The sequence below is a fragment of the Salmo salar genome, chromosome ssa06 (genome assembly GCF_905237065.1).
Source record: "Salmo salar chromosome ssa06, Ssal_v3.1, whole genome shotgun sequence".
NCBI classification, from domain to species: domain Eukaryota; kingdom Metazoa; phylum Chordata; class Actinopteri; order Salmoniformes; family Salmonidae; genus Salmo; species Salmo salar.
In genome coordinates, this window is record NC_059447.1 from 10,427,650 (window position 1) to 10,571,828 (window position 144,179).

Below are 144,179 nucleotides of genomic sequence, written 5' to 3' on the forward strand. Positions count from 1 at the left end.
TACTGTATATTGTTTGTGTGTACCTAAACAAGAAAGAAACACAAATGTAAAAATATCTGTTTTATATTTCAACATGACTCATTACATATCAAACAGTATACTTACATTTTAGTCATTTAGCAGACGCTCTTATCCAGAGCGACTTACAGTAGTGAATGCATACATTTCTTTTTTGTGCTGGCCCCCCATGGGAATCGAACCCACAACCCTGGCGTTGCACACACCATGCTCTACCAACTGAGCTACAGGGAAGGCTGTAAGCACACATCCAGTAAAAAGGCAATTATACAGTAAATATATTTTGCATATGCAAAGGAAGAAAAATAGTCCTATTTATACTACTGTACTGTATGTTCCATCAATTGAATGGAAGAGATTAAAAAAAACTGTCAAATCTAAATCATAAGTCAAGAAACAAATACTCCATTGAGAAAACAAAATCAGTCATGTGTGTTGTTTTGGTCCAGCCACAGATTTCCATCAACATCACAGGTGATATTCTCCTTGGCCAGACAGCAGGGAAATATCTCCTGCCATGACACATTCACCCCTGAAAGGACTCTGCTGGAATGTCAACACACGTTTACGGGGTTTGTGATCATACACCTTCCACGGCCATGCTGAAAACTCCTCAGTGGGGTTGAGAAATGGGGAATATGGTGGGAGATAGAGAATCGTAAACCTGGGATGGTCATGGAACAAGTTACGGACCTGAGCAGCCTGATAGAAACTCATGTTGTCCCAAATTAGAACATACATTTCCTGCTCAGGATCACCTGGCCTTCTCTGCTCTGGCTGAAAAAGATTGTCATGTAAGGTGTTCAGGAAATTAAGGAGATGGGTAGTGTTGTATGGTCCAAGGGTGGTACCTGCGCTGGCCAGGTACCTCAGTGATGGCCCGTTGACCAATGATGTTCCTTCCCCTCTTCCTCGTCTTCGATAAATTGAATTTTTAAATTTCCCACAGTCTTATGGCATTATTTTCATCTACCATAAGCACAATGGCAGCCTCCTGTTGGTCTGGAAACAGACGTGTTCTACCACCACGTGGTTGTCGTCTTTCAGTTCTACAAACACAAAATAGCATCCAGTACAGTAAACACTACAGTAATACAGTATATAAGATAAACATGTTACAAAGTAGTATAGCTCCCAGTTTCCTCCATACAGTAATACATGAAACATGTACTTTGTTTCCCCTTTCAGTATGTATTGTAATCTACAGTCTTTACTGTGCTTTATGTTGTACTACTGTCAAGTAGTAAAGGTAGTAGAGAGGTCCAATGTCTGTAGTACAAACCTCTTCTCATTTTGGAATAGATGCTACGGTGAAGAGGCTCAGATTGGGCTGCACTCTCTGCCCAGCCTCACTCAAAGTCAAACCATGGTTGACCACATGGTCCACCACAGTCGCAAGAATTTCATCAGAGATTACTCTCCTTGTTCTTGGTCTACCTCCACCTCTACCTCCACCTCCACCGGTACCCCCACCTCCACCTCTACCTCCACTGGTACCCCACCCCCACCTCCACCTCTCCCTCTCTCTGACAAGTTTGCTTCCATTGTTCTGAAAACACAGGAGTGCTCACCTTTATCCATTCCAAAGGTCTGATTGCAAAGTGAACATTTACGCAACATTTAGTGTTTGCACATGTGAAGAGTGAAAGTGATCAATTGATAATTGATCTTAGCTTGTTGGACAGTGTTGCTTTTCATTTGCACACACGATTTTAGTTGTGAAGGTTTTGCCAAATGTTTGTTATAGACTTGCAATCTGAGTGTAAAGCAAAACATGCCAGTAGTATGCAGGTTTGCTGTATGGTTCTGCTAAATAAGTTACAGGTTTGTGTCATTGTGCCTCATGGGCCAGATTTAGTGTGTAAACATTTGGGAAAAACTGTAACAATGCAATAATGTAACCTCATACAATTCCCTCAAAAACAAATGTTCCACTTTTCTGTTCATACTGAGGAGGTCTTGAGATGATCGTTCATGTACTTGTAGTTTATGAGTTGATGAGTTTTTCTTGTGTGTGTGATGGTGACTGATATGAGCAGGTGAGAGAAGAGAGGAAGTACAATTACGTGTTAACATGCTCCACTTACTGTAATCTGAAGATGTGAAGGACCAGGACACCTTTCATGTGTCCACTTACTGTAATCTGAAGATGTGAAGGACCAGGACACCTTTAATGTGTCCACTTACTGTAATCTGAAGATGTGAAGGACCAGGACACCTTTAATGTGTCCACTTAGTGTAATCTGAAGATGTGAAGGACCAGGACACCTTTAATGTGTCCACTTAGTGTAATCTGAAGATGTGAAGGACCAGGACTCCTTTAATGTGTCCAGTTACTGTAATCTGATTGAAGATGTAAAGGACCAGGACTCCTTTAATGTGTCCACTTACTGTAATCTGAAGATGTGAAGGACCAGGACACCTTTAATGTGTCCACTTACTGTAATCTGAAGATGTAAAGGACCAGGACTCCTTTAATGTGTCCAGTTACTGTAATCTGATGGGAGATGTGAAGAACCAGAACTCATTTAATGTGTCCATTTACTGTAATCTGATTGAAGATGTAAAGGACTACAACTCGTTAACACAGTTTTTTTGGGGCATTATCAAACTTATATCATATAACTGTCTGACTCCTGCTTTATAACAGTCAAAGTCATCTCCAGTAGGCCTGCTGAGAAAACTGTTTCCAACTTTCTGAAGAAAATGGGTTTTCTGTTGGAACATGCCTGGGTGTATGGATTCAGATAAACACAGAGCACACACGCACACAAAGACACACAAGCCCTCCCCATATCTAGCCGTGTGTGTGAGTGTGTGTGATGAGATAAGGGGATTACAGTGTCAGTGTGGTGGTTCTGGTGAGACTGACTGACATGGAAAGCTCTTCAGTAATCCTCATAATCCATCTGAACACAATGGCTGCCCCCTGACCTTCCCTGGCCCACACACACAAGAAGGGGTACACACACACCACTTGTAGCCTATACTTGTTATACTGTACATTACAAGCGCATCTTGACTACCCGCTGTTGCGCAGTGAAAGAATGCAACTTTACAAACTAACCATTCACCCTGGAACCGCAGGAGATTCAGGACATCTGCCCGCGTCGTGCCACGTCCTTTCAGAACGTCGTGTGCTCGTGCTGATCTCTCCGCATTAGACTTTTGTCTTGTCTGCTCATGCAGAAAAGCACTTGTTCTAGCGGTAGATATTCTGATGCTAATTCCAATGGCAGTAAACAGATGTTGTGTTGAAGCTGCCATATGTTTGGGGTGTATAAAAGGATGTTTAAAACGCTATAATAATATTTGCTTTTGCATTTCAGCGGGTTGGATAGAGGATTCGGCTACTTCGCCGACAGGCACACTTCAGTGACAAAAGTGGATTTCCTTCAACAATTCCAGTCTATTAAAGTAAAGAAATAACAATTGTTTTACAAATTATTTATGTAAAAAAAAAGTCTATCATATTTTCAAGTTTTAAATATTAAACACGAAACACTTGTGGTGAAAACCTAAAGTTAAAATCAGCCTACATTATAAGGTGACTATTACGCACGTAGCCATGATGTGTGAAGGGTTTATTGGCCTATAACTCCTCATTGGAAATAAAGCAACAGATAATTATCTCTCACCATAGTCTTCTAGGATTGGTTGACTCTACTGTCAATCATACGCCCCAAGTCTAAACGGGATGAATGGGATGTAGGCTGCTCATCTGTTCGCCGTAGTGCGCTCCCTCTCGCTCACACGCCTGTTGGCCAAGTGATGGGAAACAACCGCCGAGAGTGTATTTTTACGCACAGGGCGCGGACACACCTGCCCCGAGTATCTTTTCGTTTCGTTTGGAATTCCGTATGAATGGAGCTGGAAAGGAGATGCGCTCATCACTAAATAATAAGAAGTCCGTTATAAACAGCGTGTAGGCAAGTTGTGGAAATATGTCAATTTCACCAGGATTTTTGCAGTGGAAGAGGAGCAAATAACTTTTGCCAATATGCGTTTTTGGATTATGACTCGTCTCGCCCGACTGTCCTATGGAATATAGCCCAATATATCAGAACCTGCATGTTGTCTCATCATCCCCCGTGAAGAATAAACTCTTTGTTTTCTGCATCATGTTGTCCCTGTGGGTGTATATGATATATTGCTGCGTCGGATACTGTTCAACCATGCCAAGTCTGATGGTCAGTACAGCCAACAGTAAACATTCACAACATCTCAAAAAAGTTGACCCTAACAGAACTCAACCCCGACTCCACAACGAAGGGGACTTGGAATCCGAACACCAAGAAGACCCGTTAGATTCTTTAGATCCGTTATTCGGCGCTTCACCCAGGGACTTGTTAAATAATGAGAATGATTTGGACAGCAGAGGAGGGGAGGACTGGGATGAGATTCGAAGCGAGCAGAGGACGTTGGATAATAATGTCGTGTCAAGTCTCTTCAACGAGTCAGGGCCGGTGGAGAGTAAGAAGTTGCCCCAGGCGATTATCATCGGGGTGAAGAAGGGAGGCACACGGGCGCTGCTGGAGTTCCTCCGGGTGCATCCAGACATCAGAGCTGTTGGGGCCGAGCCGCACTTCTTTGATCGGAACTATGACAAGGGACTGGAGTGGTACAGGTACATTTCATACACTTAATAACGTTAACTGATTAGAATACAAACTAATTATGTATATACTACTAAAATAATTCATAATTTGCCATTTAATTGAGCCAATCTATTTAATTTAATTTATTTTGTATCCATCTTCATTTCTAGACTACTATTCAGTCTATAACACATACATATGTCACAGGTTGGCTTGTCGATGAATGGGTTTCTGAGAAACACCGTTATTTTTAAAGTCACAAAGAACATCAAACAAAACCTCAAGGCTGTCAAGGAAGAATATCTATCTTTAGAATAGTATGTTTGCTGGCCTCTATATCTCTTCACATAGCTGTTGGAGGACGAATTCATACAGTGTCTTTAAACACGCCTCTAAGATAACATGCAACACTAAGATTAGATGGACATATGGCCATTGTGCTGAGTGGAAAAAATAACCAGATTGATTAGCATGGATTTAAACACACACACACACACACACACACACACACACACACACACACACACACACACACACACACACACACACACACACACACACACACACACACACACACACACACACACACACACACACACACACTCACGCACACACATCATGCACACACATATGCACACACCACACACATAGAATAGAAATAGGCCTACTCCACACAATGGTAACAATTAGTTAAAGTAATCAGTGCCTGTAGCTAAGTTAAGTTAATTAAAGTCGTGACCATTCATTGTGGCTCGTGTGGTTGGTGAATATAGGCCTACAGTAGTTCTGAAAAACTGTAACATGAATGTGCAGACACTATGGGTATCCAATGGAATGTGTTTATGAATGTATATCCTGTTCAAGGTGAAAATAAAACACATTTTCATTGGCCAGTAAAGCTATAATAAAGCTATAATAAAGTTATAATGAAGCTAGAAGTCTCTCCTCACAGTGTGATAAGTGTGAACTGAGGAATGTATCACTCTAACAGCTGACTACCAACTAACTCAAACAAATCTAAATACCACCTTGGTGTAATAAAAGAGTCCATATAAAGTATAGTCCTGAGTCATAGGGAGAGCCCTAAATGGTACCCATAGGCTCTGGTCAAAAGAAGTGGGAATAGGGTGCCATTTGGGATGCTGCCTATATTGGCCTAATAAAAGGGCCCAAATTCAATTATGCACCTTAAATGACACATAGAAACTGACTTGTTTGACAATTCCTTCTAGAGCTCAGACAAACATTCTACAGCTTCCATTCAGTTTGACTGTTCCTTCTAGAGCTCAGACAAACATTCTACAGCTTCCATTCAGTTTGACTGTTCCTTCTAGAGCTCAGACAAACATTCTACAGCTTCCATTCAGTTTGACTGTTCCTTCTAGAGCTCAGACAAACATTCTACAGCTTCCATTCAGTTTGACTGTTCCTTCTAGAGCTCAGACAAACATTCTACAGCTTCCATTCAGTTTGACTGTTCCTTCTAGAGCTCAGACAAACATTCTACAGCTTCCATTCAGTTTGACTGTTCCTTCTAGAGCTCAGACAAACATTCTACAGCTTCCATTCAGTTTGACTGTTCCTTCTAGAGCTCAGACAAACATTCTACAGCTTCCATTCAGTTTGACTGTTCCTTCTGGAGCTCAGACAAACATTCTACAGCTTCCATTCAGTTTGACTGTTCCTTCTGGAGCTCAGACAAACATTATAGAGCTTCTATTCAGTTTTTCTTCTGGAGTTTAGACCCAAACAGCACATGGTTTACTGCCAGGAGTCAACAGACTAAATCATGACATCATCCCCTAGCAGCCAGAAGCATCGTAATTCAATTGAGTGCTCCCGGTTCCAGGTATTGATTCTTAGGCTGTAATTCCCTTTACGACAACACAGCTTTAACCATGCCTGGTTCCCGAATGGCACCCTAGTCCCGATATAGTGCACTACTTCTGACCGGAGCTCATAGAGCTCATATCACACTATGTAGGGCATAGGGTGCCACTTGGGACACAGAATGAGTTAATTTCAAATTCCAGGGATCCAAAGCTATAGGAACAGTGAACAGTTAGCCCAGTGTTCAACAATGTGTGGTTGTAATGATCAATATATCAGTGCATCTCAGTGAGTTCTCAGTGTTAGCTAGACAGTTTCAGGAATTCTGTGGTTTTGATTGAAGACAGAAAAACATGAGCTGGAAGACAGTAACGTCTGAATGACATCTGACGTATTTATGTTAGTTAAAGGTGAACCTGCAACAGCTCATCCTCTGGCTCAGAACTGGTATTTCTAAACACATTAGAGCTGCAGGTTCATGACTGTGTTGGCCTACAGTAAGTATCCACAGTGGGGAAACACAGTGCAGTTGTCTCTGTAGGATGTCATGAAAGAACCCTGTAGCTGATTCCCTGGAGTGGTTGTTAGGTTAATTAAAACCCCTCAGCTTGAGTAAGCCCAGCCAGACCATTCAGACCCCAGCCAGACCATTCAGACCCCAGCCAGACCATTCAGACCCCAGCCAGACCATTCAGACCATTCAGACCCCAGTCAGACCATTCAGACCCCAGCCAGACCATTCAGACCCCAGCCAGACCATTCAGACCCCAGCCAGACCATTCAGACCCCAGCCAGACCATTCAGACCATTCAGAACCCAGTCAGACCCCAGCCAGACCATTCAGACCCCAGCCAGACCATTCAGACCATTCAGAACCCAGTCAGACCCCAGCCAGACCATTCAGACCCCAGCCAGACCATTCAGACCATTCAGACCCCAGTCAGACCATTCAGACCCCAGTCAGACCATTCAGACCCCAGCCAGACCATTCAGACCCCAGCCAGACCGTTCAGACCATTCAGACCCCAGCCAGACCATTCAGACCCCAGCCAGACCATTCAGACCCCAGCCAGCCCATTCAGACCCCAGCCAGACCATTCAGACCCCAGCCAGACCATTCAGACCCCAGCCAGACCAGTCAGACCATTCAGACCCCAGCCAGACCATTCAGACCCCAGCCAGACCATTCAGACCATTCAGACCCCAGTCAGACCATTCAGACCCCAGTCAGACCAGAGCACCATGACCTCAGACAGCCAAGGAACACTACGGCCACCCCTTAATGATGCTTCTGTTCAGGGACTAGGGAGGGAGGGAGGGAGGGAGGGAGGGGAAACCCCACAGGTCTCTGTACTAATGACCATCACTAGTGACCGTCATCACCTTGGATCAACAGAGTCATTTCCCTCTACTCTGTCTTTTAGTGAAGTCACAGTGGAGGGAGGTCACATGGTTATCCGAGGTCACATGGTTATCCACATACCAACCAGTAAACTTACTGTTAAAACATTCTAGATGATCAGAAAGGGTGCCAGTTATTCGGTGCTTACTTGAGCTGGCCCAACTCTTTCACCATGGAGGATAGTCCTCTTACCATGAGGTTAGTTATTTCACTGTTGGTCCTAACTTTATCCTTAGGAGGGGATGGACAGGGAGAGGGTATGGTGTGGCTTGACTAACTCTCGTAAAGCCTCCACCACTGTCTAATTATCAGTCAGTTGCCTGGGGAGAGGAGGTGCAGGGGAGGGGAGAGAGGGGGCTGAGGAGCAGCTCTGCTGGGTGGCCTGGTCCAGGCCCGTCCCCCGTGGAGGCATTGATCTCTGCTGCCCACATCTCCACACTGTTGGTCCAACAGTGCTGTAGAAGCCCCCCACCCTGCAGTCTAGAGCCACACAGAGAGGAGAGGCCATACACATAGAATAACTACAGCACACAATATGGTCGCCTTGAAAGGGGATTCTCATCTAGTCCTTCTATTTCTATGGCCAAGGCCTGGCGCAGCGGGGACTCCGGCCACAGATATAGCTAGTTGGCCACGCTTTCACAGAATATAGACATACTTACACCAAGATGCAGAAAGACAGGATCTGCCAGACAAATTGTAGGCTGCATGCTCACTCATACAGGAGGGAGGGAGCGCGGAAGTACGGGAACTCCCAAAGGCCGTGGGAATGTTTTTTTCCATTCCATTCCATCCTTCCTCCTCCTTTCTCTATAAGTCACTGTTTTATTTCTCAGTTAGACTTCTTGACTTATTCTCTTCTTGATACTATGAATTTAGAGAGGAGGACATCTGGGCACCACATGCTGCTGGAATCAAAAGGCATGAAGTGATCCTGGAAAATGGACCCATTCTGTTGAAATGTGACATGAAGTGATCCTGGAAAATGAACCCATTCTGTTGAAATGTGACATGAAGTGATCCTGGAAAATGGACCCATTCTGTTGAAATGTGACATGAAGAATTCCTGGAAAATGAACCCATTTTGTTGAAATATGACATGAAGTGATCCTGGAAAATGAACCCATTTTGTTGAAATATGACATGAAGTGATCCTGGAAAATGAACCCATTTTGTTGAAATATGATAGTGTGGGGTTTTTCTATTCTCGTCAGTTTCCAGAGGTCCTTTTTTGTGAAACAATGATTGGTTATATTCTAATCCTCTGCTTGCTATCTCACTGACATTGTCAGAGGATGGGAAACAGTTATTCTAACCCCAAACAGAGCTGCATGGGAGCTGGGTGGGAGCTTGGTAGGAGCTGGGTGGGAGCTTGGTGGGAGCTGGGTCGTTGGTGGGAGCTGGGTCGTTGGTGGGAGCTGGGTCGGAGCTTGGTGGGAGCTGGATCGGAGCTGGGTGGGAGCTGGGTGGGAGTTTGGTGGGAGCTGGGTCGGAGCTGGGTGGGAGCTTGGTGGGAGCTTGGTCGGAGCTTGGTGGGAGCTGGGTCGGAGCTGGGTGGGAGCTTGGTGGGAGCTGGGTGGGAGCTGGGTGGGAGCTGGGTGGGAGCTTGGTGGGAGCTTGGTGGGAGCTGGGTGGGAGCTGGGTTGGAACTGGGTTTGGGATAGGTATATATAGTGAAAGATGGGGTTGAGTCCCAAATAGCACCCCATCCCCTATATAATGCACTACGTTTGACCAGAGCTTTATAGGCCCTGGTCAAAAGTAATGCCTTTTCTAGGAAATAGAGCGCCATTGGGGATGCAGCCAGAGAGAGGGCAGTAAATTGAAAGTGAGTCTTTAGAATCTGCAGCGGCGGTGGGGGTGTACAGCTGAAAGAGGAGCAGAGGAACCCCTGGGGTTTATATTAACCCTAGTGATAATAGAACAGGGCCATTAGAGTGAAACGTGGTTTCTCTTCACTTTACGTTGTATGCAAATGTCCCTCAGGAGCGGGAAAGTGCTTTTTCAACAAACACAGCTTGAAACCTTCGGAACGTTGCCTGCAAATGGAACTCTGGGTTCTGGAACTCTGAGGCTAGCAGGATGGACAGATTGTTAACACTACGCCTCAGTTTTCTCTATTCTGTTCTGAAAGTTGACTCTCCTCCTGAGGTCTTTCAGAGGGAGAAGTTGCATTTCCCTTCAGGTAGTTCATACAAGTCCATTTGGTTTTCTTTTTGCTGACTACAAACCCTTAGTAGTTTTTATGGACACAGGGGAATAAAATGGTTTAAGAAGCAGGAAAGCCATCCATGTAGATTCTTCCCAGCTAAATTCAATGCATCAGCATATTGATAGGCAGGAAAAGAAGAGAACATCTGTTGAGAATGAGGAAAGGGCCCAAAGGGGCGGTATAGGACTACACTAGGTATTGAAATATGCTGACATTTGTTTCTGAACATTCCCGAAATAGTTGACTTTTAGCTGACTCAGCTATGTGAACAGTATTGGTTAAGACCTACTTTTACTTCTCCGAGTTCAATAGCTGGAAAACTAAAGTTAATCTCTCATCAAACTATTATCAATCAGGGATGGAAACTGTCATTTCAGGTGGTAAAACCCGGGGTTTTATTGGAGGTCATCAGACCACAGCACTTTGTCAGACACTTAGAAGAACATGGAAACATTGTGGATCAGTTCAGTTGTTTAGTTCTCTCCTTCTCTGTCCTCCTGGAGTTGTTTAGGTCTCTCCTTCTCTGTCCTCCTGGAGTTGTTTAGTTCTCTCCTTCTCTGTCCTCCTGGAGTTGTTTAGTTCTCTCCTTCTCTGTCCTCATGGAGTTGTTTAGTTCTCTCCTTCTCTGTCCTCCTGGAGTTGTTTAGTTCTCTCCTTCTCTGTCCTCCTGGAGTTGTTTAGGTCTCTCCTTCTCTGTCCTCCTGGAGTTGTTTAGTTCTCTCCTTCTCTGTCCTCCTGGAGTTGTTTAGTTCTCTCTTTCTCTGTCCTCCTGGAGTTGTTTAGTTCTCTCCTTCTCTGTCCTCCTGGAGTTGTTTAGTTCTCTCTTTCTCTGTCCTCCTGGAGTTGTTTAGTTCTCTCCTTCTCTGTCCTCCTTGAGTTGTTTAGTTCTCTCCTTCTCTGTCCTCCTGGAGTTGTTTAGTTCTCTCTTTCTCTGTCCTCCTGGAGTTGTTTAGTTCTCTCCTTCTCTGTCCTCCTGGAGTTGTTGTTTAGTTCTCTCCTTCTCTAACCTCCTGGAGTTGTTTAGTTCCCTCCTTCTCTGTCCTCCTGGAGTTGTTTAGTTATCTCCTTCTCTATCCTCCTGGAATTGTTTAGTTCTCTCCTTCTCTATCCTCCTGGAGTTGATGTTTAGTTCTCTCCTTCTCTAACCTCCTGGAGTTGTTCAGTTACCTCCTTCTCTGTCCTCCTGGAGTTGTTTAGTTCTCTCCTTCTCTATCCTCCTGGAGTTGTTGTTTAGTTCTCTATCCTCCTGGAGTTGTTGCTTAGTTTGCTCTTTCTCCATCCTCCTGGAGTTGTTGTTTAGTTCTCTCCTTCTCTGTCCTCCTGGATATGTTGTTTAGTTCTCTCCTTCTCTGTCCTCCTGGAGTTGTTTAGTTCTCTCCTTCTCCATCCTCCTGGAGTTGTTCAGTTCTCTCCTTCTCTATCCTCCTGGAGTTGTTGTTTAGTTCTCTCCTTCTCCACCCTCCTGGAGTTGTTGTTTAGTTCTCTCCTTCTCCATCCTCCTGGAGTTGTTGTTTAGTTCTCTCCTTCTCTATCCCCTGGAGTTATTGTTTAGTTCTCTCGTTCTCCATCCTCCTGGAGTTGTTGTTTAGTTCTCTCCTTCTCTATCCCCTGGAGTTATTGTTTAGTTCTCTCGTTCTCCATCCTCCTGGAGTTGTTGTTTAGTTCTCTCCTTCTCTATCCCCTGGAGTTATTGTTTAGTTCTCTCCTTCTCCATCGTCCTGGAGTTGTTGTTTAGCTCTCTCCTTCTCTATCCTCCTGGAGTTGTTGTTTAGTTCTCTCCTTCTCTATCCTCTTATTACTGATCAGATCCTCTCGTACTGTAGACCTGTACATCTCTAATGTTATTACTGATCAGATCCTGTCAGACTGTAGTTCTGTACATCTCTGATGTTATTTCTGATCAGATCCTGTCAGACTGTAGACCTGTACATCTCTAATGTTATTACTGATCAGATCCTGTCAGACTGTAGTTCTGTACATCTCTGATGTTATTTCTGATCAGATCCTGTCAGACTGTAGACCTGTACATCTCTGATGTTATTACTGATCAGATCCTGTCAGACTGAAGACCTGTACATCTCTGATGTGATTACTGATCAGATCCTGTCAGACTGAAGACCTGTACATCTCTGATGTTATTACTGATCAGATCCTGTCAGACTGTAGACCTGTACATCTCTGATGTTATTACTGATCAGATCCTGTCAGACTGAAGACCTGTACATCTCTGATGTTATTACTGATCAGATCCTCTCAGACTCTAGACCTGTACATCTCTAATGTTATTACTGATCAGATCCTGTCAGACTGTAGACCTGTACATCTCTGATGTTATTACTGATCAGATCCTGTCAGACTGAAGACCTGTACATCTCTGATGTGATTACTGATCAGATCCTGTCAGACTGTAGACCTGTACATCTCTAATGTTATTACTGATCAGATCCTGTCAGACTGTAGACCTGTACATCTCTGATGTTATTACTGATCAGATCCTGTCAGACTGAAGACCTGTACGTCTCTGATGTTATTACTGATCAGATCCTGTCAGACTGAAGACCTGTACATCTCTGATGTTATTACTGATCAGATCCTCTCAGACTGAAGACCTGTACATCTCTGATGTTATTACTGATCAGATCCTGTCAGACGAAGCCTGTCTCTCTGATGTCATTACTGATCAGCTCCTCTCAGACTGTAGACCTGTACATCTCTGATGTTATTACTGATCAGATCCTCTCAGACTGTAGACCTGTACATCCCTGCAGCAGCTAGGATAGAGCCATGAGTTGGATTACCAAAGTAATTTATCAAACAAATCACCTAGCAGGAAACATATAGTTTTGGGCACGAAGAAGTTTCTTTTCCAGAATATTTTGACCTGTACATCTCTGATGTTATTACTGATCAGATCCTGTCAGACTGAAGACCTGTACATCTCTGATGTGATTACTGATCAGATCCTGTCAGACTGTAGACCTGTACATCTCTAATGTTATTACTGATCAGATCCTGTCAGACTGTAGACCTGTACATCTCTGATGTTATTACTGATCAGATCCTGTCAGACTGAAGACCTGTACGTCTCTGATGTTATTACTGGTCAGATCCTGTCAGACTGAAGACCTGTACATCTCTGATGTCATTACTGATCAGATCCTCTCAGACTGTAGACCTGTACATCTCTGATGTTATTACTGATCAGATCCTCTCAGACTGTAGACCTGTACATCCCTGCAGCAGCTAGGATAGAGCCATGAGTTGGATTACCAAAGTAATTTATCAAACAAATCACCTAGCAGGAAACATATAGTTTTGGGCAGGAAGAAGTTTCTTTTCCAGAATATTTTGTCACATTTTACTGAACATTTATTTTGCTGACTGTATATCGCTCTGGATAAGATAGTCTGCTAAATGATCAAAATGTATAACTGTAATTTATCCATCCTTGCCACCCTGACAGAGGTGTTGGTTCTGTTGTTCTGTTAACAGCAGGAAGGCAGAGAGTGATAAAACTGCTACGTGGTAGCGCAAGGCTGAAAGTGAGAGATCTATGGGTGGCAAGTAGCTAACCGAAAGGTTGCTGGTTCAAATCCCCAGCCATCTAGGAAAAACATCTGTTGATGTGCCCTTGAGCAACTTAACCCTAATTGCTCCTGTAAGTCTCTCTGGATGAGAGCGTCTGTTAAATGACTCAAATGTAAAACCAGAAGAGTGCATACACATTACGCCTATTCTCCGCCCTTCTCCTCTCATCTTCTCTCTAGACCTGGGCCTTCTTCCAACTGTTAATCAGGTGGCCTTGATTCCTGCTGCTGCATATTGCTGGTATGAGAAGAGTCGAGGAGTGGATAGAAAAGGAGAGGAGGAGAGCATGGGAAAGCCTTTCTCTGCATTATCTGTGTTGAAAGGAATGCTGTAGAGATATTGGACATACGAGCACAGTGAAGAAGGCACTGAGTGCACAGAGAGAGAGAGAGTGATGAGAACGTCTTTTACACGGTTGATAAGAGAAAGTTCCACCGGTATCTATGGCCAAAGAACGGCCTCATCGTTCCTTCTAAGAAGCTGTTCTCTTTGATTCATGTCTGGAACTTGTCTCACAGAAATGTTGCCAGATTATTCTGAGTGTCTGCATACCATCGCCTCTTATCCAGTGTTTGGTGGTCTGAGGAGAGGAGTGGTTCCCAGTAGTAGACCCTATAGTCCTGGTAAATCCTCCCCTCTGAGCTGGTAGATAGTAGTAGACCATATAGTCCTGGTGAATCCGCCCCTCTGAGCTGGTAGATAGTAGTGGGCCCTATAGTCCTGGTGAATCCTCCCCTCTGAGGTGGTAGATAGTAGTAGACCATATAGACCTGGTGAATCCTCCCCTCTGAGCTGGTAGATAGTAGTAGGCCCTATAGTCCTGGTGAATCCTCCTCTCTGAGCTGGTAGATAGTAGTGGACCCTATAGTCCTGGTGAATCCTCACCTCTGAGCTGGTAGATAGTAGTGGACCCTATAGTCCTGGTGAATCCTCCCCTCTGAGCTGGTAGATAGTAGTAGACCCTATAGTCCTGGTGAATCCTCCCCTCTGAGCTGGTAGAGAGTAGTAGACCCTATAGTCCTGGTGAATCCTCCCCTCTGAGCTAGTAGACAGTAGTGGGCCCTATAGTCCGGGTGAATCCTCCCCTCTGAGCTGGTAGATAGTAGTGGACCCTATAGTCCTGGTGAATCCTCCCCTCTGAGCTGGTAGATAGTAGTAGGCCCTATAGTCCTGGTGAATCCTCCTCTCTGAGCTGGTAGATAGTAGTAGACCCTATAGTCCTGCTGAATCCGCCCCTCTGAGCTGCTAGACAGTAGTGGACCCTATAGTCCTGGTGAATCCGCCCCTCTGAGCTGCTAGACAGTAGTGGACCCTATAGTCCTGGTCAATCCTCCCCTCTGAGCTGGTTGATAGTAGTAGACCCTATAGTCCTGGTGAATCCGCCCCTCTGAGCTGCTAGACAGTAGTGGACCCTATAGTCCTGGTGAATCCTCCCCTCTGAGGTGGTAGATAGTAGTAGACCATATAGACCTGGTGAATCCTCCCCTCTGAGCTGGTAGATAGTAGTAGGCCCTATAGTCCTGGTGAATCCTCCTCTCTGAGCTGGTAGATAGTAGTGGACCCTATAGTCCTGGTGAATCCTCACCTCTGAGCTGGTATATAGTAGTGGACCCTATAGTCCTGGTGAATCCTCCCCTCTGAGCTGGTAGATAGTAGTAGACCCTATAGTCCTGGTGAATCCTCCCCTCTGAGCTGGTAGAGAGTAGTAGACCCTATAGTCCTGGTGAATCCTCCCCTCTGAGCTAGTAGACAGTAGTGGGCCCTATAGTCCTGGTGAATCCTCCCCTCTGAGCTGGTAGATAGTAGTAGACCCTATAGTCCTGGTGAATCCGCCCCTCTGAGCTGCTAGACAGTAGTTGACCCTATAGTCCTGGTGAATCCGCCCCTCTGAGCTGGTAGATAGTAGTAGACCATATAGACCTGGTGAATCCTCCCCTCTGAGCTGGTAGATAGTAGTAGGCCCTATAGTCCTGGTGAATCCTCACCTCTGAGCTGGTAGATAGTAGTGGACCCTATAGTCCTGGTGAATCCTCCCCTCTGAGCTGGTAGATAGTAGTAGACCCTATAGTCCTGGTGAATCCTCCCCTCTGAGCTGGTAGAGAGTAGTAGACCCTATAGTCCTGGTGAATCCTCCCCTCTGAGCTAGTAGACAGTAGTGGGCCCTATAGTCCTGGTGAATCCTCCCCTCTGAGCTGGTAGATAGTAGTGGACCCTATAGTCCTGGTGAATCCTCCCCTCTGAGCTGGTAGATAGTAGTAGGCCCTATAGTCCTGGTGAATCCTCCTCTCTGAGCTGGTAGATAGTAGTAGACCCTATAGTCCTGCTGAATCCGCCCCTCTGAGCTGCTAGACAGTAGTGGACCCTATAGTCCTGGTGAATCCGCCCCTCTGAGCTGGTAGATAGTAGTAGACCATATAGTCCTGGTGAATCCTCCCCTCTGAGGTGGTAGATAGTAGTAGACCATATAGAACTGGTGAATCCTCCCCTCTGAGCTGGTAGATAGTAGTAGGCCCTATAGTCCTGGTGAATCCTCCTCTCTGAGCTGGTAGATAGTACTAGACCCTATAGTCCTGGTGAATCCTCCCCTCTGAGGTGGTAGATAGTAGTAGACCATATAGACCTGGTGAATCCTCCCCTCTGAGCTGGTAGATAGTAGTAGACCCTATAGTCCTGGTGAATCCTCCCCTCTGAGCTGGTAGACAGTAGTGGACCCTATAGTCCTGGTGAATCCTCCCGTCTGAGCTGGTAGATTGTAGTGGACCCTATAGTCCTGGTGAATCCTCCCCTCTGAGCTGGTAGATAGTAGTAGGCCCTATAGTCCTGGTGAATCCTCCTCTCTGAGCTGGTAGACAGTAGTGGACCCTATAGTCCTGGTGAATCCGCCACTCTGAGCTGCTAGACAGTAGTGGACCCTATAGTCCTGGTGAATCCTCCCCTCTGAGCTGGTAGATAGTAGTAGACCCTATAGTCCTGGTGAATCCGCCCCTCTGAGCTGCTAGACAGTAGTTGACCCTATAGTCCTGGTGAATCCGCCCCTCTGAGCTGGTAGATAGTAGTAGACCATATAGTCCTGGTGAATCCTCCCCTCTGAGGTGGTAGATAGTAGTAGACCATATAGACCTGGTGAATCCTCCCCTCTGAGCTGGTAGATAGTAGTAGGCCCTATAGTCCTGGTGAATCCTCCTCTCTGAGCTGGTAGATAGTAGTAGACCCTATAGTCCTTGTGAATCCTCCCCTCTGAGGTGGTAGATAGTAGTAGACCATATAGACCTGGTGAATCCTCCCCTCTGAGCTGGTAGATAGTAGTAGGCCCTATAGTCCTGGTGAATCCTCCTCTCTGAGCTGGTAGACAGTAGTAGACCCTATAGTCCTGGTGAATCCTCCCCTCTGCGCTGGTAGACAGTAGTGGACCCTATAGTCCTGGTGAATCCTCCCCTCTGAGCTGGTAGATAGTAGTGGACCCTATAGTCCTGGTGAATCCTCCCCTCTAAGCTGGTAGATAGTAGTAGACCATATAGTCCTGGTGAATCCTCCCCTCTGAGCTGGTAGATAGTAGTAGACCCTATAGTCCTGGTGAATCCTCCCCTCTGAGCTGGTAGATAGTAGTGGACCCTATAGTCCTGGTGAATCCTCCCCTCTGAGCTGGTAGATAGTAGTAGGCCCTATAGTCCTGGTGAATCCTCCTCTCTGAGCTGGTAGATAGTAGTGGACCCTATAGTCCTGGTGAATCCTCCCCTCTGAGCTGGTAGATAGTAGTGGACCCTATAGTCCTGGTGAATCCTCCCCACTGAGCTGGTAGAGAGTAGTAGACCCTATAGTCCTGGTGAATCCTCCCCTCTGAGCTGGTAGATAGTAGTAGACCATATAGTCCTGGTGAATCCTCCCCTCTGAGGTGGTAGATAGTAGTAGACCATATAGACCTGGTGAATCCTCCCCTCTGAGCTGGTAGATAGTAGTAGGCCCTATAGTCCTGGTGAATCCTCCTCTCTGAGCTGGTAGACAGTAGTAGACCCTATAGTCCTGGTGAATCCTCCCCTCTGAGCTGGTAGACAGTAGTGGACCCTATAGTCCTGGGGAATCCTCCCCTCTGAGCTGGTAGATAGTAGTGGACCCTATAGTCCTGGTGAATCCTCCCCTCTGAGCTGGTAGATAGTAGTAGGCCCTATAGTCCTGGTGAATCCTCCTCTCTGAGCTGGTAGATAGTAGTAGACCCTATAGTCCTGGTGAATCCGCCCCTCAGAGCTGCTAGACAGTAGTGGACCCTATAGTCCTGGTGAATCCGCCCCTCTGAGCTGCTAGACAGTAGTGGACCCTATATTCCTGGTGAATCCTCCCCTCTGAGCTGGTAGATAGTAGTAGACCCTATAGTCCTGGTGAATCCGCACCTCTGAGCTGCTAGACAGTAGTCGACACTATAGTCCTGGTGAATCCGCCCCTCTGAGCTGGTAGATAGTAGTAGACCATATAGTCCTGGTGAATCCTCCCCTCTGAGGTGGTAGATAGTAGTAGACCATATAGACCTGGTGAATCCTCCCCTCTGAGCTGGTAGATAGTAGTAGGCCCTATAGTCCTGGTGAATCCTCCTCTCTTAGCTGGTAGATAGTAGTAGACCCTATAGTCCTGGTGAATCCTCCCCTCTGAGGTGGTAGATAGTAGTAGACCATATAGACCTGGTGAATCCTCCTCTCTGAGCTGGTAGATAGTAGTAGGCCCTATAGTCCTGGTGAATCCTCCTCTCTGAGCTGGTAGACAGTAGTAGACCCTATAGTCCTGGTGAATCCTCCCCTCTGAGCTGGTAGACAGTAGTGGACCCTATAGTCCTGGTGAATCCTCCCCTCTGAGCTGGTAGATAGTAGTGGACCCTATAGTCCTGGTGAATCCTCCCCTCTGAGCTGGTAGATAGTAGTAGACCATATAGTCCTGGTGAATCCTCCCCTCTGAGCTGGTAGATAGTAGTAGACCCTATAGTCCTGGTGAATCCTCCCCTCTGAGGTGGTAGATAGTAGTAGACCATATAGACCTGGTGAATCCTCCCCTCTGAGCTGGTAGATAGTAGTAGGCCCTATAGTCCTGGTGAATCCTCCTCTCTTAGCTGGTAGATAGTAGTAGACCCTATAGTCCTGGTGAATCCTCCCCTCTGAGGTGGTAGATAGTAGTAGACCATATAGACCTGGTGAATCCTCCTCTCTGAGCTGGTAGATAGTAGTAGGCCCTATAGTCCTGGTGAATCCTCCTCTCTGAGCTGGTAGACAGTAGTAGACCCTATAGTCCTGGTGAATCCTCCCCTCTGAGCTGGTAGATAGTAGTGGACCCTATAGTCCTGGTGAATCCTCCCCTCTGAGCTGGTAGATAGTAGTAGGCCCTATAGTCCTGGTGAATCCTCCTCTCTGAGCTGGTAGATAGTACTAGACCCTATAGTCCTGGTGAATCCTCCCCTCTGAGGTGGTAGATAGTAGTAGACCATATAGACCTGGTGAATCCTCCCCTCTGAGCTGGTAGATAGTAGTAGGCCCTATAGTCCTGGTGAATCCTCCTCTCTGAGCTGGTAGACAGTAGTAGACCCTATAGTCCTGGTGAATCCTCCCCTCTGAGCTGGTAGACAGTAGTGGACCCTATAGTCCTGGTGAATCCTCCCCTCTGAGCTGGTAGATAGTAGTGGACCCTATAGTCCTGGTGAATCCTCCCCTCTGAGCTGGTAGATAGTAGTAGGCCCTATAGTCCTGGTGAATCCTCCTCTCTGAGCTGGTAGATAGTAGTGGACCCTATAGTCCTGGTGAATCCTCCCCTCTGAGCTGGTAGATAGTAGTGGACCCTATAGTCCTGGTGAATCCTCCCCTCTGAGCTGGTAGATAGTAGTAGACCCTATAGTCCTGGTGAATCCTCCCCTCTGAGCTGGTAGAGAGTAGTAGACCCTATAGTCCTGGTGAATCCTCCCCTCTGAGCTAGTAGATAGTAGTGGACCCTATGGTCCTGGTGAATCCGCCCCTCTGAGCTGGTAGATAGTAGTGGACCCTATATTCCTGGTGAATCCTCCCCTCTGAGCTGGTAGATAGTAGTAGGCCCTATAGTCCTGGTGAATCCTCCTCTCTGAGCTGGTACATAGTAGTGGACCCTATAGTCCTGGTGAATCCTCCCCTCTGAGCTGGTAGATAGTAGTGGACCCTATAGTACTGGTGAATCCTCCCCTCTGAGCTGGTAGATAGTAGTAGACCCTATAGTCCTGGTGAATCCTCCCCTCTGAGCTGGTAGAGAGTAGTAGACCCTATAGTCCTGGTGAATCATCCCCTCTGAGCTAGTAGATAGTAGTGGACCCTATAGTCCTGGTGAATCCTCCCCTCTGAGCTGGTAGATAGTAGTGGACCCTATAGTCCTGGTGAATCCTCCCCTCTGAGCTGGTAGATAGTAGTAGGCCCTATAGTCCTGGTGAATCCTCCTCTCTGAGCTGGTAGATAGTAGTAGACCCTATAGTCCTGGTGAATCCGCCCCTCTGAGCTGCTAGACAGTAGTGGACCCTATAGTCCTGGTGAATCCGCCCCTCTGAGCTGCTAGACAGTAGTGGACCCTATAGTCCTGGTGAATCCTCCCCTCTGAGCTGGTAGATAGTAGTAGACCCTATAGTCCTGGTGAATCCGCCCCTCTGAGCTGCTAGACAGTAGTGGACCCTATAGTCCTGGTGAATCCGCCCCTCTGAGCTGGTAGATAGTAGTAGACCATATAGTCCTGGTGAATCCTCCCCTCTGAGGTGGTAGATAGTAGTAGACCATATAGAACTGGTGAATCCTCCCCTCTGAGCTGGTAGATAGTAGTAGGCCCTATAGTCCTGGTGAATCCTCCTCTCGGAGCTGGTAGATAGTACTAGACCCTATAGTCCTGGTGAATCCTCCCCTCTGAGGTGGTAGATAGTAGTAGACCATATAGACCTGGTGAATCCTCCCCTCTGAGCTGGTAGATAGTAGTAGGCCCTATAGTCCTGGTGAATCCTCCTCTCTGAGCTGGTAGACAGTAGTAGACCCTATAGTCCTGGTGAATCCTCCCCTCTGAGCTGGTAGACAGTAGTGGACCCTATAGTCCTGGTGAATCCTCCCCTCTGAGCTGGTAGATAGTAGTGGACCCTATAGTCCTGGTGAATCCTCCCCTCTGAGCTTGTAGATAGTAGTAGGCCCTATAGTCCTGGTGAATCCTCCTCTCTGAGCTGGTAGATAGTAGTAGACCCTATAGTCCTGGTGAATCCGCCCCTCTGAGCTGCTAGACAGTAGTGGACCCTATAGTCCTGGTGAATCCTCCCCTCTGAGCTGGTAGATAGTAGTAGACCCTATAGTCCTGGTGAATCCGCCCCTCTGAGCTGCTAGACAGTAGTGGACCCTATAGTCCTGGTGAATCCTCCCCTCTGAGGTGGTAGATAGTAGTAGACCATATAGACCTGGTGAATCCTCCCCTCTGAGCTGGTAGATAGTAGTAGGCCCTATAGTCCTGGTGAATCCTCCTCTCTGAGCTGGTAGACAGTAGTAGACCCTATAGTCCTGGTGAATCCTCCCCTCTGAGCTGGTAGACAGTAGTGGACCCTATAGTCCTGGTGAATCCTCCCCTCTGAGCTGGTAGATAGTAGTAGACCCTATAGTCCTGGTGAATCCTCCCCTCTGAGCTGGTAGACAGTAGTAGACCCTATAGTCCTGGTGAATCCTCCCCTCTGAGCTGGTAGACAGTAGTGGACCCTATAGTCCTGGTGAATCCTCCCCTCTGAGCTGGTAGATAGTAGTGGACCCTATAGTCCTGGTGAATCCTCCCCTCTGAGCTGGTAGATAGTAGTAGACCATATAGTCCTGGTGAATCCTCCCCTCTGAGCTGGTAGATAGTAGTGGACCCTATAGTCCTGGTGAATCCGCCCCTCTGAGCTGCTAGACAGTAGTGGACCCTATAGTCCTGGTGAATCCGCACCTCTGAGCTGGTAGATAGTAGTAGACCATATAGTCCTGGTGAATCCTCCCCTCTGAGCTAGTAGATAGTAGTAGACCCTATAGTCCTGGTGAATCCTCCCCTCTGAGCTGGTAGATAGTAGTAGGCCCTATAGTCCTGGTGAATCCTCCTCTCTGAGCTGGTAGATAGTAGTAGACCCTATAGTCCTGGTGAATCCTCCCCTCTGAGCTGGTAGATAGTAGTAGACCCTATAGTCCTGGTGAATCCTCCCCTCTGAGCTGGTAGATAGTAGTAGACCCTATAGTCCTGGTGAATCCTCCCCTCTGAGCTGGTAGAGAGTAGTAGACCCTATAGTCCTGGTGAATCCTCCCCTCTGAGCTGGTAGACAGTAGTGGACCCTATAGTCCTGGTGAATCCTCCCCTCTGAGCTGGTAGATAGTAGTGGACCCTATAGTCCTGGTGAATCCTCCCCTCTGAGCTGGTAGATAGTAGTAGGCCCTATAGTCCTGGTGAATCCTCCTCTCTGAGCTGGTAGATAGTAGTAGACCCTATAGTCCTGGTGAATCCGCCCCTCTGAGCTGCTAGACAGTAGTGGACCCTATAGTCCTGGTGAATCCGCCCCTCTGAGCTGCTAGACAGTAGTGGACCCTATAGTCCTGGTGAATCCTCCCCTCTGAGCTGGTAGATAGTAGTAGACCCTATAGTCCTGGTGAATCCGCCCCTCTGAGCTGCTAGACAGTAGTTGACCCTATAGTCCTGGTGAATCCGCCCCTCTGAGCTGGTAGATAGTAGTAGACCATATAGTCCTGGTGAATCCTCCCCTCTGAGGTGGTAGATAGTAGTAGACCATATAGACCTGGTGAATCCTCCCCTCTGAGCTGGTAGATAGTAGTAGGCCCTATAGTCCTGGTGAATCCTCCTCTCGGAGCTGGTAGATAGTACTAGACCCTATAGTCCTGGTGAATCCTCCCCTCTGAGGTGGTAGATAGTAGTAGACCATATAGACCTGGTGAATCCTCCCCTCTGAGCTGGTAGATAGTAGTAGGCCCTATAGTCCTGGTGAATCCTCCTCTCTGAGCTGGTAGACAGTAGTAGACCCTATAGTCCTGGTGAATCCTCCCCTCTGAGCTGGTAGACAGTAGTGGACCCTATAGTCCTGGTGAATCCTCCCCTCTGAGCTGGTAGATAGTAGTGGACCCTATAGTCCTGGTGAATCCTCCCCTCTGAGCTTGTAGATAGTAGTAGGCCCTATAGTCCTGGTGAATCCTCCCCTCTGAGCTGGTAGATAGTAGTAGACCCTATAGTCCTGGTGAATCCGCCCCTCTGAGCTGCTAGACAGTAGTTGACCCTATAGTCCTGGTGAATCCTCCCCTCTGAGCTGGTAGATAGTAGTAGACCCTATAGTCCTGGTGAATCCGCCCCTCTGAGCTGCTAGACAGTAGTAGGCCCTATAGTCCTGGTGAATCCTCCTCTCTGAGCTGGTAGATAGTAGTAGACCCTATAGTCCTGGTGAATCCTCCCCTCTGAGCTGCTAGACAGTAGTGTACCCTATAGTCCTGGTGAATCCTCCCCTCTGAGCTGGTAGATAGTAGTAGACCCTATAGTCCTGGTGAATCCTCCCCTCTGAGCTGCTAGACAGTAGTAGACCCTATAGTCCTGGTGAATCCTCACCTCTGAGCTGGTAGATAGTAGTAGACCATATAGTCCTGGTGAATCCTCCCCTCTGAGCTGGTAGATAGTAGTAGACCCTATAGTCCTGGTGAATCCTCCCCTCTGAGCTGGTAGATAGTAGTAGACCCTATAAGACCTGGTGAATCCGCCCCTCTGAGCTGGTACATAGTAGTAGACCCTATAGTCCTGGTGAATCTGCCCCTCTGAGCTGGTAGACAGTAGTAGACCCTATAGTCCTGGTGAATCCTCCCCTCTGAGCTGGTAGACAGTAGTAGACCATATAGTCCTGGTGAATCCTCCCCTCTGAGCTGGTAGATAGTAGTGGACCCTATAGTCCTGGTGAATCCTCCCCTCTGAGCTGGTAGATAGTAGTAGACCATATATATAGACCTGGTGAATCCTCCCCTCTGAGCTGGTAGATAGTAGTAGGCCCTATAGTCCTGGTGAATCCTCCCCTCTGAGCTGGTAGATAGTAGTAGACCCTATAGTCCTGGTGAATCCGCCCCTCTGAGCTGCTAGACAGTAGTAGACCCTATAGTCCTGGTGAATCCTCCCCTCTGAGCTGGTAGACAGTAGTAGACCCTATAGTCCTGGTGAATCCTCCCCTCTGAGCTGGTAGATAGTAGTGGACCCTATAGTCCTGGTGAATCCTCCCCTCTGAGCTGGTAGATAGTAGTAGGCCCTATAGTCCTGGTGAATCCTCCCCTCTGAGCTGGTAGATAGTAGTAGACCCTATAGTCCTGGTGAATCCTCCCCTCTGAGCTGGTAGATAGTAGTAGACCCTATAGTCCTGGTGAATCCTCCCCTCTGAGCTGGTAGATAGTAGTAGACCCTATAGTCCTGGTGAATCCGCCCCTCTGAGGTGGTAGATAGTAGTAGACCATATACATAGACCTGGTGAATCCGCCCCTCTGAGGTGGTACATAGTAGTAGACCCTATAGTCCTGGTGAATCCGCCCCTCTGAGCTGGTAGACAGTAGTAGACCCTATAGTCCTGGTGAATCCTCCTCTCTGAGCTGGTAGACAGTAGTAGACCATATAGTCCTGGTGAATCCTCCCCTCTGAGCTGGTAGACAGTAGTGGACCATATAGTCCTGGTGAATCCTCCCCTCTGAGCTGCTAGATAGTAGTAGACCCTATAGTCCTGGTGAATCCTCCCCTCTGAGCTGGTAGATAGTAGTAGACCCTATAGTCCTGGTGAATCCTCCTCTCTGAGCTGGTAGACAGTAGTAGACCCTATAGTCCTGGTGAATCCTCCCCTTTGAGCTGGTAGACAGTAGTGGACCCTATAGTCCTGGTGAATCCTCCCCTCTGAGCTGGTAGATCGTAGTGGACCCTATAGTCCTGATGAATTCTGTCTGTTCAATTTTTGTAGTGAAAGCCTGTGCTCCCTCCTTACCTGAGTAACTTTGGTGTATAGTGACATCCTCCCCGTCTCTGGGTCGGTTGAATCCTACCTGCCCTGATCCACAGACCAGCAGCTTCAAACAGACTCTGTCTAGGAGGAGATTGGTTAATGAAGTCACCTGACAGACCAGCAGCTTCAAACAGACTCTGTCTAGGAGGAGATTGGTTAATGAAGTCACCTGACAGACCAGCAGCTTCAAACAGCCTCTGTCTAGGAGGAGATTGGTTAATGAAGTCACCTGACAGACCAGCAGCTTCAAACAGCCTCTGTCTAGGAGGAGATTGGTTAATGAAGTCACCTGACAGACCAGCAGCTTCAAACAGCCTCTGTCTAGGAGGAGATTGGTTAATGAAGTCACCTGACAGACCAGCAGCTTCAAACAGCCTCTGTCTAGGAGGAGATTGGTTAATGAAGTCACCTGACAGACCAGCAGCTTCAAACAGCCTCTGTCTAGGAGGAGATTGGTTAATGAAGTCACTTGACAGACCAGCAAACACAACACAGCAGTTTCACAGCTCACACAGACACACAGTGATTAGGGGCTGGAGCTAAGAGATATCTAGTGGTTCAGGAGGAGGAAGAGGAGGAGGAGGAGGAGGAAGAGCAGGAGGAGGAGGAGGACAGGAAGGGTATGTTAAATCTCTATTGGCTGATATAGGAAGATGCTTTGCAACCTATTGGTTCCTCCAGGCAATCTAGTTTATAAACACAGAAACAATTGTGAAAGCTTGTTACATCTGCCCCCAAGGGCACTCTTCTTCACTCATCTAGCTTGCGAAGTTGTTCCCTCTCTGTCTCTCTGTTCTTCTCTCTCGCTTTCTCTTTGTCTCTCTTTCCCTCTCTCTCTCTCTTTCTTTCTCTCTCCTCTCTCATCTCTATTATTTCTCTCTCTTGTTCTCATTCTCTCTTTCTCTCCTCTCTCTCTTACTCTCTCTTCTCTCCCTCTCAAATAAATTAAATTCAAAGGGCTTTTTTGATTTATTTGGGTGTCTGTGTAATCTGAGGGAAATATGTGTCTAATATGGTCATACATTTGTCAGGAGGTCAGGAAGTGCAGCTCAGTTTCCACCTTGTGGGCAGTGTGCACATAGCCTGTCTTCTCTTGAGAGCCAGGTCTGCCTACGGGAGCCTCTCTCAATAGCAAGGCTAATCTCACTGAGTCTGTACATAATCAAAGCTTACCTTCATTTTGGGTCAGTCTCAGTGGTCGGTATTCTGCCACTGTGTACTCTCTGTTTAGGGCCAAATATAATTCTAGTTTGCTCTGTTTTTTTGTTAATTCTTTCCAGTGTGTCAAGTAATTATAATTTTGTTTTCTCAGGATTTGGTTAGGTCTAATTGTGTTGCTGTCCTGGGGCTCTGTGGGGTGTGTTTGTGTTTGTGAACAGAGCCTCAGGACCAGCTTGCTTAAAGGACTCTTCTCCAGGTTCATCTCTCTGTAGGTGAGGGCTTTGTTATGGAAGGTTTGGGAGTCACTTCCTTTTAGGTGGTTGTAGAATTGAATTGCTCTTTTCTGGATTTTGATAATTAGCAGGTATTGGCCTAATTCTGCTCTGCATGCGTTATTTGGTGTTTTACATTGTACGCTGCGGATATTTTTGGGCAGAATTCTACGTGCAGAGTCTCAATTTGGTGTTTGTCACATTTTGTAAATTATTGGTCAGTGAGCGGACCCCAGACCTCACAAACGTAAAGGGCAATGGGTTCTATAACTGATTCAAGTGTTTTTAGACATATGCTATTTAGTGTGTCAAATTTGATGTTCCTTTTTATGTATATTTTTTTGTGCTCTCGGGCAACGGTGTCTAGATGGAATTTGTATTTGTCATCCTGGCAACTGGACCTTTTTTGGAACACCATTATTTTTGTCTTACTGAGATTTACTGTCAGGGCCCAGGTCTGACAGAATCTGTGCAGAATATCTAGGTGCTGCTGTAGGTTCTCCTTTGTTGAGGAAAGACGCACCAGATCATCAGCAAACAGTAGACATTTCATTTCAGATTAGTAGGTTGAGCTGTTGAGTTTTTTGCCAATTTTAACAACACTTGTTGTGTGTGTACATGGATTTTATAATGTCGTATGATTTTCCCCCAACACCGCTTTCAATCAATTTGTATAGAAAACCCTCATATATCTCTCTCTCTCTCTCTCTCTTGCTCTGTCTCCGTCTCTCTCTCTCTCTCTCTCTCTCTCGGTCTCGCTCCCTCTCTCTTTCTCCTCTCTCTCTCTGTCTCTCTCTGTCTCTCTCTCTCTTGCTCTGTCTCTGTCTGTCTCTCTGTCTCTCTCTCTCTCTCTCTCTCTCTCTCTCTCTCTCTCTCTCTCATATCTATCTAATGCATTATTCATCCATCTTCCATCCAGGTTTGTTTTGCTCTGGGACTAAGTGTACGTTTTGATTGGTAGTACGTTTCTCTGTGACTCCCTCAGGGCCTTGAGAAAATGCACTCCGCTTGTGTATCCAAGAGATACGGCAGATAATTGCAGTAGTGTTGCAGTGATGCTGCTAGCTGTAGTGGTTGGTGTTTTGTTCACACCTCACACAGTAATAGGGAGAGAGGGAGATGGAATGCATGAGTGTAGTGGAGAGAGATGTATCGAGAGACTAATGGGGAAGAGGTTTTGTTGGTTTATGTGATTGCGACAGAAGGAAAGAGCAACCCCCTGTGTGTTTGTATTGGAGTAATGAGGTCTTTCCAAAGGAGCGTTCCCCATAGGCCAAGGACCCACCCCAAGGCTCCAGTCCGCAGTGCTCAGCTAAGGCTTTACCATGCCTGCTTCTGCAGTAGTTGGTTACATATATTCAGAAGGAGATTAGCAAATACCTTATTTGTGACAAAGTAGTAGTTTAGTAGTATTTAGAACTGTGTTATTCATTGTTAAAAAAATATAGTAATAACTCTACTTACGAGACATATACTATCAACCAACTCCTAATGTTAGTGACTGTACTAAAGTAGTGTTAGATATATACTACCAACCAACTCCTAATGTTAGTGACAGTACTAAAGTAGTGATAGATATGTACTATCAACCAACTCCTAATGTTAGTGACTGTACTAAAGTAGTGTTAGATATATACTACCAACCAATTCCTAATGTTAGTGACTGTACTAAAGTAGTGTTAGATATATACTACCAACCAACTCCTAATGTTAGTGACTATACTAAAGTAGTGTTAGATATATACTACCAACCAACCAACTCCTAATATTAGTGACTGTACTAAAGTAGTGTTAGATATATACTACCAACCAACTCCTAATGTTAGTGACTGTACTAAAGTAGTGTTAGATATGTACTACCAACCACCAACTCCTAATGTTAGTGACTGTACTAAAGTAGTGTTAGATCTGTACTACCAACCAACTCCTAATGTTAGTGACTGTACTAAAGTAGTGTTAGATATGTACTACCAACCAACTCCTAATGTTAGTGACTGTACTAAAGTAGTGTTAGATATGTACTACCAACCAACCCTACTAATGTTAGTGACTGTACTAAAGTAGTCTTAGATCTGTACTACCAACCACACTCCTAATGTTAGTGACTGTACTAAAGTAGTGTTAGATCTATACTACCAACCAACTCCTAATGTTAGTGACTGTACTAAAGTAGTGTTAGATCTGTACTACCAACCAACTCCTAATGTTAGTGACTGTACTAAAGTAGTGTTAGATATGTACTACCAACCAACTCCTAATGTTAGTGGCTGTACTAAAGTAATGTTAGATATGTACTACCAACCAACTCCTAATGTTAGTGACTGTACTAAAGTAGTGTTAGATATGTACTACCAACCAACCTCCTAATGTTAGTGACTGTCCTAAAGTAGTGTTAGATATGTACTACCAACCAACCAACTCCTAATGTTAGTGACTGTCCTAAAGTAGTGTTAGATATGTACTACCAACCAACTCCTAATGTTAGTGACTGTACTAAAGTAGTGATAGATATGTACTACCAACCAACTACTAATGTTAGTGACTGTACTAAAGTAGTGTTAGATCTGTACTACCAACCAACTCCTAATGTTAGTGACTGTACTAAAGTAGTGTTAGATATGTACTACCAACCAACTCCTAATGTTAGTGACTGTACTAAAGTAGTGATAGATATGTACTACCAACCAACTCCTAATGTTAGTGACTGTACTAAAGTAGTGTTAGATATGTACTACCAACCAACTCCTAATGTTAGTGACTGTACTAAAGTAGTGTTAGATCTGTACTACCAACCAACTCCTAATGTTAGTGACTGTACTAAAGTTGTGTTAGATATGTACTACCAACCAACTCCTAATGTTAGTGACTGTACTAAAGTAGTTTAGATATGTACTACCAACCAACTCCTAATGTTAGTGACTGTACTAAAGTAGTGTTAGATATATACTACCAACCAACTCCTAATATTAGTGACTGTACTAAAGTAGTGATAGATCTGTACTACCAACCAACTCCTAATGTTAGTGACTGTACTAAAGTTGTGTTAGATATGTACTACCAACCAACTCCTAATGTTAGTGACTGTACTAAAGTAGTGATAGATATATACTACCAACCAACCAACTCCTAATGTTAGTGACTGTACTAAAGTAGTGTTAGATCTGTACTACCAACCAACTCCTAATGTTAGTGACTGTACTAAAGTAGTGTTAGATCTATACTACCAACCAACACTCCTAATGTTAGTGACTGTACTAAAGTAGTGATAGATCTGTACTACCAACCAACTCCTAATGTTAGTGACTGTACTAAAGTAGTGTTAGATCTGTACTACCAACCAACTCCTAATGTTAGTGGCTGTACTAAAGTAGTGTTAGATATATACTACCAACCAACTCCTAATGTTAGTGACTGTACTAAAGTAGTGTTAGATATATACTACCAACCAACCAACTCCTAATATTAGTGACTGTACTAAAGTAGTGTTAGATATATACTACCAACCAACTCCTAATGTTAGTGACTGTACTAAAGTAGTGATAGATATGTACTACCAACCAACTACTAATGTTAGTGACTGTACTAAAGTAGTCTTAGATCTGTACAACCAACCAACTCCTAATATTAGTGACTGTACTAAAGTAGTGATAGATATGTACTACCAACCAACTCCTAATGTTAGTGACTGTACTAAAGTAGTGATAGATATGTACTACCAACCACCTACTAATGTTAGTGACTGTACTAAAGTAGTGTTAGATATGTACTACCAACCACCAACTCCTAATGTTAGTGACTGTACTAAAGTAGTGTTAGATCTGTACTACCAACCAACTCCTAATGTTAGTGACTGTACTAAAGTAGTGTTAGATATATACTACTAACCAACTCCTAATGTTAGTGACTGTACTAAAGTAGTGTTAGATATATACTACCAACCAACCAACTCCTAATGTTAGTGACTGTACTAAAGTAGTCTTAGATCTGTACTACCAACGAACTCCTAATATTAGTGACTGTACTAAAGTAGTGTTAGATATATACTACCAACCAACTCCTAATGTTAGTGACTGTACTAAAGTAGTGATAGATCTGTACTACCAACCAACTCCTAATGTTAGTGACTGTACTAAAGTAGTGTTAGATCTGTACTACCAACCAACTCCTAATGTTAGTGACTGTACTAAAGTAGTGTTAGATATATACTACCAACCAACTCCTAATGTTAGTGACTGTACTAAAGTAGTGTTAGATATATACTACCAACCAACCAACTCCTAATATTAGTGACTGTCCTAAAGTAGTGATAGATATGTACTACCAACCAACTCCTAATGGTAGTGACTGTACTAAAGTAGTGATAGATATGTACTACCAACCAACTCCTAATGTTAGTGACTGTACTAAAGTACTGATAGATATGTACTACCAACCACCTACTAATGTTAGTGATTGTACTAAAGTAGTGTTAGATATGTACTACCAACCAACTCCTAATATTAGTGACTGTACTAAAGTAGTGTTAGATCTGTACTACCAACCAACTCCTAATGTTAGTGACTGTACTAAAGTAATGATAGATATGTACTACCAACCAACTCCTAATGTTAGTGACTGTACTAAAGTAGTGATAGATATGTACTACCAACCAACTCCTAATGTTAGTGACTGTACTAAAGTAGTGATAGATATGTACTACCAACCAAATCCTAATGTTAGTGACTGTACTAAAGTTGTGATAGATATGTACTACCAACCAACTCCTAATGTTAGTGACTGTACTAAAGTAGTGATAGATATGTACTACCAACCAACTCCTAATGTTAGTGACTGTACTAAAGTAGTGTTAGATATATACTACAAACCAACTCCTAATGTTAGTGACTGTACTAAAGTAGTGTTAGATATGTACTACCAACCAAATCCTAATGTTAGTGACTGTACTAAAGTTGTGATAGATATGTACTACCAACCAACTCCTAATGTTAGTGACTGTACTAAAGTAGTGATAGATATGTACTACCAACCAACCAACTCCTAATGTTAGTGACTGTACTAAAGTAGTGTTGGATATATACTACCAACCAACTCCTAATGTTAGTGACTGTACTAAAGTAGTGTTAGATCTGTACTACCAACCAACCAACTCCTAATGTTAGTGACTGTACTAAAGTAGTGTTAGATCTGTACTACCAACCAACCAACTCCTAATGTTAGTGACTGTACTAAAGTAGTGTTAGATATATACTACCAACCAACTCCTAATGTTAGTGACTGTACTAAAGTAGTGATAGATATGTACTACCAACCAACCAACTCCTAATGTTAGTGACTGTACTAAAGTAGTGTTAGATCTGTACAACCAACCAACTCCTAATGTTAGTGACTGTACTAAAGTAGTGACTGTACTAAAGTAGTGATAGATATGTACTACAGACCAACTCCTAATGTTAGTGACTGTACTAAAGTAGTGTTAGATTTGTACTACCAACCAAATCCTAATATTAGTGACTGTACTAAAGTAGTGATAGATTTGTACTACCAACCAACTCCTAATGTTAGTGACTGTACTAAAGTAGTGTTAGATATGTACTACCAACCAACTCCTAATGTTAGTGACTGTACTAAAGTAGTGTTAGATATGTACTACCAACCAAATCCTAATGTTAGTGACTGTACTAAAGTTGTGATAGATATGTACTACCAACCAACTCCTAATGTTAGTGACTGTACTAAAGTAGTGATAGATATGTACTACCAACCAACTCCTAATGTTAGTGACTGTACTAAATTAGTGTTAGATATATACTACAAACCAAGTCCTAATGTTAGTGACTGTACTAAAGTAGTGTTAGATATGTACTACCAACCAAATCCTAATGTTAGTGACTGTACTAAAGTTGTGATAGATATGTACTACCAACCAACTCCTAATGTTAGTGACTGTACTAAAGTAGTGATAGATATGTACTACCAACCAACCAACTCCTAATGTTAGTGACTGTACTAAAGTAGTGTTGGATATATACTACCAACCAACTCCTAATGTTAGTGACTGTACTAAAGTAGTGTTAGATCTGTACTACCAACCAACCAACTCCTAATGTTAGTGACTGTACTAAAGTAGTGTTAGATCTGTACTACCAACCAACCAACTCCTAATGTTAGTGACTGTACTAAAGTAGTGTTAGATATATACTACCAACCAACTCCTAATGTTAGTGACTGTACTAAAGTAGTGTTAGATATGTACTACCAACCAACCAACTCCTAATGTTAGTGACTGTACTAAAGTAGTGTTAGATCTGTACAACCAACCAACTCCTAATGTTAGTGACTGTACTAAAGTAGTGACTGTACTTGTGATAGATATGTACTACAGACCAACTCCTAATGTTAGTGACTGTACTAAAGTAGTGTTAGATTTGTACTACCAACCAAATCCTAATATTAGTGACTGTACTAAAGTAGTGATAGATTTGTACTACCAACCAACTCCTAATGTTAGTGACTGTACTAAAGTAGTGTTAGATCTGTACTACCAACCAACTCCTAATATTAGTGACTGTACTAAAGTAGTGTTAGATATATACTACCAACCAACCAACTCCTAATATTAGTGACCATACTAAAGTAGTGTTAGATAAATACTACCAACCAACTCCTAATGTTAGTGACTGTACTAAAGTAGTGTTAGTTCTGTACTACCAACCAACCAACTCCTAATCTTAGTGACTGTACTAAAGTAGTGATAGATATGTACTACCAACCAACCAACTCCTAATGTTAGTGACTGTACTAAAGTAGTGTTAGATATATACTACCAACCAACTCCTAATGTTAGTGACTGTACTAAAGTCGTGTTAGATCTGTACAACCAACCAACTCCTAATGTTAGTGACTGTACTAAAGTAGTGATAGATCTGTACTACAGACCAACTCCTAATGTTAGTGACTGTACTAAAGTAGTGTTAGATCTGTACTACCAACCAAATCCTAATATTAGTGACTGTACTAAAGTAGTGTTAGATATGTACTACCAACCAACTCCTAATGTTAGTGACTGTACTAAAGTAGTGTTAGATCTGTACTACCAACCAAATCCTAATATTAGTGACTGTACTAAAGTAGTGTTAGATATGTACTACCAACCAACTCCTAATGTTAGTGACTGTACTAAAGTAGTGTTAGATCTGTACTACCAACCAACTCCTAATATTAGTGACTGTACTAAAGTAGTGTTAGATATATACTACCAACCAACCAACTCCTAATATTAGTGACCATACTAAAGTAGTGTTAGATATATACTACCAACCAACTCCTAATGCTAGTGACTGTACTAAAGTAGTGTTAGTTCTGTACTACCAACCAACCAACTCCTAATCTTAGTGACTGTACTAAAGTAGTGATAGATATGTACTACCAACCAACCAACTCCTAATGTTAGTGACTGTACTAAAGTAGTGTTAGATATATACTACCAACCAACTCCTAATGTTAGTGACTGTACTAAAGTAGTGTTAGATCTGTACTACCAACCAACCAACTCCTAATGTTAGTGACTGTACTAAAGTAGTGTTAGATCTGTACTACCAACCAACCAACTCCTAATGTTAGTGACTGTACTAAAGTAGTGTTAGATATATACTACCAACCAACTCCTAATGTTAGTGACTGTACTAAAGTAGTGTTAGATCTGTACAACCAACCAACTCCTAATGTTAGTGACTGTACTAAAGTAGTGATAGATCTGTACTACAGACCAACTCCTAATGTTAGTGACTGTACTAAAGTAGTGTTAGATCTGTACTACCAACCAAATCCTAATATTAGTGACTGTACTAAAGTAGTGTTAGATCTGTACTACCAACCAACCTCCTAATGTTAGTGACTGTACTAAAGTAGTGTTAGATATGTACTACCAACCAACTCCTAATGTTAGTGACTGTACTAAAGTAGTGTTAGATATATACTACCAACCAACTCCTAATGTTAGTGACTGTACTAAAGTAGTGTTAGATCTGTACTACCAACCAACTCCTAATGTTAGTGACTGTACTAAAGTAGTTTAGATCTGTACTACCAACCAACTCCTAATGTTAGTGACTGTACTAAAGTAGTGTTAGATATGTACTACCAACCAACTCCTAATGTTAGTGACTGTACTAAAGTAGTGTTAGATATGTACTACCAACCAACTCCTAATGTTAGTGACTGTACTAAAGTAGTGTTAGATATGTACTACCAACCAACTCCTAATGTTAGTGACTGTACTAAAGTAGTGTTAGATATGTACTACCAACCAACTCCTAATGTTAGTGACTGTACTAAAGTTGTGTTAGATCTGTACTACCAACCAACTCCTAATGTTAGTGACTGTACTAAAGTAGTGATAGATATGTACTACCAACCAACTCCTAATGTTAGTGACTGTACTAAAGTAGTGTTAGATATATACTACAAACCAACTCCTAATGTTAGTGACTGTACTAAAGTAGTGTTAGATATGTACTACCAACCAAATCCTAATGTTAGTGACTGTACTAAAGTTGTGATAGATATGTACTACCAACCAACTCCTAATGTTAGTGACTGTACTAAAGTAGTGTTAGATCTGTACTACCAACCAACCAACTCCTAATGTTAGTGACTGTACTAAAGTAGTGTTAGATATATACTACCAACCAACTCCTAATGTTAGTGACTGTACTAAAGTAGTGTTAGATCTGTACTACCAACCAACTCCTAATGTTAGTGACTGTACTAAAGTAGTGTTAGATCTGTACTACCAACCAACCAACTCCTAATGTTAGTGACTGTACTAAAGTAGTGTTAGATCTGTACTACCAACCAACTCCTAATGTTAGTGACTGTACTAAAGTAGTGTTAGATATGTACTACCAACCAACCAACTCCTAATGTTAGTGACTGTACTAAAGTAGTGTTAGATCTGTACTACCAACCAACTCCTAATGTTAGTGACTGTACTAAAGTAGTGTTAGATATGTACTACCAACCAACTCCTAATGTTAGTGACTGTACTAAAGTAGTGTTAGATATGTACTACCAACCAACTCCTAATGTTAGTGACTGTACTAAAGTAGTGTTAGATATGTACTACCAACCAACTCCTAATGTTAGTGACTGTACTAAAGTAGTGTTAGATATGTACTACCAACCAACTCCTAATGTTAGTGACTGTACTAAAGTAGTGTTAGATATATACTACCAACCAACAACTCCTAATGTTAGTGACCATACTAAAGTAGTGTTAGATATATACTACCAACCAACTCCTAATGTTAGTGACTGTACTAAAGTAGTGTTAGTTCTGTACTACCAACCAACCAACTCCTAATCTTAGTGACTGTACTAAAGTAGTGTTAGATCTGTACTACCAACCAACCAACTCCTAATGTTAGTGACTGTACTAAAGTAGTGTTAGATATATACTACCAACCAACTCCTAATGTTAGTGACTGTACTAAAGTAGTGTTAGATCTGTACTACCAACCAACTCCTAATGTTAGTGACTGTACTAAAGTAGTGTTAGATCTGTACTACCAACCAACTCCTAATATTAGTGACTGTACTAAAGTAGTGTTAGATCTGTACTACCAACCAACCATCCTAATGTTAGTGACTGTACTAAAGTAGTGTTAGATATGTACTACCAACCAACTCCTAATGTTAGTGACTGTACTAAAGTAGTGTTAGATCTGTACTACCAACCAACTCCTAATGTTAGTGACTGTACTAAAGTAGTGTTAGATATGTACTACCAACCAACTCCTAATGTTAGTGACTGTACTAAAGTAGTGTTAGATCTGTACTACCAACCAACTCCTAATGTTAGTGACTGTACTAAAGTAGTGTTAGATATATACTACCAACCAACCAACTCCTAATGTTAGTGACTGTACTAAAGTAGTGTTAGATATATACTACCAACCAACTCCTAATGTTAGTGACTGTACTAAAGTAGTGTTAGATCTGTACTACCAACCAACCCTCCTAATGTTAGTGACTGTACTAAAGTAGTGTTAGATATGTACTACCAACCAACCTCCTAATGTTAGTGACTGTACTAAAGTAGTGTTAGATATATACTACCAACCAACTCCTAATGTTAGTGACTGTACTAAAGTAGTGTTAGATATGTACTACCAACCAACCAACTCCTAATGTTAGTGACTGTACTAAAGTAGTGTTAGATCTGTACTACCAACCAACCAACTCCTAATGTTAGTGACTGTACTAAAGTAGTGTTAGATATATACTACCAACCAACTCCTAATGTTAGTGACTGTACTAAAGTAGTGTTAGATCTGTACTACCAACCAACTCCTAATGTTAGTGACTGTACTAAAGTAGTGTTAGATCTGTACTACCAACCAACTCCTAATGTTAGTGACTGTACTAAAGTAGTGTTAGATCTGTACTACCAACCAACTCCTAATATTAGTGACTGTACTAAAGTAGTGTTAGATATGTACTACCAACCAACTCCTAATGTTAGTGACTGTACTAAAGTAGTGTTAGATCTGTACTACCAACCAACTCCTAATGTTAGTGACTGTACTAAAGTAGTGTTAGATATATACTACCAACCAACCAACTCCTAATGTTAGTGACTATACTAAAGTAGTGTTAGATATATACTACCAACCAACTCCTAATGTTAGTGACTGTACTAAAGTAGTGTTAGTTCTGTACTACCAACCAACCAACTCCTAATCTTAGTGACTGTACTAAAGTAGTGTTAGATATGTACTACCAACCAACCAACTCCTAATGTTAGTGACTGTACTAAAGTAGTGTTAGATCTATACTACCAACCAACTCCTAATGTTAGTGACTGTACTAAAGTAGTGTTAGATCTGTACTACCAACCAAATCCTAATATTAGTGACTGTACTAAAGTAGTGTTAGATATGTACTACCAACCAACTCCTAATGTTAGTGACTGTACTAAAGTAGTGTTAGTTCTGTACTACCAACCAACCAACTCCTAATCTTAGTGACTGTACTAAAGTAGTGTTAGATCTGTACTACCAACCAACAACTCCTAATGTTAGTGACTGTACTAAAGTAGTGTTAGATCTGTACTACCAACCAACTCCCAATGTTAGTGACTGTACTAAAGTAGTGATAGATATGTACTACCAACCAACCAACTCTTAATGTTAGTGACTGTACTAAAGTAGTGTTATATCTGTACTACCAACCAACTCCTAATGTTAGTGACTGTACTAAAGTAGTGTTAGATATATACTACCAACCAACTCCTAATGTTAGTGACTGTACTAAAGTAGTGTTAGATATATACTACCAACCAACTCCTAATGTTAGTGACTGTACTAAAGTAGTGTTAGATCTGTACTACCAACCAACCAACTCCTAATGTTAGTGACTGTACTAAAGTAGTGTTAGATATGTACTACCAACCAACCAACTCCTAATGTTAGTGACTGTACTAAAGTAGTGTTAGATCTGTACTACCAACCAACTCCTAATGTTAGTGACTGTACTAAAGTAGTGATAGATATATACTACCAACCAACCAACTCCTAATGTTAGTGACTGTACTAAAGTAGTGTTAGATCTGTACTACCAACCAACCAACTCCTAATGTTAGTGACTGTACTAAAGTAGTGTTAGATCTGTACTACCAACCAACTCCTAATGTTAGTGACTGTACTAAAGTAGTGTTAGATATGTACTACCAACCAACTCCTAATGTTAGTGACTGTACTAAAGTAGTGTTAGATATGTACTACCAACCAACTCCTAATGTTAGTGACTGTACTAAAGTAGTGTTAGATATATACTACCAACCAACTCCCAATATTAGTGACTGTACTAAAGTAGTGATAGATATGTACTACCAACCAACCAACTCCTAATGTTAGTGACTGTACTAAAGTAGTGTTAGATATATACTACCAACCAACTCCTAATGTTAGTGACTGTACTAAAGTAGTGTTAGATCTGTACTACCAACCAACCAACTCCTAATGTTAGTGACTGTACTAAAGTAGTGTTAGATCTGTACTACCAACCAACCAACTCCTAATGTTAGTGACTGTACTAAAGTAGTGTTAGATCTGTACAACCAACCAACTCCTAATGTTAGTGACTGTACTAAAGTAGTGATAGATCTGTACTACAGACCAACTCCTAATGTTAGTGACTGTACTAAAGTAGTGTTAGATCTTTACTACCAACCAAATCCTAATATTAGTGACTGTACTAAAGTAGTGTTAGATATGTACTACCAACCAACTCCTAATGTTAGTGACTGTACTAAAGTAGTGTTAGATCTGTACTACCAACCAACTCCTAATATTAGTGACTGTACTAAAGTAGTGTTAGATATATACTACCAACCAACCAACTCCTAATGTTAGTGACCATACTAAAGTAGTGTTAGATATATACTACCAACCAACTCCTAATGTTAGTGACTGTACTAAAGTAGTGTTAGTTCTGTACTACCAACCAACCAACTCCTAATCTTAGTGACTGTACTAAAGTAGTGTTAGATCTGTACTACCAACCAACCAACTCCTAATGTTAGTGACTGTACTAAAGTAGTGTTAGATCTGTACTACCAACCAACTCCTAATATTAGTGACTGTACTAAAGTAGTGTTAGATATGTACTACCAACCAACCAACTCCTAATGTTAGTGACTGTACTAAAGTAGTGTTAGATATATACTACCAACCAACTCCTAATGTTAGTGACTGTACTAAAGTAGTGTTAGATATGTACTACCAACCAACTCCTAATGTTAGTGACTGTACTAAAGTAGTGTTAGATCTGTACTACCAACCAACTCCTAATGTTAGTGACTGTACTAAAGTAGTGTTAGATCTGTACTACCAACCATCCAACTCCTAATGTTAGTGACTGTACTAAAGTAGTGTTAGATATATACTACCAACCAACCAACTCCTAATGTTAGTGACTGTACTAAAGTAGTGTTAGATCTGTACTACCAACCAACTCCTAATGTTAGTGACTGTACTAAAGTAGTGTTAGATCTGTACTACCAACCAACTCCTAATGTTAGTGACTGTACTAAAGTAGTGTTAGATATATACTACCAACCAACCAACTCCTAATGTTAGTGACCATACTAAAGTAGTGTTAGATATATACTACCAACCAACTCCTAATGTTAGTGACTGTACTAAAGTAGTGTTAGTTCTGTACTACCAACCAACCAACTCCTAATCTTAGTGACTGTACTAAAGTAGTGTTAGATCTGTACTACCAACCAACCAACTCCTAATGTTAGTGACTGTACTAAAGTAGTGATAGATCTGTACTACCAACCAACTCCCAATATTAGTGACTGTACTAAAGTAGTGATAGATATGTACTACCAACCAACCAACTCTTAATGTTAGTGACTGTACTAAAGTAGTGTTATATCTGTACTACCAACCAACTCCTAATGTTAGTGACTGTACTAAAGTAGTGTTAGATATATACTACCAACCAACTCCTAATGTTAGTGACTGTACTAAAGTAGTGTTAGATATATACTACCAACCAACTCCTAATGTTAGTGACTCTACTAAAGTAGTCTTAGATCTGTACTACCAACCAACCAACTCCTAATGTTAGTGACTGTACTAAAGTAGTGTTAGATATGTACTACCAACCAACCAACTCCTAATGTTAGTGACTGTACTAAAGTAGTGATAGATCTGTACTACCAACCAACTCCTAATGTTAGTGACTGTACTAAAGTAGTGATAGATATATACTACCAACCAACCAACTCCTAATGTTAGTGACTGTACTAAAGTAGTGTTAGATCTGTACTACCAACCAACCAACTCCTAATGTTAGTGACTGTACTGAAGTAGTGTTAGATCTGAACTACTAACCAACCAACTCCTAATGTTAGTGACTGTACTAAAGTAGTGTTAGATATGTACTACCAACCAACTCCTAATGTTAGTGACTGTACTAAAGTAGTGTTAGATATGTACTACCAACCAACTCCTAATGTTAGTGACTGTACTAAAGTAGTGTTAGATATATACTACCAACCAACTCCTAATATTAGTGACTGTACTAAAGTAGTGATAGATCTGTACTACCAACCAACTCCTAATGTTAGTGACTGTACTAAAGTAGTGATAGATATCTACTACCAACCAACTCCTAATGTTAGTGACTGTACTAAAGTAGTGTTAGATCTGTACTACCAACCAACCAACTCCTAATGTTAGTGACTGTACTAAAGTAGTGTTAGATCTGTACTACCAACCAACTCCTAATGTTAGTGACTGTACTAAAGTAGTGTTAGATCTGTACAACCAACCAACTCCTAATGTTAGTGACTGTACTAAAGTAGTGTTAGATCTGTACTACCAACCAACTCCTAATGTTAGTGACTGTACTAAAGTAGTGTTAGATCTGTACTACCAACCAACTCCTAATGTTAGTGACTGTACTAAAGTAGTGTTAGATATGTACTACCAACCAACTCCTAATGTTAGTGACTGTACTAAAGTAGTGTTAGATCTGTACTACCAACCAACTCCTAATATTAGTGACTGTACTAAAGTAGTGTTAGATATATACTACCAACCAACCAACTCCTAATGTTAGTGACCATACTAAAGTAGTGTTAGATATATACTACCAACCAACTCCTAATGTTAGTGACTGTACTAAAGTAGTGTTAGATCTGTACTACCAACCAACCAACTCCTAATGTTAGTGACTGTACTAAAGTAGTGTTAGATCTGTACTACCAACCAACCAACTCCTAATGTTAGTGACTGTACTAAAGTAGTGTTAGATCTGTACTACCAACCAACTCCTAATGTTAGTGACTGTACTAAAGTAGTGTTAGATATGTACTACCAACCAACCAACTCCTAATGTTAGTGACTGTACTAAAGTAGTGTTAGATCTGTACTACCAACCAACTCCTAATGTTAGTGACTGTACTAAAGTAGTGTTAGATATATACTACCAACCAACTCCTAATGTTAGTGACTGTACTAAAGTAGTGTTAGATCTGTACTACCAACCAACCAACTCCTAATGTTAGTGACTGTACTAAAGTAGTGTTAGATCTGTACTACCAACCAACTCCTAATGTTAGTGACTGTACTAAAGTAGTGTTAGATCTGTACTACCAACCAACTCCTAATGTTAGTGACTGTACTAAAGTAGTGTTAGATCTGTACTACCAACCAACTCCTAATGTTAGTGACTGTACTAAAGTAGTGTTAGATATGTACTACCAACCAACTCCTAATGTTAGTGACTGTACTAAAGTAGTGTTAGATCTGTACTACCAACCAACTCCTAATATTAGTGACTGTACTAAAGTAGTGTTAGATATATACTACCAACCAACTCCTAATGTTAGTGACTGTACTAAAGTAGTGTTAGATATATACTACCAACCAACTCCTAATGTTAGTGACTGTACTAAAGTAGTGTTAGATCTGTACTACCAACCAACCAACTCCTAATGTTAGTGACTGTACTAAAGTAGTGTTAGATCTGTACTACCAACCAACTCCTAATGTTAGTGACTGTACTAAAGTAGTGTTAGATCTGTACTACCAACCAACTCCTAATATTAGTGACTGTACTAAAGTAGTGTTAGATATATACTACCAACCAACCAACTCCTAATGTTAGTGACCATACTAAAGTAGTGTTAGATATATACTACCAACCAACTCCTAATGTTAGTGACTGTACTAAAGTAGTGTTAGTTCTGTACTACCAACCAACCAACTCCTAATCTTAGTGACTGTACTAAAGTAGTGTTAGATCTGTACTACCAACCAACCAACCATCCTAATGTTAGTGACTGTACTAAAGTAGTGATAGATCTGTACTACCAACCAACTCCCAATATTAGTGACTGTACTAAAGTAGTGATAGATATGTACTACCAACCAACCAACTCTTAATGTTAGTGACTGTACTAAAGTAGTGTTATATCTGTACTACCAACCAACTCCTAATGTTAGTGACTGTACTAAAGTAGTGTTAGATATATACTACCAACCAACTCCTAATGTTAGTGACTGTACTAAAGTAGTGTTAGATATATACTACCAACCAACTCCTAATGTTAGTGACTGTACTAAAGTAGTGTTAGATCTGTACTACCAACCAACCAACTCCTAATGTTAGTGACTGTACTAAAGTAGTGTTAGATCTGTACTACCAACCAACTCCTAATGTTAGTGACTGTACTAAAGTAGTGTTAGATATATACTACCAACCAACCAACTTCTAATGTTAGTGACTGTACTAAAGTAGTTTTAGATATATACTACCAACCAACCAACTCCTAATGTTAGTGACTGTACTAAAGTAGTGTTAGATCTGTACTACCAACCAACTCCTAATGTTAGTGACTGTACTAAAGTAGTGTTAGATATGTACTACCAACCAACTCCTAATGTTAGTGACTGTACTAAAGTAGTGTATAGATATGTACTACCAACCAACTCCTAATGTTAGTGACTGTACTAAAGTAGTGTTAGATATATACTACCAACCAACTCCTAATATTAGTGACTGTACTAAAGTAGTGTTAGATATATACTACCAACCAACCTCCTAATGTTAGTGACTGTACTAAAGTAGTGTTAGATATGTACTACCAACCAACTCCTAATGTTAGTGACTGTACTAAAGTAGTGTTAGATCTGTACTACCAACCAACCTCCTAATGTTAGTGACTGTACTAAAGTAGTGTTAGATCTGTACTACCAACCAACTCCTAATGTTAGTGACTGTACTAAAGTAGTGTTAGATATATACTACCAACCAACTCCTAATGTTAGTGACTGTACTAAAGTAGTGTTAGATATGTACTACCAACCAACTCCTAATGTTAGTGACTGTACTAAAGTAGTGTTAGATCTGTACTACCAACCAACTCCTAATGTTAGTGACTGTACTAAAGTAGTGTTAGATATATACTACCAACCAACCAACTCCTAATGTTAGTGACTGTACTAAAGTAGTGTTAGATATATACTACCAACCAACTCCTAATGTTAGTGACTGTACTAAAGTAGTGTTAGATCTGTACTACCAACCAACCAACTCCTAATGTTAGTGACTGTACTAAAGTAGTGTTAGATATGTACTACCAACCAACTCCTAATGTTAGTGACTGTACTAAAGTAGTGTTAGATCTGTACTACCAACCAACTCCTAATGTTAGTGACTGTACTAAAGTAGTGTTAGATATATACTACCAACCAACTCCTAATGTTAGTGACTGTACTAAAGTAGTGTTAGATATGTACTACCAACCAACTCCTAATATTAGTGACTGTACTAAAGTAGTGTTAGATATATACTACCAACCAACTCCTAATGTTAGTGACTGTACTAAAGTAGTGTTAGATATATACTACCAACCAACCAACTCCTAATATTAGTGACTGTACTAAAGTAGTGTTAGATCTGTACTACCAACCAACCAACTCCTAATGTTAGTGACTGTACTAAAGTAGTGTTAGATCTGTACTACCAACCAACTCCTAATGTTAGTGACTGTACTAAAGTAGTGTTAGATATATACTACCAACCAACCAACTCCTAATGTTAGTGACTGTACTAAAGTAGTGTTAGATCTGTACTACCAACCAACTCCTAATGTTAGTGACTGTACTAAAGTAGTGTTAGATATATACTACCAACCAACTCCTAATGTTAGTGACTGTACTAAAGTAGTGTTAGATATATACTACCAACCAACTCCTAATGTTAGTGACTCTACTAAAGTAGTGTTAGATCTGTACTACCAACCAACCAACTCCTAATGTTAGTGACTGTACTAAAGTAGTGTTAGATATGTACTACCAACCAACCAACTCCTAATGTTAGTGACTGTACTAAAGTAGTGTTAGATCTGTACTACCAACCAACTCCTAATGTTAGTGACTGTACTAAAGTAGTGTTAGATATATACTACCAACCAACCAACTCCTAATGTTAGTGACTGTACTAAAGTAGTGTTAGATCTGTACTACCAACCAACCAACTCCTAATGTTAGTGACTGTACTGAAGTAGTGTTAGATCTGAACTACTAACCAACCAACTCCTAATGTTAGTGACTGTACTAAAGTAGTGTTAGATATGTACTACCAACCAACTCCTAATGTTAGTGACTGTACTAAAGTAGTGTTAGATATATACTACCAACCAACTCCTAATATTAGTGACTGTACTAAAGTAGTGTTAGATATATACTACCAACCAACCAACTCCTAATGTTAGTGACTGTACTAAAGTAGTGTTAGATATATACTACCAACCAACTCCTAATGTTAGTGACTGTACTAAAGTAGTGTTAGATCTGTACTACCAACCAACCAACTCCTAATGTTAGTGACTGTACTAAAGTAGTGTTAGATCTGTACTACCAACCAACTCCTAATGTTAGTGACTGTACTAAAGTAGTGTTAGATCTGTACTACCAACCAACTCCTAATGTTAGTGACTGTACTAAAGTAGTGTTAGATCTGTACTACCAACCAACTCCTAATGTTAGTGACTGTACTAAAGTAGTGTTAGATATGTACTACCAACCAACTCCTAATATTAGTGACTGTACTAAAGTAGTGTTAGATATATACTACCAACCAACTCCTAATGTTAGTGACTGTACTAAAGTAGTGTTAGATCTGTACTACCAACCAACTCCTAATGTTAGTGACTGTACTAAAGTAGTGTTAGATATATACTACCAACCAACCAACTCCTAATGTTAGTGACTGTACTAAAGTAGTGTTAGATCTGTACTACCAACCAACTCCTAATGTTAGTGACTGTACTAAAGTAGTGTTAGATATATACTACCAACCAACCTCCTAATGTTAGTGACTGTCCTAAAGTAGTGTTAGATATATACTACCAACCAACTCCTAATGTTAGTGACTGTACTAAAGTAGTGTTAGATCTGTACTACCAACCAACTCCTAATGTTAGTGACTGTACTAAAGTAGTGTTAGATATGTACTACCAACCAACCAACTCCTAATGTTAGTGACTGTACTAAAGTAGTGTTAGATATATACTACCAACCAACTCCTAATGTTAGTGACTGTACTAAAGTAGTGTTAGATATATACTACCAACCAACCAACTCCTAATGTTAGTGACTGTACTAAAGTAGTGTTAGATCTGTACTACCAACCAACCAACTCCTAATGTTAGTGACTGTACTAAAGTAGTGTTAGATCTGTACTACCAACCAACTCCTAATATTAGTGACTGTACTAAAGTAGTGTTAGATCTGTACTACCAACCAACTCCTAATGTTAGTGACTGTACTAAAGTAGTGTTAGATATATACTACCAACCAACTCCTAATGTTAGTGACTGTACTAAAGTAGTGTTAGATATATACTACCAACCAACCAACTCCTAATGTTAGTGACTGTACTAAAGTAGTGTTAGATATATACTACCAACCAACTCCTAATGTTAGTGACTGTACTAAAGTAGTGTTAGATCTGTACTACCAACCAACCAACTCCTAATGTTAGTGACTGTACTAAAGTAGTGTTAGATATGTACTACCAACCAACCAACTCCTAATGTTAGTGACTGTACTAAAGTAGTGTTAGATCTGTACTACCAACCAACTCCTAATGTTAGTGACTGTACTAAAGTAGTGTTAGATCTGTACTACCAACCAACTCCTAATGTTAGTGACTGTACTAAAGTAGTGTTAGATCTGTACTACCAACCAAATCCTAATATTAGTGACTGTACTAAAGTAGTGTTAGATATGTACTACCAACCAACTCCTAATGTTAGTGACTGTACTAAAGTAGTGTTAGATCTGTACTACCAACCAACTCCTAATGTTAGTGACTGTACTAAAGTAGTGTTAGATATATACTACCAACCAACCAACTCCTAATGTTAGTGACCATACTAAAGTAGTGTTAGATATATACTACCAACCAACTCCTAATGTTAGTGACTGTACTAAAGTAGTGTTAGTTCTGTACTACCAACCAACCAACTCCTAATGTTAGTGACTGTACTAAAGTAGTGTTAGATCTGTACTACCAACCAACCAACTCCTAATGTTAGTGACTGTACTAAAGTAGTGTTAGATCTGTACTACCAACCAACTCCTAATATTAGTGACTGTACTAAAGTAGTGTTAGATATATACTACCAACCAACCAACTCCTAATGTTAGTGACTGTACTAAAGTAGTGTTAGATATATACTACCAACCAACTCCTAATGTTAGTGACTGTACTAAAGTAGTGTTAGATATATACTACCAACCAACTCCTAATGTTAGTGACTGTACTAAAGTAGTGTTAGATCTGTACTACCAACCAACTCCTAATGTTAGTGACTGTACTAAAGTAGTGATAGATCTGTACTACCAACCAACCTCCTAATGTTAGTGACTGTACTAAAGTAGTGTTAGATATGTACTACCAACCAACTCCTAATGTTAGTGACTGTACTAAAGTAGTGTTAGATCTGTACTACCAACCAACCTCCTAATGTTAGTGACTGTACTAAAGTAGTGTTAGATATATACTACCAACCAACTCCTAATGTTAGTGACTGTACTAAAGTAGTGTTAGATCTATACTACCAACCAACCAACTCCTAATGTTAGTGACTGTACTAAAGTAGTGTTAGATCTGTACTACCAACCAAACTCCTAATGTTAGTGACTGTACTAAAGTAGTGTTAGATCTGTACTACCAACCAACTCCCTAATATTAGTGACTGTACTAAAGTAGTGTTAGATATGTACTACCAACCAACCCTCCTAATGTTAGTGACTGTACTAAAGTAGTGTTAGATCTGTACTACCAACCAACTCCTAATGTTAGTGACTGTACTAAAGTAGTGTTAGATATATACTACCAACCAACTCCTAATGTTAGTGACTGTACTAAAGTAGTGTTAGATATATACTACCAACCAACTCCTAATGTTAGTGACTGTACTAAAGTAGTGATAGATATGTACTACCAACCAACCAACTCCTAATGTTAGTGACTGTACTAAAGTAGTGTTAGATATATACTACCAACCAACTCCTAATGTTAGTGACTGTACTAAAGTAGTGTTAGATCTGTACTACCAACCAACTCCTAATGTTAGTGACTGTACTAAAGTAGTGTTAGATATATACTACCAACCAACCAACTCCTAATGTTAGTGACTGTACTAAAGTAGTGTTAGATCTGTACTACCAACCAACCAACTCCTAATGTTAGTGACTGTACTGAAGTAGTGTTAGATCTGAACTACTAACCAACCAACTCCTAATGTTAGTGACTGTACTAAAGTAGTGTTAGATATGTACTACCAACCAACTCCTAATGTTAGTGACTGTACTAAAGTAGTGTTAGATATGTACTACCAACCAACTCCTAATGTTAGTGACTGTACTAAAGTAGTGTTAGATATATACTACCAACCAACTCCTAATATTAGTGACTGTACTAAAGTAGTGATAGATATGTACTACCAACCAACCAACTCCTAATGTTAGTGACTGTACTAAAGTAGTGTTAGATATATACTACCAACCAACTCCTAATGTTAGTGACTGTACTAAAGTAGTGTTAGATATGTACTACCAACCAACCAACTCCTAATGTTAGTGACTGTACTAAAGTAGTGTTAGATCTGTACTACCAACCAACCTCCTAATGTTAGTGACTGTACTAAAGTAGTGTTAGATCTGTACTACCAACCAACTCCTAATGTTAGTGACTGTACTAAAGTAGTGATAGATCTGTACTACAGACCAACTCCTAATGTTAGTGACTGTACTAAAGTAGTGTTAGATCTGTACTACCAACCAAATCCTAATATTAGTGACTGTACTAAAGTAGTGTTAGATATGTACTACCAACCAACTCCTAATGTTAGTGACTGTACTAAAGTAGTGTTAGATCTATACTACCAACCAACTCCTAATATTAGTGACTGTACTAAAGTAGTGTTAGATATATACTACCAACCAACCAACTCCTAATGTTAGTGACCATACTAAAGTAGTGTTAGATATATACTACCAACCAACTCCTAATGTTAGTGACTGTACTAAAGTAGTGTTAGTTCTGTACTACCAACCAACCAACTCCTAATCTTAGTGACTGTACTAAAGTAGTGTTAGATCTGTACTACCAACCAACCAACTCCTAATGTTAGTGACTGTACTAAAGTAGTGATAGATCTGTACTACCAACCAACTCCCAATATTAGTGACTGTACTAAAGTAGTGATAGATATGTACTACCAACCAACCAACTCCTAATGTTAGTGACTGTACTAAAGTAGTGTTAGATATATACTACCAACCAACTCCTAATGTTAGTGACTGTACTAAAGTAGTGTTAGATATATACTACCAACCAACTCCTAATGTTAGTGACTGTACTAAAGTAGTGTTAGATCTATACTACCAACCAACCCTCCTAATGTTAGTGACTGTACTAAAGTAATGTTAGATATATACTACCAACCAACTCCTAATGTTAGTGACTGTACTAAAGTAGTGTTAGATCTGTACTACCAACCAACTCCTAATGTTAGTGACTGTACTAAAGTAGTGTTAGATATATACTACCAACCAACTCCTAATGTTAGTGACTGTACTAAAGTAGTGTTAGATATATACTACCAACCAACTCCTAATGTTAGTGACTGTACTAAAGTAGTGTTAGATCTGTACTACCAACCAACTCCTAATGTTAGTGACTGTACTAAAGTAGTGTTAGATATGTACTACCAACCAACTCCTAATGTTAGTGACTGTACTAAAGTAGTGATAGATATATACTACCAACCAACCAACTCCTAATGTTAGTGACTGTACTAAAGTAGTGTTAGATCTGTACTACCAACCAACCAACTCCTAATGTTAGTGACTGTACTGAAGTAGTGTTAGATCTGAACTACTAACCAACCAACTCCTAATGTTAGTGACTGTACTAAAGTAGTGTTAGATATGTACTACCAACCAACTCCTAATGTTAGTGACTGTACTAAAGTAGTGTTAGATATGTACTACCAACCAACTCCTAATGTTAGTGACTGTACTAAAGTAGTGTTAGATATATACTACCAACCAACTCCTAATGTTAGTGACTGTACTAAAGTAGTGTTAGATATGTACTACCAACCAACTCCTAATGTTAGTGACTGTACTAAAGTAGTGATAGATATGTACTACCAACCAACCAACTCCTAATGTTAGTGACTGTACTAAAGTAGTGTTAGATCTGTACTACCAACCAACCAACTCCTAATGTTAGTGACTGTACTAAAGTAGTGTTAGATCTGTACTACCAACCAACCAACTCCTAATGTTAGTGACTGTACTAAAGTAGTGTTAGATATATACTACCAACCAACTCCTAATGTTAGTGACTGTACTAAAGTAGTGTTAGATATGTACTACCAACCAACTCCTAATGTTAGTGACTGTACTAAAGTAGTGTTAGATATGTACTACCAACCAACTCCTAATGTTAGTGACTGTACTAAAGTAGTGTTAGATATATACTACCAACCAACCAACTCCTAATGTTAGTGACTGTACTAAAGTAGTGTTAGATATATACTACCAACCAACTCCTAATGTTAGTGACTGTACTAAAGTAGTGTTAGATCTGTACTACCAACCAACCAACTCCTAATGTTAGTGACTGTACTAAAGTAGTGTTAGATCTGTACTACCAACCAACTCCTAATGTTAGTGACTGTACTAAAGTAGTGTTAGATATGTACTACCAACCAACTCCTAATGTTAGTGACTGTACTAAAGTAGTGTTAGATATGTACTACCAACCAACTCCTAATATTAGTGACTGTACTAAAGTAGTGTTAGATCTGTACTACCAACCAACCAACTCCTAATGTTAGTGACTGTACTAAAGTAGTGTTAGATATATACTACCAACCAACTCCTAATGTTAGTGACTGTACTAAAGTAGTGTTAGATCTGTACTACCAACCAACTCCTAATGTTAGTGACTGTACTAAAGTAGTGTTAGATATATACTACCAACCAACCTCCTAATGTTAGTGACTGTACTAAAGTAGTGTTAGATATATACTACCAACCAACTCCTAATGTTAGTGACTGTACTAAAGTAGTGTTAGATCTGTACTACCAACCAACTCCTAATGTTAGTGACTGTACTAAAGTAGTGTTAGATCTGTACTACCAACCAACTCCTAATGTTAGTGACTGTACTAAAGTAGTGTTAGATATATACTACCAACCAACCAACTCCTAATGTTAGTGACTGTACTAAAGTAGTGTTAGATATATACTACCAACCAACTCCTAATGTTAGTGACTGTACTAAAGTAGTGTTAGTTCTGTACTACCAACCAACCAACTCCTAATGTTAGTGACTGTACTAAAGTAGTGTTAGATCTGTACTACCAACCAACCAACTCCTAATGTTAGTGACTGTACTAAAGTAGTGTTAGATCTGTACTACCAACCAACTCCTAATATTAGTGACTGTACTAAAGTAGTGTTAGATATGTACTACCAACCAACCACTCCTAATGTTAGTGACTGTACTAAAGTAGTGTTAGATCTGTACTACCAACCTACTCCTAATATTAGTGACTGTACTAAAGTAGTGTTAGATATATACTACCACCCAACTCCTAATGTTAGTGACTGTACTAAAGTAGTGTTAGATATATACTACCAACCAACTCCTAATGTTAGTGACTGTACTAAAGTAGTGTTAGATCTGTACTACCAACCAACCAACTCCTAATGTTAGTGACTGTACTAAAGTAGTGTTAGATCTGTACTACCAACCAACCTCCTAATGTTAGTGACTGTACTAAAGTAGTGTTAGATCTGTACTACCAACCAACTCCTAATGTTAGTGACTGTACTAAAGTAGTGTTAGATATATACTACCAACCAACCCTCCTAATGTTAGTGACTGTACTAAAGTAGTGTTAGATATATACTACCAACCAACCTCCTAATGTTAGTGACTGTACTAAAGTAGTGTTAGATCTGTACTACTAACCAACCAACTCCTAATGTTAGTGACTGTACTAAAGTAGTGTTAGATATATACTACCAACCAACTCCTAATGTTAGTGACTGTACTAAAGTAGTGTTAGATATATACTACCAACCAACTCCTAATGTTAGTGACTGTACTAAAGTAGTGTTAGATATATACTACCAACCAACTCCTAATGTTAGTGACTGTACTAAAGTAGTGTTAGATCTGTACTACCAACCAACTCCTAATGTTAGTGACTGTACTAAAGTAGTGTTAGATATATACTACCAACCAACCAACTCCTAATGTTAGTGACTGTACTAAAGTAGTGTTAGATATATACTACCAACCAACTCCTAATGTTAGTGACTGTACTAAAGTAGTGTTAGATCTGTACTACCAACCAACCACTCCTAATGTTAGTGACTGTACTAAAGTAGTGTTAGATATATACTACCAACCAACCACTCCTAATGTTAGTGACTGTACTAAAGTAGTGTTAGATCTGTACTACCAACCAACTCCTAATGTTAGTGACTGTACTAAAGTAGTGTTAGATATATACTACCAACCAACAACTCCTAATGTTAGTGACTGTACTAAAGTAGTGTTAGATCTGTACTACCAACCAACCACTCCTAATGTTAGTGACTGTACTAAAGTAGTGTTAGATCTGTACTACCAACCAACTCCTAATGTTAGTGACTGTACTAAAGTAGTGTTAGATATGTACTACCAACCAACTCCTAATGTTAGTGACTGTACTAAAGTAGTGTTAGATATGTACTACCAACCAACTCCTAATGTTAGTGACTGTACTAAAGTAGTGTTAGATATATACTACCAACCAACTCCTAATGTTAGTGACTGTACTAAAGTAGTGTTAGATATATACTACCAACCAACTCCTAATGTTAGTGACTGTACTAAAGTAGTGTTAGATATGTACTACCAACCAACCAACTCCTAATGTTAGTGACTGTACTAAAGTAGTGTTAGATATATACTACCAACCAACTCCTAATGTTAGTGACTGTACTAAAGTAGTGTTAGATATATACTACCAACCAACCAACTCCTAATGTTAGTGACTGTACTAAAGTAGTGTTAGATATATACTACCAACCAACTCCTAATGTTAGTGACTGTACTAAAGTAGTGTTAGATCTATACCAACCAACCAACTCCTAATGTTAGTGACTGTACTAAAGTAGTGTTAGATCTGTACTACCAACCAACTCCTAATGTTAGTGACTGTACTAAAGTAGTGTTAGATCTGTACTACCAACCAAATCCTAATATTAGTGACTGTACTAAAGTAGTGTTAGATATGTACTACCAACCAACTCCTAATGTTAGTGACTGTACTAAAGTAGTGTTAGATCTGTACTACCAACCAACTCCTAATATTAGTGACTGTACTAAAGTAGTGTTAGATATATACTACCAACCAACCAACTCCTAATGTTAGTGACCATACTAAAGTAGTGTTAGATATATACTACCAACCAACTCCTAATGTTAGTGACTGTACTAAAGTAGTGTTAGTTCTGTACTACCAACCAACCAACTCCTAATCTTAGTGACTGTACTAAAGTAGTGTTAGATCTGTACTACCAACCAACCAACTCCTAATGTTAGTGACTGTACTAAAGTAGTGTTAGATCTGTACTACCAACCAACTCCTAATATTAGTGACTGTACTAAAGTAGTGTTAGATATGTACTACCAACCAACCAACTCCTAATGTTAGTGACTGTACTAAAGTAGTGTTAGATCTGTACTACCAACCAACTCCTAATGTTAGTGACTGTACTAAAGTAGTGTTAGATATATACTACCAACCAACTCCTAATGTTAGTGACTGTACTAAAGTAGTGTTAGATATATACTACCAACCAACTCCTAATGTTAGTGACTGTACTAAAGTAGTGTTAGATCTATACTACCAACCAACCACTCCTAATGTTAGTGACTGTACTAAAGTAGTGTTAGATATGTACTACCAACCAACTCCTAATGTTAGTGACTGTACTAAAGTAGTGTTAGATATATACTACCAACCAACTCCTAATGTTAGTGACTGTACTAAAGTAGTGTTAGATATATACTACCAACCAACCAACTCCTAATGTTAGTGACTGTACTAAAGTAGTGTTAGATATATACTACCAACCAACTCCTAATGTTAGTGACTGTACTAAAGTAGTGTTAGATATATACTACCAACCAACTCCTAATGTTAGTGACTGTACTAAAGTAGTGTTAGATCTGTACTACCAACCAACTCCTAATGTTAGTGACTGTACTAAAGTAGTGTTAGATATATACTACCAACCAACCAACTCCTAATGTTAGTGACTGTACTAAAGTAGTGTTAGATATATACTACCAACCAACTCCTAATGTTAGTGACTGTACTAAAGTAGTGTTAGATCTATACTACCAACCAACTCCTAATGTTAGTGACTGTACTAAAGTAGTGTTAGATCTGTACTACCAACCAACCACTCCTAATGTTAGTGACTGTACTAAAGTAGTGTTAGATCTGTACTACCAACCAACTCCTAATGTTAGTGACTGTACTAAAGTAGTGTTAGATATATACTACCAACCAACTCCTAATGTTAGTGACTGTACTAAAGTAGTGTTAGATATATACTACCAACCAACCAACTCCTAATGTTAGTGACTGTACTAAAGTAGTGTTAGATCTGTACTACCAACCAACTCCTAATGTTAGTGACTGTACTAAAGTAGTGTTAGATCTGTACTACCAACCAACTCCTAATGTTAGTGACTGTACTAAAGTAGTGTTAGATATGTACTACCAACCAACTCCTAATGTTAGTGACTGTACTAAAGTAGTGTTAGATATATACTACCAACCAACTCCTAATGTTAGTGACTGTACTAAAGTAGTGTTAGATCTGTACTACCAACCAACTCCTAATGTTAGTGACTGTACTAAAGTAGTGTTAGATATGTACTACCAACCAACAACTCCTAATGTTAGTGACTGTACTAAAGTAGTGTTAGATATATACTACCAACCAACTCCTAATGTTAGTGACTGTACTAAAGTAGTGTTAGATATATACTACCAACCAACTCCTAATGTTAGTGACTGTACTAAAGTAGTGTTAGATATATACTACCAACCAACTCCTAATGTTAGTGACTGTACTAAAGTAGTGTTAGATCTGTACAACCAACCAACTCCTAATGTTAGTGACTGTACTAAAGTAGTGATAGATCTGTACTACAGACCAACTCCTAATGTTAGTGACTGTACTAAAGTAGTGTTAGATCTGTACTACCAACCAAATCCTAATATTAGTGACTGTACTAAAGTAGTGTTAGATATGTACTACCAACCAACTCCTAATGTTAGTGACTGTACTAAAGTAGTGTTAGATCTGTACTACCAACCAACTCCTAATGTTAGTGACTGTACTAAAGTAGTGTTAGATATATACTACCAACCAACCAACTCCTAATGTTAGTGACCATACTAAAGTAGTGTTAGATATATACTACCAACCAACTCCTAATGTTAGTGACTGTACTAAAGTAGTGTTAGATCTGTACTACCAACCAACCAACTCCTAATCTTAGTGACTGTACTAAAGTAGTGTTAGATCTGTACTACCAACCAACCAACTCCTAATGTTAGTGACTGTACTAAAGTAGTGATAGATCTGTACTACCAACCAACTCCCAATATTAGTGACTGTACTAAAGTAGTGATAGATATGTACTACCAACCAACCAACTCCTAATGTTAGTGACTGTACTAAAGTAGTGTTAGATCTGTACTACCAACCAACTCCTAATGTTAGTGACTGTACTAAAGTAGTGTTAGATATATACTACCAACCAACTCCTAATGTTAGTGACTGTACTAAAGTAGTGTTAGATATATACTACCAACCAACTCCTAATGTTAGTGACTCTACTAAAGTAGTCTTAGATCTGTACTACCAACCAACCAACTCCTAATGTTAGTGACTGTACTAAAGTAGTGTTAGATATGTACTACCAACCAACCAACTCCTAATGTTAGTGACTGTACTAAAGTAGTGTTAGATCTGTACTACCAACCAACTCCTAATGTTAGTGACTGTACTAAAGTAGTGTTAGATATATACTACCAACCAACCCTCCTAATGTTAGTGACTGTACTAAAGTAGTGTTAGATCTGTACTACCAACCAACCAACTCCTAATGTTAGTGACTGTACTGAAGTAGTGTTAGATCTGAACTACTAACCAACCAACTCCTAATGTTAGTGACTGTACTAAAGTAGTGTTAGATATGTACTACCAACCAACTCCTAATGTTAGTGACTGTACTAAAGTAGTGTTAGATATGTACTACCAACCAACTCCTAATGTTAGTGACTGTACTAAAGTAGTGTTAGATATATACTACCAACCAACTCCTAATATTAGTGACTGTACTAAAGTAGTGATAGATATGTACTACCAACCAACTCCTAATGTTAGTGACTGTACTAAAGTAGTGTTAGATATATACTACCAACCAACTCCCAATATTAGTGACTGTACTAAAGTAGTGATAGATATGTACTACCAACCAACCAACTCCTAATGTTAGTGACTGTACTAAAGTAGTGATAGATATGTACTACCAACCAACCAACTCCTAATGTTAGTGACTGTACTAAAGTAGTGTTAGATCTGTACAACCAACCAACTCCTAATGTTAGTGACTGTACTAAAGTAGTGATAGATCTGTACTACAGACCAACTCCTAATGTTAGTGACTGTACTAAAGTAGTGTTAGATCTGTACTACCAACCAACAATCCTAATATTAGTGACTGTACTAAAGTAGTGTTAGATATGTACTACCAACCAACTCCTAATGTTAGTGACTGTACTAAAGTAGTGTTAGATCTGTACTACCAACCAACTCCTAATATTAGTGACTGTACTAAAGTAGTGTTAGATATATACTACCAACCAACCAACTCCTAATGTTAGTGACCATACTAAAGTAGTGTTAGATATATACTACCAACCAACTCCTAATGTTAGTGACTGTACTAAAGTAGTGTTAGTTCTGTACTACCAACCAACCAACTCCTAATGTTAGTGACTGTACTAAAGTAGTGTTAGATCTGTACTACCAACCAACCAACTCCTAATGTTAGTGACTGTACTAAAGTAGTGTTAGATCTGTACTACCAACCAACTCCTAATATTAGTGACTGTACTAAAGTAGTGTTAGATATATACTACCAACCAACCCTCCTAATGTTAGTGACTGTACTAAAGTAGTGTTAGATCTATACTACCAACCAACTCCTAATGTTAGTGACTGTACTAAAGTAGTGTTAGATATATACTACCAACCAACTCCTAATGTTAGTGACTGTACTAAAGTAGTGTTAGATATATACTACCAACCAACCCTCCTAATGTTAGTGACTGTACTAAAGTAGTGTTAGATCTGTACATACCAACCAACTCCTAATGTTAGTGACTGTACTAAAGTAGTGTTAGATATGTACTACCAACCAACTCCTAATGTTAGTGACTGTACTAAAGTAGTGTTAGATCTGTACTACCAACCAACTCCTAATGTTAGTGACTGTACTAAAGTAGTGTTAGATATATACTACCAACCAACTCCTAATGTTAGTGACTGTACTAAAGTAGTGTTAGATCTGTACTACCAACCAACTCCTAATGTTAGTGACTGTACTAAAGTAGTGTTAGATATATACTACCAACCAACCACTCCTAATGTTAGTGACTGTACTAAAGTAGTGTTAGATATATACTACCAACCAACTCCTAATGTTAGTGACTGTACTAAAGTAGTGTTAGATCTGTACTACCAACCAACCAACTCCTAATGTTAGTGACTGTACTAAAGTAGTGTTAGATATGTACTACCAACCAACTCCTAATGTTAGTGACTGTACTAAAGTAGTGTTAGATATGTACTACCAACCAACTCCTAATATTAGTGACTGTACTAAAGTAGTGTTAGATATATACTACCAACCAACTCCTAATGTTAGTGACTGTACTAAAGTAGTGTTAGATATGTACTACCAACCAACTCCTAATGTTAGTGACTGTACTAAAGTAGTGTTAGATATATACTACCAACCAACTCCTAATGTTAGTGACTGTACTAAAGTAGTGTTAGATATATACTACCAACCAACTCCTAATGTTAGTGACTGTACTAAAGTAGTGATAGATATGTACTACCAACCAACTCCTAATGTTAGTGACTGTACTAAAGTAGTGTTAGATCTGTACTACCAACCAACCAACTCCTAATATTAGTGACTGTACTAAAGTAGTGTTAGATATGTACTACCAACCAACTCCTAATGTTAGTGACTGTACTAAAGTAGTGTTAGATCTGTACTACCAACCAACTCCTAATATTAGTGACTGTACTAAAGTAGTGTTAGATATATACTACCAACCAACCAACTCCTAATGTTAGTGACCGTACTAAAGTAGTGTTAGATATATACTACCAACCAACTCCTAATGTTAGTGACTGTACTAAAGTAGTGTTAGTTCTGTACTACCAACCAACCAACTCCTAATCTTAGTGACTGTACTAAAGTAGTGTTAGATCTGTACTACCAACCAACCAACTCCTAATGTTAGTGACTGTACTAAAGTAGTGATAGATCTGTACTACCAACCAACTCCCAATATTAGTGACTGTACTAAAGTAGTGATAGATATGTACTACCAACCAACCAACTCCTAATGTTAGTGACTGTACTAAAGTAGTGTTAGATATATACTACCAACCAACTCCTAATGTTAGTGACTGTACTAAAGTAGTGATAGATATATACTACCAACCAACTCCTAATGTTAGTGACTGTACTAAAGTAGTGTTAGATATATACTACCAACCAACTCCTAATGTTAGTGACTGTACTAAAGTAGTGTTAGATCTGTACTACCAACCAACCAACTCCTAATGTTAGTGACTGTACTAAAGTAGTGTTAGATATGTACTACCAACCAACCAACTCCTAATGTTAGTGACTGTACTAAAGTAGTGTTAGATATATACTACCAACCAACTCCTAATGTTAGTGACTGTACTAAAGTAGTGTTAGATATATACTACCAACCAACAACTCCTAATGTTAGTGACTGTACTAAAGTAGTGTTAGATCTGTACTACCAACCAACCAACTCCTAATGTTAGTGACTGTACTGAAGTAGTGTTAGATCTGAACTACTAACCAACCAACTCCTAATGTTAGTGACTGTACTAAAGTAGTGTTAGATATATACTACCAACCAACTCCTAATATTAGTGACTGTACTAAAGTAGTGTTAGATATATACTACCAACCAACTCCTAATGTTAGTGACTGTACTAAAGTAGTGTTAGATATATACTACCAACCAACTCCTAATATTAGTGACTGTACTAAAGTAGTGTTAGATATGTACTACCAACCAACTCCTAATGTTAGTGACTGTACTAAAGTAGTGTTAGATATATACTACCAACCAACTCCTAATGTTAGTGACTGTACTAAAGTAGTGTTAGATCTGTACTACCAACCAACCAACTCCTAATGTTAGTGACTGTACTAAAGTAGTGTTAGATATATACTACCAACCAACTCCTAATGTTAGTGACTGTACTAAAGTAGTGTTAGATATGTACTACCAACCAACTCCTAATGTTAGTGACTGTACTAAAGTAGTGATAGATCTGTACTACAGACCAACTCCTAATGTTAGTGACTGTACTAAAGTAGTGTTAGATCTGTACTACCAACCAAATCCTAATATTAGTGACTGTACTAAAGTAGTGTTAGATATGTACTACCAACCAACTCCTAATGTTAGTGACTGTACTAAAGTAGTGTTAGATCTGTACTACCAACCAACTCCTAATATTAGTGACTGTACTAAAGTAGTGTTAGATATATACTACCAACCAACCAACTCCTAATGTTAGTGACCATACTAAAGTAGTGTTAGATATATACTACCAACCAACTCCTAATGTTAGTGACTGTACTAAAGTAGTGTTAGATATGTACTACCAACCAACCTCCTAATCTTAGTGACTGTACTAAAGTAGTGTTAGATATGTACTACCAACCAACCAACTCCTAATGTTAGTGACTGTACTAAAGTAGTGTTAGATCTGTACTACCAACCAACTCCTAATATTAGTGACTGTACTAAAGTAGTGATAGATATGTACTACCAACCAACCAACTCCTAATGTTAGTGACTGTACTAAAGTAGTGTTAGATATATACTACCAACCAACTCCTAATGTTAGTGACTGTACTAAAGTAGTGTTAGATATATACTACCAACCAACTCCTAATGTTAGTGACTGTACTAAAGTAGTGTTAGATATATACTACCAACCAACTCCTAATGTTAGTGACTGTACTAAAGTAGTGTTAGATCTGTACAACCAACCAACTCCTAATGTTAGTGACTGTACTAAAGTAGTGATAGATCTGTACTACAGACAGACTCCTAATGTTAGTGACTGTACTAAAGTAGTGTTAGATCTGTACTACCAACCAAATCCTAATATTAGTGACTGTACTAAAGTAGTGTTAGATATGTACTACCAACCAACTCCTAATGTTAGTGACTGTACTAAAGTAGTGTTAGATCTGTACTACCAACCAACTCCTAATGTTAGTGACTGTACTAAAGTAGTGTTAGATATATACTACCAACCAACCAACTCCTAATGTTAGTGACCATACTAAAGTAGTGTTAGATATATACTACCAACCAACTCCTAATGTTAGTGACTGTACTAAAGTAGTGTTAGTTCTGTACTACCAACCAACCAACTCCTAATGTTAGTGACTGTACTAAAGTAGTGTTAGATCTGTACTACCAACCAACCAACTCCTAATGTTAGTGACTGTACTAAAGTAGTGTTAGATCTGTACTACCAACCAACTCCTAATATTAGTGACTGTACTAAAGTAGTGATAGATATATACTACCAACCAACCAACTCCTAATGTTAGTGACTGTACTAAAGTAGTGTTAGATATATACTACCAACCAACTCCTAATGTTAGTGACTGTACTAAAGTAGTGTTAGATATATACTACCAACCAACTCCTAATGTTAGTGACTGTACTAAAGTAGTGTTAGATATATACTACCAACCAACTCCTAATGTTAGTGACTGTACTAAAGTAGTGTTAGATATATACTACCAACCAACTCCTAATGTTAGTGACTGTACTAAAGTAGTGTTAGATATGTACTACCAACCAACTCCTAATGTTAGTGACTGTACTAAAGTAGTGTTAGATCTGTACTACCAACCAACCCTCCTAATGTTAGTGACTGTACTAAAGTAGTGTTAGATATATACTACCAACCAACTCCTAATGTTAGTGACTGTACTAAAGTAGTGTTAGATATATACTACCAACCAACCACTCCTAATATTAGTGACTGTACTAAAGTAGTGTTAGATCTGTACTACCAACCAACCAACTCCTAATGTTAGTGACTGTACTAAAGTAGTGTTAGATCTGTACTACCAACCAACTCCTAATGTTAGTGACTGTACTAAAGTAGTGTTAGATATATACTACCAACCAACCAACTCCTAATGTTAGTGACTGTCCTAAAGTAGTGTTAGATATATACTACCAACCAACTCCTAATGTTAGTGACTGTACTAAAGTAGTGTTAGATCTGTACTACCAACCAACCAACTCCTAATGTTAGTGACTGTACTAAAGTAGTGTTAGATCTATACTACCAACCAACCTCCTAATGTTAGTGACTGTACTAAAGTAGTGTTAGATCTGTACTACCAACCAACTCCTAATATTAGTGACTGTACTAAAGTAGTGTTAGATATATACTACCAACCAACACTCCTAATTTTAGTGACTGTACTAAAGTAGTGTTAGATCTGTACTACCAACCAACTCCTAATGTTAGTGACTGTACTAAAGTAGTGTTAGATATATACTACCAACCAACTCCTAATGTTAGTGACTGTACTAAAGTAGTGTTAGATATATACTACCAACCAACTCCTAATGTTAGTGACTGTACTAAAGTAGTGTTAGATCTGTACTACCAACCAACCACTCCTAATGTTAGTGACTGTACTAAAGTAGTGTTAGATATGTACTACCAACCAACTCCTAATGTTAGTGACTGTACTAAAGTAGTGTTAGATCTGTACTACCAACCAACTCCTAATATTAGTGACTGTACTAAAGTAGTGTTAGATATATACTACCAACCAACTCCTAATGTTAGTGACTGTACTAAAGTAGTGTTAGATCTGTACTACCAACCAACCTCCTAATGTTAGTGACTGTACTAAAGTAGTGTTAGATCTGTACTACCAACCAACCCTCCTAATGTTAGTGACTGTACTAAAGTAGTGTTAGATATATACTACCAACCAACTCCTAATGTTAGTGACTGTACTAAAGTAGTGTTAGATATGTACTACCAACCAACTCCTAATGTTAGTGACTGTACTAAAGTAGTGTTAGATATATACTACCAACCAACTCCTAATGTTAGTGACTGTACTAAAGTAGTGTTAGATCTGTACTACCAACCAACCAACTCCTAATGTTAGTGACTGTACTAAAGTAGTGTTAGATATATACTACCAACCAACTCCTAATGTTAGTGACTGTACTAAAGTAGTGTTAGATATATACTACCAACCAACTCCTAATGTTAGTGACTGTACTAAAGTAGTGTTAGATATATACTACCAACCAACTCCTAATGTTAGTGACTGTACTAAAGTAGTGTTAGATCTGTACAACCAACCAACTCCTAATGTTAGTGACTGTACTAAAGTAGTGTTAGATATATACTACTAACCAACTCCTAATGTTAGTGACTGTACTAAAGTAGTGTTAGATCTGTACTACCAACCAACCTCCTAATGTTAGTGACTGTACTAAAGTAGTGTTAGATATGTACTACCAACCAACTCCTAATGTTAGTGACTGTACTAAAGTAGTGTTAGATCTGTACTACCAACCAACTCCTAATATTAGTGACTGTACTAAAGTAGTGTTAGATATATACTACCAACCAACCAACTCCTGATGTTAGTGACTGTACTAAAGTAGTGTTAGATATATACTACCAACCAACTCCTAATGTTAGTGACTGTACTAAAGTAGTGTTAGATCTGTACTACCAACCAACTCCTAATGTTAGTGACTGTACTAAAGTAGTGTTAGATCTGTACTACCAACCAACCAACTCCTAATGTTAGTGACTGTACTAAAGTAGTGTTAGATATGTACTACCAACCAACTCCTAATATTAGTGACTGTACTAAAGTAGTGTTAGATATATACTACCAACCAACTCCTAATGTTAGTGACTGTACTAAAGTAGTGTTAGATATATACTACCAACCAACTCCTAATGTTAGTGACTGTACTAAAGTAGTGTTAGATATATACTACCAACCAACCAACTCCTAATGTTAGTGACTGTACTAAAGTAGTGTTAGATATATACTACCAACCAACTCCTAATGTTAGTGACTGTACTAAAGTAGTGTTAGATATGTACTACCAACCAACTCCTAATGTTAGTGACTGTACTAAAGTAGTGTTAGATCTGTACTACCAACCAACCAACTCCTAATGTTAGTGACTGTACTAAAGTAGTGTTAGATATGTACTACCAACCAACTCCTAATGTTAGTGACTGTACTAAAGTAGTGTTAGATCTGTACTACCAACCAACTCCTAATATTAGTGACTGTACTAAAGTAGTGTTAGATATATACTACCAACCAACAACTCCTAATGTTAGTGACCATACTAAAGTAGTGTTAGATATATACTACCAACCAACTCCTAATGTTAGTGACTGTACTAAAGTAGTGTTAGATCTGTACTACCAACCAACCAACTCCTAATGTTAGTGACTGTACTAAAGTAGTGTTAGATCTGTACTACCAACCAACCAACTCCTAATGTTAGTGACTGTACTAAAGTAGTGTTAGATCTGTACTACCAACCAACTCCCAATATTAGTGACTGTACTAAAGTAGTGATAGATATGTACTACCAACCAACCAACTCCTAATGTTAGTGACTGTACTAAAGTAGTGTTAGATCTGTACTACCAACCAACTCCTAATGTTAGTGACTGTACTAAAGTAGTGTTAGATATATACTACCAACCAACTCCTAATGTTAGTGACTGTACTAAAGTAGTGTTAGATATATACTACCAACCAACTCCTAATGTTAGTGACTGTACTAAAGTAGTGTTAGATCTGTACTACCAACCAACCAACTCCTAATGTTAGTGACTGTACTAAAGTAGTGTTAGATCTGTACTACCAACCAACCAACTCCTAATGTTAGTGACTGTACTAAAGTAGTGTTAGATCTATACTACCAACCAACTCCTAATGTTAGTGACTGTACTAAAGTAGTGTTAGATATATACTACCAACCAACCTCCTAATGTTAGTGACTGTACTAAAGTAGTGTTAGATCTGTACTACCAACCAACCAACTCCTAATGTTAGTGACTGTACTAAAGTAGTGTTAGATCTGTACTACCAACCAACTCCTAATGTTAGTGACTGTACTAAAGTAGTGTTAGATATGTACTACCAACCAACTCCTAATGTTAGTGACTGTACTAAAGTAGTGTTAGATATGTACTACCAACCAACTCCTAATGTTAGTGACTGTACTAAAGTAGTGTTAGATATATACTACCAACCAACTCCTAATGTTAGTGACTGTACTAAAGTAGTGTTAGATATATACTACCAACCAACTCCTAATGTTAGTGACTGTACTAAAGTAGTGTTAGATATATACTACCAACCAACTCCTAATGTTAGTGACTGTACTAAAGTAGTGTTAGATATATACTACCAACCAACTCCTAATGTTAGTGACTGTACTAAAGTAGTGTTAGATATGTACTACCAACCAACTCCTAATGTTAGTGACTGTACTAAAGTAGTGTTAGATATATACTACCAACCAACTCCTAATGTTAGTGACTGTACTAAAGTAGTGTTAGATCTGTACTACCAACCAACTCCTAATGTTAGTGACTGTACTAAAGTAGTGTTAGATCTGTACTACCAACCAACTCCTAATGTTAGTGACTGTACTAAAGTAGTGTTAGATATATACTACCAACCAACTCCTAATGTTAGTGACTGTACTAAAGTAGTGTTAGATCTATACTACCAACCAACTCCTAATGTTAGTGACTGTACTAAAGTAGTGTTAGATATATACTACCAACCAACCAACTCCTAATGTTAGTGACTGTACTAAAGTAGTGTTAGATATATACTACCAACCAACTCCTAATGTTAGTGACTGTACTAAAGTAGTGTTAGATCTGTACTACCAACCAACCAACTCCTAATATTAGTGACTGTACTAAAGTAGTGTTAGATCTGTACTACCAACCAACTCCTAATGTTAGTGACTGTACTAAAGTAGTGTTAGATATGTACTACCAACCAACCAACTCCTAATGTTAGTGACTGTACTAAAGTAGTGTTAGATCTGTACTACCAACCAACTCCTAATGTTAGTGACTGTACTAAAGTAGTGTTAGATATATACTACCAACCAACTCCTAATGTTAGTGACTGTACTAAAGTAGTGTTAGATATATACTACCAACCAACTCCTAATGTTAGTGACTGTACTAAAGTAGTGTTAGATCTATACAACCAACCAACTCCTAATGTTAGTGACTGTACTAAAGTAGTGTTAGATATATACTACCAACCAACTCCTAATGTTAGTGACTGTACTAAAGTAGTGTTAGATCTGTACTACCAACCAACTCCTAATGTTAGTGACTGTACTAAAGTAGTGTTAGATATATACTACCAACCAACAACTCCTAATGTTAGTGACTGTACTAAAGTAGTGTTAGATATATACTACCAACCAACCCTCCTAATGTTAGTGACTGTACTAAAGTAGTGTTAGATCTGTACTACCAACCAACTCCTAATGTTAGTGACTGTACTAAAGTAGTGTTAGATATGTACTACCAACCAACTCCTAATGTTAGTGACTGTACTAAAGTAGTGTTAGATCTGTACTACCAACCAACTCCTAATGTTAGTGACTGTACTAAAGTAGTGTTAGATATATACTACCAACCAACTCCTAATGTTAGTGACTGTACTAAAGTAGTGTTAGATATATACTACCAACCAACTCCTAATGTTAGTGACTGTACTAAAGTAGTGTTAGATATATACTACCAACCAACTCCTAATGTTAGTGACTGTACTAAAGTAGTGTTAGATCTATACTACCAACCAACCCTCCTAATGTTAGTGACTGTACTAAAGTAGTGTTAGATCTGTACTACCAACCAACTCCTAATGTTAGTGACTGTACTAAAGTAGTGTTAGATCTGTACTACCAACCAACTCCTAATGTTAGTGACTGTACTAAAGTAGTGTTAGATATATACTACCAACCAACTCCTAATGTTAGTGACTGTACTAAAGTAGTGTTAGATCTATACAACCAACCAACTCCTAATGTTAGTGACTGTACTAAAGTAGTGTTAGATATATACTACCAACCAACTCCTAATGTTAGTGACTGTACTAAAGTAGTGTTAGATATGTACTACCAACCAACTCCTAATGTTAGTGACTGTACTAAAGTAGTGTTAGATATATACTACCAACCAACCTCCTAATGTTAGTGACTGTACTAAAGTAGTGTTAGATATATACTACCAACCAACTCCTAATGTTAGTGACTGTACTAAAGTAGTGTTAGATATATACTACCAACCAACTCCTAATGTTAGTGACTGTACTAAAGTAGTGTTAGATATGTACTACCAACCAACTCCTAATGTTAGTGACTGTACTAAAGTAGTGTTAGATCTGTACTACCAACCAACTCCTAATGTTAGTGACTGTACTAAAGTAGTGATAGATATGTACTACCAACCAACTCCTAATGTTAGTGACTGTACTAAAGTAGTGTTAGATATATACTACCAACCAACTCCTAATGTTAGTGACTGTACTAAAGTAGTGTTAGATATATACTACCAACCAACTCCTAATGTTAGTGACTGTACTAAAGTAGTGTTAGATATATACTACCAACCAACTCCTAATGTTAGTGACTGTACTAAAGTAGTGTTAGATATATACTACCAACCAACTCCTAATGTTAGTGACTGTACTAAAGTAGTGTTAGATATGTACTACCAACCAACTCCTAATGTTAGTGACTGTACTAAAGTAGTGTTAGATCTGTACTACCAACCAACTCCTAATATTAGTGACTGTACTAAAGTAGTGTTAGATATATACTACCAACCAACTCCTAATGTTAGTGACTGTACTAAAGTAGTGTTAGATCTGTACTACCAACCAACTCCTAATATTAGTGACTGTACTAAAGTAGTGTTAGATATATACTACCAACCAACCAACTCCTAATGTTAGTGACTGTACTAAAGTAGTGTTAGATATATACTACCAACCAACTCCTAATGTTAGTGACTGTACTAAAGTAGTGTTAGATCTGTACTACCAACCAACCAACTCCTAATGTTAGTGACTGTACTAAAGTAGTGTTAGATATGTACTACCAACCAACACACTCCTAATGTTAGTGACTGTACTAAAGTAGTGTTAGATCTGTACTACCAACCAACTCCTAATGTTAGTGACTGTACTAAAGTAGTGTTAGATATATACTACCAACCAACCCTCCTAATGTTAGTGACTGTACTAAAGTAGTGTTAGATATATACTACCAACCAACTCCTAATGTTAGTGACTGTACTAAAGTAGTGTTAGATATATACTACCAACCAACTCCTAATGTTAGTGACTGTACTAAAGTAGTGTTAGATATATACTACCAACCAACTCCTAATGTTAGTGACTGTACTAAAGTAGTGTTAGATCTGTACTACCAACCAACACTCCTAATGTTAGTGACTGTACTAAAGTAGTGTTAGATCTATACTACCAACCAACTCCTAATGTTAGTGACTGTACTAAAGTAGTGTTAGATATATACTACCAACCAACACTCCTAATGTTAGTGACTGTACTAAAGTAGTGTTAGATCTATACTACCAACCAACCAACTCCTAATGTTAGTGACTGTACTAAAGTAGTGTTAGATCTGTACTACCAACCAACTCCTAATGTTAGTGACTGTACTAAAGTAGTGTTAGATATATACTACCAACCAACTCCTAATGTTAGTGACTGTACTAAAGTAGTGTTAGATATATACTACCAACCAACTCCTAATATTAGTGACTGTACTAAAGTAGTGTTAGATATATACTACCAACCAACCAACTCCTAATGTTAGTGACTGTACTAAAGTAGTGTTAGATATATACTACCAACCAACTCCTAATGTTAGTGACTGTACTAAAGTAGTGTTAGATATATACTACCAACCAACTCCTAATGTTAGTGACTGTACTAAAGTAGTGTTAGATATATACTACCAACCAACTCCTAATGTTAGTGACTGTACTAAAGTAGTGTTAGATCTGTACTACCAACCAACTCCTAATGTTAGTGACTGTACTAAAGTAGTGTTAGATCTGTACTACCAACCAACTCCTAATGTTAGTGACTGTACTAAAGTAGTCTTAGATCTGTACTACCAACCAACTCCTAATATTAGTGACTGTACTAAAGTAGTGTTAGATATATACTACCAACCAACTCCTAATGTTAGTGACTGTACTAAAGTAGTGTTAGATATATACTACCAACCAACTCCTAATGTTAGTGACTGTACTAAAGTAGTGTTAGATATATACTACCAACCAACCCTCCTAATGTTAGTGACTGTCCTAAAGTAGTGTTAGATATATACTACCAACCAACTCCTAATGTTAGTGACTGTACTAAAGTAGTGTTAGATCTGTACTACCAACCAACCACTCCTAATGTTAGTGACTGTACTAAAGTAGTGTTAGATCTATACTACCAACCAACCTCCTAATGTTAGTGACTGTACTAAAGTAGTGTTAGATCTGTACTACCAACCAACTCCCTAATATTAGTGACTGTACTAAAGTAGTGATAGATATGTACTACCAACCAACCAACTCCTAATGTTAGTGACTGTACTAAAGTAGTGTTAGATATATACTACCAACCAACTCCTAATGTTAGTGACTGTACTAAAGTAGTGTTAGATCTATACAACCAACCAACTCCTAATGTTAGTGACTGTACTAAAGTAGTGTTAGATATATACTACCAACCAACTCCTAATGTTAGTGACTGTACTAAAGTAGTGTTAGATCTGTACTACCAACCAACCCTCCTAATGTTAGTGACTGTACTAAAGTAGTGTTAGATCTATACTACCAACCAACTCCTAATGTTAGTGACTGTACTAAAGTAGTGTTAGATATATACTACCAACCAACTCCTAATGTTAGTGACTGTACTAAAGTAGTGTTAGATATATACTACCAACCAACCAACTCCTAATGTTAGTGACTGTACTAAAGTAGTGTTAGATCTGTACTACCAACCAACTCCTAATGTTAGTGACTGTACTAAAGTAGTGTTAGATATGTACTACCAACCAACTCCTAATGTTAGTGACTGTACTAAAGTAGTGTTAGATATATACTACCAACCAACTCCTAATGTTAGTGACTGTACTAAAGTAGTGTTAGATATATACTACCAACCAACTCCTAATGTTAGTGACTGTACTAAAGTAGTGTTAGATATATACTACCAACCAACCAACTCCTAATGTTAGTGACTGTACTAAAGTAGTGTTAGATATGTACTACCAACCAACTCCTAATGTTAGTGACTGTACTAAAGTAGTGTTAGATATATACTACCAACCAACCAACCAACTCCTAATGTTAGTGACTGTACTAAAGTAGTGTTAGATATATACTACCAACCAACCCTCCTAATGTTAGTGACTGTACTAAAGTAGTGTTAGATCTATACTACCAACCAACTCCTAATGTTAGTGACTGTACTAAAGTAGTGTTAGATATATACTACCAACCAACTCCTAATGTTAGTGACTGTACTAAAGTAGTGTTAGATCTGTACTACCAACCAACCAACTCCTAATGTTAGTGACTGTACTAAAGTAGTGTTAGATATGTACTACCAACCAACTCCTAATGTTAGTGACTGTACTAAAGTAGTGTTAGATCTGTACTACCAACCAACTCCTAATGTTAGTGACTGTACTAAAGTAGTGTTAGATATATACTACCAACCAACCAACTCCTAATGTTAGTGACTGTACTAAAGTAGTGTTAGATATATACTACCAACCAACTCCTAATGTTAGTGACTGTACTAAAGTAGTGTTAGATATATACTACCAACCAACCAACTTCTAATGTTAGTGACTGTACTAAAGTAGTGTTAGATATGTACTACCAACCAACCAACTCCTAATGTTAGTGACTGTACTAAAGTAGTGTTAGATCTGTACTACCAACCAACTCCTAATGTTAGTGACTGTACTAAAGTAGTGTTAGATATATACTACCAACCAACCACTCCTAATGTTAGTGACTGTACTAAAGTAGTGTTAGATCTGTACTACCAACCAACTCCTAATATTAGTGACTGTACTAAAGTAGTGTTAGATATATACTACCAACCAACTCCTAATGTTAGTGACTGTACTAAAGTAGTGTTAGATATATACTACCAACCAACTCCTAATGTTAGTGACTGTACTAAAGTAGTGTTAGATATATACTACCAACCAACCAACTCCTAATGTTAGTGACTGTACTAAAGTAGTGTTAGATCTGTACTACCAACCAACCCTCCTAATGTTAGTGACTGTACTAAAGTAGTGTTAGATCTGTACTACCAACCAACCACTCCTAATGTTAGTGACTGTACTAAAGTAGTGTTAGATATATACTACCAACCAACTCCTAATGTTAGTGACTGTACTAAAGTAGTGTTAGATATATACTACCAACCAACTCCTAATGTTAGTGACTGTACTAAAGTAGTGTTAGATATATACTACCAACCAACTCCTAATGTTAGTGACTGTACTAAAGTAGTGTTAGATCTATACTACCAACCAACTCCTAATGTTAGTGACTGTACTAAAGTAGTGTTAGATATATACTACCAACCAACCAACTCCTAATGTTAGTGACTGTACTAAAGTAGTGTTAGATATATACTACCAACCAACTCCTAATGTTAGTGACTGTACTAAAGTAGTGTTAGATATATACTACCAACCAACTCCTAATGTTAGTGACTGTACTAAAGTAGTGTTAGATATATACTACCAACCAACTCCTAATGTTAGTGACTGTACTAAAGTAGTGATAGATATGTACTACCAACCAACCTCCTAATGTTAGTGACTGTACTAAAGTAGTGTTAGATATATACTACCAACCAACTCCTAATGTTAGTGACTGTACTAAAGTAGTGTTAGATATATACTACCAACCAACCTCCTAATGTTAGTGACTGTACTAAAGTAGTGTTAGATATATACTACCAACCAACTCCTAATGTTAGTGACTGTACTAAAGTAGTGTTAGATCTGTACTACCAACCAACCACTCCTAATGTTAGTGACTGTACTAAAGTAGTGTTAGATATATACTACCAACCAACCACTCCTAATGTTAGTGACTGTACTAAAGTAGTGTTAGATATATACTACCAACCAACTCCTAATGTTAGTGACTGTACTAAAGTAGTGTTAGATATATACTACCAACCAACCCTCCTAATGTTAGTGACTGTACTAAAGTAGTGTTAGATCTGTACTACCAACCAACCCTCCTAATGTTAGTGACTGTACTAAAGTAGTGTTAGATCTGTACTACCAACCAACTCCTAATGTTAGTGACTGTACTAAAGTAGTGTTAGATATATACTACCAACCAACTCCTAATGTTAGTGACTGTACTAAAGTAGTGTTAGATATATACTACCAACCAACTCCTAATGTTAGTGACTGTACTAAAGTAGTGTTAGATATATACTACCAACCAACTCCTAATGTTAGTGACTGTACTAAAGTAGTGTTAGATCTGTACTACCAACCAACTCCTAATGTTAGTGACTGTACTAAAGTAGTGTTAGATATATACTACCAACCAACTCCTAATGTTAGTGACTGTACTAAAGTAGTGTTAGATATATACTACCAACCAACTCCTAATGTTAGTGACTGTACTAAAGTAGTGTTAGATCTGTACTACCAACCAACTCCTAATGTTAGTGACTGTACTAAAGTAGTGTTAGATATATACTACCAACCAACTCCTAATGTTAGTGACTGTACTAAAGTAGTGTTAGATATATACTACCAACCAACTCCTAATGTTAGTGACTGTACTAAAGTAGTGTTAGATATATACTACCAACCAACTCCTAATGTTAGTGACTGTACTAAAGTAGTGTTAGATATATACTACCAACCAACCAACTCCTAATGTTAGTGACTGTACTAAAGTAGTGTTAGATATATACTACCAACCAACTCCTAATGTTAGTGACTGTACTAAAGTAGTGTTAGATCTGTACTACCAACCAACCAACTCCTAATGTTAGTGACTGTACTAAAGTAGTGTTAGATATATACTACCAACCAACCAACTCCTAATGTTAGTGACTGTACTAAAGTAGTGTTAGATATATACTACCAACCAACTCCTAATGTTAGTGACTGTACTAAAGTAGTGTTAGATATATACTACCAACCAACTCCTAATGTTAGTGACTGTACTAAAGTAGTGTTAGATATGTACTACCAACCAACTCCTAATGTTAGTGACTGTACTAAAGTAGTGTTAGATCTGTACTACCAACCAACTCCTAATATTAGTGACTGTACTAAAGTAGTGTTAGATATATACTACCAACCAACTCCTAATGTTAGTGACTGTACTAAAGTAGTGTTAGATATATACTACCAACCAACCAACTCCTAATGTTAGTGACTGTACTAAAGTAGTGTTAGATCTGTACTACCAACCATCTCCTAATGTTAGTGACTGTACTAAAGTAGTGTTAGATCTGACTACTAACCAACCAACTCCTAATGTTAGTGACTGTACTAAAGTAGTGTTAGATATATACTACCAACCAACTCCTAATGTTAGTGACTGTACTAAAGTAGTGTTAGATATATACTACCAACCAACTCCTAATGTTAGTGACTGTACTAAAGTAGTGTTAGATATATACTACCAACCAACTCCTAATGTTAGTGACTGTACTAAAGTAGTGATAGATCTGTACTACCAACCAACTCCTAATGTTAGTGACTGTACTAAAGTAGTGTTAGATATGTACTACCAACCAACTCCTAATGTTAGTGACTGTACTAAAGTAGTGTTAGATATGTACTACCAACCAACCTCCTAATATTAGTGACTGTACTAAAGTAGTGTTAGATATGTACTACCAACCAACTCCTAATGTTAGTGACTGTACTAAAGTAGTGTTAGATCTGTACTACCAACCAACTCCTAATATTAGTGACTGTACTAAAGTAGTGTTAGATATATACTACCAACCAACCAACTCCTAATGTTAGTGACTATACTAAAGTAGTGTTAGATATATACTACCAACCAACTCCTAATGTTAGTGACTGTACTAAAGTAGTGTTAGATATATACTACCAACCAACCCTCCTAATGTTAGTGACTGTACTAAAGTAGTGTTAGATCTGTACTACCAACCAACCCTCCTAATGTTAGTGACTGTACTAAAGTAGTGTTAGATCTGTACTACCAACCAACTCCTAATGTTAGTGACTGTACTAAAGTAGTGTTAGATATATACTACCAACCAACCTCCTAATGTTAGTGACTGTACTAAAGTAGTGTTAGATCTGTACTACCAACCAACTCCTAATGTTAGTGACTGTACTAAAGTAGTGTTAGATATATACTACCAACCAACTCCTAATGTTAGTGACTGTACTAAAGTAGTGTTAGATATATACTACCAACCAACCCTCCTAATGTTAGTGACTGTACTAAAGTAGTGTTAGATATATACTACCAACCAACTCCTAATGTTAGTGACTGTACTAAAGTAGTGTTAGATATATACTACCAACCAACCTCCTAATGTTAGTGACTGTACTAAAGTAGTGTTAGATATATACTACCAACCAACTCCTAATGTTAGTGACTGTACTAAAGTAGTGTTAGATATATACTACCAACCAACTCCTAATGTTAGTGACTGTACTAAAGTAGTGTTAGATATATACTACCAACCAACTCCTAATGTTAGTGACTGTACTAAAGTAGTGTTAGATCTGTACTACCAACCAACCCTCCTAATGTTAGTGACTGTACTAAAGTAGTGTTAGATATATACTACCAACCAACTCCTAATGTTAGTGACTGTACTAAAGTAGTGTTAGATATATACTACCAACCAACTCCTAATGTTAGTGACTGTACTAAAGTAGTGTTAGATATATACTACCAACCAACTCCTAATGTTAGTGACTGTACTAAAGTAGTGTTAGATATGTACTACCAACCAACTCCTAATGTTAGTGACTGTACTAAAGTAGTGTTAGATCTGTACTACCAACCAACTCCTAATGTTAGTGACTGTACTAAAGTAGTGTTAGATCTGTACTACCAACCAACTCCTAATGTTAGTGACTGTACTAAAGTAGTGTTAGATATATACTACCAACCAACTCCTAATGTTAGTGACTGTACTAAAGTAGTGTTAGATCTGTACTACCAACCAACTCCTAATGTTAGTGACTGTACTAAAGTAGTGTTAGATATATACTACTAACCAACTCCTAATGTTAGTGACTGTACTAAAGTAGTGTTAGATCTATACTACCAACCAACTCCTAATGTTAGTGACTGTACTAAAGTAGTGTTAGATATGTACTACCAACCAACTCCTAATGTTAGTGACTGTACTAAAGTAGTGTTAGATATATACTACCAACCAACCAACTCCTAATGTTAGTGACTGTACTAAAGTAGTCTTAGATCTGTACTACCAACCAACTCCTAATGTTAGTGACTGTACTAAAGTAGTGTTAGATCTGTACTACCAACCAACCAACTCCTAATGTTAGTGACTGTACTAAAGTAGTGTTAGATATATACTACCAACCAACTCCTAATGTTAGTGACTGTACTAAAGTAGTGTTAGATATATACTACCAACCAACTCCTAATGTTAGTGACTGTACTAAAGTAGTGTTAGATATATACTACCAACCAACTCCTAATGTTAGTGACTGTACTAAAGTAGTGTTAGATCTGTACTACCAACCAACTCCTAATATTAGTGACTGTACTAAAGTAGTGTTAGATATATACTACCAACCAACTCCTAATGTTAGTGACTGTACTAAAGTAGTGTTAGATATATACTACCAACCAACTCCTAATGTTAGTGACTGTACTAAAGTAGTGATAGATATATACTACCAACCAACCTCCTAATGTTAGTGACTGTACTAAAGTAGTGTTAGATATATACTACCAACCAACTCCTAATGTTAGTGACTGTACTAAAGTAGTGTTAGATATATACTACCAACCAACCTCCTAATGTTAGTGACTGTACTAAAGTAGTGTTAGATCTGTACTACCAACCAACTCCTAATGTTAGTGACTGTACTAAAGTAGTGTTAGATATATACTACCAACCAACCTCCTAATGTTAGTGACTGTACTAAAGTAGTGTTAGATATATACTACCAACCAACTCCTAATGTTAGTGACTGTACTAAAGTAGTGTTAGATATGTACTACCAACCAACCCTCCTAATGTTAGTGACTGTACTAAAGTAGTGTTAGATCTGTACTACCAACCAACCACTCCTAATGTTAGTGACTGTACTAAAGTAGTGTTAGATATATACTACCAACCAACTCCTAATGTTAGTGACTGTACTAAAGTAGTGTTAGATATATACTACCAACCAACCACTCCTAATGTTAGTGACTGTACTAAAGTAGTGTTAGATCTGTACTACCAACCAACTCCTAATGTTAGTGACTGTACTAAAGTAGTGTTAGATATATACTACCAACCAACTCCTAATGTTAGTGACTGTACTAAAGTAGTGTTGGATATATACTACCAACCAACTCCTAATGTTAGTGACTGTACTAAAGTAGTGTTAGATATATACTACCAACCAACTCCTAATGTTAGTGACTGTACTAAAGTAGTGTTAGATCTGTACTACCAACCAACTCCTAATGTTAGTGACTGTACTAAAGTAGTGTTAGATATATACTACCAACCAACTCCTAATGTTAGTGACTGTACTAAAGTAGTGTTAGATATATACTACCAACCAACTCCTAATGTTAGTGACTGTACTAAAGTAGTGTTAGATATGTACTACCAACCAACTCCTAATGTTAGTGACTGTACTAAAGTAGTGTTAGATATATACTACCAACCAACTCCTAATGTTAGTGACTGTACTAAAGTAGTGTTAGATCTGTACTACCAACCAACTCCTAATGTTAGTGACTGTACTAAAGTAGTGTTAGATATATACTACCAACCAACTCCTAATGTTAGTGACTGTACTAAAGTAGTGTTAGATATATACTACCAACCAACAAACTCCTGATGTTAGTGACTGTCCTAAAGTAGTGTTAGATATATACTACCAACCAACTCCTAATGTTAGTGACTGTACTAAAGTAGTGTTAGATCTGTACTACCAACCAACTCCTAATGTTAGTGACTGTACTAAAGTAGTGTTAGATATATACTACCAACCAACCAACTCCTAATGTTAGTGACTGTACTAAAGTAGTGTTAGATATATACTACCAACCAACCTCCTAATGTTAGTGACTGTACTAAAGTAGTGTTAGATCTGTACTACCAACCAACTCCTAATGTTAGTGACTGTACTAAAGTAGTGTTAGATATGTACTACCAACCAACTCCTAATGTTAGTGACTGTACTAAAGTAGTGTTAGATATGTACTACCAACCAACTCCTAATATTAGTGACTGTACTAAAGTAGTGTTAGATATATACTACCAACCAACTCCTAATGTTAGTGACTGTACTAAAGTAGTGTTAGATATATACTACCAACCAACCAACTCCTAATGTTATTGACTGTACTAAAGTAGTGTTAGATATATACTACCAACCAACTCCTAATGTTAGTGACTGTACTAAAGTAGTGTTAGATATATACTACCAACCAACTCCTAATGTTAGTGACTGTACTAAAGTAGTGTTAGATATATACTACCAACCAACTCCTAATATTAGTGACTGTACTAAAGTAGTGTTAGATATATACTACCAACCAACCAACTCCTAATGTTAGTGACTGTACTAAAGTAGTGTTAGATATGTACTACCAACCAACTCCTAATGTTAGTGACTGTACTAAAGTAGTGTTAGATATATACTACCAACCAACCAACTCCTAATGTTAGTGACTGTACTAAAGTAGTGTTAGATATATACTACCAACCAACTCCTAATGTTAGTGACTGTACTAAAGTAGTGTTAGATATGTACTACCAACCAACTCCTAATGTTAGTGACTGTACTAAAGTAGTGTTAGATATATACTACCAACCAACTCCTAATGTTAGTGACTGTACTAAAGTAGTGTTAGATATATACTACCAACCAACTCCTAATGTTAGTGACTGTACTAAAGTAGTGTTAGATATATACTACCAACCAACCCTCCTAATGTTAGTGACTGTACTAAAGTAGTGTTAGATATATACTACCAACCAACTCCTAATGTTAGTGACTGTACTAAAGTAGTCTTAGATCTGTACTACCAACCAACTCCTAATTTTAGTGACTCTACTAAAGTAGTCTTAGATCTGTACTACCAACCAACCAACTCCTAATGTTAGTGACTGTACTAAAGTAGTGTTAGATATATACTACCAACCAACTCCTAATGTTAGTGACTGTACTAAAGTAGTGTTAGATATATACTACCAACCAACCTCCTAATGTTAGTGACTGTACTAAAGTAGTGTTAGATCTGTACTACCAACCAACTCCTAATGTTAGTGACTGTACTAAAGTAGTGTTAGATATATACTACCAACCAACCTCCTAATGTTAGTGACTGTACTAAAGTAGTGTTAGATATATACTACCAACCAACCATCCTAATGTTAGTGACTGTACTAAAGTAGTGTTAGATATGTACTACCAACCAACCACTCCTAATGTTAGTGACTGTACTAAAGTAGTGTTAGATATGTACTACCAACCAACTCCTAATGTTAGTGACTGTACTAAAGTAGTGTTAGATCTGTACTACCAACCAACTCCTAATGTTAGTGACTGTACTAAAGTAGTGTTAGATATATACTACCAACCAACTCCTAATGTTAGTGACTGTACTAAAGTAGTGTTAGATCTGTACTACCAACCAACCAACTCCTAATGTTAGTGACTGTACTAAAGTAGTGTTAGATATGTACTACCAACCAACTCCTAATGTTAGTGACTGTACTAAAGTAGTGTTAGATATGTACTACCAACCAACTCCTAATGTTAGTGACTGTACTAAAGTAGTGTTAGATATGTACTACCAACCAACTCCTAATGTTAGTGACTGTACTAAAGTAGTGTTAGATATATACTACCAACCAACCAACTCCTAATGTTAGTGACTGTACTAAAGTAGTGTTAGATATGTACTACCAACCAACTCCTAATGTTAGTGACTGTACTAAAGTAGTGTTAGATATATACTACCAACCAACTCCTAATGTTAGTGACTGTACTAAAGTAGTGTTAGATATATACTACCAACCAACTCCTAATGTTAGTGACTGTACTAAAGTAGTGTTAGATCTGTACTACCAACCAACTCCTAATGTTAGTGACTGTACTAAAGTAGTGTTAGATATATACTACCAACCAACTCCTAATGTTAGTGACTGTACTAAAGTAGTGTTAGATCTGTACTACCAACCAACTCCTAATATTAGTGACTGTACTAAAGTAGTGTTAGATATATACTACCAACCAACCAACTCCTAATGTTAGTGACTGTACTAAAGTAGTGTTAGATATATACTACCAACCAACCAACTCCTAATGTTAGTGACTGTACTAAAGTAGTGTTAGATCTGTACTACCAACCAACTCCTAATGTTAGTGACTGTACTAAAGTAGTGTTAGATATATACTACCAACCAACCTCCTAATGTTAGTGACTGTACTAAAGTAGTGTTAGATCTGTACTACCAACCAACTCCTAATGTTAGTGACTGTACTAAAGTAGTGTTAGATATGTACTACCAACCAACTCCTAATGTTAGTGACTGTACTAAAGTAGTGTTAGATCTGTACTACCAACCAACTCCTAATGTTAGTGACTGTACTAAAGTAGTGTTAGATATATACTACCAACCAACCTCCTAATGTTAGTGACTGTACTAAAGTAGTGTTAGATCTATACTACCAACCAACTCCTAATGTTAGTGACTATACTAAAGTAGTGTTAGATATGTACTACCAACCAACCAACTCCTAATGTTAGTGACTGTACTAAAGTAGTGTTAGATATATACTACCAACCAACCAACTCCTAATGTTAGTGACTGTACTAAAGTAGTGTTAGATCTGTACTACCAACCAACTCCTAATGTTAGTGACTGTACTAAAGTAGTGTTAGATATATACTACCAACCAACCTCCTAATGTTAGTGACTGTACTAAAGTAGTGTTAGATCTGTACTACCAACCAACCAACTCCTAATGTTAGTGACTGTACTAAAGTAGTGTTAGATCTGTACTACCAACCAACTCCTAATGTTAGTGACTGTACTAAAGTAGTGTTAGATATATACTACCAACCAACTCCTAATGTTAGTGACTGTACTAAAGTAGTGTTAGATATATACTACCAACCAACCAACTCCTAATGTTAGTGACTGTACTAAAGTAGTGTTAGATATATACTACCAACCAACCAACTCCTAATGTTAGTGACTGTACTAAAGTAGTGTTAGATCTGTACTACCAACCAACTCCTAATGTTAGTGACTGTACTAAAGTAGTGTTAGATATGTACTACCAACCAACCAACTCCTAATGTTAGTGACTGTACTAAAGTAGTGTTAGATCTGTACTACCAACCAACCAACTCCTAATGTTAGTTACTGTACTAAAGTAGTGTTAGATCTGAACTACTAACCAACCAACTCCTAATGTTAGTGACTGTACTAAAGTAGTGTTAGATATGTACTACCAACCAACCACTCCTAATGTTAGTGACTGTACTAAAGTAGTGTTAGATATGTACTACCAACCAACTCCTAATGTTAGTGACTGTACTAAAGTAGTGTTAGATATGTACTACCAACCAACTCCTAATATTAGTGACTGTACTAAAGTAGTGTTAGATCTGTACTACCAACCATCTCCTAATATTGGTGACTGTACTAAAGTAGTGATAGATATATACTACCAACCAACCAACTCCTAATGTTAGTGACTGTACTAAAGTAGTGTTAGATCTGAACTACCAACCAACCAACTCCTAATATTAGTGACTGTACTAAAGTAGTGTTAGATCTGAACTACCAACCAACTCCTAATATTAGTGACTGTACTAAAGTAGTGATAGATATGTACTACCAACCAACCAACTCCTAATGTTAGTGACTGTACTAAAGTAGTGTTAGATATATACTACCAACCAACTGTTAATGTTAGTGACTGTACTATAGTAGTGATAGATATGTACTATCAACCAACTACTAATGTTAGTGACTGTACTAAAGTAGTGTTAGATATATACTACCAACCAACTCCTAATATTAGTGACTGTACTAAAGTAGTGTTATCTAACTGTCTTCCTCTTTTCTCCACTACCCTCCCTCCTCCCCTCCCTTCCCTCCTCCCCTCCCTCCTACACTCCCTCCTCCCCTCCCTCCAACCCTCCCTTCTCCCTTACCCCTCTAAGTCACTAAGCACTAGTCTACTACCCCTCTAACTCACTAAGCACTGGTCTACTACCGCTATCTCCCTCCCTCCTTTCCTATCCTTCTAATGCACTACAAGGACTACTACCCCTAATGCCTATGTGTTTAGGATTAGTCGAAATCTCTGGTGTCCCACTTTAGCCATTACCCAGAGCCCTGGTCATTACCCTGGTCTGGGGCTGCAGTTAACTGGCTAATTTATTATCTAAAAGAGTCAGGTCAGCTCAATAAGAGGGGGCATCATGGGACTGGCCAGACAGACAGACAGACAGACAGACAGACAGACAGACAGACAGACAGACAGACAGACAGACAGACAGACAGACAGACAGACAGACAGACAGACAGACAGACAGACAGACAGACAGACAGACAGACAGACAGACAGACGTCTAACAGTTTTGACCTTTATAGCATAATGAATAAGATTACATGGACAGGTGGATCTGATCCTAGATCAGCATTCCTATTCCACAACGCTTGATCCTTTATGTCTCCATGAGTAATCTGACCTGAATGCACAGTCTGACTACTCCTGAAATAATAGTCTGGCTGCCGCATGGTCCCAGGCTGTAACTCCTGAAATAATAGCCTGGCTGCTGCATGGTTCCAGGCTGTAACTCCTGAAATAATAGCCTGGCTGCTGCATGGTCCCAGGCTGTAACTCCTGAACTATAGCCTGGCTGCTGCATGGTCCCAGAATGTAACTCCTGAACTATAGCCTGGCTGCTGCATGGTCCCAGAATGTAACTCCTGAACCACACTATATGTGCTATATGTGCTATATGTGCCACACTATATGTGCTATATGTGCCTTAGCCCAATACTAACCTCTCCATCTCCCCATCTCTCCATCTCTCCATCTCTCCACGTCTCCACCTCTCTACCTCTCTACCTCTCTACCTGTCCACCTGTCCACCTCTCCACCTCTCCATCCCTCCACCTCTCCACGTCACCACGTCTCCACTTCTCCACCACTCCACCTCTCTATCCCTCCACCTCTCCACCTCTCCATCTCTCCACCTCTCTACCTCTCCATCTCTCCACGTCACCACGTCTCCACTTCTCCACCACCCCACCTCTCTATCCCTCCACCTCTCCACCTCTCTACCTCTCCACCTCTCCACGTCACCACCTCTCCACCTCTCCACTTCTCTATCCCTCCATCTCTCCACCTCTCTATCCCTCCACCTCTCCACCTCTCCACGCCACCACGTCTCCATGTCTCCACTTCTTCACATCACCACCCTCCACCTCTCCATATCTCCACCTCTCCACCTCTCCACCTCTCCATATCTCCACCTCTCCACATCTCCACCTCTCCATCTCTCCACCTCTCCACCTCTCTATCTCTCCATGTCACCACATCTCCATGTCTCCACATCTCCATCTCTCCATGTCTCCACCTCTCCACCTCTCCATCTCTCCACCTCTCCACCTCTCCATCTCTCCACATCTCCACCTCTCCACCTCTCCATCTCTCCTCTCCATCCCTCATCTCATGGAGTGCTTCACAGTCCTGTCTTTATCCTGTGTGTATAATAACAAACTTCTCCATCTCTCCTCTCCTTAGAGACCGTATGCCTGAGACCCAGGAGGGTCAGATCACCATGGAGAAGACCCCCAGCTACTACGTCACTAAAGACGTCCCTGCCCGTATCCACACCATGTCCCCAGACACCAAGCTGATTGTGGTGGTCCGAGACCCCGTTACCAGGGCCATCTCAGACTACACTCAGACCCGCTCCAAGAAACCTGACATCCCATCCTTTGAGAGCCTCGCCTTCAAGAACAGGACTACGGGTCTCATCGATACGTCCTGGAGCGCTGTCCAGATCGGGATGTATGCCAAGCACCTACAACGCTGGCTGCAGTACTTCCCCAAGGACCAGCTCCTCTTCATCAGCGGGGAGAGGTTGATCTCCGACCCAGCCGGGGAGATGACACGCGTACAGGACTTCCTGGGGCTCAGGAGGGTGGTCGGTCACAAACACTTTCACTTCAACCCAGCCAAGGGCTTCCCCTGTCTGAAGAGGCCGGAGGGGAATAGTAAACCTCACTGTCTGGGGAAGACCAAAGGAAGGACTCATCCTAATATTGACCCTGAGGTGGTACAGAGGCTGAGGGAGTTTTATCAACCTTTCAACAGGAGGTTTTATCAGATGACGGGACATGACTTTGGATGGGGTTCATGGAGCTGAGCGACTGAGACATTGAGTGAATCCGAAATGGAACCCTATTCCCTATGTAGTGCACTGCCCTGGTCAATAGTAGTGCACTATAATATTGGACAAAATGGCACCCTCTTCCCTATGTAGCGCACTACCCTGGTCAATAGTAGTGCACTATATTATAGGACAAAATGGCACCCTCTTCCCTATGTAGTGCACTACCCCGGTCAATAGTAGTGCATTATTGAGGTTGTTGTACACTAATCTGCACAAATGTAGTGCACTATTGAGGTATTATGGTGCCCTTTCAGACAGAGATGTTGTGTTTTTCTTTGAGGGGTTTTAGGTTGTTGTAACATTTAGGAGATATTGTTATACTGTGTATATAAGGCAGCGTATGTAAAAAGTACAGAAGTCTATTTATTTTTAGGATATTAGGAACTCACTGATCTGCCTATCCATGTTTGTTGACGATCATCACACATCTTTACATTCCTGTTTTTAAAATCTTCATTTGAAGGGCATTTTGTAATCTTGAAATTACCTCAGAAAAATACATGTGCAGGAATTGTGGAAATGAAAATATAACAGCACAATCGTGTTACGGGTAGCAGCAATTGACCAGCAGGGTTAGGCTAGAGCTATTGTTTCCCTTTATATACATGCAATGACTTTATAATGTTGCTTTAGCTCAATCTCCCTATCTTTACCACGTTGGTTTTTAACATGGCTGTGCGAATACCACACCATTTCAGCAAAAATGGTTCAATCACAAAGGTTGGTAGAATGAGGATGTAGAAATATTGTACCAACCAGAGAATTAGTGTTGGGTCATTGAACACGAAGACATCTCTCTAGCCTCTTCTTTAAAAGATGTTCAAAACCACTCAAGGAGTCCAAAACAACCCATCATTTACCTCCTTAAGATCAGCCTGACCTCCAGAGGCCTGTGGGCCCACTTCATCCATCAGATCAATATATACAACCCCAGCTGATCCAGTCAGGCTGCGTCCCATATGACTTCCTGCTCCCTTAATCGTTCACTACTTATGACCACGACCCATGGGGCATTTAGGGAACAGGGAACCATTTGGGATGCCCTCCCAGTGTCACTATGACAGCTATATCAATACAGTAATAACTCATCATCACATCAATTACATGTGAGTGATGTCATATTACATCTGAGTGATGTCACAGTGCTGTCTGGACTCTCCTGCTATAAAACAAGGATCCGTCAAAAGGTTCATTGGAGTCAACGTATGTTGGGACCTTGTGACCACTACACATTAACGTAATGATCTGGATTTTATGTTCCAGATTCAAGGCTCTTCTGAAGGGGCAAGCTATTTAGGAAGCTTTACATTACTGTCATAGTCATTAGCACCCCTCCTAGTTCCTCTGCTTGCTGAAGCCAGTTGACCGACCTAAACAATCTTTAAATGTGCAGTCTTTTTGATGAGATGCCGTCACCTTTTCATGTTTGTAATCCATACTTTGCTAGCAGTGAGGTTTGCTTGTGTAATGATATGATGACTCTATTCTGGGATGATGAGCTGACCATGATACAGTATAATGTTATCATCACAGTCCTCTGTAGTCCTGCTAGGTAAAGTTAACAGGACTGCTGTTGGATCAGATGTTATCATCACAGTCCTCTGTAGTCCTGCTAGGTAAAGTTAACAGGACTGCTGTTGGATCAGATGTTATCATCACAGTCCTCTGTAGTCCTGCTAGGTAAAGTTAACAGGACTGCTGTTGGATCAGATGTTATCATCACAGCCCTCTGTGGTCCTGTTAGGTAAAGTTAACAGGACTGCTGTTACCAATGTTATCATCACAGCCCTCTTAGTCCTGTTAGGTAAAGTTAACAGGACTGCTGTTGGACCAGATGTTATCTCACAGCCCTCTGTAGTCCTGTTAGGTAAGTACAGGACTGCTGTTGGACCAATTTATCATCACAGTCCTCTGTAGTCCTGCTAGGTAAAGTTAACAGGACTGCTGTTGGATCAGATGTTATCATCACAGCCCTCTGTAGTCCTGTTAGGTAAAGTTAACAGGACTGCTGTTGGATCAGATGTTATCATCACAGTCCTCTGTGGTCCTGTTAGGTAAAGTTAACAGGACTGCTGTTGGACCAGATGTTATCATCACAGTCCTCTGTAGTCCTGTTAGGTAAAGTTAAAGGACTGCTGTTGGATCAGATGTTATCATCACAGCCCTCTGTGGTCCTGCTAGGTAAAGTTAAAGGACTGCTGTTGGATCAGACCGCATTTATTGGGAACTCAGTTTGGTGCATTGTTGTGTTATTTCTGTTGAAAGGGAAATTCAAAGGCTGCGATTCAATCCGATCGCGCGTTGCAGTGCGCTTGACATTTAAAAGTAATTTCCAGCGGAGCGACATGTGCAGCGTTTACCTTTGAATGTCACCTCTGCGAAAGCGGGAACATTACCTCTGTGATAGTGTGCAGCGCTGTAACGAGCCTTGAATTGAATCGTGACCAACGTCTTGCTATTCAGGGCTCACAATTCCTTTCTCCTAAGTCTGTGTATGGGTGAGTTTTATTCATCCCTATACAGAGAGATACGCCAATGACAATGTTTCTACCCATCAAATATGATGATAATGTATTGATAAAAATCTGTATACGTACATAAACAAATCCAACTATTTTGCTGTATTGTTTCCATTTTGCAAAGATGTAATTGAGGCCGTTGTGAGTAAAATAGCGTTATTGTTGTTATTTCTTTGAAGTAAGGAATATATCTATTTTACCAAAACCAAATGATCCTCTGAGTGTCACACTGTCATAAAACGACACTACACCTTTGACATGTGTTATAACTACATTATAAACAAATTATACAGTCTTATAACCAGCTTATGACCAGCTTATAAAGCCCCTGTCACTTCTCCTCATTGTCTTCAGTGACTCTACGTCATTGGAGGCCTAGCACTGAGCATAGTGGCACCAGAGTGGTTGTCTGACGCTTCCTGAACCTCATTAGCCAGACAGGTTAATGAGCGCAGTTAGCATTAGTGTTAGTGTTATCGACTCAATGGAACACTACCATGCTTGTCGCCATGGTCACTGTACCATTTGTCAGGTCCCTCTCTAAGCAGGAGAAAAGATTGATGATCAAAACACTGCCATTTCTCTGAGACCCTGATATTTGATAGTACCTGACACTGTAAAGAAGGAGAGCCTGATATTTGATAGTACCTGACACTGTAAAGAAGGAGACCCTGCTATTTGATAGTACCTGACACTGTAAAGAAGGAGACCCTGCTATTTGATAGTACCTGACACTGTAAAGAAGGAGACCCTGATATTTGATAGTACCTGACACTGTAAAGAAGGAGAGCCTGATATTTGATAACACCTGACACTGTAAAGGTGGAGAGCCTGATATTTGATAACACCTGACACTGTAAAGAAGGAGAGCCTGATATTTGATAACACCTGACACTGTAAAGAAGGAGAGCCTGATATTTGATAACACCTGACACTGTAAAGAAGGAGGGCCTGATATTTGATAACACCTGATACTGTAAAGAAGGAGAGCCTGATATTTGATAACACCTGACACTGTAAAGATGGAGAGCCTGATATTTGATAACACCTGATACTGTAAAGAAGGAGAGCCTGATATTTGATAACACCTGACACTGTAAAGAAGTAACGTCAGGTCAACATGATTGTTCAGTTGTATGATCAGTCATTTTTTCGTATTACCTGTGAATGGGTTTGTGTTGGAGTGAATTGAACATGTACTAGTACCTGTATGTAAGTGTACTAGTACATGATGGATGAGTACAGTATATATATAATACCTGTATGGATGAGTTTATTATATATATATATATATATAATACCTGTATGGACGAGTACAATACAGTATATATATATATATATATATATATATATATATACAGTATCTGTATGGATGAGTACAGTATATATATATATAATACCTGTATGGATGTGGACAGCATATATATATTGTACCTGTATGGATGAGTACAGTATATATATAGCATATGTATGGATGTTAGTTGAGGTAACCACCAGTTCAGTTCCTCTCACACAACCGTGTGTGTGTGTGTGTGTGTGTGTGTGTGTGTGTGTGTGTGTGTGTGTGTGTGTGTGTGTGTGTGTGTGTGTGTGTGTGTGCGTGCGTGCGTGCGTGTGTGTGTGTGTGTATGTGTGTATATGTGTGAGTGAGTGAGTGTGTATGTGAGAGAGACTGATTGGAGGGGTTATGTGTGTGTATAATTGCTGTACTCCCAGCTGAGAGACTGTTGTTAACATACATCCCTTCAGGCTGTTGTTCGAAGGGTTGGATCGAAACCACAGAATCTGGCAACACACACACACACATACCCACACACACACACAACCACACGCACACACATTGACACACACTCTACAGAACAGACACCTGGCAGATTGGCAGTACAGAAGACAACCACTTGGCATGACTTCCTTCCAGGGAGTACTGATGTAGCTTCGGAGCAGGAGCAGAGAAACAAAAGAATCCAGTAGAACAGAACACACTCTTGCTTTTATGGGATACTGTAATACTGTAATACTTTAATACTGTAATACTGTAATACTTTAAAACTTTAAAAAACAAGTCTCTGTTGTTAAAATGGATGGCTGAGATCTGAAGACTGGTGTTAGCTTCCCGAGCTATTGCCTTGGCTTTAGCTCAGAGGACAAACACAGTCCTACAGTACACAGAAAACCTGTGGTTGAAATCCATTTTAAAGCCTTCTATCCCAGGTTGTATGGCCTGCAGGAGACCAGGGTTTGAATCTTGGTTGATGACGCTCCTTATCTCCAGACAACTTGGGTAGGTTCTCCATCCCTTCTCTGTTGAAGTCACATGGGCTCTGAGCCAAAGGAAGTTGGCCAATCCAGTGGTAGTGTATAATGGAGTTAGTAACTTAACGAATACTTAAGGTCCCTTAATACACTTGGCCTTATTAGAGTTTACTTAGCTAAAGTGGTTTAAGATGTAGAGATTACAGGCCTATGGGGCAGAGGCCACCTGGTTAGGTCGTAGAGCAGAGCAGGTGTTCTACCATGGTAAGGACCAGGTAAGGTAGTGTTGGTGTCATGACACGGTAAGGACCAGGTAATGTAGTGTTGGTGTCATGACACGGTAAGGACCAGGTAAGGTAGTGTTGGTGTTATGACACGGTAAGGAGCAGGTAATGTAGTGTTGGTGTCATGACACGGTAAGGACCAGGTAAGGTAGTGTTGGTGTCATGACATGGTAAGGACCAGGTAAGGTAGTGTTGGTGTCATGACACGGTAAGGACCAGGTAAGGTAGTGTTGGTGTCATGGCACGGTAAGGACCAGGTAAGGTAGTGTTGGTGTCATGACACGGTAAGGACCAGGTAAGGTAGTGTTGGTGTCATGGCACTGTAAGGACCAGGTAAGGTAGTGTTGGTGTCATGACACGGTAAGGACCAGGTAAGGTAGTGTTGGTGTCATGACACGGTAAGGACCAGGTAAGGTAGTGTTGGTGTCATGACACGGTAAGGACCAGGTAAGGTAGTGTTGGTGTTATGACACGGTAAGGACCAGGTAAGGTAGTGTTGGTGTCATGGCACTGTAAGGACCAGGTAAGGTAGTGTTGGTGTCATGGCACGGTAAGGACCAGGTAAGGTAGTGTTGGTGTCATGACACGGTAAGGACCAGGTAAGGTAGTGTTGGTGTCATGACATGGTAAGGACCAGGTAAGGTAGTGTTGGTGTCATGACACGGTAAGGACCAGGTAAGGTAGTGTTGGTGTCATGGCACTGTAAGGACCAGGTAAGGTAGTGTTGGTGTCATGACACAGTAAGGACCAGGTAAGGTAGTGTTGGTGTCATGGTATGGTAAGGACCAGGTAAGGTAGTGTTGGTGTCATGACACAGTAAGGACCAGGTAAGGTAGTGTTGGTGTCATGGCACGGTAAGTACCAGGTAAGGTAGTGTTGGTGTTATGACACGGTAAGGACCAGGTAAGGTAGTGTTGGTGTCATGGCACAGTAAGGACCAGGTAAGGTAGTGTTTGTGTCATGGCACGGTAAGGACCAGGTAAGGTAGTGTTGGTGTCATGGCACAGTAAGGACCAGGTAAGGTAGTGTTGGTGTCATGGTATGGTAAGGACCAGGTAAGGTAGTGTTGGTGTCATGGCACAGTAAGGACCAGGTAAGGTAGTGTTGGTGTTATGACACAGTAAGGACCAGGTAAGGTAGTGTTGGTGTCATGCCACAGTAAGGACCAGGTAAGGTAGTGTTGGTGTCATGCCACAGTAAGGACCAGGTAAGGTAGTGTTGGTGTCATGGTATGGTAAGGACCAGGTAAGAAGCAGATTTAGAGTAAGTAATAAAGAAGACAGAGGAAATGAGATGAGAGAGATCAGTGGTCTTCAGGAGTATGTCATGTAGTCTGTCAGTGCTTCAGGACTTGACAAGGTTTGTAGTGTGTGGCTGACTAATAACAGGCAGAGACAGACCAATATACTGGGGACCTCTGATATGGTTCAGAGTTTGTATTTTGAGTGGAACATCCCTGGACATTGTCAACGTGACAAAACAAGAAAAAACATCCTCATACAACTATTATACAACATCACCATGATGTCACCAAATACCTCAGAATAAAGTCATCGCTGGGTCAATGTACAGTATTCAGCAATGGGAACACTTGAGTGCTTTGGTAGATGCTCATGGACACATTCAAGTACTTGTCATTGTTGACCTTTTGAGGACTGCTCTATTGCGGTTTTCATCCCTTTAAGAGCCACTGTCTAGCTTTACACAGATGTAGGATCATAATAACTTTTTTGTTGCTGAAAACTTGTATTCAAGGTTTAAAGTGGCTTCTAAATAAAGTTTGCAATTTTCACTTTAACGTGTCAGACTTGATTTACCCTAACTGTCACGTCCTGGCCAGTATAAGGGTTAATTGTCATTTTAGTTTGGTCAGGACGTGGCAGAGGGTATTTGTTTTATGTGGTTCGGGGTGGTGTTTTGGTAAAAGGGCGTTTGATTTAGTATTTCCTGGTTTTGGTTTATGATCTATGTTTGTGTAATTCTATGTTGAGTCTAGTGTGTCTGTTTCTATGTTTGGGTTCATTGCGGTTGGGACTCTCAATTGAAGGCAGGTGTTGTCTATTTGCCTTTGATTGAGAGTCCCATATATGAGGGTGTGTTTGTGTTTGTCTTTTGTGGGAGATTGTTTTTGCACTGCGTTAGGATAGCCTGCAAAACTGTTGCCCTGTCATTGTTTATTGTTTTTGTATAGTGTTCACGTGAGCGATTAATTAAATTCAAAGATGAACACAACATCCGCTGCGTATTGGTCTACATTTTCAGACGATGATTTCGCTATATCGTCAGAAGACGAAGACAGCCGTGACAGAATCTCCCACCAAACCAAGACCAAGCAGCGGAGAGAGGAGCAGCACGCTCAGGATACGGACTATGGGGAGAGATGGACATGGGAGCAGGTTATGGCCGGAGAAGGCCCATGGAGTAAAGATGGTATGGACCGGGAACGTTTCCGAGGGACACGACTGGCGTTGAAGCACGAGAGGCACCCCCAATAATTTTTTTGGGGGGGGCACACGGGTAGTTTGGCTAGGCCTAGGAAGAGCCAGAAGCCAGCTACCCGTGGTTTTATGGAGGAGCGTATGAGGTGGAGAGCGCCATGTTTCGCTGAGGAGCGCACTATCTCACCCATACGCACGCACAGGCCGGTGCGCGTTATTCCAGCCCCTCGCAGGTGCCGTGCTAGAGCGGGCATCCAGCCTGGTAGGAGGATGCCTGCGCAGCCATCTGGTCGCCGGTACGCCTCCGAGGACCAGGCTACCCAACTCCCGCTCTACGCACGGCTACCATCAGGCCCCTGCACAACACAGTGCGCCCTGTACAAGCACCCAGCTCGTGCAGGGCTACTAGTTCCATCCAGCCAGGACGGGTTGTGCAGGAGGTAAGATCAAGACCGCCTGTGCGCCTCCATAGCCCTGGGTTTCCAGCTCCTGTCTCTCGTGCGGACCCGGAAGTGCGTCAGCCCAGTCCGAATCGTCCTGTTCCCGCTCCCCGCACTAGCCTGGAGGTGCATGTTCCCAATTTGGTACGTCCAGTACCAGCACCACGCACCAGGCTTCAAGTGCGTCATTCCAGTCCGACGTCGCCAGAACTGCCCGTCAGTCAAGAGTCGCCAGAGCCGCCCGTCAGTGAGGAATCGCCAGAGCCGCCCGCCAGTGAAGAGTCGCTAGAGCCACCCACTAGTCAGGAGCTGCCAGAGTGGCCAGACTGCCCGGAGATGCCAGAGTGGCCAGACTGCCCGGAGATGCCAGAGTGGCCCGACTGCCCGGAGATGCCAGAGTGGCCCGACTGCCCGGAGATGCCAGAGTGGCCAGACTGCCCGGAGATGCCAGAGTGGCCAGACTGCCCGGAACTGCCAGAGTGGCCAGACTGCCCGGAACTGCCAGAGTGGCCAGACTGCCCGGAACTGCCAGAGTGGCCAGACTGCCCGAAACTGCCAGAGTGGCCAGACTGCCCGGAACTGCCAGAGTGGCCAGACTGCCCGGAACTGCCAGAGTGGCCAGACTGCCCGGAACTGCCAGAGTGGCCAGACTGCCCGGAGCTGCCAGACTGCCCTGAGCTGCCCCGAGCTGCCAGACTGCCCCGAGCTGCCCGAGCTGCCAGAGCTGCCCCGAGCTGCCAGACTGCCAGACTGCCCCGAGCTGCCAGACTGCCCCGAGCTGCCAGACTGCCCCGAGCTGCCAGACTGGCCAGACTGACCCGAGCTGCCAGAGTGGCCCGACTGCCTGGAACGGCCAGAACCGGAGCCACCTCCAGATATAGGTGGGTTGGGGAGGGGGGGTGTAGCACAGTGCCGTCGTTGACGGCAGCCACCCTCCCTTCCCTCCCTTTAGTAGGGGGGAATTTTGGTTTTGTTGTTGTTTGGGGTTGTTTTTCTTGTATTCTTAAGGTGCTTCTGGGGTAGCACCTTTAAGGGGGGGGGGGTACTGTCACGTCCTGGCCAGTATAAGGGTTAATTGTCATTTTAGTTTGGTCAGGACGTGGCAGAGGGTATTTGTTTTATGTGGTTCGGGGTGGTGTTTTGGTAAAAGGGCGTTTGATTTAGTATTTCCGGGTTTTGGTTTATGATCTATGTTTATGTAATTCTATGTTGAGTCTAGTGTGTCTGTTTCTATGTTTGGGTTCATTGGGGTTGGGACTCTCAATTAAAGGCAGGTGTTGTCTATTTGCCTTTGATTGAGAGTCCCATATATGAGGGTGTGTTTGTGTTTGTCTTTTGTGGGAGATTGTTTTTGCACTGCATTAGGATAGCCTGCAAAACTGTTGCACTGTCATTGTTTATTTTTTTTGTATAGTGTTCACGTGAGCGATTAATTAAATTCAAAGATGAACACGACATCCGCTGCGTATTGGTCTACATTTTCAGACGACGATTTCGCTATATCGTCAGAGGACGAAGACAGCCGTGACACTAACGTAAAATGTATCACCCCCTACCAAAATGTACATTCATTACAATCCATCATAATAATTCACATTTCTTGTTGCTGCAGGATTATTTTCATGCTGTAGCAAACTGGCTCAAATTAAGATCCTACATCTGTAGATATTGATTCAATGGATTCAATAGGTTAGGTAAGGTTAAGGGTTGGTGAAGGTGTTTGATGTAAACATTTTCTGCAGAATTTAAACAGAGTTAAGTATTGACAACTGTTTTATAAACGCTCTTTGTCCCTTTGAGAACTACTCTATTACTATTTAAATATATCAATTCAACAGGTTGGGTAAGGCTTGCTGATGACCTTCAATGTGCACTTCTCCTACAGAATCTTAAGTGTGAACAAAATAGCTGAGAGCAGGATTACATGGTTCAGTCTGGAGGTCTTGAGTCCTTGGCCCAGGGAACATTGGTTTTCTTCTGACATGAACGTGTTGAAAACCCTCTCAAACCATCACTTTCAGAATGTACTATAAAGGACTGTTCTCTTTCCACACCCCCTCATCTTATTCATCAGCCAGACAGTGTAAAGGACTGTTCTCTTTCCAGACCCCCTCATCTTATTCATCAGCCAGACAGAGTAAAGGACTGTTCTCTTTCCAGACCTCCTCATCTTATTCATCAGCCAGACAGAGTAAAGGACTGTTCTCTTTCCAGACCTCCTCATCTTATTCATCAGCAAGACAGTGTAAAGGACTGTTCTCTTTCCAGACCCCCTCATCTTATTCATCAGCCAGACAGAGTAAAGGACTGTTCTCTTTCCAGACCTCCTCATCTTATTCATCAGCCAGACAGAGTAAAGGACTGTTCTCTTTCCAGACCTCCTCATCTTATTCATCAGCCGGTCAGTGTAAAGGACTGTTCTCTTTCCAGACCCCCTCATCTTATTCATCAGCCAGACAAAGTAAAGGACTGTTCTCTTTCCAGACCTCCTCATCTTATTCATCAGCCAGACAGTACAAAGGACTGTTCTCTTTCCAGACCCCCTCATCTTATTCATCAGCTGGCGAGTCTTAAGTAAATGGAAAGATAATAGAAAAAAGAATAACTCAGGTGAATGACCAACTTTTAACGTTTATACCCCCCCCACCCCCATTTTCTTTAACGAAAAGCACATATTTCTTCAAGGAGAGGCTGATATGATCACTCACTCTCTCACACAGAGAAATGCATCCCCCTCTGGTAAAGGAACACACAGTTTCAAGTGTTACAGTAATACAACAGTCTCCTAGTGCTGTGGGCTTTGTCTTCCACCTCTTTTGTCCTTGCCATTGTTTAAATGGTCTAATCCTAATCTGGTAGGAAAGGCCATGCCGTGTTAATCTGAGTGGGGGTTGTGCGCTGGGGGTGTCAGTAACATATGTGCTGACAAGGCTAATCCCAATCCTAATCCTTGTTCATTCATCAGGCCCATTGGCATTAAACAGCAACCTATTCCCTATATAGTGCACTACTTTTGAACAAGGCCCGTAGTGCCATAGTGCACTATGTAGGGAATAGGGTGCCATTTGGGATGCAGACATTGTTTAGGACTAGCACGAAATGGGATTGGGATGGTACTGTAACTCCCTCAGAAGACAAGGCACATGGGTTTTAAAATGTAAATGTACAATCTTCTGGGTTTTAAATGAATCACATGACTGATGATTGATGGCTGAACCAATGAGAATAGCCATGCCCTAATCCCTGTTAATCCAGCCAGACCACTGACATTGTCTAGGACCAGCAGGCCCATTGTCTAGGACCAGCAGGGTTTGGGATTGGAATTTTCACTTCCCGAGGGGGTTTTAACATTTAAATGTACAATCCCTGGGTTATACACTGGAGGAATGATACGTGATTGGCAGGTGAATTAGCCTAACACGGAGAACACAACACCCACCATATTTTCATTGTTTTTGTCATGGTGGATGGTTGAACCAAGTCCCTCCAACTCACCTTTCTATTGGTCAAGTTTGAGTATTTTATCCTTGTAGATCCTGGGTGTGCAGACAGTTCTTCAGCCTGCCAGAAAGGTCATGTGACAGCCACTAATGTGAGGGAAAAAGTGTCATGTAATAGAAAGTGTTCCCAACAAGTCGTCCTCGTTGAATTAACAACATGTATTAGCTCACAGCCCTCCTATTCAACTCTTCCTAACGCCAGTTATTACAGCTGTATGGCTACACTCCTTAAACAGGAAGGAATCTCAGTTATTACAGCTGTATGGCTACACTCCTTAAACAGGAAGGAATCTCAGTTATTACAGCTGTATGGCTACAATCCTTAAACAGGAAGGAATCTCAGTCATTACAGCTATATGGCTGCACTCCTTAAACAGGAAGGAATCTCAGTCATTACAGCTATATGGCTGCACTCCTTAAACAGGAAGGAATCTCAGTCATTACAGCTGTATGGCTGCACTCCTTAAACAGGAAGGAATCTCAGTTATTACAGCTGTATGGCTGCACTCCTTAAACAGGAAGGAATCTCAGTCATTACAGCTGTATGGCTGCACTCCTTAAACAGGAAGGAATCTCAAAGTGAATAATGTACTTTGAGATTCCTTCCTTTTTGAGGAGTGCAGACACAGATTTAATAACTGGGATTATACTATTACTTTTTAAGATGACTGTTACAATCGAATTTTCGACGATTACAACAGACAAGCTAGTGTTTGAGTGACTCCTCCTACACTCCTTATAAAGCGAATATTCAACAGTTCTATTAAAGCTGTTGATGTCATGGAGTTATTCCAACATCCATTATATTTGAAATCAGCAGGTAATACTTCACTTGATGGGTAACTAGGCCCACACTTGATGGGTACCAAGGCCCATACTTGATGGGTACCAAGGCCCTTACTTGATGGGTACCTAGGCCCACACTTGATGGGTACCTAGGCCCACACTTGATGGGTACCTAGGCCCACACTTGATGGGTACCTAGGTCCACACTTGATGGGTACCAAGGCCCACACTTGATGGGTACCTAGGTCCACACTTGATGGGTACCTAGGCCCACACTTGATGGGTACCTAGGCCCACACTTGATGGGTACCAAGGCCCACACTTGATGGGTACCTAGGTCCACACTTGATGGGTACCTAGGTCCACACTTGATGGGTACCTAGGCCCACACTTGATGGGTACCAAGGCCCATGCTTGATGGGTACCTAGGCCCACACTTGATGGGTACCTAGGCCCACACGTGATGGGTACCTAGGTCCACACTTGATGGGTACCTAGGTCCACACTTGATGGGTACCTAGGCCCACACTTGATGGGTACCAAGGCCCACACTTGATGGGTACCTAGGTCCACACTTGATGGGTACCTAGGCCCACACTTGATGGGTACCTAGGTCCACATGATACCACATTCATAACCCAGGCATACCACATTGATGAGCAGGACATAACTATTTTCATAAATTTCTGTCAACGTCTGAAATAAATACCTATTGTATATGTGGATGAAGATTAGAGTGCACAGTGTATCTATGTACAGTACATATCATTCATCTGGGATGTACATCATCATCATCATCATGAGTTCAGGATATCCAACAGGATCCATACATGTGTCACGCCTACTGGAACACATTTTCCATGAGGCAAATCTCCTCTTTTGTTCTTTGTCTTTTAACCGTTCAGTCCAAAATGCATACTGCATGTCTTTAATGGAAGCCATGCCAGGGTTGGGCTAAGGGCTGAGGGAGGGCTGAGGATTGAGGGCTGGGGGCTGAGGGCTAAGGGCTGAGGGCTGAGGGTTGAGGGCAGAGGGTCGGGGGCTGAGGGTTGAGGGCTGGGGGCTGAGGGTTGAGGGCTGAGGGTTGGGGGCTGAGGGCTGGGGGCTGAGGGCTGGGGGCTGAGGATTGAGGGCTGAGGGCTGAGGGCTGGGGGCTGAGGTCTGGGGGCTGGTGGTTGGGGGCTGGGGGCTGAGGTCTGGGGGTTGGGGGCTGGGGGTTGGGGGCTGAGGTCTGGGGGTTGGGGGCTGGGGCTTGGAGGCTGTGGGCTCGGGGTTGGGGGCTGAGGTCTGGGGGCCGAGGTCTGGGGGCTTTGCCAAATGAGCTTAGAGGACTTTAAATATGGTACTCAACATGGTCCTTAAGTTGGAAAGTTATTCAGATTTTTTCTTCTTCTTTCCAGTGTGTTGCCATCCCCATCGCTGATTAAACTCAGCTTCCCACCTACGGAACACACATTATTTCAACAGATTTTTATTCAATTCAACATAAATAGAAGGTTACAGGAAAGCTTATCAGGCCTCTGTAAATAGAGGAAGTTCTTTGAAATGATCTGAGCATTGAAAATGCTGCACACACACACACACACACACACACACACACACACACACACACACACACACACACACACACACACACACACACACACACACACACACACACACACACACACACACACACACAGGCTGTATCACATCCGTCCGTGATTGGGAGTCCGTTGTAAATGAGACTCACTTGCCTAGTTGAAGAAAGGTTAAATAAATAAAATTAAAAGAATAAACACACACACACACCGAATGTAAAAACGGAGGACACAGAGTGTGTGTCCACCAGTCAAGGCAGTTCCCTTGCTAATATTTTTCTGTGTTCTCACTCCCACAACTACCATGACTGTTTGCTGGCGTGACCCGCCTGTCTGGTACCTCTGTTGAATTACAGTATGTCAAATCAAATCAAAACTTTTTTGTCATATACACATGGTTAGCAGATGTTAATGCGAGTGTAGCGAAATGCTTGTGCTTCTAGTTCCGACCATGCAGTAATATCTAACAAGTAATCTAGCCTAACAACTTCACAACAACTACCTTATACACACAAGTGTTAAGGAATGAATAAGAATATGTACATACAAATATATGAATGAGTGATGCCCGAACGACATAGGCAAGATGGTATAGAGTACAGTATATACATATGAGATGAGCGATGTAGTGTATGTAAACATTATATAAAGTGGCATTGTTTAAAGTGGCTAGTGATACATTTATTACATCAATTTTTCCATTATTAAAGTGGCTAGAGATTTGAGTCTGTATGTTGGCAGCAGCCACTCAGTGTTAGTGATGGCTGTTTAACAGTCTGATGGCCTTGAGATAGAAGCTGTTTTTCAGTCTCTCGGTCCCAGCATTGATGCACCTGTACTGACCTCACCTTCTGGATGATAGCGGGGTGAACAGGCTGTGGATCGGGAGGTTGTTGTCCTTGATGATCTTTTTGGCCTTCCTGTGACATCGGGTGGTGTAGGTGTCCTGGAGGGCAGGTAGTTTGCCCCCGGTGATGCGTTGTGCAGACCTCACTACCCTCTGGAGAGCCTTATGGTTGTGGGCGGTGCAGTTGCCGTACCAGGCGGTGATAAAGCCCGACAGGATGCTCTCGATTGTGTATCTGTAAAAGTTTGTGAGTGTTTTTGGTGACAAGCCAAATTTCTTCAGCCTCCTGAGGTTGAAGAGGCGCTGCTGCGCCTTCTTCACCACGCTGTCTGTGTGGGTGGACCATTTCAGTTTGTCCGTGATGTGTACGCCGAGGAACTTAAAAATGTCCACCTTCTCCACTACTGTCCCGTCGATGTGGATAGGGGGCTGCTCCCTCTGCTGTTTCCTGAAGTCCACGATCATCTCCTTTGTTTTGTTGACATTGAGTGTGAGGTTATTTTCCTGACACCACACTCCGAGGGCCCTCACCTCTTCCCTGTAGGCCGTCTCGTCGTTGTTGGTAATCAAGCCTAGCACTGTAGTGTCGTCTGCAAACTTGATGATTGAGTTGGAGGCATGCATGGCCACGCAGTCATGGGTGAACAGGGAGTACAGGAGAGGGCTGAGAACGCACCCTTGTGGGGCCCCAGTGTTGAGGATCAGCGGGGTGGAGATGTTGTTACCTACCCTCACCACCTGGGGGCGGCCCGTCAGGAAGTCCAGGACCCAGTTGCACAGGGCGGGGTTGAGACCCAGGGTACCATCAAGGCCACCTAATCGTACCAAGCTCATCCATCCTCTCCCTGGTAACTATTCCCCAGGTCGTTGCTTTAAACGAGAATGTGTTCTCTGTCAACTTACCTGGTAAAATAAGTGTTAAATAAAAACAAAACTCAAGCCTACTGTAGGCCTCAAGCAGCAGAATTCCTCAGGGGTCGGGCAAGGTTACCACCTGGGGAAGACCTGACATTTAGCTGGAGGGATGATGCTAGTTTGTGGATGGAACTGAGAAGGCTGTAGTCTCCATCAGACACCATGATAATGGAGGTTAACCAGCCATACCAGGTCTACTCTGTGGTCTACTCTGTGGTCTACTGAAGATAGATCATTTCTAGCCTGGGCAAGCTGCTGAAAGCTGGCCTCAGGAGGAGACAGTTATCTGTTCAGCATGTGTCAGATCTAAGAACATGTAGAATAGAGGATATGGAGCCACTCTAGAATATACAATTACATTACCTGAAAATATAAATAACTCGTTCTGAGTAATGCTAAGACAGGGACCAGTGACATATAGCATTTTATCTAAAAACAGAAACAGAAGCCAGTTTCCAGCATTTCGGCTTTATGAATTTGTCAAGAGCATAAACAATAATGAAATAATAAAATAAAACTATGTTACCTCCAGAAATTACTTCATTATCCAGAAAGGGGTACACCTCCCCCCGCCCATGAGTTAAGACATGTATCAAATACATGTGTCACAAACCATATACAGGCAACACTCAAGCAGCACCTTTAGTTAAACAACTAGCAACACCTTAAGTTAAACAACGAGCAACTAGATTTAGTTAAACAACGAGCAACTAGATTTAGTTAAACAACTAGCAACTAGATTTAGTTAAACAACTAACATCACATTTAGTTAAACAACTAACATCACATTTAGTTAAACAACTAACATCACATTTAGTTAAACAACTAACATCACATTTAGTTAAACAACTAGCAACTAGATTTAGTTAAACAACGAGCAACTAGATTTAGTTAAACAACTAGCAACTAGATTTAGTTAAACAACTAACATCACATTTAGTTAAACAACTAGCAACTAGATTTAGTTAAACAACTAACATCACATTTAGTTAAACAACGAGCAACTAGATTTAGTTAAACAACTAACATCACATTTAGTTAAACAACTAAGATCACATTTAGTTAAACAACTAGCAACAACATTTAGTTAAACAACGAGCAACTAGATTTAGTTAAACAACTAGCAACACATTTAGTTAAACAACGAGCAACTAGATTTAGTTAAACAACTAGCAACTAGATGTAGTTAAACAACGAGCAACTAGATTTAGTTAAACAACGAGCAACTAGATTTAGTTAAACAACTAACATCACATTTAGTTAAACAACGAGCAACTAGATTTAGTTAAACAACTAGCAACTACATTGAGTTAAACACCTAGCAACTACTTTTAGTTAAACAACTAGCAACTTTATTTAGTTAAACAACTATCAACTACATTTAGTTAAACAACTGAAAACGATATTTCTATACAAAGCTCTTTGATCAATATTTAAATAAAAAGAACTGCTTTGTGGTCATTCACGTATTGTCATTAAGCTTCATGGTCATTCATGTATTGTCATTGATAACTGCTTCATGGTCATTGGTCATTCATGTATTGTCGTTCACACCCTTTTTCAGTTACTCTCAGCAAGAAATATACAAGCAAAGATATGTGTTAGCAAATAGGTGATAAAAAATACAAAAAGGATCTCATAAAATTCGTGGAAGTAAAAAAATGTATTACATTTTTTCTAGGAAATTTAAACATGATTATTTTTAAATAATATAAAAAGGGTTCTTTTTAAGTAATTTAAATAGGATTATTTTTAAGTAATTTAAATAGGATTATGTTTAAGTAATTTATATAGGATTATTTTTAAGTAATTTAAATAGGAATATATATACATATAAGTAGTTGAAGATTAATCAGAGTAGGTACAGAGCATTTAAAATGACTCAGAATTGTCCAAACACATCTCAAATTCTGGAAGACATTTTGTACGGAGGACTTTTAACAACAAATTCAATACCTCAACATATGTGTCAACATTACATCTTCATAAGCACAAGGTTCCACATCAACCTCTGATCTCACATTTCAGTCCACTAGGTCTTACATCAACCTCTGATCTCAAGCTCCAGTCCACAAGGTCTTACATCAACCTCTGATCTCAAGCTCCAGTCCACAAGGTCCCATATCAACCTCTGATCTCACGCTTCAGACAGTTTAGACCACAGTCTGTCCCAGAATGCCTGGTGCTGATCGGGGTCCTGGGGCCAGTCCAGATAAGTCCTGGTCTTCACCAGGCGAGCCAGCCTGTGGTGGGCAGAAAGCCGGCGAGGGGGGATCTTCTCCAGGAAGACAAGGAGGAGGATGTCCCTTTGCTCCACCTGCAGCCTGGAGGTGGCCAGCTTCATCTCCAGGGAGCACCAGTTACTGCGTAGGTAGTGGCGGCTGACTAGGCAGAGGGTGTGGCGGCTCCGGTAAAGGCTGTCTGTGATGTTCTCCACAATGTCCTTCCCCAGCTGGAAGTCCCTGCTGTGCAGACAGAGGCGCAGGAAAGGAGGACCGCTCTGCTCCAGATTGGGAAGCAGCTCCTCTACCACCCAGCGCTCGTCCTTCCCGCTATAGGAGACAAACGCATCATAGTGGTAGCGCCCCCTGGTGTTGGATCGCATGGCCTCCGACAGCCAGCCAAGGGTGATGTGGTAGAGGGGGAGGAGGTAGGGGCCGGCCAGGTTATGGACCAACACCACCAGCATGAAGAACATTACTCCCAGGCCAGTCGCAGCAAAGAGCACAAAGCCCACCTCTGTTGTGCAGTTGGCTTCTGTGTACTTGACAAAATTAGGTGTGTCTATTCCATTGTCCGACAAGCATATCAAGTCCTCCAAAGCAGACATAACGGGATTAGTATACGGAGTAAACATGATCACTTCAACCTGCCTGTACCCTTTGGCCCATGTAATGAGCCAAGCATTGTCACAACTGCAAAAGATCTGGATCTGAGGAAGTATCAAATACTTAAGGCTAGAGAGAGGTTCAATAAAGCTGTAGAATACATTATAAATGTTCTCGATACACAAATACAATGTTTTCAAGGATTTAAAGTCTTTAGTTAAACTCCCCTCCAAAGAATAAATCCTGCAGTTGTCAAGTTCGAGAACCTCCAGTTTGGTCAAGTTGTGAAAAATGTTGTCGGCAGAACGCTGTATTAAAAGATCCACCTGACGTAGAGTCAGTTTCCTCAGGTGAATCAGCTGATTAATTGATGTTAAATCAACACTTTTAGCTGAAAGCTTAGATCTGTAGTCAAATGTCTCCACAGACGTGAAGTACTTTCCCATGAATTCAGATCCACAAAGGAATTCTTCAGCATCAGCATGAAGATGGGTTACAGACTGAAAGAAAGGTCTGTCACAGTCCTCAAATGACACCGTCTGGCCTTTGAGCTGGAGACTCAGGTTGTGTTTAGATGTGATGTTACTGCCGATAATCAACTGCATTGGCCTCATAGCTGAACTAATGTACAGATGAGTCAGCTGACTCAGAATGCCACCAAATATAAGTGTCAGATTCAGCTTGATCACAGGTTCTGTTAGTGGATTGTTCAATTGCCCGAGAAACACTTGTCTTAGAGACGTGAGGTGTGTGAAAGACATTGCCTCAATGTTGTGAATAAGTGGATTGTTCCTGAGGTCTAACCATGTCAAACTATGTAAACCAAAAAATGTGTTTGCATTTATCTGTGTTATCTTATTTCTTGTAATGTCTAAGGACTCCAGATTTGTCAATCCCAGGAAAGCAAAGTCTTCAATGTTTGAAATTAAATTATGTGTTAAATCCAGATACTGCAGCTTAACAAGACAGCTAAATTGTTTAGCAAAAAGAATGTGTAGCTTGTTCAACCTTAAAGTCAGTTTTGTCAGTTGTAAACCAAAAAATGTGTTTGTATTTATCTGTGTAATATTATTTATTCCAATGTCTAAGGATTCCAGATTTGTCAGTCCCAGGAAAGCAAAGTCTTCAATGTTTGAAATTAAATTATCTGCTAAATCCAAATACTGCAGGTTAATAAGACAGCTAAATTGTTTAGCAAAAAGCATTTGTAGTTTGTTCAACCTTAAAGTCAATTTTGTTAACCATTTTATTGGTTGTTTTTGGAAGGAGCAAATATCAAGTCTGTTGTCTTTCAGGCCATTTATTGTTAATTGAATAAGGTTTTTGAGACCGGAAATAAAATGCCATTCCAAATATGGAGTAGAATGGAAATAGCCAGGTTTACGTAAATGCATATATTCTAGCCCAATGCACAATTCAACACTGGACATAGAGAGGCTGCTTAAATTGGCATTGTGAAAATATATTTTCTTGATTGAAAGCAAAAACACTACACTACAGATACTTTCAATATCTATTTCATTGCTACCAGAGCAACTGAAGTACTGGATTTGCTGAATCCCAGACAGGGGAAGGCGCAGTAGGACTTCCTGGCTGAAAGCCCCAGATAATCCTGTGAGGTTCTGGAGCCAAGCCAGTGAACCTTCCTGTATATGTGTTATTTCACCAAATAATAAGTCAGAGATTGCTAGATTGTTAAAAACAGGTTTCATGCTTTCGTTGGTGTTTAAGATGGAGCAGTTTGATTGGTTTAACGATTGTATCTCTGGTGCTTCTATATTTAGCTTTATAAGTGACTTTATATTCATTATTCTGCATAGTATCTCTGACAAATCATCTACACAGGGTTCACGAATGATGAGACTTTGTAAATGAGTCATGCCATGGAAAACATCTGGGGCCATTGCTGATAGTCTATAACCCCATACGGTCAAATTACTCAGCTTGACTAGATCTCTGAATGTATGAGGCCCAATATGACAATCACAGCACCCAGAGCCCATTCCATCCAAATGTAAATGTTGCAGATTTGGAAGGTGGCTTTTCCCAGACGGAAGGATTTGAGTAAAACAGCCCTTAATGTACAGGTAGTCCAGATCCTGAAACTGAGAGAAAAAGCCCAGAGACATGGATCTATTTTCGCCATTTGCCATAGATATGCAGAAGGTATTGATATTAGGGGGAAGTCCAAGTAGATCCTCCTCGATGGCTGTGACATATTTACAGGCAGCAGTGTAATGTTCTGCATGACGAGGTAGGTAGTTGCAGGACCAGGTGGGAAAGTCTCCCAAGTCTTCACCTCTGTCATAAATCTGGCATTTAGGATGCATCCATCCACTAGTACACTGAATCCACAGGAACAGGACGGCAGGGTGGGAAAACATAGCTCTCATCTCTCCCAACGTCAGTCAAATGTACTGAGATAATTGTCAGAATAGTTTGGTTCCGGTGGATATCTGTAAAACGTTGGTTTGATACAATAACACACTTGGGAATACGACAAACAGTATGGAGTCTTTCTTGTTGTTGTTGTTTGTCAGATGGGTTCCTCCTTGGTAACTAACAGCAGTTCATACCTTTTGGTTGTTCCAATGTTCTGCCCTTTCACCCTGCAGTTGAATTGTGTCTCAAGGTTACAGGACTAAATATTTAAAGGTTAGTTTGGTTCCAAAAGTAAAGAAACTATAAAATGTCCCACAGTCAATGAAGAAATGAATGCAGAGCTGCAACGTGTTCTCTGATCATCACAGTTGATGTCTGAATGCGTCCGAGGAGCAGCATCCTGTTTGTACAGCAGTCACACTGTATGTTAAACGGCTTGTAAAGTCTGTTTTTACATGTCTCTCTTTCAGTTCCTGAAAGAAAAATGTTGTCTATGAAAAAGACAATTTACATGAAAGACCTGTTTGGACGTAATAGATTTCAGAAGACACATGAGTCTCACTAAAATATTTGCAGATTGTAATGAAATATCAGTTGGAGTACAGTACTTCATTTTTGTTTTAATTTATTGAATTCTGTAGTACATATAAATATCAAAACAGGAAGTGGGTAACTTCTTTAAGGAAGTTGTGCTGTTGACACTATTATTACTATTATTATTATTACTCTGGGACTGTAGTCCTCTTCAGAGCCCTGTGACATGCCACTATAATGACATTATTACTCTGGGGCTGTTGTCCTCTTCAGAGCCCTGTGACATGCCACTATAATGACATTATTACTCTGGGGCTGTTGTCCTCTTCAGAGCCCTGTGACATGCCTCTATAATGACATTATTACTCTGGGGCTGTTGTCCTCTTCAGAGCCCTGTGACATGCCTCTATAATGACATTATTACTCTGGGGCTGTAGTCCTCTTCAGAGCCCTGTGACATGTCCCTATAATGACATTATTACTCTGGGGCTGTAGTCCTCTTCAGAGCCCATGCCTTTATAATGACATTATTACTCTGGGGCTGTAGTCCTCTTCAGAGCCCTTCATGCCTCTATAATGACATTATTACTCTGGGGCTGTAGTCCTCTTCAGAGCCCATGCCTCCATAATGACATTATTACTCTGGGGCTGTAGTTTCAGAGCCCATGCCACTATAATGACATTATTACTCTGGGGCTGTAGTCCTCTTCAGAGCCCTGTGACATGCCTCTATAATGACATTATTACTCTGGGGCTGTAGTCCTCTTCAGAGCCCTGTGACATGCCTCTATAATGACATTATTACTCTGGGGCTGTAGTCCTCTTCAGAGACCTGTGACATGCCTCTATAATGACATTATTACTCTGGGGCTGTAGTCCTCTTCAGAGCCCTGTGACAAGCCTCTATAATGACATTATTACTCTGGGGCTGTAGTCCTCTTCAGAGCCCTGTGACATGCCTCTATAATGACATTATTACTCTGGGGACTGTAGTCCTCTTCAGAGCCCATGCCTCTATAATGACATTATTACTCTGGGGCTGTAGTCCTCTTCAGAGCCCATGCCTCCATAATGACATTATTACTCTGGGGCTGTAGTTATCAGACCTCAGGATAAGACCCAGATGCAGACAGTTCAGAATAACAAACATTTATTACAAAAACAGAGGGCAGGCGAACGACAGGTCAAGGGCAGGCAGAGGTCAGTAATCCATGGTAGAGTCCGTAAGGTACAGAACGGCAGGCATGCTCGGGATCAGTCTTGTTCTGAGCACTGGCGGTGAAGGCGACGACGAACGCAGAGACGTCAGGGAGCATGGTGGGCCGCCAAAAGCATTGTCGCACAAAGGCCAGGGTCCGACGGGAACCAGGGTGACAGGCAAGTCTGGAGGAATGAGCCCCTTTCAGGACAGGGGAGCGGGCAGCATCTGAGGTTGGAAGTATGGTCTCTGGGTCCGAGGGTGTAGATGCGGGGCTATAGCGGCATGAAAGTGTGTCCAGGAGATGGTGAATTTGAACCGGCCCATTGAGCTTGCCTGGAGTTGAGACGCTTGGCAATGCGATAATATTCCAGGTTCTTGTGGTCCGTCCACACTATGAATGGAAGTTCTGCCCCCTCTAACCAGTGTCTCCATGCCTCCAGTGCCATCTTCACTGTGTGTAGTTCTCGATTTCCCACATCATAATTCCCCTCTGTGGCGTTAAGACGATGGGAGAGGAATGAGCAGGGATGTACCTTAAGGTCCAGGGCAGAATACTGGGACAGGATGGCCACCACTCTCTCATCTGAGGCGTCTACCTCCACCACGAGCTGACGGGACGGATCCGGTTGGATCAATATGGGAGCTTTGGTGAAGAGGTGCTTAATGTCCAGGAACGCCCAGTCAGCAGCTGGGGACCATGTGAACGGGACCTTGGAAGAGGTGGGTGCTCTCACCTTTCTGGGATCCATCTGCACAGTCCCAGCAGCGATAACGTATCCAAGGAAGGAGATGGTGGAGCGATGAGATTCACATGTTTTGGCTTTGACAAAAAGCTGGTTCTTCATGAGATTCTGGAGGACCTGTCGGACGTGGAGAACGTGTTCTTCAGCCGAGTGGGAAAAGACGAACACGAACCGGTTCAACATGTCACAGAAAACATCATTAACCAAGGCCTGGAACACAGCAGGAGCATTGGTCAGACCGAATGGCATCACCAGGTTTTCATAGTGTGTGCTAGCAGTGTTGAAGGCTGTCTTCAATCAATTAATACTAGGAGCGCCGCCTCTGGGTGAGCGTTTTCTTTTTTGCTTTTGGCGGAATACAGCTCATTCAATGATGTGTTAGTGCCAGCCTCAGTCTGTGGTGGAATGCAAATAGCTACGAAAAATACAGATGAAAACTCTCTAGGTAGATAGTGTGGTCTACAGCTTATCATGAGATACTCTACCTCAGTCGAGCAATAGCTCGAGACTTCCTTAGATATCGTACACTGGCTGTTATTTAAAAAAATACATAGTCCCGCTGCCCCTCGTCTTACCAGATGCCGCTGTTCTATCATGCCCGTACAGCGTATAAGCAGCCAGCTGTATGTTGATAGTGTCGTCGTTCAGCCACGACTATTACAGTTTTGAATGTCCTATTTGTAGTTTATTCTTCCATGTAGGTCATCGATTTTATTCTCCAAAGATTGCCCGTTTGCAGAATAGAAGAAAGTGGAGGTTAATTCGATCGCCTACGAATTCTCGAAAGGCAGCCCGCCCTCTGGCCCCATAATATTTCAACCGGACAATAGCGTTGTCAATATAAAAGAAAAAAAGAAAGGGGCGCTCTCGGTCGCGCACAGGAACCAGCTCTGCGGACATCTCGCTATCCACTGACTCAATGTGTTCATTCTCCCTCATTTTTCAGAATAAAAGCCTGAAACAATGTCTAAAGACTGTTCACAACTAGTGGAAGCCATAGGGAAGGGAATCTGGGTCCTATCCCTTTAAATGGTGGATAGGCTTTCATTGGAAAAACTGCCATTTCAAAATAATGGCACTTCCTGGATGGATTTTCCTCAGGTTGTCGCCTGCCATATCAGTTCTGTTATACTCACAGACATTATTTTAACAGTTGTGGAAACTTTAGAGTGTTTTCTATCAAAATCTACCAATTATATGCATATCCTAGCATCTGGGCCTGAATAGCAGGCAGTTAACTTTGGGCACGCTTTTCATCCAAAATTCCGAATGCTATCCTAAAAAAGTTAAAGGAAAAAAGGATTCTGCCAGTCCGTGGTGAGTAATCACGGTCCTGATGTCCAGAAGTTATTTTCAGTCATAAGAGACGGTAGCGGCAACATTATGTACAAAATAAGTTAAAAAATAAGTTACAAACAACGCAAATTAACAAACAAAAAAACACAATCGGTTGGGGACACGTAGAACGTCAGCCTTCTTCTTCAGTGCCATATTAAATGTCATGTAGTTTGCTCAGTCTTGAAGTTATCAGTCTGAAGCTTAGCACATACACTGTTGCCCTCTTGTGGACACCATCTAAATTACCTCCAGCTTCCTAGCTGAATGTGTGGTTTTTTATTTTTCATCTCAAAGATAATTCAACAAAAATAAAAATAGAAAACATGTTTTTTCATTGTATTATCTTTTACCAGATCTATTGTGTTATGTTCTCCTGCATTAATTTCACATTTCCACAAACTACAAAGTGTTTCCTTTCAAATGGTATCAAGAATATGCATATCCTTGCTTCAGGCCCTGAGATACAGGCAGTTAGATTTGGGTATGTCATTTTAGGCAGGAAATTGAAAAGAAGGGCCTGATCCTTAAGAGAAACTAGAGACACATTTAGTTAAACAACTAGCAACTACATTTCTGTACAAAACACTTTGATCAATGTTAAAATAAAAATAATTGCTTCATGGTCATTCATGTATTGTGATTAATAACTGGATCATGGTCATTGGTCATTAATGTATTGTCTCTTCTGTAGCAAGATGGTGCCGATAGAGATGGCAGCTTCGCTTCAAGTCCTCAGGAAACTGTGCAGTATTTCGTTTTTTTTACGTATTATTTCTTACATTGTTAGCTCAGAAAACCGTAATTACATACAGCCAGGAAGAACTATTGGATATCAGAGAGACGTCAACTTACCAGCACAACCAGCACCACGACCAGGAATACGACTTTCCCAAAGCGGATCCTTTGTCTGCACCTCCTAAGGCATTTGAACTGATTCCAGATTCCGACTCAAAACAACGCCGTCGGAGGAGAGGGTGCCGGAGCGGTCTTCTAGTGAGGCTTTGGATGCACACACACCTCCCACTACTTTCGAGTATATTACTCACTAATGTCCACTCCTTAGTTAACAAAGTTGATGAAATTAGGACAAGAGTTGCTTTCCAAAGAGATATTCTGGATGGTAACATAGTGTGTCACGCCCTGACCTGAGAGAGAGGGTTTGTTTCTCTATGTGGTTAGGTCAGGGTGTGGGGTGGGCATTCTATGTTTTGTATTTCTTTGTGTTTGGCCGAGTATGGTTCCTAACTAGAGGCAGCTGTCTATCGTTGTCTCTGATTAGGAACCATACTTAAGCAGCCTGTTTTTCCTTTGGGTTTGGTGGGTAGTTGTTTTCTGTTTTGTTCCTTGTAACCTGATGGAACTGTTGACGGTCGTTTTGTTGTTTTGATTTAGTGTTTTCACTAAAGTAAAATATGAGCACTTTACACGCTGCACCTTGGTCCCCTTTGTACGACTCACGTTACAGAACTACCCACCATGACTGGATCAAGCGGCGTGCCCAGGCAGAGATGGACACCTGGTCACACATGGAATGGATGGAGAGGAGAAACTGGACTTGGGGGCAAGTCATTGACAGATATCGGAGCCTACCGGGGAAGAACGAGAGGCAGCCCCAGCCCCATTTTTTGGGGGGGGCACACGGGTAGTTTGGCAGGGCCAGGGGTGAGCCCTGAGCCAACTCCCCGTGCTTATTGTGGTGAGCATGTGCCTGCCTCTCGCACTCTCTCTCCGGTACACCTCCATAATCCAGTACGTCCAGTGCCTGCTCCTCGCACTCTCCCTCCAGTGCGCCTCCAGGAAGTCCTGTGCCTGCTTCCCACACTCTCCCTCCAGTTTGCCTCAATAGCCCAGTAAGGCCGGTGCCTGCTTTGAGCACTCAGTCCTCAGTGCGTCTCCCCAGTCCGGTGAGACTGGTTCCAGCTCCCCGTAGGAAGCCTGCAGTGATGATCAATAGTCCGAAGCCTCCAGTGATAATCCATGGCATGAAGCCTCCAGTGATGATCCATGGCCCGGAGCCTGTAGTGATAATCCATGGCACAAAGCCTCCAGTGATGATCTATGGCCCGGAGCCTGTAGGGATGATCCATGGCACGAAGCCTCCAGTGATGATCCATGGCCCGGAGCCTGTAGGGATGATCCATGGCACGAAGCCTCCAGTGATAATCCATGGCCCGGACCCTCCAGCGATGATCCATGGCACAAAGCCTCCGGTGATGATCCATGGCGCGGAACCAGTACTGAGGATCCATGGCCCGGAGCCTGCAGCGAAGGTCCCCGGTCCGGAACCTACAGAGACGCTCTCCAGTCCGGAGCCTCCAGCGACGCTCCTCAGCCCGGAGCCTCCAGCAACGTTCCCCAGTCCGGAGCCTCCAGCAACGCTCCCCAGTCCGGAGCCTCCAGCGACGCTCCCCAGTCCAGGTCCTCCAGTGATGCTCCCCAGTCCGGAGCCTCCAGCAACGGTCTGCAGCACGGAGCCTTCAGCAGCGGTCTGCAGCCCGGAGCCTTCAGCGGCGGTCTGCAACCAAGAATCTTCAGCGGCGGTCTGCAACCAAGAGTCTTCAGCGGCGGCCTGCAGCCCAGAGTCTTCAGCGGCGGTCGGCAGTTCAGAGCCTCCGGCGCTGATCCACGGTCGGTTTCCTCCGGCGACACAGAAGCGGGGGATCAGCGGGCGGTGTGGGGGCTACGCCCCAAACCAGAGCTTCCGCCAAGTATAGATGCCCACCCGGACCCTCCCCTATAGGTTCAGTTTTGCGGCCGGGAGTCCGCACCTTTGGGGGGGTAATGTCACGCCCTGATCTGAGAGAGGGGGTTTGTTTCTCTATGTGGGGTGGGAATTCTATGTTTTGTATTTCTTTGTGTTTGGCAGAGTATGGTTCCTAACCAGAGGCAGCTGTCTATCGTTGTCTCTGATTAGGAACCATACTTAGGCAGCCTGTTTTTCCTTTGGGTTTGGTGGGTAGTTGTTTTCTGTTTTGTTCCTTGTAACCTGAAGGAACTGTTGACGGTCGTATTTGTTGTTTTGATTTAGTGTTTTCATTAACCTCTATGGGCTATGTGGGACCCAAGCGTCCCACCCCTGGTACACCCAATCAACAACAGGTGAAATATCAAGACCGCCAAATTTGAAAACAATTAAATGTCATAATTCAAATTTCTCAAACATACAACTATCTTACACCCTTTGAAAGATAAACATCTCCTTAATCTAACCACGTTGTCCGATTTCAAAAAGGCTTTACGGCAAAAGCATAAAGTTAGATTATGTTAGGAGAGTACGTTGACAATAGCTGTGTGTAATGTTTTGTCAATTCAAAGACAGGCGTCACCAGAAGCAGAAAACCAGCTAAAATGATGCACTAACCTTTGACAATCTCCATCAGATGACACTACTAGGACATTATGTTAGACAATGCATGCATTTTTTGTTCTATCAAGTTCATATTTATATCCAAAAACAGCGTTTTACTATGGCGTTGATGTTGAGGAAATCGTTTCCCTCCAATAACCGCCAGTCAAGCAGCACAACAAATTAAATAATTACTATTCGAAAACATTGGTAAAATATTATATTGTCATTCAAAGAATTATTGATTTACATCTCTTGAACGCAACCGGATTGCCAGATTTAAAAATAACCTTACTGGGAAATCACACTTTGCAATAATCTGAGCACTGCGCCCAGAAAAATACGCTTTGCGATACAGACTAACCGCCATGTTGGAGAGATCGAAAATCGAAAATACTATGTAAATAATCCATTACCTTTGATTCTCTTCATCAGATGTCACTTCCAGGAATCCCAGGTCCATAACAAATGTAGTTTTGTTCGAAAAAGCTCATAATTTATGTCCAAAAAGCTCCGTGTTGTTAGCACATGATCTATGCCAGCCGGACTTCTCGTCATGAACGAGGGGGAAAAAATTATTTACGTTCGTTCAAACATGTCAAACGTTGTATAGCATAAATCATTAGTGCCTTTTTTAACCAGAACATGAATAATATTCAAGGCGGACGTTTGCATTGTCTTTTAAAACGTTTTGTAACGAGAGTACCCAACATGAACTCGTGCGCAAGAGTCTAATCGGCCATCACCGTTCCAAGGCTCTTGTTCGTTCAGTTCTCACAGTATAAGACTCAAAACACTTTCTAAAGACTGGTGACATCTAGTGGAAGCCATAGGAAGTGCTCAAAAATTAATAAGCCCCTGTGTGTTTCAATGGCATAGGCTTAAAGGTAATTCAACACATCAGGTATCCACTTCCTGTCAGAATTTGTCTCAGGGTTTTGACTGCCATATGAGTTCTGTTATACTTACAGACACCATTCAAACAGTTTTAGAAAATTCAGAGTGTTTTCTATCCAAACCTGAACAATAATATGCATATTCTAGCTTCTGAGTTGGTGTAGGAGGCAGTTAAAAATGGGCACATATTTTTTTCAAAATTCTCAATACTGCCCCCTAGCCCCAAGAGGTTTTAAAGTAAAATATGTGCGCTTTACACGCCGCGCCTTGGGCCCCTTTGTACGTCTCACGTTACATAGTGTTTCACGGAGAAATGGCTAACTGGGGACATGTTGTCGGAGTCTGTACAGCCAACGAGATTTTCAGTGCATGGCGCCGACAGGAACAAACATCTCTCTGGTAAGAAGAAGGGCGGGGGTGTATGTTTCATGATTAACGAGTCATGGTGTAATTGTAACAACATAAAATAACTCAAGTCCTTTTGTTCACCTGACCTAGAACTCCTCACAATCAAATGCCGCCCGTATTATCTCCCAAGAAAACTCTCCTCGGTTGTCGTCACAGTCGTGTATATCCCCCGCAAGCGGATACCAAGACGGCCATCAAGGAACTTCACTGGAACTTATGCAAACTTGAAACCATATATCCTGAGGCTGCATTTATTGTAACTGGGGATTTTAACAAAGCTAATCTGAGAACAACGCTACCTAAATTCTAGCAAAATATCGATTTCAGTACACAAGCGAGTAACACTCTCGACCACTGCTACTCTAACTTCCACGATGCAGACAAGAACCTCCCCCGCCCTCCATTTGGCAAATCTGACCATGACTCCGTCTTGTTGCTCCCCTCCTATGGGCAAAACTGAAAGCACGTTCCACCGCATTTAATCATGGCAAGGTGAATGGAAACATGACCGAATACAAACAGTGTAGGTATTCCCTCTGTAAGGCAATCAAACAAGCAAAGTGTCAGTATAGAGACAAAGTGGAGTCGCATTTCAACGGCTCAAACATGAGACGTATGTGGCAGGGTCTACAGACAATCATGTATTTCAAATAGAAAACCAGCCCCGTCGCGGACATCGACGTCTTCCTCCCAGACAAGTTATCCTCTCTAGGGTAGGTGGGACGAAATCGTCCCACCTACTCAACAGCCAGTGGAATCCCGTGACGCGTTATTCAAATACCTTAGAAATGGTATTACTTCAATTTCTCAAACATATGACTATTTTACACCATTTTAAAGACAAGACTCTCGTTAATCTAACCACACTGTCCGATTTCAAAAAGGCTTTACAACGAAAGCAAAACATTAGATTATGTCAGCAGAGTACCCAGCCAGAAATAATCAGACACTCATTTTTCAAGCTAACATATAATGTCACATAAACACAAACCACAGCTAAATGCAGCACTAACCTTTGATGATCTTCATCAGATGACACCCCTAGGACATTATGTTATACAATACATGCATGTTTTGTTCAATCAAGTTCATATTTATATCAAAAACCAGCTTTTTACATTAGCATGTGACGTTCAGAACTAGCATTCCCACCGAACACTTCCGGTGAATTTACTCAATTACTCACGATAAACGTTCACAAAAAACATAACAATTATTTTAAGAATTATAGATACAGAACTCCTCTATGCACTCGATATGTCCGATTTTAAAATAGCTTTTCGGTGAAAGCACATTTTGCAATATTCTCAGTAGATAGCCCGGCATCACAGGGCTACCTATTTAGACACCCAGCAAGTTTAGCACTCACCAAAGTCAGATTTACTATAAGAAAAATGTTATTACCTTTGGTGCTCTTCGTCAGAATGCACTCCCAGGACTTCTACTTCAATAACAAATGTTGGTTTGGTTCAAAATAATCCATAGTTATATCCAAATAGCGGCGTTTTGTTCGTGCGTTCAAGACACTATCCGAATGGTGAAGAAGAGTGACGAGCACGACGCATTTCGTGACACAATTTTTTCTAAATATTCCATTACCGTACTTCGAAGCATGTCAACCGCTGTTTAAAATCAATTTTTATTCCATTTTTCTCGTAAAAAAACGATAATATTCCGACCGGGAATCTGCGTTTAGGTAAAAAGACGAAAGAAAATAAAGCATGGGGTCGACTCGTGCATGCGCCTAAGCCCATTGTCCTCTGATCGGCCACTGGCCAAATGTGTTTCAGCCTGGGGCTCCCTGGATATCATTCAGCTTTTTCCCGGGTTCTGAGAGCCTATGGGAGCCGTAGGAAGTGTCACGTTACAGCAAAGATCCTCAGTCTTCAATAAAAAGAGCCAAGATGAACAAGAACTTGTCAGACAGGCCACTTCCTCTTCAGAATCATCTCAGGTTTTTGCCTGCCATATGAGTTCTGTTATACTCACAGACACAATTCAAACAGTTTTAGAAACTTTAGAGTGTGTTCTATCCGAATCTACTAATTATATGCATATTCTAGTTTCAGGGCAGGAGTAGTAACCAGATTAAATCGGGTACGTTTTTTATCCGGCCGTGAAAATACTGCCCCCTATCCTAGACAGGTTAATATATTTATATAAGTATTTACTTCTATTTACTTCTATCTAGACCCACTCCAATTTGCTTACCGCCCCAGTATGTCCAAAGACAATGCAATCGCAATCACGCTGAGCATTGCCCTATCCCATCTGGACAAGAGGAATACCTATGTAATAATCCTGTTCGTTGACTACAGCTCAGCAGTCAACACCATAGTACCCTCCAAACTCATAATTAAGCTTGAGACCCTGGGTCTCGACCCCGCTCTGTGCAACTGGGTCCTGGACTTCCTGACAGGCCGCCCCCAGGTGGTGAAGGTAGGAAACAACATCTCCACTCCGCTGATACTCAACACTGGGGCCCACAAGGGTGCGTTCTCAGCCCTCTCCTTTACTCCCTGTTCACCCATGACTGCGTGGCCATGCATGCCTCCAACTCAATCATCAAGTTTGGAGCCGACACTATAGTGGTAGGCTTGATTACTAACAACAACGAGACGGCCTACAGGGAGGAGGTGAGGGCCCTCAGAGTGTGGTATCAGGAAAATAACCTCTCACTCAGTGTCAGCAAAACAAAAGAGATGATCGTGGATTCAGGAAACAGCAAAGGGAGCAACCCCCTATCCACATCGACAGGACAGCATTGGAGAAGGTGAAAAGTTTTAAGTTCCTCAGTGTACATATCACCGACAAACTGAAATGGCCCACGCACACAGACAGTGTGGTGAAGAAGGCACAACAGCACCTCTTCAACCTCAGGAGGCTGAAGAAATGTGGCTTGTCACCAAAAACCCTCACTAACTTTTACAGGTGCACAATTGAGAGCATCCTCTCATGCTGTATCACCGCCTGGTACGGCAACTGCACTTCCCACAACATCAGGGCTCTCCAGAGGGTGGTGCGGTCTGTACAATGCATCACCGGGGGCAAACTACCTGCCCTCCATGACACATACAACACCTGATGTCACAGGAAGGCAAAAAGATCAACGACAATAACCACCTGAGCCACTGCCTGTTCACCCCACTGCCCTCCAGAAGGCGAGGTCAGTACAGGTGCATCAATGCTGGGACAGAGAGATTGAAAAACAGCTTCTATCTCAACGCCATCAGATTGTTAAACAGCCACCAATAGCACAAATAGGTGGTTGACTACCTACAGACTTGATATCATTGACCACTTTAATAAATGGAACAGTAGTCACTTTAATAATGGCACTTCAAGAATGTTTACATATCTCGCATTACTCATCTCATATAGTGCGGCAGGTAGCCTAGTGGTTAGAGCATTGGGGCGGTAACCGAAAGGTTGCTGGATTGACTCCCTTAGCTGACAAGGTAAAAATCTGTCATTCTGCCCCTGAACAAAGCAGCACAGTCACGTCTGTATCACTGTTCCCCGTAGACTGTCACTGTAAATAGGAATTTGTTCTTAACTGGCTTAAAGTTTAAATGAAAAATACTGTATGCTGCACTATCTATCTATTGCATCTTAGCCGCTATGTCACTGCTCATCCATATATTTTATACTTATATATTCTCATCCCATTCCTTTACTAGATTGGGTGTATACGGTTTTGTTGTGGAATGTGTTAGATATTAGGTTTTGTTGTGGAATTGTTAGATATTACCTGTTAGATACTGCTGCATTGTCAGATCTAGAAGCATAAGCATTTCATTACACTCGCAATAACATCTGCTAATCATGTGTATGTGACCAGTAGAATTTGATTTGATTTGTTAACATGGTCATTGGTCATTCATGTATTGTCTTTCACAGCAGCATTCAGATAGTTGGTATCTGAAATAAAACAGAAATTGGCAAATTCACACTATATTTCAATCACTCATAGCAACAAATATACAAGCAAAGATATATGTTAGCGATTAGGTGCTGAATTTGGGGGAGAAAAAAATGTGTAGGCTTATTTCCAAGTAATTTAAATAGGAATACTTATACATATAAGTAGTTGAAGATTAATCAGAAAAAGTACAAAGTATTTAAAATGAATTGTCTAAACAAATGTCAAATACTGGTAAACATTTTGTACGGCAAGTTCAACACCAAATGAAACACCTCAACATATGCGACCGACCGGCTCAATTGGGTCTTAAACTAAATGGCCCATTATTTAGAAAGTATTTTTTCTTCTCTGTGATTTTACATACAAACCAGTGTATCTGCTTTGATTCAACCTTGGTTTATAAAGACTCATTTATTAGACATTTGGGAGAGCACACAGCTGACATGTAAGACAGGTATCAGGGACATATAACATTTAGGATGCATCCATCCACTAGAACTCTGAATCCACAGGAACAGGACGGCAGGGTGGGAAAACATAGCTCTCATCTCTCCCAACGTCAGTCAAATGTACTGAGATAATTGTCAGAATAGTTTGGTTCCGGTGGATATCTGTAAAACGTTGGTTTGATACAATAACACACTTGGGAATACGACAAACAGTATGGAGTCTTTCTTGTTGTTGTTGTTTGTCAGATGGGTTCCTCCTTGGTAACTAACAGCAGTTCATACCTTTTGGTTGTTCCAATGTTCTGCCCTTTCACCCTGCAGTTGAATTGTGTCTCAAGGTTACAGGACTAAATATTTAAAGGTTAGTTTGGTTCCAAAAGTAAAGAAACTATAAAATGTCCCACAGTCATTGAAGAAATGATTGCAGAGATAAAGAAAATATTTACCAAGTAGACTAAAATAAAAAGTAATAATAAAAAGTAACACAATTAGAATAACAATGAAGAATGAAATGATGTACAGGTGCTACTGGTACTGACTCAGTGTGCGGGGGTACAGGTTAGTTGAGGTCATTTGTACATGTACGTGGGGGTGAAGTGACTATGCATTTAATGCATAGCACTTATCATAAGAGTAGAGGTGTTAGCCCCAGTGTCCTGGCTACATTTCTAATCTGGACCTCACACCGTCATGACCATCTAACTCTCCCCAGCTTTGGCTCATCCCTCCACTCCCCTGTAACTATTCCCCAGGTCGTTGCTGTAAATAAATATGTGTTCTCTGTCAATTTACATGGTAAAATAAAGATGAAATATAAACAGAACTCAAGCCTAGGACTCTAGTAGGATAATTCTTCAGGTCTCAGGCAAGGTTACCACTGGTGAAGACCTGACATTTAGCTGGAGGAATGATGCTTATCTGTGGCTAGAACTGAGAAGGCTGGAGTCTCCATCAGACAACATGATAATGGAGGTTAACCAGACATAGACCAGACCAGGCTTACTCTGTGGTCTACTGTAGTCAGAGCATTGATAGCCTGGGCAAGCTGCTGAAAGCTGGCCTCGGTAGGGTACAGTTATCTGTTCTGCATGATGTCAGATCTAAGAACATATGGAATAGAGAATATGGATGCATTCTAGAATATAACAATAAAATTTGTAATTCTAATGCAGGGACATAGAGCTTTTTATTTAAAAATAGAAACACAAGCCAGTTTCCAACATTCGGCTGTATGCCTTTATCAAAAGCATAAACAATAATGAAATAACACAATAAAATTAGGTTCCCTCCAACTCACAAACATTACTTCATTATCCAGAAAGGGGTACACCTCCCCACACCCATGAGTTAAGACATGTATCAAATACATGTGTGGTGAACTATATACAGGCTACACTCAAGCAGCACCTTTAGTTAAAGAACTAGCAACACATTTAGTTAAACAACTAGCAACACATTTAGTTAAAGAACTAGCAACACATTTAGTTAAACAACTAGCAACACATTTAGTTAAAGAACTAGCAACACATTTAGTTAAACAACTAGCAACACATTTAGTTAAACAATTAGCAACACATTTAATTAAAGAAATAGCAACTACATTTCTGTACAGAACTCTTTGATCGATGTTGAAATAAAAATAACTGCTTCCTGGTCATTAATGTATTGTCATTAATAACTGCTTCATGGTCATTGGTCATTAATGTATTGTTGTTAATAACTGCTTCATGGTCATTAATGTATTGTTGTTAATAACTGCTTCATGGTCATTGGTCATTAATGTATTGTCATTAATAACTGCATCATCATGTTTGGTCATGCATGTATTGTTATTCACAACAGCATACAGTAGTTGTTATCTGAATTAAAACAGAAACAGAGCTAAATCCCACCCTTTTTCAGTTCCTCTTACCAACACATTTACAAGCAAAGATATGTGTTAGCGAATAGGTGTTGAAAAATACAAACAGAATCTGTTCAAACTTGGGGAAGTAAAAAGATGCATTGGATCTTTTCTAAGTAATTTAAATAGGATTATTTCGAAGTAATTTCAGATTAATCAGAAAAAGTACAGAGCATTTAAAATGACTTCATCAGAATTGTCTAATCATATCTCAAATAGCGGAAGACATTTTGTACGACAAGTTCAACACCTCAACATATGTATCAACATTACAGACTAAGCATGAGCACTTCAACCTGCCTGTACCCCTTGGCTCATGTAATGAACAAAGCATTGTCACAACTGCAAAACATCTGTAAATTATAAAATGTCAAATACTTAAGGCTAGAGAGAGGTTTGGTAAAGCTGTAGAATACATTATAAATGTTCTCGATACGCAAATACAATGTTTTCAAAGATTTAAAGTCTTTAGTTAAACTCCCCTCCAAAGAATAAATCCTGCAGTTGTCAAGTTCCAGAACCTCCAGTTTGGTCAAGTTGTGAAAAATGATGTCGGCAGAACGCTGTATTAAAAGATCCACCTGTTGTAGAGTCAGTCTCCTCAGGTGAATCAGCTGATTAATTGATGTTAAATCAACACTTTTAGCTGAAAGCTTAGATCTGTAGTCAAATGTCTCCACAAACGTGAAGTACTTTCCCATGAATTCAGATCCACAAAGGAATTCTTCAGCATCAGCATGAAGATGGGTTACAGACTGAAAGAAAGGTCTGTCACAGTCCTCAAATGACACCGTCTGGCCTTTGAGCTGGAGACTCAGGTTGTGTTTAGATGTGATGTTACTGCCGATAATCAACTGCATTGGCCTCATAGCTGAACTAATGTACAGATGAGTCAGCTGACTCAGAATGCCACCAAATATAAGTGTCAGATTCAGCTTGATCACAGGTTCTGTTAGTGGATTGTTCACTTGCCCGAGAAACACTTGTTTTAGAGACGTGAGGTGTGTGAAAGACATTGCCTCAATGTTGTGAATAAGTGGATTGTTCCTGAGGTCTAACCATGTCAAACTATGTAAACCAAAAAATGTGTTTGCATTTATCTGTGTTATCTTATTTTGTGTAATGTCTAAGGACTCCAGATTTGACAATCCCAGGAAAGCAAAGTGTTGAAATTAAATCAATGTTTGAAATTAAATTCTATGTTAAATCCAGATACTGCAGTTTAACAAGACAGCTAAAATGTTTAGAAAAATGTATTTGTGGATAGTTTAACCTTAAAGTGAGTTTTGTTAACCATGTGATTGGTTGTTTTTGGAAGGAGCAAATATCAATGTTATCTGTCAGGCCATCTATTGTTAATCATTAAGGTTTTTGAGACTGGAAATAAAATTCCATTGCTACGCAGACGACACACAATTAATCTTCTCCTTTCCCGCTTCTGATAACCAGGTGGCGAATCCCATCTCTGCATGTCTGGCAGTCATATCAGTGTGGATGACGGATCACCACTTCAAGCTGAACCTCGGCAAGACGGAGCTGCTCTTCCTCCCGGGGAAGGACTGCCCGTTCCATGATCTCGCCATCACGGTTGACAACTCCATTGTGTCCTCCTCCCAGAGTGCTAAGAGCCTTGGCGTGACCCTGGACAACACACTGTCGTTCTCCGCTAACATCAAGGCGATGACCGGATCCTGTAGGTTCATGCTCTCCAACATTCGCAGAGTACGACCCTGCCTTACACAGGAAGCGGCGCAGGTCCTAATCCAGGCACTTGTCATCTCCAGTCTGGATTACTGCAACTCACTGTTGGCTGGGCTCCCTGCCTGTGCCATTAAACCCCTACAACTCATCCAGAACGCCGCAGCCCGTCTGGTGTTCAACCTTCCCAAGTTCTCTCACGTCACCCCACTCCCCCGCACACTCCACTGGCTTCCAGTTGAAGCTCGCATCTGCTACAAGACCATGGTACGTGCCTACGGAGCTGTGAGGGGAACGGCACCTCCATACCTTCAGGCTCTGATCAGTCCCTACACCCAAACAAGGGCACTGTGTTCATCCACCTCTGGCCTGCTCGCCTCCCTACCTCTGAGGAAGCACAGTTCCCGCTCAGCCCAGTCAAAACTGTTCGCTGCTCTGGCACCCCAATGGTGGAACAAGCTCTCTCACGACGCCAAGACAGCGGAGTCAATCACCACCTTCCGGAGACACCTGAAACCCCACATCTTTAAGGAATAACTGGGATAGGATAAAGTAATCCTTCTAACCCTCCCCCCTAATAAATAAAAAAAGATATAGATGTACTATTGTAAAGTGGTTGTTCCACTGGATAAGGTGAATGCACCAATTTCTAAATCGCTCTGGATTAGAGCGTCTGCTAAATGACGTAAATGTAAATGTAAATGTAAATGGGTAGTAGGATGTAAATGCACAGCTGCAAATAAATACATATATTCTAGACCAATGCACAATTCAACACTGGACATAGAGAGGCTACGTATATTGGCATTATATAAAAATATTTCCTTGATTGAAAGCAAAAACACCACATTACAGATGCTTTCAATATCAATGTCATTGCTACCAGAGCAACTGAGGTACTGGATTTGTTTTATCACAGACAGGGGAAGGTGCGGTAGTACTTCCTGGCTGAAAGCCCCTGTTAACATTGTCACATTCTGGAGCCAAGCCAGTGCACCTTCCTCTACATGTGTTATTTCACCAAATGATAACATAACGCTTGTTACATTGTTAAAAACAGATGTCAACCCTTGGTTGGTGTTGGAGCAGTTTGATTGGTTTAAAGAATCTATCTATGGTCCGTCTATATTTAGCTTTGAGAAGTCAGAGATTTCTAGGTTGTTAAAAACAGGTGTCATGCTTTCATTGGTGATTAAGATGGCGCAGTTTGATTGGTTTAACGATTGTATCTCTGGTGCTTCTATATTTAGCTTTATAAGTGACTTTATATTCATTATTCTGCATAGTATCTCTGACCAATCCTCTACACAGGGTTCACTAATGATGAATCTTTGTAACTGAGTCATGCCATGGAAAACATCTGGGGCCATTGCTGTTAACCTGTAACCCTGTATGGTCAAATCACATTAGTTAACTAGATTTCTGAATGTATGGGGCCCAATATGACAATTACAGCACCCAGAGCCCATTCCCCATTTAACTATCAAGTACATATGTTGCAGATTTGGAAGGTGAATATTCCCAGTTGGAAGGATTTGAGTAAAACAGCCGTCAATGTACAGGTACTCCAGATCCTGAAACTGAGAGAAAAAGCCCAGAGACATGGATCTATTTTGTCCATCTGTCATAGATATGCAGATGTTATTGATATTAGGGGGAAGTCCAAGTAGATCCTCCTCGATGGCTGTGACATCTTCACAGGCAGCAGTGTAATGTTCTGCATGACGAGGTAAGCTGTTGCAGGTTCATTTGAGAAAGTCTTCACCACTGTCATAAATCTTGCATTCAGGATGCATCCATCCACAAGCACTCTGAATCCACAGGAACAGGACGGCAGGGTGGGAAAACATACAGTTGAAGTCGGAAGTTTACATACACTTAAGTTGGAGTCATTAAAACTCGGTTTTCAACAACTCCACAAATTTCTTGTTAACAAACTATAGTTTTGGTAAGTCGGTTAGGACATCTACTTTGTGCATGACACAAGTAATTTTTCCAACAATTGTTTACACACAGATTATTTCCCTTATAATTCACTGTATCACAATTCCAGTGGGTCAGAAGTTTATATACACTAAGTTTACTGTGCCTTTAAACAGCTTGGAAAATTCCAGAAAATTATGTCATGGCTTTAGAAGCTTCTGATAGGCTAATTTACATCATAGGGTCAATTGGAGGTGTACCTGTGGAAGTATTTCAAGGCCTACCTTCAAACTCAGTGCCTCTTTGCTTGACATCATGGGAAAATCAAAAGAAATCAGCCAAGACCTCAGAAAAAGAATTGTAGACCTCCACAAGTCTGGTTCATCCTTGGGAGCAATTTCCAAACACCTGAAGGTACCACGTTTATCTGTACATACAATAGTCCGCAAGTATAAACACCATGGGACCACACAGCTGTCATACCGCTCAGGAAGGAGATGTGTTCTGTCTCTTAGAGATGAACGTACTTTGGTGCGAAAAGTGCAAATCAATCCCAGAACAACAGCAAAGGACCTTGTGAAGATGCTGGAGGAAACAGGTTCAAAAGTACCAATATCCACAGTAAAATGAGTCCTAAATCGACATAACTTGAAAGGCCGCTCAGCAAGGAAGAAGCCACTGCTCCAAAACCGCCATAAAAAAAGCCAGACTACAGTTTGCAACTGCACATGGGGACAAAGATCATACTTTCTGGAGAAATGTCCTCTGGTCTGATGAAATAAAAATATAACTGTTTGGCCATAATTACCATCGTTATGTTTGGAGGAAAAAGGGGAATGCTTGCCAGCCGAAGAACACCATCCCAACCGTGAAGCATGGGGGTGGCAGCATCATGTTGTGGGGGTGCTTTGCTGCAGGAGGGACTGGTGCACTTCACAAAATAGATGACATCATGAGGCGGGAAAATGATGTGGATATATTGAAGCAACATCTCAAGACATCAGTCAGGATGTTAAAGCTTGGTCACAAATGGGTCTTCCAAATGAACAATGACCCCAAGCATACTTCCAAAGTTGTGGCAATATGGCTTAAGGACAACAAAGTCAAGGTATTGGAGTGGCCATCACAAAGCTTTGACGTCAATTCTATAAAAAATTTGTGGGCAGAACTGAAAAACCGTGTACGAGCAAGGAGGCCTACAAACCTGACTCAGTTACACCAGCTCTGTCAGGAGGAATGGGCCAAAATTCACCCAACGTATTGTGGGAAGCTTGTGGAAGGCTACCCGAAACGTTTTACCCAAGTGAAACAATTTAAAGTCAATGCTACCAAATACTAAATTGAGTGTATGTTAACTTCTGACCCACTGGGAATGTGATGAAAGAAGTAAAAGCTGAAATAGATCATTCTCTCTACTATTATTCTGACATTCCACATTCTTAAAATAAAGTGGTGATCCTAACTGACCTAAAACAGGGAATTTTTATGAGGATTAAATGTCAGAAATTGTGAAAATCTGAGTTTAAATGTATTTGGCTAAGGTGTATGTAAACTTCCAACTTCAACTGTAGCTCTTATCTCTCCCAACGTCCGCCAAATCTACTGAGATAACTGTCAGAATAGTTTGGTTCCGGTGGATTTCTCTAGAACGTTGGCTTGATACAGTAACACACTTGTGAATGCTGCAAACAGTACATCTCTCTTCAGGCGTCTCTGTTCTTGTTGTTGTTTGTCAGATGAGTTCCTCCTTGGTATCTGACCTCAGCTCATAACTGTTGTTTGTTCCAATGTTCTGCCCTTTCACCCTGCAGTTGAATTGTATCTCAAGGTTACAGGACTAAATATTTAATGGTTAGTTTGGTTGCAAAAGTAAAGAAACTATAAAATGTCCCACAGTCAATTAAGGAATTAATGCAGAGATGCAACGTGTTCTCTGACCATCACAGTTGATGTCTGCTCACATTCGAGGAGCAGCATCCTGTTTGTATTGCACAGTGACACTCCATTAAACAGCTTGTGAAAGTCTATTTTCACATCTCTCTCTTTCAGTTCCCCTAAAGAAAGAAACATGCTGTTTTAAAAAAAGTCAATTTACATGAAAGACCTATTTGTACGAGACTTCAGAAGACAGATGATATTCACTAAAATATCTGCAGATTGTAATGAAATATGAATTGGAGTACAATACTTCATTTAAAAAAAATTCTGTAGTACATATACATATCAAAATAGGAAGTGGGTAACTTATTTAATGAAGTTGTGCTGTTGACATTATTATTATTATTAATAATAATAATAATAATAATAATAATAATAATAATAATATTCTGAGGCTGTTGTCCTCTTCAGAGCCCTGTGACAAGCCTCTATAATGACATTATTACTCTGGGGCTGTTGTCCTCTTCAGAGCCCTGTGACATGCCTCTATAATGACATTATTACTCTGGGGCTGTAGTCCTCTTCAGAGCCCATGCCACTATAATGACATTATTACTCTGGGGCTGTAGTCCTCTTCAGAGCCCATGCCACTATAATGACATTATTACTCTGGGGCTGTAGTCCTCTTCAGAGCCCTGTGACATGCCTCTATAATGACATTATTACTCTGGGGCTGTAGTCCTCTTCAGAGCCCATGCCACTATAATGACATTATTACTCTGGGGCTGTAGTCCTCTTCAGAGCCCTGTGACATGCCTCTATAATGACATTATTACTCTGGGGCTGTAGTCCTCTTCAGAGCCCTGTGACATGCCTCTATAATGACATTATTACTCTGGGGCTGTTGTCCTCTTCAGAGCCCCATGCCTCTATAATGACATTATTACTCTGGGGCTGTAGTCCTCTTCAGAGCCCTGTGACATGCCTCTATAATGACATTATTACTCTGGGGCTGTAGTCCTCTTCAGAGCCCATGCCACTATAATGACATTATTACTCTGGGGCTGTAGTCCTCTTCAGAGCCCTGTGACATGCCTCAATAATGACATTATTACTCTGGGGCTGTAGTCCTCTTCAGAACCCTGTGACATACCTCTATAATGACATTATTACTCTGGGGCTGTTGTCCTCTTCAGAACCCTGTGACATGCCTCTATAATGACATTATTACTCTGGGGCTGTAGTCCTCTTCAGAGCCCATGCCTCTATAATGACATTATTACTCTGGGGCTGTTGCCCTCTTCAGAGCCCTGTGACATGCCTCTATAATGACATTATTACTCTGGGGCTGTAGTTCTCTTCAGACCCTTGTGACATGCCTCCATAATGACATTATTACTCTGGGGCTGTTGTCCTCTTCAGAGCCCTGTGACATGCCTCCATAATGACATTATTATTCTGGGGCTGTAGTTATCAGACCTCAGGATAAGACCCAGATGCAGACAGTTCAAAATAACAAACGTTTATTACAAAAACGGGGGGCAGGCAAACGACAGGTCAAGGGCAGGCAGAGGTCATTAATCCAGGGTAGAGTCCGTAAGGTACAGAACGGCAGGCATGCTCGGGATCAGTCTTGTTCTGAGCACAGGCAGTGCAGGCAGTGACGAACTCGGTGATGTCAGGGACCATGGTGGGCCACCAAAAGCGTTGTCGCACAAAGGCCAGGGTTCGAGGGGAGCCCCCCCCCCCCGGAGGTAGGAAGAATGGTCTCTGGCTCCGAGGGTGTAGATGCGGGGCTATAGCGGCATGAAAGTGTGTCAAGGAGATGGTGAAGTTGAACCGGCCATTGAGCTTGCCTGGAGTTGAGACGCTTGACGATGCGAAAATATTCCAGGTTCTTGTGGTCTATCCACACTATGAATGGAGTTCCGCCCCCTCTAACCAGTGTCTTCACTCCTCCAATGCCATTTTCCCAGCGTGCAGTTCTCGATTCCCAACATCATAATTCCTCTCTGTGGCGTTAAGACGATGGGAGAGGAATGCGCAGGGATGCAGATTAAAACCTCTTAAGGATCCACCCCTTTTTTCATTTTTTGCCTAAAATGTCATACCCAAATCTAACTGCCTGTAGCTCAGGACCTGAAGCAAAGATATGCATATTCTTGGTACCATTTGAAAGGAAACACTTTGAAGTTTATGTAAATGTGAAAGGAATGCAGTAGAATATAAGACAATAGGTCTGGTAAAATATAATACAAAGAAAAAAACCATCCGTTGTGTTTGTATTTTTTTTGTACCAGCATCTTTGAAATGCAAGAGAAAGGCCATAACGTATTATTCCAGCCCAGGTGCAATTTAGATTTTAGCCAATAGATGGCGTCAGTGTATGTCCAAAGGTTTAGACTGATCCAATGAACCATTGCATTTCTGTTCAAAATGTTGTATCAAGACAGACCAAATGTGACTAACAACGATCGGGGCAGTATTTTTACGGCCGGATGAAAAACATACCTGATTTAATCTGGTTACTACTCCTGCCCAGAAACTAGAATATGCATATAATTAGTAGATTTGGATAGAAAACACTCTAAAGTTTCGAAAACTGTTTGAATGGTGTCTGTGAGTATAACAGAACTCATATGGCAGGCCAAAACCTGAGAAGATTCTATACAGGAAGTGCCCTGTCTGACAATTTGTTCTCCTTCTAGGGCATCTCTATCAAAAATACAGCATCTCTGCTGTAACGTGACATTTTCTAAGGCTTTCATTGGCTCTCAGAAGGCTCCAGAAAGTGGAATGAGAGCTCTCCAGTCTCTGGTCGAAAAACAGCAGGAGTTTTTGTGAGTGGTCCTGCTGAGAACAATGACACTGGAGCGCGCATGCACGAGACGACTCCATTTTTTTCTTTCAGTGTTTGAACGAATACAACGTCACCCGGTTGGAACATTATCGCTATTTTACGAGAAAAATAGCATAACAATTTATTTTAAACAGCGTTTGACATGCTTTGAAGTACGGTAATGGAATATTTTGAATTCTTTTGTCACGAAATGCGCCGGCGCGTCACCCTTCGAATAGTGACTTGAACGTGTAACAGTGTAGGTTCCGTCCCTCTCTTCGCCCCAACCCGGGACCCTTGCACACATCAACAACTGATACCCCACGAAGCATCGTTACCCATCACGCCACAAAAGCTGCGGCCCTTGCAACGCAAGGGGAAACCCTACTTCAATTCTCAGAGCGAGTGACGTCACTGATTGAAACGCTATTAGCGCGCACCACTGCTAACTAACTAGCCATTTCACATCGGTTACACTCAGCCCCTCTTTGACCTCCTCCTTTTCCGCAGCAACCAATGATCCGGGTCAACAGCATCAATGTAACAGTCTAGCTTCCGTCCCTCTCCTTGCCCCAACCTGGGCTCGAACCAGGGACCCTTGCACACATCAACAACTGACACCCACGAAGCATCGTTACCCATCGCGCCACCAAAGCCGCGGCCCTTGCAACGCAAGGGGAAACCCTACTTCAAGTCTCAGAGCGAGTGACGTCACTGATTGAAACGCTATTAGCGCGCACCACTGCTAACTAACTAGCCATTTCACATCGGTTACAAACGCACAAACAAAACGGAGCTGTTTGGATATAACCATGGATTATTTCGAACCAAAACAACATTTGTTGTTGAAGTAGAAGTCCTGGGAGTGCATTCTGATGAAGAACAGCAAAGGTAATCCAATTTTTCTTATAGTAAATCTGAGTTTGGTGAGGGCTAAACTTGGTGGGTGTCAAATTAGCTAGCCATGATGGCCGGGCTATGTACTCAGAATATTGCAAAATGTGCTTTCACCGAAAAGCTATTTTAAAATCTGACACCGCGATTGCATAAAGGAGTTCTGTATCTATAATTCTTAAAATAATTGTTATGTTTTTTGTCAACGTTTATCGTGAGTAATTTAGTAAATTCACCGGAAGTTTGCGGTGGGTATGCTAGTTCTGAACATCACATGCTAATGTAAAAAGCTGTTTTTTTTATATAAATATGAACTTGATTGAACAAAACATGCATGTATTGTATAACATAATGTCCTAGGAGTGTCATCTGATGAAGATCGTCAAAGGTTAGTGCTGCATTTAGCTGTGGTTTTGGTTTTTGTGACATATATGCTTGCTTTGAAAATGGCTGTGTGATTATTTTTGGCAGGGTACTCTCCTGAATAATCTAATGTTTTGCTTTCGTTGTAAAGCCTTTTTGAAATCGGACAATGTGGTTAGATAAAGGAGAGTCTTGTCTTTAAAATGGTGTAAAATAGTCATATGTTTGAGAAATTGAAGTTTTTGCATTTTTGAGGTATTTGTAATTTGCGCCACGCTATACCATTGGATATTGGTGAGGCGTTCCGCTCGTCTGTCCCTAACAGGTTTTAAACAACTTTTTAACACATTTAGTTAAACAAATAGCAACACATTTAGTTATAACACTAGTACCTAGATTTAATTAAACAATTAGCAACTACATGTAGTTAACTAAATGTGTGAGTAGTTTAACTAAATATAGTTGCTTGTTGTTGAACTAAACATAGTTGCTAGTTGTTTAACTAAATATAGTTGCTAGTTGTTTAACTAAATCTAGTTGTTAATTATATAACTAAATGCAATTGCTAGTTGTATAATTACATGTACATGCTACTTGTTTAACTAAACGTGTTGCTAGTTGTTTAACTAAATGTGTTGCTAGATTTTGAACAACATGTGTTGCTTGTTGTTCAACTAAATGTGTTGCTTGAGTGTTGCCTGTATATGGTTCATAACACATGTATTTAATACAGTAGGAGGAGTACAGTAGGATAGTGAGCATAGTAGAATATCTTACCTAAGTGGAATAGATAGCTTTTAGTGAGTACAGTAGAATATCTAACCTGAGAAACCATTTAGTGAGTACAGTTGGATATCTAGCAAGAGTGGAACATTTACCTTTTAGGGAGTACAGTAGGATATCTTACCAGAGTGGAACAAAGCATGCAGCCCCAGAGTAATAATGTCATTATAGGGACATGTCACAGGGCTCTGAAGAGGACTACAGCCCCAGAGTAATAATGTCATTATAGGGACATGTCACAGGGCTCTGAAGAGGACTACAGCCCCAGAGTAATAATGTCATTGTAGGGACATGTCACAGGGCTCTGAAGAGGACCACAGCCCCTAGAGTTATAATAATAATAATAATAATAATAATAATAATAATAACAATAAAAGAAGTAATAAAATAAAAGAAGGACAACTTCATTAAAGAAGTTACCACTTCCTCTTTTGATATGTATATGTACTAGAGAGTTCAATAATAATAATGAAGTACTGTAATCCAATTCATATTTCATTACAATCTGCAGATGTTTGAGTGAGTCCTATCAGTCTTCTGAAATCTATCACGTCCAAACAGGTACTTCCTGTCAATTGTCCTTTTTTATAGACAGCTTTTATTTCCAGGAAATGAAAGAGAGAGATGTAAAAACAGGTAAAAAAACACTTTCACAAGCTGTTTAACATACAGTGTGATTGTGCTGAACAAACAGGATGCTGCTCCTTCGATGCATTCAGACACCAACTGTAATGGTGAGACAACACATTGCAGCTCTGCATCCATTTCTTCATTGACTGTGGAACATTTTATAGTTTCTTTACTTTTGGAACCAAACTAACCATTAAATATTTAGTCCTGTAACCTTGAGACACAATTCAACTGCAGGGTGAAAGGGCAGAACATTGGAACAACCAAAAGGTATGAACTGCTGTTAGTTACCAAGGAGGAACCCATCTGACAAACAACAACAACAAGAAAGACTCCATACTGTTTGTCGTATTCCCAAGTGTGTTATTGTATCAAACCAACGTTTTACAGATATCCACCGGAACCAAACTATTCTGACAATTATCTCAGTACATTTGAGTGATGGGAGAGATGAGAGCTGCCGTCCTGTTCCTGTGGATTCAGTGTACTAGTGGATGGATGCATCCTAAATGCCAGATTTATGACAGTGGTGAAGACTTGGGACACTTTCTCAAATGGACCTGCAACTACCTACCTCGTCATGCAGAACATTACACTGCTGCCTGTGAAGATGTCACAGCCATCGAGGAGGATCTACTTGGACTTCCCCCTAATATCAATACCTTCTGCATATCTATGGCAAATGGACAAAATAGATCCATGTCTCTGGGCTTTTTCTCTCAGTTTCAGGATCTGGAGTACCTGTACATTGACGGCTGTTTTACTCAAATCCTTCCAACTGGGAATAGTCACCTTCCAAATCTGCAACATATGTACTTGATAGATAAATGGGGAATGGGCTCTGGGTGCTCTAATTGTCATATTGGGCCCCATACATTCAGAAATCTAGTTAACTTATGTGATTTGACCATACAGGGTTACAGGTTAACAGCAATGGCCCCAGATGTTTTCCATGGCATGACTCAGTTACAAAGATTCATCATTAGTGAACCCTGTGTAGAGGATTTATCAGAGATACTATGCAGAATAATGAATATAAAGTCACTTATAGAGCTAAAAATCAAAGCACCAGAGATACAAACATTAAACCAATCAAACTGCTCCATTTTAAACACAAAAGAAAGCATGAAACCTGTTTTTAACAATCTAGCAAGCGCTGACTTCTCATTTGGTGAAATACCACATATAGAGGAAGGTGCACTGGCTTGGCTCCAGAACCTTACAGGATTATCTGGGGCTTTCAGCCAGGAAGTCCTACTGCGTCTTCCCCTGTCTGGGATTCAGCAAATCCAGTACTTCAGTTGCTCTGGTAGCAATGAAATAGATATTGAAAGGATCTGTAATGTAGTGTTTTTGCTTTCAATCAAGAAAATACATTTAGCCAATGCCAATATGCGTAGCCTCTCTATGTCCAGTGTTGAGCTGTGCACTGGGCTAGAATATATGTATTTAGGTGGACTTGGATCCATCCATCCTTCGCCCCATTTGAAATGGAATTTTATTACCAGTCTCAAAAACCTTAATCAACTAAACATAGATTTCCTGAGAGATAAAAACCCTGAGATTTGCTCCTTCCAAAAACAACCAATCACATGGTTAACAAAACTCACTTTGTTAATCAATATACAAATACTTTTTGCAAAACAATTTAGCTGTCTTGTTACGCTGCAGTATCTGGATTTGACACAGAATTTAATTTCTAACATTGAAGACTTTGCTTTCATGGGATTGACAAATCTGGAGTCCTTAGACATTACACAAAATAAGATAACACAGATAAATGCAAACACATTTTTTGGTTTACATAGTTTGACATGGTTAGACCTCAGGAACAATCCACTTATTCACAACATTGAGGCAATGTCTTTCACACACCTCACGTCTCTAAAACAAGTGTTTCTCGGGCAAGTGAACAATCCACTAACAGAACCTGTGATCAAACTGAATCTGACACTTATATTTGGTGGCATTCTGAGTCAGCTGACTCATCTGTACATTAGTTCAGCTATGAGGCCAATGCAGTTGATTATCGGCAGTACACACATCTACACAACCTGATTCACTCAACCAACGGTTCATTTGAGGACTTGACAGACTTTCTTTCAGTCTGTAACCATCTTCATCTATCTAAAATTCCTTTATATTCATGGGAAATACTTCACTTTAACATTTTCAATCTTTTCAGCTAAGTGTTATTTAACATCAATTAATCAGCTGATTCACCTGAGAAACTCTCTCAGTGCCTTAGTTCTAACTTCACTCATTTACTAGGATTTCTTTTTTTTTTTGTGATCTCCTATTTTACTTTTTTACAGATGTTTTGCAGTTTGACATCGCTTACATGGGCCAAAGGGTACAGGCAGGTTGAAGTGCTCATGCTTACTCTGTATTCACATCCCGTTATGTATGCTTTGGAGGACTTGATATGCTTGTCGGACAATGGACTAGACACACCTAATTTTTTCAATTACACAGAAGCCAACTGCACAAAGGTGGAGTTGGGCTTTGTGCTCTTTGCTGTGACTGTCCTGGGAGTACTGTTCTTCATGCTGGTGGTGTTGGTCCATAACATCACACTTGGCTGGCTGTCGGAGGCCATGCGATCCAACACCAGGGGGCGCTACCACTATGATGCGTTTGTCTCCTATAGCGGGAAGGACGAGCGCTGGGTGGTGAAGGAGCTGCTACCTAACCTGGAGCAGAGGGGTCCTCCTTTCCTGCGCCTCTGTCTGCACAGCAGGGACTTACAGCTGGGGAAGGACATTGTGGAGAACATCACAGACAGCCTTTACCGGAGCCGCCACACCCTCTGCCTAGTCAGCCGCCACTACCTGCGCAGTAACTGGTGCTCCCTGGAGATGAAGCTGGCCACCAACAGGCTGCAGGTGGAGCAAAGGGACATCCTCCTCCTTGTCTTCCTGGAGAAGATCCCCCCTCGCCGGCTTTCTGCCCACCACAGGCTGGCTCGCCTGGTGAAGACCAGGACCTATCTGGACTGGCCCCAGGACCCCAATCAGCACCAGGTATTCTGGGACAGACTGTGGGCTAAACTGAAACCTCTGTCTGAAGCGTGAGGTCAGAGGTTGATGTACTGTAGGACATTGTGGACTGAAATGTGACATCAGAGGTTAATGTAGGACATTGTGCTAATGCAGATGTAATGTTGAGGTATGGCATTTGTCGTTTAAAGTGCTCCGTACAAATGTCAACCACTATTTGAGATTTGTTTTGACAATTCTGGTGAAGTCCTTTTAAATATTCTACCTGGAGTGTACGTTTTCTGATTCTTCTGAAATTATCAATCCTATTTCAACTTCTTAGAAAAAAATTCAATGCATTTTTTTTACTTCCCCAAGTTTGACCAGATTCTGTTTGTATTTTTCAACACCTAATCGCTAACACATATCTTTGCTTGTATATGTGTTGCTAAGAGGAACTGAAAAAGGGTGGGATTTAGCTCTGTTTCTGTTTTAATTCAGATAACAACTACTGTATGCTGTTGTGAATAACAATACATGCATGACCAAACATGATGATGCAGTTATTAATGAAAATACATGAATGACCAATGACCATGAAGCAGTTAATAATGACAATACATGAATGACCAATGACCATGAAGCAGTTAATAATGACAATACATGAATGACCAATGACCATGAAGCAGTTAATAATGACAATACATGAATGACCAATGACCATGAAGCAGTTAATAATGACAATACATGAATGACCAATGACCATGAAGCAGTTAATAATGACAATACATGAATAACCACGAAGCAGTTATTTTTATTTCAAAATCTATCATAGAGTTTTGTACAGAAATGTAGTTGCTAATTGTTTAACTAAATGTGTTGCTAGTTGTTTAACTAAATGTGTTGCTAGTTGTTTAACTAAAGGTGTTGCTAGTTGTTTAACTAAAGGTGTTGCTTGAGTGTAGCCTGTATATAGTTCACCACACATGTATTTGATACATGTCTTAACTCATGGGCGGGTGTAGGTGTAGCCCTTTCTGGATAATGAAGTAATGTTTGTGAGTTGGAGGGAACCTAATTTTATTGTGTTATTTCATTATTGTTTTTGCTTTTGATAAAGGCATACAGCCGAAATGTTGGAAACTGGCTTGTGTTTCTGTTTTTAAATAAAAAGCTCTATGTCCCTGCATTAGAATGACTCATTTTATTGTTATATTCTAGAATGCCTCCATATTCTTTATTCCATATGTTCTTAGGTCTGACACATGCAGAATAGATAACTGTACCCTACTGAGGCCAGCTTTCAGCAGCTTGACCAGGCTATCAATGCTCTGACTACAGTAGACCACAGAGTAAGCCTGATATGTCTGGTTATCCTCCATTATCATGTTGTCTGATGGGGAGTACAGCCTTCTCAGTACTAGCCAAAGAGAAGCATCATGCCTCCAGCTAATGGTCAGGTCTTCACCGGTGGTAACCTTGCCTGAGACTTGAAGAATTTGGCTGGAGGCATGATTGGTGAATTTTGGTGAATTTTGGCCCATTCCTCCTGACAGAGCTGGTGTAACTGAGTCAGGTTTGTAGGCCTCCTTGCTCGCACACGCTTTTTCAGTTCTGCCCACACATTTTTTATAGGATTGAGGTCAGGGCTTTGTGATGGCCACTCCAATACCTTGACTTTGTTGTTCTTAAGCCATTTTGCACAACTTTGGAAGTATGCTTGGGATTATTGTCCATTTGGAAGACCCATTTGCGACCAAGCTTTAAATTCCTGACTGATGTCTTGAGATGTTGCTTCAATATATCCACATAATTTTCCTTCCTCATAACGCCATCTATTTTGTGAAGTGCACCAGTCCCTCCTGCAGCAAAGCACCCGCACATCATGATGCTGCCACCTCGGTGTTTCACAGTTGGGATGGTGTTCTTCGGCTTGCAAGCCTCCCCCTTTTTCCTCCAAACATAACGATGGTCATTATGACCAAATAGTTATATTTTTGTTTCATCAGACCAGAGGACATTTCTCCAAAGTGTATGCTCTTTGTCCCCATGTGCAGTTGCAAACTGTAGTCTGGCTTTTTTATTGCGCTTTTGCAGCAGTGGCTTCTTCCTTGCTGAGCGGCCTTTCAGGTTATGTCAATATAGCACTCGTTTTACTGTGGATATAGATACTTTTGTACCTGTTTGCTCCAGCATCTTCACAAGGTCCTTTGCTGTTGTTCTGGGACTGATTTGCACTTTTCGCACCAAAGTATGCTCATCTCTAGGAGACAGAATGCGTCTCCTTCCTGAGCGGTATGATGGCTGCGTGGTCCCATGGTGTTCATACTTGCGTAATATTGTTTGTACAGATGAACATGGAACCTTCAGGCATTTGGAAATTGCTCCCAAAGATGAGCCAGACTTGTGGAGGTCTACAATTTTTTTCTGAGGTCTTGGCTGATTTCTTTTTATTTTCCCATGATGTCAAGCAAAGAGGCACTGAGTTTGAAGGTAGGCCTTGAAATACATCCACAGTTCACCTCCAATTGACTCAAATAATGTCAATTAGCCTATCAAAAGCTTCTAAAGCCATGACATAATTTTCTGGAATTTTCCAAGCTGTCAATTTAGTGTATGTAAACTTCTGACCCACTGGAATTGTGATACAGTGAGTTATAAGTGAAATAATCTGTGTGTAAACAATTGTTGGAAAAATTACTTGTATCATGTACAAAGTAGATGTCCTAACCGACTTACGAAAACTATAGTTTGTTAACAATAAATTTGGAGCGGAGTGGTTGAAAAACAAGTTTTAATGACTCCAATCTAAGTGTATGTAAACTTCCGACTTCAACTGTAAATGAGGAAGAGGAACCAGACACATTTTTGAAAAACAGTCTACTATGACAAGGATGGTGGTGTTACCAGAGGATTCAGGAAGGTCTGTGATGAAGTCAACAGCTATATGGGACCAGGGTCTGTGAGGGATTGGCAAAGGTTGAAGCTTACTGGAAGGGAGATGACGAGGGCTTTTGGCTTGTGCACAGACTGGACAGTACGTAATCCCTTACGTCAGATGCCAGTGAGGACCACCAGAATTTACGAGCTAGAAGTTCGGTGTAATGCCCGGATGTCCTGACCCCAAGGATGTGTGACACATTGCATCAGTGGGATGTCTAACAGCTGCTGGTACGTAACTCTTCCCAGCTGGTGTCTCAGGATGTCACGGTCACTGTCCTCAAACTCCCTGTCATAAATAAGCCAAGGTGCAGCGTGCCGGTAATTCCACAACCTTTATTTTGAAGTGAAACCGAACAAAACAATAAACAGGATAAACAGAAACGTGACTTTCTGGGGCTGTTCCAAGGCAGCTACACAAAAACAAGATCCCACAACTCAAGGAGGGAAAAAGGGCTGCCTAAGTATGGTTACCAATATTTTGGTTAGGCCAGGGTGTGACTAGGGTGGGCATTCTATGTGCTCTTTTCTATGTTTTGTCTATTTCTTTGTTTTGGCCGGGTATGGTTCTCAATCAGGGACAGCTGTCTATCGTTGTCTCTGATTGGGAGCCATACTTAGGTAGCCTTTTCCCACAGGGTTTTTGTGGGTAGTTGTTTTCTGTTTGGTGTGTTCACCTGACAGAACTGTTGCGTTTTGTTCCACTTTGTTTTTTTGTTTCAGTGTTCAAGTTATATTAAACATCATGAACACGTACCACGCTGCGCTTTGGTCTACTCCTTCTTCCACAGACGACCGTTACACACATATCTTTGCTTGTATGTGTGTTGCTAAGAGGAATTGAAATAGAATGTGATTTTGAGAAATTCTGTTTTCTGTTGATAAAACTACTGTATGCTGCTGTGAAAGACAATACATAAATGACCAATGACCATGAAGCAGTTATTAATGACGATACATTAATGACCATGAAGCAGTTATTAATGACAATACATTAAAGACCAATGACCATGAAGCAGTTATTAATGACAATACATTAATGACCATGAAGCAGTTATTAGTGACAATACATTAAAGACCAATGACCATGAAGCAGTTATTAATGACAATACATGAATGACCACAAAGCAATCATTTTTGTTTCAACATTGATCAAAGTGTTTTGTACATAAATGTAGTTGCTAGTTGTTTAACTAAATCTAGTTGCTAGTTGTATAACTAAATGTGTTGTTTTTTGTTTAAATAAATGTACTTGGTAGTGGTTTAACTAAAGTAGTTGCTAGATGTTTAATGAAATCTAGTTGCTTTTTGTTTTATAACTAAAGGTGTAGATAGTTTTTTAACTAAATGTGTTGCAAGTTGTTTAGCAAAATGTGTTGCTAGTTGTTTAGCTAAATGTAGTTGCTAGTTGTTTAACTAAATGTGTTGCTAATTGTTTACCTAAATATGGTTGCTAGTTGTTTAACTAAATCTAGTTGCTAGTTGTATAACTAAATGTGTTGTTTTTTGTTTAAATAAATGTACTTGGTAGTGGTTTAACTAAAGTAGTTGCTAGATGTTTAATGAAATCTAGTTGCTTTTTGTTTTATAACTAAAGGTGTAGATAGTTTTTTAACTAAATGTGTTGCAAGTTGTTTAGCAAAATGTGTTGCTAGTTGTTTAGCTAAATGTAGTTGCTAGTTGTTTAACTAAATGTGTTGCTAATTGTTTACCTAAATATGGTTGCTAGTTGTTTAACTAAATGTGTTGCTAGTTGTTTAGCTAAATGTAGTTGCTAGTTGTTTAACTAAATGTGTTGCTAATTGTTTACCTAAATATGGTTGCTAGTTGTTTAACTAAATGTGTTGCTAGTTGTTTTACTAAATGTAGTTGCTGGTTGTTTAACTAAGTATGTTGCTAATTGTTTAATTGTTTTTTTAACTAAATATATGAAGCAGTCTTATGGATTGGTTAACTATTTAACTAACTATGAAGCAGTCTTATGGCTAGGTTAACTATTTAACTAACTGTGAAGCAGTCCTATGGCTAGGTTAACTATTTAATGAACTATGAAGCAGTCCTATGGCTAGGTTAACTATTTAACTAACTTTGAAGCAGTCTTATGGCTAGGTTAACTATTTAATGAACTATGAAGCAGTCTTATGGCTAGGTTAACTATTTAACTAACTTTGAAGCAGTCTTATTGCTAGGTTAACTATTTAATGAACTATGAAGCAGTCTTATGGCTAGGTTAAGTATTTAACTAACTTTGAAGCAGTCTTATGGCTAGGTTAACTATTTAATGAACTATGAAGCAGTCTTATGGCAAGGTTAACTATTTAATAAAATATGAAGCAGTCTTATGGCTAGGTTAACTATTTAATAAAATATGAAGCAGTCTTATGGCTTAACTATTTTACTAACTATGAAGCAGTCTTGGCTAGAGTCTTTGACAATTTTTAGGGCCTTCCTCTGACACCACCTGGTATAGAGGTTCTGGATGGCAGGAAGCTTGGCCACAGTGATGTACTGGGCCATACGCACTACCCTCACTGGGCCATACGCACTACCCTCACTGGGCCATACGCACTACCCTCACTGGGCCGTATGCAGTGCAGTGCGGTCAGATGCAGTGATGCAGCCAGACAAGATGCACTCAATGATGCAGCTGTAGAACTTTTTGAGCATCTGAGGGCCCATGCCAATTTTTTTCAGACTCCTGAGGGGATGAGGCATTATCGTACCCTCTTATCAGCTTTTTGGTGTGTTTGGACCATGATAGATCTTTAGTGATGTGGACACAGAAGAACTTGAAGCTCTCGACCCGCACCACTACAACCTTGTCAATGTGAATGTTTCCTGTAGCCCACGATCAGCTCCTTTGTCTTGCTGGGACGGTCTCAGCAGAAGTTAGGCTTTCCTAATATGGACACCATACCAAAGTCTTACAGTAACAACTAAAGTCCTAGCAGATAATATTCATATGTGCCTGGGGCGACCCAAACACTTAACACAGGGAGCGTTACCAATGGCACCCTATTCCCTATATAGTGCACTACTTTTGACCAGGGCCAATAGGGCAATTTGGGATGCATACACCGAGATAATTTCATGTCTCCAAAGGATTTAATCTGATGATGCAATTAATTGGTTGGTTAAACGTCTGCTTCTGGGATTAAAGGGAAATTAAAGCCAGGCCAGAGACAAGCAGGCGGATTTCCCAAGATGCCTCTCTACTCTCTGTTCATCTCATATTCATATTCACCAGACAGTGGAATCCCCTATCTTCCCCTGGAATATTCCACGTCCTTTCTCTGTGTTCTTCTGACAGGGTTGGACCTTGGCCCAAAACAGCACACTGTAAAGCAGCATATCAAAGCTTACGTTCTGTTGCATTTTGTATCTCAAGATGTAGCTCTTGTTGGTTGTTGTTCTTTCTGTTGTTGTTGTTGAAGTGATATGTATCCACGGCAATGAGGTTCCAAACATGTTGACAGGGGTCTCCAAATAGAACCATGTGTACAGAGATCTGATCACAATCACAACTCCTCCTCACCTCTGGGACTGTGTTCCATCACACTCTGGATTGACCAAAGTTCATAATAAGACAAATGAATGCAACCCTTTTGCCACCCTTTATATAGCATGATAATTGGTAATGAATGATTCATGAAGCATCTATACAGCCCTTAAGTTAGCATTTCACTGTAAGGTCTACCTGTTGTATTCGGCGCATGTGACAAATATGATTTTTGATTTGATATAAAGGCTTAGCGAAGGCTTCATGAGCCTTAAAAGTTGTTTTCTCATTCTTAGATTGTGACCATAATGAATACATTCTTTAAAAAAACTTCTTCAGGATTGGTGGGTCCCCTGCAGTTGAGCTAACGTAGGCTAATGCGATTTGCATGAGGTTGTAAGTAACAAGAACATTTCCCAGGACATAGACAAATATGATATTGGCAGAAAGCTTAAATTCTTATTAATCTAACTGCACTGTCCAATTTACAGTAGCTATTACAGTGAAAGAATACCATGCCACTGTTTGAGGAGAGTGCACAGTTTTGAACATGAAAAGCTATTAATAAACAAATTAGGCACATTTGGTCTGTCTTGACACAAAATCTTGAACTGAAATGCAATGGTTCATTGGAACAGTCTAAAACTTTGCACATATTCTGCTGCCATCTAGTGGCCAAATTCTAAATTTCAGCTGGACTGGAATAATATATTATGGTCTTTCTCTTGCATTTCAAAAATTATGGTATAAAAAAAATACAAAAAAACAGGGGTTTTTTTCTTTGTATTATCTTTTCCCAGATCGAATGTGTTATATTCTCCAACATTCCTTTCACATTTCCACAAACTTCAAAGTGTTTCCTTTCAAATGATACCAAGAATATGCATATCCTTGCTTCAGGGCCTGAGCTACAGGCAGTTAGATTTGGGTATGTCATTTTAGGCAAAAAAAAATAAAAAAGGGGCGGATCCTTAATTCTAAACTCAATGGGCTCCAATCAATGGGCTCCAATCTCTCCTCCCTCCCCCTTCCCCCCATCCTCCTTCCACCCATCCTCCCTCTTCCCTCCTGCCTCCTCCCATCATCCTTCTTCCCTCCTCCCTCCTTTCTCCTCCCCTCTCCTCTACTCCCAGTCTTACTCCATCTGAAGCACATGCTGCCGAATTCCAAGAGTTACCATGGTTTCAACATCTCTCTCTTCTCTACCTCTTTTCCTTTCCCTATCTCTCTCTCTCTTCCTCTCTCTCGCTCACTCTCTCGCTCACTCACTCTCTTTCTTTCATTTTTTTCTCTCTCTCTCCCCAACCAAGCATGCCTTTGCCTCCCTCCTTCCCTCTCTCTCTCCGTTCCCCTCCTTCTGTCTCGCTCTCTGTTCCCCTCCGTCCGTCTCTCTCTTTGTTTCACTCCTTCCCTCTCTCTTTCTGATCCCCTCCTTCCCTCTCTCTATCCATTCCCCTCCTCCCCTCTTTCTCAGTTCTCGATCCTTCCCTCCTACCCTCCCTTCCTCCCTCTCAAACCAAGCTAGATGGGGAGGTTTTGTAGGATCCAGATGTGGGCTCAAAAAGCATAACTTTTCTTTCAAATACTTTGAGCGTTTGATTGAGCCTGTCTGTTGTGCCCGATAGGCATGGATTGCTCTTTTGGGACTCTTCCATTGGTTCCATCAAGCCAGGCCAGCCCAATAAAGCACAGCTAAAAGTATTTCAAAGAAAATGAAAACTTTTGAACCATTATAGACCATTATTGTCACAACTTCCGCCGAAGTCGGTCCCTCTCCTTGTTCGGGCGGCGTTCGGCGGTCGACGTCACTAGCCATCGCCGATCCACTTTTCATTTTCCATTTGTTTTGTCTTTGTTTTCTACACACCTGGTTTCTATTCCCCAATTACATGTTCATTATTTAACCCTCTGTTTTCCCCATGTTTGTGTGCGTGTTTGTATATAATGTTCAGGTTGTTACTTGTTGGCTGGTATTGTTTGCCGGGTTCGTTATTATGCCCGTTATTTACGAGTGACCGGTAGTTCACTCACCTTTAGTATTTGTTTTATACTGGTGCTGTTCGTGGAATAAATTACCTTGTACACTCATCTCTGCTCTCCTGCGCCTGATTCCATGCACCAGTTACCCACAGCCTGACAATTATAGACAATAACAGATCTATATCACTAACATAACTATATAATTAACAGCTCTATATCATTAACATATCTATATCACTAACATATATATATATATATATATAATTAACATATCTATATCATTAACAGATCTATATCATTAACAGATCACCCTATCATCCACCCTGTCATTAACAGATCTATATCATTATCAGATCTATATCATTAACATATCTATATCATTAACAGATCACCCTATCATTCACCCTGTCATTAGCAGATCTATATCATTATCAGATCTATATCATTAACAGATCTATATCATTAACAGATCACCCTATCATCCACCCTGTCATTAACAGCTCTATATCATTAACAAATCTTTATCATTAACAGATCTACACTACCGATCAAAAGTTTTAGAACACCTACTCATTCAAGGGTTATTCTTTATTTTTACTATTTTCAACATTGTAAAATAATAGTGAAGATATCAAAACTATGAAATAACACATGTAGTAACCAAAAAAATCCAAATACACTGCTCAAAAAATAAAGGGAACACTAAAATAACACATCCTAGATCTGAATGAATGAAATACTCTTATTAAATACTTTTTTCTTTACATAGTTGAATGTGCTGACAACAAAATCACACAAAAATAATCAATGGAAATCCAATTTATCAACCCATGGAGGTCTGGATTTGGAGTCACACTCAAATTTAAAGTGGAAAACCACACTACAGGCTGATCCAACTTTGCTGTAATGTCCTTAAAACAAGTGAAAATGAGGCTCAGTAGTGTGTGTGGCCTCCACGTGCCTGTATGACCTCCCTACAACGCCTGGGCATGCTCCTGATGAGGTGGCGGATGGTCTCCTGAGGGATCTCCTCCCAGACCTGGACTAAAGCATCTGTGGTGCAACGTGGTGTTGGTGGATGGAGTGAGACATGATGTCCCAGATGTGCTCAATTGGATTCAGGTCTGGGGAACGGGCGGGCCAGTCCATAGCATCAATGCCTTCCTCTTGCAGGAACTGCTGACACACTCCAGCCACATGAGGTCTTGCATTGTCTTGCATTAGGAGGAACCCAGGGCCAACCGCACCAGCATATGGTCTCACAAGGGGTCTGAGGATCTCATCTCGGTACCTAATGGCAGTCAGGCTACCTCTGGCGAACACGTGGAGGGCTGTGCGGCCCCCCAAAGAAATGCCACCCCACACCATGACTGACCCACTGCCAAACCGGTCATGCTGGAGGATGTTGCAGGCAGCAGAACGTTCTCCACGGCGTGTCCAGACTCTGTCACATCTGTCACATGTGCTCAGTGTGAACCTGCTTTCATCTGTGAAGAGCACAGGGCGCCAGTGGCAAATTTGCCAATCTTGGTGTTCTCTGGCAAATGCCAAACGTCCTGCACGGTGTTGGGCTGTAAGCACAACCCCCACCTGTGGACGTCGGACCCTCATACCACCCTCATGGAGTCTGTTTCTGACCGTTTGAGCAGGCACATGCACATTTGTGGCCTGCTGGAGGTCATTTTGCAGGGCTCTGGCAGTGCTCCTCCTGCTCCTCCTTGCACAAAAGCGGAGGTAGCGGTCCTGCTGCTGGGTTGTTGCCCTCCTACGGCCTCCTCCATGTCTCCTGATGTACTGGCCTGTCTCCTGGTAGCGCCTCCATGCTCTGGACACTAGGCTGACAGACACAGCAAACCTTCTTGCCACAGCTCGCATTGATGTGCCATCCTGGATGAGCTGCACTACCTGAGCCACTTGTGTGGGTTGTAGACTCCGTCTCATGCTACCACTAGAGTGAAAGCACCACCAACATTCAAAAGTGACCAAAACATCAGCCAGGAAGCATAGGAACTGAGAAGTGGTCTGTGGTCACCACCTGCAGAACCACTCCTTTATTGGGGGTGTCTTGCTAATTTCCTATAATTTCCACCTGTTGTCTATTCCATTTGCACAACAGCATGTGAAATGTATTGTCAATCAGTGTTGCTTCCTAAGTGGATAGTTTGATTTCACAGAAGTGTGATTGACTTGGAGTTACATTGTGTTGTTTAAGTGTTCCCTTTATTTTTTTGAGCTGTGTATATTTGAGTTTCTTCAAGAAGACACCCTTTGCCTTGATGACAGCATTGCAATCTCCAGATGTGATGCAGCCTGGATTTGAACCAGGTACTGCAGTGACGCCTCTTACACTGAGATGCAGTGTCTTAGTCTACTGCGCCACTCGAGAGAACAGCAATCATACATTAGTTCAGTGGGATAAGACTGTAATGGATAGGAATCATACTTTAGTTTAGTTCAGTGGGATAAGACTGTCATGGATAGGAATCATACTTTAGTTCAGTGGGATAAGACTGTCATGGATAGGAATCATACTTTAGTTCAGTGGGATAAGACTGTCATGGATAGGAATCATACTTTAGTTTCATTGGGATAAGACTGTCATGGATAAGAATCATACTTTAGTTTAGTTCAGTGCGATAAGACTGTCATGGATAAGAATCATCCTTTAGTTTAGTTCAATGGGATAAGACTGTCATGGATAGGAATCATCCTTTAGTTTAGTTCAGTGGGATAAGACTGTCATAGATAAGAATCATACTTTAGTTTAGTTCAGTGGGATAAGACTGTCATAGATAAGAATCATACTTTAGTTTAGTTCAGTGGGATAAGACTGTCATAGATAAGAATCATACTTTAGTTTAGTTCAGTGGGATAAGACTGTCATGGATAGGAATCATCCTTTAGTTTAGTTCAGTGTGATAAGACTGTCATGGATAGGAATCATACTTTAAGCTTCTATCTAATCTCTTTGTCACAGGAGAGTTGTTGTATCTAGGTCACAGTGATCACAGATACAGTAGAAAATACCTTCTCCTGTCTTCTGTAGCTTTTTCCTCCCATTCGTCGAGGCCCATGTTACCTGTCTGTGAGTTGTTTGGTGTTGATGGTGTTGATGTGTTGACTTCCCTAGTTTCACATTTTGAGAGGGAGCCATCTAAGCCCGTTGAGAATCCTTAAGAGTCGATTGACGCCACCTGTCAAAATCTGTCTGTTTAAAGGTGCTACACACATTTCTCAGAATTTCTCCCCGATGTGGAAGCTAGGTGAATTGAAACAGCACTAGGCTGCATTTAAAATAAATCTCCCTCTCCCCCGCATCCCATTTCCCCTTAACATGGCACACACTCATGCCTGAGCCTTTTACTTTCGGTTTTGGTCCACCAGCTTCAAACAGCTGGAAAAACTATATTTTATGTTATTGAAAATATATTTCAAAGCGATTTAGATGATACAATGATTCCCTACTCTATTCACTGCTTTTTTTCTCACAGAGATTGAACTTGAGTGAAACAGTGTAGGAAATGAGAGATTTCTAAATTGGCAGCTTGACCTGATTTCCACGAGATAACACAAACACAAAGTCAAAAACAGATTTCCCATTTAGACAACAGATGCTACTCCAGCGGGAGAAATCAATAGGCCAATATCACAGCCAATCCCAACACTATCATTCAATTGTTACAGCAGGTATATCATGGATTTTCTGAAATTACAATACAAAAAAATCCCCAAAATCTAATGTGTATCACCTTTATTAAGCTTTTTTTGTATGGGCTTCGTCTCAATCCACCACACCCCCCGTCGGCCTTCCGCATCAGCGGTGGAAAGTGACA

General features: G+C 40.9%; 3 protein-coding genes and 1 pseudogene across 3 annotated transcripts; 2 read left to right on the plus strand and 2 right to left on the minus strand.

The window, feature by feature from the left end:
* The first annotated feature begins 3,579 nt into the window (after nucleotides 1-3,579).
* Nucleotides 3,580-84,186, plus strand: LOC106606331 (heparan sulfate glucosamine 3-O-sulfotransferase 3B1). Its single transcript, XM_045719724.1, has 2 exons — nucleotides 3,580-4,645; nucleotides 81,771-84,186. Exons 1-2 carry the CDS (start codon nucleotides 4,059-4,061, stop codon nucleotides 82,396-82,398), a joined length of 1,215 nt encoding a protein of 404 aa, XP_045575680.1. The 5' UTR covers nucleotides 3,580-4,058; the 3' UTR covers nucleotides 82,399-84,186.
* Nucleotides 84,187-99,786: 15,600 nt separating this feature from the next.
* On the minus strand, nucleotides 99,787-103,606 carry LOC106606329 (toll-like receptor 13). Its single transcript, XM_014202484.2, has one exon. The coding sequence runs from the start codon at nucleotides 103,206-103,208 to the stop codon at nucleotides 100,125-100,127; it is 3,084 nt and encodes a 1,027-aa protein (XP_014057959.2). The 5' UTR covers nucleotides 103,209-103,606; the 3' UTR covers nucleotides 99,787-100,124.
* A 14,604-nt stretch (nucleotides 103,607-118,210) lies between these two features.
* Nucleotides 118,211-121,489, minus strand: LOC106606236 (uncharacterized; annotated as a pseudogene).
* A 7,063-nt stretch (nucleotides 121,490-128,552) lies between these two features.
* On the plus strand, nucleotides 128,553-133,116 carry LOC106606326 (toll-like receptor 13). The gene is made up of 2 exons (XM_045721275.1): nucleotides 128,553-128,588; nucleotides 131,265-133,116. Exons 1-2 carry the CDS (start codon nucleotides 128,553-128,555, stop codon nucleotides 132,021-132,023), a joined length of 795 nt encoding a protein of 264 aa, XP_045577231.1. The 3' UTR covers nucleotides 132,024-133,116.
* The last annotated feature ends 11,063 nt before the right edge of the window (nucleotides 133,117-144,179 follow it).

Coding starts and splice junctions, on each gene's coding strand:
- LOC106606329 (XM_014202484.2), bottom strand. CDS start 103,208: ATGAGAGCTATGTTTTCCCACCCTGCCGTCCTGTTCCTGTGGATTCAG.
- LOC106606326 (XM_045721275.1), top strand. CDS start 128,553: ATGTCACAGGGCTCTGAAGAGGACTACAGCCCCAGA. Junction 128,589..131,264: donor AAGAGGACTACAGCCCCAGA/GTAATAATGTCA, acceptor ACTTTTTTACAG/ATGTTTTGCAGTTTGACATC.
- LOC106606331 (XM_045719724.1), top strand. CDS start 4,059: ATGGAATATAGCCCAATATATCAGAACCTGCATGTTGTCTCATCATCC. Junction 4,646..81,770: donor AAGGGACTGGAGTGGTACAG/GTACATTTCATA, acceptor TCCTCTCCTTAG/AGACCGTATGCCTGAGACCC.